This window comes from Lytechinus variegatus, chromosome 16 (assembly GCF_018143015.1).
Source record: "Lytechinus variegatus isolate NC3 chromosome 16, Lvar_3.0, whole genome shotgun sequence".
In the NCBI taxonomy this organism is placed as follows: domain Eukaryota; kingdom Metazoa; phylum Echinodermata; class Echinoidea; order Temnopleuroida; family Toxopneustidae; genus Lytechinus; species Lytechinus variegatus.
The window spans coordinates 30,127,729-30,259,798 of NC_054755.1; the positions used below are offsets into that span (position 1 = coordinate 30,127,729).

Genomic DNA, 132,070 nt, shown 5'->3' on the forward strand with positions numbered 1-132,070 from the left:
GATGCATGCACGCACGCGATTCATTGTATCACGTACTAGCTAGCCGTGCGCTGACTGCACTCTCGATTCGTCTCGAGGGCCGGGCTAGACGCGAAGGCGGTCGGACAGTCGTATAATCTGGCGAATAATGCTACTTTTTCTCTTTTTTTCTGTCGGGTCCCGATGCTTGAGAAAAATGGGTGCCATGCGTGAGATCGTGAGACGGACCCTGAATGCGTGAGTCTCACGCACAATGCGTGAGACTTGGTAGCTCTGTAGTAGGCATTTATATTGTGCCATCTATCTAGAAATAAACTATTCCGAGGTGCATTATTACCCCTGCTTTAGCTTGGGCTGCCTGTCAGCGCTCAGTGCTTCAAGGAATTAATCCTGCCGGGTACCCATTCACCTCACCAGGGTTGAGTGCAGCACAATGCAGATAAATTTCTTGCTGAAGGAAATTACGCCAAGGCTGGGATTCGAACCCACAACCCTCTGTAAATGAGTACACAGTTCACTTAACGATCTGTTGAAAATTAACTTGGAATTAAAATAAAGAGAGAAAACAGAATATCATGAAATGAGAAAGTTCATGAAAAGATAGTATTTTACAGGTAGTAGTGCTGTTTTGCTGTACATTATTTTTCAAAATTTTTATTATTAATAGTTCACTTTAAATCAATCATTAGCATCCTTTGAACTCTGCTTGATAATTTCATTTTAGAAATAGCATTTTCTTTGAATCATAGTTCAAAACTAATATTCTAACCCCAGCATTAACTTAAATGAGTATAGAGATTTAAGTCCAATTTAATTGCTTTGTAAATTGTAAGTTGGAGTATTTATAAAGTTAATCATGATGTCTGAGAATCCGCATAAAATTGAAATTCATACCTCGTTTCATGTATTTCATTATCAATTTATTGAGCAATTAATTCATCAAACAAGGTGTGAAGTTAGTCTTGATTTACATCAAGTCATCCCCAGGTATGAATGAACCACTGTGTCGGACTCCGTGTGTGTGTCCCCCCTCACAGCTGAGCAAGCTGAATTTCATGCTTTGTGGGAAGTGCCCCCTCTCTGTGCCGACATTCGGTGAATAAACAGTTCGGTGGCAGCAGTGGGTGATATAGATGGTCTCTTGCCAAGGAGGGATCCATTTTCCAATAGACTTGTTGACATTTCCCGGTTCCATCTTCTCCCCCATACACTTCTTGAAGTGAAGGGGTCTTCAAAAAAAAAAAAGAAAGAGAGAAAGGATGGACTTCAATTTTTTTTTAGGAAATTGGACAGACAAGGCAACATGTTAGAGGAAGAATGTAAAAGGTTTTGATTTATCCTTAATATTAGAATAATTATATAATGTTTTAGGGGGTATAAAATCTATTGAATCTATGTCATAGAATATGGTCTCATACAGCCATCATTTATGGACTAATACCATGTAAATTTGTAGTAGGCCCAAAGAATGTAATTAGTCAAGTCAAGTACATGTAGGGTCACAAATATTACGTACAAAATAGAAATACACCTATAATAGTAAAGATAATACATTTATATTATTAAGGTAAAGGACAATAAATATGGGTGTGATTTGGTTCACAAATTTACCCACATTGTGCTGCACTCAACCCAGGTGAGGTGAATGGGTACCTGGCATGAAATGCAGTGCACGTAACAGCTGCTCTGGTAGAGCCAGGGTAATGATGCTGCATTACTACATGTAGTATTGTATAGTGCATAGAGACTTCTGATAAAGTAAGTTTAACCGCTGTATGCAAGTATAATAATAATGATGAATTATTATAATAATCATTATTATAATGAATTATTATTATTATAATTTCATGAATTAGTGCAGCAATTAAAGGCTCTGCAGTACAATAACCTTTTGCCCAACACCACTATGTAAATTACACACATTGGTGTGGACAGATTGGTGTCGACCCTAATTAATATCTTAATGTCTTGTGTATGAGTAATCGGACACTCTTAAGTTGTCTAGGAATTGAAGATTTAATTGTTCTTGGAAACAGATTCAAGCCAACTTGAAGTGTATTCAAGCATGATAAATACCGAGGTCTAGTTGTGTGTCGCTGAGGGCTCTGAATGACGTAATGACTCATATTAAAAAAAAAGAAACTGAAAACATGTAAGCTCTTTGTATTAGTTGGTACTGCACAAACTGTAATACTTAATTAAGTATATCATATTTTGTATCTTATGAATATTTTGTCTACTCCTTATCATTCTTTTAAGAAAATTGATACATGCATATCACGCATATCAACATCTCCACAGAGCATAAATTACATTAGTTCATTTATGACCCCCGATATAGGGCCTACATGTACTACCGCCGTATCTAAGCCTTATGCCATAAAATGCTAATCACTGGATGAAACGGGTGCCTTCTTTCATGATTATCCTAATTTCTGGATCCATTACCGATAATGCGCCAAGCCCGCCTAATAATCTTGCTAAAATGCAGTATTATGGCACAGTGCATGTATGCATATTATATCAAACATGCCTTTGTCAGGGTTAATATATAATGAAGATGTAGTGGTAAAGTGGTGGCTTGGAGAGGGGGACGAGGGTTCAAACTAAAGTTGATGCTATATTATGCCATTACCTTCTTTATCGTGTCCCGTAGAGGCTTGGAATAAAAACTACAGGTCTTTCTTTTACTTGTTACTAGTCCCTTAAAAAGTCAATGGTTATGTCATTTTTTTTTTGGGGGGGGGGTACTTTCCTTTGCACCAATTTGATACCCATCCCAAAATAAATAAATGAATTAATAAGTTAATAAACAAATGAATAAATGAACAAGCAAATTAAACAAATGAACAAATAATCATATGAATAAAGAATTATAAATGAAATTAGAAAATTGATATTTATGCTAAAAAATATAATAATCAGATGGAAGAGATGTATGACTTAATATGTCAATGAGATGCTATTGTAGCATTTGCCTTTAAAGGTATTATTATTTTTTAAGATACGCCACTGTCAACACTCTCCTTGAGATATTATATGAATGAGTTTTCCAAATTGATAGATTTTACTTTCATTTTGTTTAGTTTATTTCACAGGGGTTGGGAGTTGATTAGTTAAACACATTTCATGAAAAGTGTATTGTATATGTATTGAGCATCAACATCTTATGTTTCTGTTCAATGAAAAAGTATATCATGCATTCAGGAGTTGCATTCAGGTATTGATGATTTAAATTAAGCCAATTTATATTTATAAATATTTGACCGAGTATGGGCTCTTCATCGAGTACCATAATTGCTTTTTCGAATTCAGGACTGTTATATTCATTGTTCGAAAGCGATCAATATCTCATTATATGGTCGGGAGAATTTATGGCAGCTGTCACTTAAACCATTTAGAATGACAGCGTCATATTTTATACTGCTGCTGGTAGGAGTGTGATGTTGGTTAGATTAAGCCTTTGCTTCTCAACATGTCCGATTGTCTATCGAGCGCGAGAGAGAGAGATAGAGGATTCAGTTGCAGAGGTGTTAAGATGAAGCAAGCATCATTTGAACTATTTTAAGATGACTTGTCCTCTGGTATCCTCGCATGCATTCAGCGGTATACTCCCTTAGGGAGAATGAGATAAAGGGAAAGCATCAGCACTCTCTCTCCGAGCATTGGAAAATATTGCCCTGTAATATCCGTTTGCTCTCATTCTTTGCTCTCCCATCTCCACCAATGCAACATGAATGTGAGCCAGCAAACAATGAGAGCAGAGATCCAGGTTTGCAATCGGCCGATAAAGAGCAATTTTCGTATCTATGTCCTCCGATGGAAGTGGGGGGTACTGACATGAATGGTACTTACATTTGTAGCTAAGCATCGGTCATGGATGAGCCCTGCATTAGATATGTGTATGTGTGTTGGTGTGTGTGTGAGAGAGGCTCTCATTTGGAGATGGGTATTGGCACCGTTGCACCGGTCACTCGGATGTTGCTCTTAATGATTTCACCATTCTCCATCTTCCTCCTCCATCTCGCCAGCAGCCGGTAGTGGGCGGGATGCGGTGCGTTCCGCAGTCAACAACACAAACTCCGGTATCTCCTGTGCCTCGTCAGCGTGTCATGTTTCGGGCTTGAGCTCTGATGGGCAGCTGCAGCGAGATGCGATTATCATCACTGCAGGAGGCGAATGTGGTGATGAGGATGATGGTGGTGATGATGATGTTGCCCACCGGTAGTAGAGATCGCATCCCTACCAGCTGTGTGTCTTAATGTATCTTCCCTGTCTGAGTTTCACTTCTCATCACACACCTGAAACAATGAAACTTTAATGAAAATGAGGTACGGGGCACACATCACTCTCTGGAAATATTCCTCCTTGGAGTAGGAGAGCAGGCATTTATTTGATTCGTCTGATTCATCACCGACTCTTGCAAATTTTGTGTTACAAGTGGAGCACTTTATTGTGGTATATCTGTGGATGTGATTAACAAGTTGTGCCCTGGTAAAATGATTCTTTTGTGTCTTAGAGGATGTTAAAGGTTATATAGAAAAAAAGATGTGATGTTGCGGTTAACCTCTTTGCAAATGATCGAGTTCAACGCCATTGTCGAGATGGATGTTCGTCTCGGAGAAAAGATGCGATCCAGCATCGCTATGGTGATGCTCTCCATCTCTTTCCTGGTGGATTCTTAACCGATGATGATAATGATCCATGGAGATTACTGATCAGGAGTAGAAATCGTCGCCCGGTAACCCCCTTTCCGTCTTGTCTGTCGTATCCTCGTAAGCAAGTGATCAGTCGCGGTTGACAATCTTCATCCGATATAGTTTTCTTGTGTGTGAAATTCTTTGGATGGATGGTAGAGTTGTCTCTCAAGCACACCATAAATTAAGAAATCTACCCTCATTGTTAACTTCTTGATAAGTTATTTTTTGAAGCAAAGCCTCATTCTGCCTTTGGGTCATGAGTGGCATTAGAGCTTCCTGTACACACCCCAAAAAGATTATTAGTTGTGATGTGAATCTGTGAAATGGTGTGAAATTATAAGCAAACCTTATGATCGTTAGTCTGACTAGCAGATATCACCAAGTTTTCCAAGTTAAACATTTTTTTATTTGAATCTGTTTAAGTCTAACTATAAAATAAGTTCATTACCCATGTATAATAAATTGTCCGAGATTAAAGCTCGTCAAATCAATAGAAGTTTGAGAAATTAACATATTATAAACGTACAACATAACACACTGTATGTAAATGAATGAGTGCTTTCATTGTTGGTATTTTAGTTGACAAATGTGTCATATTTGAATTTTGTGTTCTTTCCATCCACACATGCGTCTTTGTACAGGACCTATGAAATTCAATATGAGAAACAGGGATTTTGAATTCATCAGTCCTTTCATTTGAAATTTGGCATACTTTTTATACTAAAGCATATAAAAAGAAAGCAATAACAACACTTATATATCTTGCTATTTTTCGCATCATATCATGATGCACATTTCACTGTATTTTCAATTTACTAATTACTCGCGAATTCAACTAAATTGTTTGACAAGGCCTTCAAAGATCGTTTTACCAACCTGATTTTTCTTTCAATTATAGTTCAATGGATAAATGCACATTATAATGCAATACATTATTTGCCACGCCTGATTGCCCCTGATATTACTTATGCATGCATGGGGGAAGGGGTCGCATTGCTATAAAAGGATTATTATCCTGCAAGGGGCTCAAAAACCATGAGCCAAGATGATAGGATTAGGATTACCCTTTATTAAGGCTCCAATTTAATCCAAACATATCTAATAAATTTGATTGCGTTTCTTGCTTCAAGCGCTTTAAGGGTCTTCATCCAATGTTCATATCTGCTCTAGATGTCTTTTTTTGCAGCTAGAAAAACAATTTATTCCTTTTTGTCCTCATTTTTATTTATTTAGAAGTACTGTATATTGATGAAGACTGAAAGGAAGGAAATTGAAAAAAGTGAGTGTACAGTAAAGAAAATTAATATTTTTTTTCATTTTGAAAAAAAGATCGATGAAAAGAAATATTGATGGCACTGTGATCTCGGAACTCTAGGTCATGGGTTCAAAACTAAATTGGTAAGGCATTAATTCCCCTTTTTAAAACATACATTTTTTTCTTCATTTTTGGAAATATAATTTTTCTGTCTTTATATTGTAAATTCAATCATTTAATTCATTCATATATTTGATAATTGATTACTTAATTAAACAATTAAATTTAATTAAATAATCTATTCTCATTTATCCAATCACTCATAGATATATTTTTGTTTACTTAATCAAATGAGTAAGTGAATTAAATAAATTTTCACTTCATTAATTTATTCATCTGTTTGTTCTACATGAGCTACCCTGAAAAAACAATAGAAATAAATGGTTAAAAAATAAGTATTTTGATGAAGCTGATACAAAATGTATAATTTTGTCTTGTGAATTCTGCCATTCAATGGCCGGAAGTGTAATCGAGTAAATCACTCTGATCGGAAAAAGTAATGCCTTTGCTATTTCCTTCCTGCTTTTTTTTTTCTAAATACACTGTAACACACTGGCCTTTAATTGACCTTTTGCTATATCTTACTCAGTATTTAGTAAATGACGATAGGAATAGATAGCAAGTGTAGACACTGAGTACTGCAATTAAATAATTGTCTATGGACTAAGGGCTGAGGTTCATGTGGTCAAACCATTTTAGTTTTAGAGTGTTGGAGTGGGTGCGGAGAATTGATGAACTGGCCCTTTAGCCTAGATAACCTTATCTTATACTGCACCTCCGTATCATATCATTCAGGGTTCAGTGTCCGAGCGTGTTAGATTATAGTCCATTCAGTGGCATACAGCTGGTAAAGTCCAGAGTTCATTCATTTAGTCTATTGGTAAACCGCCCCATGTACACGGTTGGATTGAGCTTGCTTATGCTGAAAATTAACTTGTGGTTGGATTAAAGTTTAATGTTGATTTAATGTCAGCCGGTAAGATGCAGAGTTCATTCAGTCTATTGCTAACCCAACCCATGTGTACAAGTGTATTGAGCTTGCCTCTACAGAAGATTGACTCGTGGTTGGATTAAAGTTTAATGTTGATTTAATGTCAGCGGGTAAGATGCAGAGTTCATTCAGTCTATTGCTAAACCACCCCATCTGTACAATTGGATTGAGCTTGCTTTTGCTGAAGATCGACTTGTGGTTAAATAGATTGGAAATTTAATCTTGGTTTAATGTCAGCTAGTAAGATTCAGAGTTCATTTAGTCTACCATTTAGTCTACCATAAACTGTGCCATGTGAATGATTGAATTGTCTTTACCTTTTCCGAGGATCGAATTTCGGATTAATGTCTACTCACTTCAGGCTGAATTCACTCTTATGTCATATTGGTTTGAGTAACAATGTTTTTTATTGGGACTGATTTGACTACTGATTTTAGCTAGTCCAAGGTTCAGGCCTGTATAAAACATTGGGTATATATCGCCCACAGTGTTGGAATTTCAGTATATTGACTCGTGATAGTTATGATTTTTCAATAAAAATATCAAAAGGATCTTGTATGCAATCAAATGCATAAGTCTGGCTTTTTTTAACCAGAACATCTTACATTCATGTGTTAATTGCTCGATTGATCTGAAGTGCTACAAGGTGTGAATGTGTACGGTTGGACCCTGGATTGTATATGTTTGTTCCAATATCATTAAAATTCCACTGGGTTGTGGTTAATCCATTGTTAAATCAGCTTGCATAATTACTGGCATTTTAATTGGTAGGCAACCAGCTTATTATTCTATGTCACTGTAAAAACCCAGCCTGTATTTGCAATGAATATTTAAATGCTGTTTGATTTACGAGGGTGGACCTGTCCCTAATTAAGGGGTGTAAACCTATCATGTTGACATTTTTACGCTTCCATTGTCTTTGCTTTTACAATGGAGCTGTCATTTTTTCTTATGGTATCAATTTTTGATATCTGTATCTTTTGAACAATGCTGGTTGATGTAAACTGAGCTCTTTGCTTTGAAACTGTACATGTTTATCTTTGTTATAATTAGTGATGTCTGCTTGACAAGCATAAGTAATTAAGTTGTTTGCATCATATTCTTGCTGGTTCACTGATAAATTGAGTGTAATTTGAATTTTCTTTCCAGCTATATATATCATCGTGCAATAATAAGATATTTGAATATTTGAAGTTCATCATCTTTGAAGCATCACAAGTATGTTTAAGTAGAAGCGAAGCATTGTGAAAATGTAACTGATTGCAGACTTCACAAAAATCTGATTGATGCAGTACTGTTTTTGGAGCCAGCCATACAACGAAGCAGAGGATGAATAGTGTATGCTTTTGCAATATTCACCATATTTCCCAACACGACTTGCTCAAGGCTTGCATATGTTTCCTGCATTTGCATATTGTTTAAGCACAAGCAGTTACGGACAAATTGGTTACGTTGAACGGTCGCTGCTCAGGGAATAGCAGTAATTTTTTGTTGTTGCTTGAGGATAAATGATGGTTGGAGTCTCTCTGCCTTTATAACCACTGATGTATGAAGTTGGGATGTCGTTAGGAGCTGATTAAGCAGTAACGGGCCATACTTCCTGTGTAAATTGGACCTGTGTTTAGATTATGTATGACCATGTTCATGTAATTTTCATGTAATTTTCATGTGTAATGGGGTTGTTTTCACGTATGGCATCAGATGTTCATTTTGGCAATCCCTTCATCGATAACAAAATCAAGGATTCTGTGGAAGGTTTGCAATGGACCAATCATAACTGACCTAGAAAATTTTGTAGCTCTTACTTGCCTATTGAAAATGTAATTTCTATGTGTTATTTTGTATGATAGGGCCAATTTCTCTTACTGTACTTTACACAAAGCAATGATGTATATTCATATGCCACCAAAAATCTTGTGGATCAGAATCAGTATTTTTCTTGGTTGCATTGCTTTTACAATGAAGATTTTCAATATTAATTATCTGTGAAGATGTTCACACCTACCATTTTTACCCCGCATGCCTGATGCCTCCCTTTACCAACCCTCAAAGGCATATGCTTCCTCATAAATTATCTGCAGTGTTTTCTCATCCAGATATTCCAGTGATATTTTGGGAGGTTGGTATGATGTTTGTAGGTTGAAGTGTTATTCAGATGGGTCTATGGCAGAGGGCACTCAACCCTTTTTTTAATCAGCATCACTGCACTCCTTTTCTGTAGAACGATCGGGCCCAGAGCTTCATAAAAATCATTCATCAATCAAAAGTTAGACTTTAGTGCCATTTGATTGGTTGAGAGAAAACCTGTCATTGAAATTAAGTTTTTCATTTTGATTATAGGTTTTGTGAAATGTGGCACTAAGTTTTTATTTTTTAAAAGTGTAGGGTAGGCCATTCTGAGTTTGAAAAATAGTATTTTTCTGATATTTGTAACTAGACTTGAATATCTTTAAGCTTACAAAGTTTAGAGTATTTACCCATTCCTCTCATTCACTAGATTTGGGTCTATCATGCTATAAATAATTGAATTAAATTACGTCCTTAACTCTCCAAAATACCTACAAAACAAAAGCCCAACTTTAAACACCTTTAAAGGGGAAGTTCACCCTGACAAAAAGTTTACATTAAAAATAGCAGAAAAAATAGCAGAAAAAAATAATAAAAATATTGCCGAAGGTTTGAGAAAAATTCATCAAATGATTAAAAAGTTATTAGAATTTCAATTATTTGATTTGTGACGTCATATGCGAGCAACATTCATACATAGCGAATGGTAAAAAATCAATGAAATGTCATTTTCTCAGAAAATTGAAAATGGTTTTCACTGTAGCTTTTGTATATCAATAGACTAATCATTACACACCCGAATCATGAATCATGAAAAGAAAACAAAATTAAGTCGTCAGGAACCATGCAAAATTTGAAATTCATACATTTTATATTACATAACACATGGGGCAGCTGCTCGTTTATGACGTCACAAATTCAAAATTTTGAACTCTAATAACTTTCTTACTCTTAAACGGATTTTCCTCAAACGTTCACCAATGTTTTTAAACTATCTTTTCTGCTATTTTTACAACAAAGTTTTCTTCAGGGTGAACTTCCCCTTTAATATAATCTCAAATGCGTACTTTGTATGTGGTTATAGTTGGTGAAAACATTAACAAAGTCAGAAATATCTTGGAAGCAGAGGGATTTGAACAGGGCCTGCTACTGCTTGCTAGCAACCACTGTGCCACCTTTTTCATGATGGGCCCCTTTACAAAAAGTGTTTCAATCAAACACATAAAGTATAATCAAACATAACTTGATTTTTTTCAACCAATCAGTTGCATGCATTTGGGGAGTTACAATTAATTTTTCTTGGTTAGGTTCAAACGCAACTCTTTCTGCAGCCCCCCCCCCCATGTTCCACAAGGATCTCTACTGGGTCCACACCAAATATGTCTATATGTCTCACTATTAAATGCTTATTGCCGTATTCAAGAGACTTTCCAGCAAGGATATTCGCATTCAAGCACCTTGCGTTTAAGGCGATGTTATTAGCATTGATTTTACATTGCAGGTGCAGATTCTTTCCCTCGTGATTTCCTCTGCCAGGTAACATGTCATTAACATCTCGCAGGAAACGCGTGGTGGAAGGTGCAATATAATTACCATCATACCGAACACCACACTCTTTTTTATTCTCGATCCATCAAATTGGTATTGATATTGCATTAATATGAAGGAAAGGCATTGGAATTTCCATTGGGATAGAGAACTCCTTTCCAGCTTCAAAGCCATCAAGTTCTTGATCGGGAGATACGTATGGTGTTGTGTGAACTCTGAACAGGAATTTAAGAAACTGAAATTAAAAATGGTAGAATTCAGCTGAAAAAAGATTAAACCTCAGAAGAAAAATTTCCCCAAATGCATGTAAGGCGACTACAGAGTCTGCAAAACTGGGCAGCACGTATTATTCACAAAGTTGACCGTAGACATGATGCTATTCCATTAATAAGGGCATTACACTGGCTACCAGTTAAACAAAGAATATTTTTTAAGATTCTTTTGTATGTATATAAATCATTTCATGATCATGTACCAATGTATATCAATGGGGCACTTCAGGTTCATAATCCTAAACGAGAATGGAACAAGCTTCCCATGACATTAAGATCTGAAACTTCTCTTCAAAGATTTAAGAAACAGTTGAAAACGTACTTGTATCCAGGATAGATGTAGCTTTTTAAGTATTTGTAAATTGATCTACAGTGTAAACGCTATGATATAGTGTACTATGTATAGCGTTCCTAAATGCCTTATTATTATTATTATTAAGAAAATCATGACGATATTGTCAGTCTATGGCTATGGATAATTTTATAGAGGTGCCTAAAACAAAAGAAAATTATTCAGCAGGAAATCATTGCAAGTGTGAACAGTCATATTGCATCTGCACACCTTTACAATAGACGATTCTGCAAGATAAATCAAATTTAACAAAATGATCATTGTACCTATTGTATAGTTCTCTAGAAAGCATCTGCTCTGCCAGCCTAACAGAATCAAAGTCAGATAAGGAAAACAAATATCTGATGAATTTGAGAATGCCCCTTTGGGTATAATCTTCAATTGATTTAGCATTTTGTTGAAAGAAATCTTTTGAATATTCCAAGAACGCAATACTCGAGGCAGGTAGCGTCGCGCTAAAGCACGTTGTGTAACATGTCAGCTTGCTCTCCTGATCTACTGCGGATGTAGACACACTGCAGTGTTCCTGGATGCGATGCGACTTGTTTCTTAAACCGATTAGTGGTGCATCAGTCGAGCAATACACGGCTTCCTATATACACAGATGCTGCTGAGCCAGTGCGCTCAAGGTCGAGGGACAATTAAAACCCGCTCATCGAGTGTGTGGACTATTTCCTGTTGGTCGCCTGGCCCAGGAGAGAAGGAGATTAATGAGCAAATAGACGGGGCTTTTATCCCTATTTAGCACACCATTTTGCAGCTTGGTTAAATGGGGATGAAGTGGGGTGAGATGGGGGGGGGGGGTGTAGATGTGATGGTTTGTCCACCTGCTTCAGCCTTTGCCCATGGTTATATAGCTACCAGAGGATTCTTGCCACTTGGACTTACTAAAAACATGTAATTTACTTTTAATCATGCCCTATATGTATGGTTAACTAGTATTTAGCATATAAAGAGCTCTCTTGTTTTGATGTTGTGATACTTCAGCAACAGAGTTGTATATTTGACTGACAATATGCTAAAGCACAAGTTCTTGATGAGTTCTAGTGTGGTTCAAGAGCTACTTTATTGTATATCTTTACTTTGAGTAAATCATAACCAATATGATTTCGGAAATGAAAGATAGAAATGAAGGCATTCGAAATGCTTTTTTTAGAGGGGTTGTTTGATTTAACCCTGTCCAATCAGACAGTTGAAGATTCAGGGGGTTTGAGGTGTTTGGGTGGATTACCATACAATACCATACCTTTATTGTTTATTTTTGAAAAGTATTAAAATGATCCTCTTTTAAGTTTCTTTAACATCATCTTGGTGTACATAAGTAATATCCAACTTGATCACTTTTCAAAGGAAGTTACCTGCTAGTAAAACCCCTATGTTTACTGTAGAAAGGATTGGGCCAATTGTGTATTAGTATACTTGCCATTGCTTCCTATACTTTGAAACATAAATAAACATTTATTCGTTACAATATGCTATAGAACAACCCTGACATATATAAGGAAATCCTGGGCCCGTATTCTGAAGTCGGGTTTAACTTAAACTCAGGTTTAAAGTTGTGGTTTAAGTATGGGAAGCCAAAAGTATCAAAATTTTTTATTAAGTTGTATGTTTCTTATGTTTACTGTGCTCTTTCCTGATTCATCGATGGTGAAGACAATCATCTATTTATACTTCCTACACAATTATGAATGATTTGAGAGCCGAATGAGCTGAAAGTATGATATCTCTACTGTTAGTGATTATGTTACAATTGGCTGTCCATACTTAAACCACAACTTTAAACCTGAGTTTAAGTTAAACCCGACTTCAGAATACGGGCCCTGTTGTTGGAAAGACTCAAGGAAAGATTCATGTCTAACGCTGCAGTCATATTTCTCCTATGATGACTGTGCAGCAAGTCGAGAACAGCCATTTTATTCATTTTTATTCAAACCAACTATAAGTAACTGGTACAGAAAAAATGTTAAAATGGCTGTTTTCGACTCGCCGTACGGCCGCTGTAAGGGAAACGTGACTGAGGTATATGGAACAATAGGAACAAAAATTAAAAGAGAATGCACATTTCCATTCTTTCAGTTCATTGGTATTACAACTTTAGTATGCTCATCCTGGCCCTGTAAAATAAAGCCGAATGAATGATCCTACAGCTTATATTTATATGATTGATTACATTGATTATTGTGTATGATCAATCATACACTGTAAAAACTGCGGTGTTCAGACTTACACCAATCGGTGTTAATAGAGGACCTCACCCTGAGGTGTTAAAATTACATCCTAGAGATTAAACATAACACCAAAGAGTGTAAATGTAACAATAAAAAGTGGTGTAATAACACCTATAGGTGTAAAACTAACACCACCAATTTAACACTGGTGTAAAATAACTGGTGTGGTCCTTTATGTACACTGGTTAACACCACAGTTTTTGCTGTGTAAAAATCATCCTCATTATCAGTTGCTATTAAAGCTTTATGTCATGGGGCACTGCTCTTGCAAAGACAGTATTTCCAAACACCTTTTTGAGCTGAGTACAGTGTAGTAATATACTTTTGTGCATTTGTTATAATACCATTTCAAATTTAGGAATAGCATACAGTAATGAACTTTTTCATATCTCATCGCCTTTATGTGAAAACACTTGGGTGTTATTTTTCATGGCATTGACATTGGAGCCGACCTTCAGGAGTTATTGAACACCGACTTGTCAAAGGGTAGATTGAGATTATTAATCGGCTGGCATCAGGTGGCAGTAATACGCCGATATCAGTCCTAGATCTCCGACATCTGGATTACATCTCGTGGGAATGCCTTCATTTAAAATAGATCGGGAGAGCACGTAACTCATATCGGTGGGTGACCGTTGGTCAATGTACTTGGACTTCTAGCATGTTCGAGTTGAAGTTGCCTCAACAGAAGAGGGAACAGAGTTAAGAGGTGGGAGCACAGATTCTGCCTTCTATTTGGAATAGTTTTGGAAAAGTGAGTTTAAGAATAAAGAGAAAGAAAGATGTCGATGGCAGTGTGAAAAAAAGGATGATCGTAATAAATTCACATGTATCCGAAATGTTTTTGTAAACTAAATACTAGGGGAGGGGACGGCTAGCTTGCTAGCTTGGGAAGTCATTTATATTCTATTTTTTAAGATACTCTAACTTCATGAATATGACGAAGGAAGTAAGATGTGTACATAAATTTGAAATAGGGAATATTTTATTGAACATTGAACAGATAAAATGATACTCCATTGGAACTTAAATGATGTAGAGGTGATTCTGTTTAATGTAAAATATACAACTATTTATGGTTAAAGATCTATTTAGGGTTTGATAAATGATTAATTGTTTTATGTAAAATTAATTGCATGTACAACCATACATTAAAATGATGTGCCAGCATAATTCATTTTACATTTCTTAATTTTTTAAAAAGGCAAAGATAGTGGTACACCAACTGCTTAAAACTTCAATTCACTATACTGTGAATGTTAATCATCATACGTCATATATTTCAGTCTAATAAGTTTCAAAGAAGTCTGATATTTATCGCCACTTACATATTTGCCATCATAATTCATTTTACATTGCTGTGTGTATATAAAACAAGAAAGACAAAGAAAATGATAACTCCAACTACTTATAACTGTCATTCACTATATATCATGCTTTTAATTCAAGCACTTCAGTCCATTGATTTTTAAAGCAGTCTGGTACTTTCGGCCACTTCAGTATTTATTTCCCCTCTTTTTAAAAATATTATATGGATACCAGTATAAAAATAGCATGAATGGTACGTGAAGGTTCATATTTCATCATGACACTCAATACCAAAATGCTCAAATTGCTTTACTTTCTATAACATTGACCAGATAAAAAAAGAACCAGAATCCCCCCCCAAAAAAAACGGGGGGGGGGGGGAGCTACTCTTAACAACCATTTGCCTAAATCTACAATATTGGATAAGCTTTTAGTGGGGAAATTCGGGGGGGGGGGGGGGGGTCGTTTTATTTTCCAGGGCTTTTTTGAGCATTTCGTGACCCCCGCGTAATGTTTTCCCTGGTATTGACTATTGATCACTTTATAACTAGGGCTGCGTTTATGCGACCTCAACCCAGAATCATGATTTGAATCATGATTCAAAACAGCAACATCAATCACGATCCGACAGAATCAGCGTTTATACGACCATCTTTCTAACGCTGTTTCTCCCTGAATTCGGGCCGATCCAGTGCGCATCACAGTGCGCAGTCTGACACAGGAAGTATAGTTGCCTTTGGAACTTGAAGACAAGATTGATGAAAACAATGAAATATACAAATGATGCTACAGTACAACCCCGGGGGTACAATACACAGAATGATAATTCCTAAATGCACGTGACAATTGGCATATACCGGTACTACACTGGCAATACTGCTCCACGAAAATTAACCTGCACGAAACACAGCGCGCGCCTTTGAGTCGAACCCGGAAGAAGCACGACACAATGACGTCATAGAATCATGATTCAAATCACGATATCGTTCATACGACCTTTTTCGTTCGTGATTCTACAGAAACGTCTTTCAAAACGCCCCTTTTTCCGTGTTTCATGTTTGTGATTTGAAAGACGTTTATTTCCACTTTCGACTAAACGCAATCGTGATTCTGCAGAATTGTGATTTGAATCATGATTCTAGGGTAAAAAAGTGTCGAATAAACGCACCCTAGGTGGGAGTAGAAACTTGTGGTCATCGTGAAGGAAGTCTAATCAGGATACCAGGCTGTATTGTGCCACTGTTGACCCATTTTTGCTGCTGACTTAGGATGTTACGAGGGTTTCCTAGCATTGTTTTAGTCAGCGGGCAGTAAAGACATGCTATCTCATTCATGAAAAAATGAGACAAATGATTAGATATGAGAGATCGTGTTATGCACAGTGAAGGTTGACTGTGATTGGTTGATTACTGGAAACGACCCTTTAATAGGTAATAGATGTACAGTATAGTTCGATCTGTCTCCTGAGTGGTCAAACTTCTGAATCATGATTGGACAATTTCATTGTTTACCTTTATTTTCCGTTGTTGCAAGGATGTTGCAAGATTTTCCTTGCATTGTTTCATTGTGGGTAGTAGGACATTATGCAATCTCATTCATGAAAGAGTAGGACAATCGGATTGATATGAGAGATTGCGTTCTGCACTTGAAGGCTAATTGCCTGTGATTGATTGGTTAGTGAAATCAATCTTTTAATATGAAATAAGTAAACTAAGATCTGCTTCCTCAATAGTCATACTTATAAATCATACAGGATAATTCATTTGTTGATGTATATTTTCTGTTGTTTTCTGATGTTATGAGAGTTTCCTTGCATTGTTCCTTCCTGGGTAGTTAAAGACATTATGCAATTTTCATTCATGGAAGAATGGGATGATCAGATTGATACGAGAGATGGTGTTCTGCACAATGAAGGTTGTCTGTGATTGGTTACTGAAAACGACCTTTGAATATGTAATAGGTGTAGTTAGATCTAATACCTGATTGGTCAAACATCTGAATCCTAACTGGACAATTTCTTTGTTGACCTATTTTTGCTGTTGTTTTAGGATGTTGCAAAATTTTCCTTGCATTGTTTCATTCATGAAAAAATGGGACAATCGACTTGATAAATAAAGGTTGTGTTAGCTATACTGCAGGCATTGTCTCTGATTGGCTGGTCATAGAGAATGCATAAATATAGATCTGCCATCTGATTGGTCAGACTTTCGAAGTATAGGAAAATAGGAGGATGGCTTCATAGTGCTGGGTTCAATATCTGAACTACCTTTTAAATCATGGTTTGAATGTGTATCTCTGAGTGTTTCCTTCTGACCCTTTCAACCAGTATATCCAATAATACTGCTAGCCATCGATACTTATGCATCTATCAGTCTCATGTACTCTCTTCCTCTCTCTCACTGCAAGGGAATAGATTCAGGTTTGATTGGCTTAACATGTTGTTTTAATCGACTTAATCAGATGATCACCATTGCAAGATGCAGTAATTGACAAATTACCTTGTTAGATCTTCCAATTACCGAGAAATTGCTGAATATCATTGGCTGTGTATCCAAGGGCTGCTTGACGACGTGATCGGTCGGCGCTGAGTGTGACTTGTTCCAGTTGGGCAAGAGTTCCTAATATTTAACATCTTTGAGTGTCATCTCATACACATATTTCTCGTCAAAAGTGCAATTCCCTTTTTAAGGGTGACTGAAGAACCTTGCCGCTCATCGCTTGTTTCTTTCTCTCAGTTGAATACCCTGCCAAGTACAAGGAAGATAGTGGATGAAAATATTATAAGCTGCGGAGGCTTCGAGAGATGACGGCCACTTGAACGGTTCTATACTTGGATATCAAGCGTGACTTGTGCCATTCTACAAAGCCATGTCCATTGAGAATACTGCATGACATGGAATACTCGATGCTGATTTCATTTGGAAAATATACACAAGCAAATTCAACATTCTTGCAGCTTGGGTGAAACTTGTGAGTGTTCAGTGGATCTCTGAATAAGGAATAACTCGGTGCGCTGTTTGATCAGCAAATGTAACGTAGTGATGATATTTTACCTCCATCTTGTGAAGTGTGGATGCGGTCGCCATGGAAATGGATTATGATACAAACAGCATGGATGGGCAGAGCCCGTCGGATGATAGGTCAGAAATTGAGCTGGCCTTCGAAAGATGGGTGAGTATGCAAACTTAAACGCATTTTGTATGTATCGTAACTTAAATGCAGAATATGAACTGATGTGTGTGAGATGTTAGGATAAGAATTTGTGAAAACGTATGCCTCATTGTTTCATCTCATCAATTAATGTACAAAAATATAGATTTTTCCCATTTTTCTTGTGTGTTTTTGATGCGAGAGTAACTTCATCACAGCATTTTCTATTCTTCCCAAGTTGGGTCCTGACCTGGTTTTATGAAATATGTTTTATAAAATGTTTCCGACAAATTTGCCCTGTGGTAATTAAATGTAACTTTCAGTATTGCTTTTGATAGTTCTTGATTTGTGAAACAGTGCCCATATCCTGTATTACACCAAGGTAGGCTTACACATACACCAGTTTTGGTTGCAAAGCTCCTAGTTTACTTTTTAAGAACTAGTAGATCCATGTATGAAAGTATTGCAATGAACTGGTTTGTCTTTTCTAATAGATGTCCAATCACAAAAATACATATTCTTTATTTAGATACGCATTTGAAGAGATGCTAATTACAGATAATTGATTGTCTATAAAGAGTCTTATATGATCTCTAAGTCTAGACAAAGGTCAATCTATATATCTAATTGACATCTTTATCTGTCTCCAAATGGCAGGGATGAATGTTTAGAAACAGAAGGTTGTTAACTTGTATACTCACGAGAATATAATACCATCGCTTCAGAAACAGAAGGGAGTCAAACTTTGACTTTAAATATGGCACATTCCTTATAGGCGTCACATAGGAATCCGATAATGAAATGTGAGAAAATCTTTGTTACATCACAAGTGATAGGATGATGAAAAAATGTATTTTTTAATGAGCACAATTTTTGCTCTGCATTTACATAGTAAGCTTAAAGTAATGACAGACATGCATGAAAACACAAAAGAAAGAGAGAGAGAGAGAGAGAGAGAGACGATATTTACTGTAAAATCTATGTTTGAGGTGTATTTAAAAGTGCAAAGTTATGAATATGCATTACTTTTATTATGACATCACACGGCTTTTCATGTGGATGGTCGAATGTGTTAAAAGATGCATATTTGGTTCCCAGTCGTTTGCGTACATAAAGCTTGATAAGGCATTTTACAATATCATAAAATTACCGACCACCACTACCATCATGAGAAAAATTCAAAATATTTAGGTGTACATCCATTTTGTTTTCAGTTAAACTGAAGGCCTTTGAGTGCATATTCATTAGGATTAGTTTTGATATTTGAATTTACAAGCACCCCACAGGGAAAACATTTACATTAACTATTGTTCTTTCTAATAGAACTCAAGGACAACCATGCCATTATAAAAGTCTGTTTGAACGTCATGATATTGAACCTGGAATTCATGTTATTGTTTGGAACCCATTAAAACCCATTAGGAAAGAATGTGCTATTCTAGACCTTCGCTTCATGTTTTCCAATGTTTGATTTTGTTGTATGTGTGTTATTGTTTTGTCAGTGGGATTTTTTTGCTTTTTGTCTGTAGGACACTAGGGAGTTTACACACCGGGATGCAGAATGCTTTCAAGGACATAGAAAATGTATTGATAATGACCGTCAAATGACAATGAGCAGATGGGAGGTCTTTGTCGAGAATTGATGAACCGGAAGAGCAGTTTAATTTGTCTTAATTTCAGAGCTGATAAAAAACTGCAAATATGCCATTTGTCCAGAGTCCAGGACGAAACTGCCGTTTTGATTTTGCCAATTTTTCGACAAAGACTTCTTGGTTGCTTATTGTCCTGAAGGGCATTGGACAATACAGTTCCTATGTTCTTGAAAGCATTTGTATGTTAATTTCATGGCTACGAAAACGTTGTCTTTGTCAAGCATTTTGTGAATTTGAGTTCCAAAACTTGATAGAAAGCATCAATAGATCTTTGTAAAGCATTTTAACTTGATAATTGTGAAGGCGAGGTGAGTTGAAATAAGACATAATTATCAAGCCACTCACGCTTGAGTGATCACCGCATCTTTCCCTCTCCTTGACTAGACCTGATGCTCACTTGTTGGCCGACACCAAGCGGGAAGCGCGAGCTGGCTTCTAAATTGAGCGTCTTTTGTCGGCGAGGGAGGAGAGGGGGGATCGATGGGAGTCATTCCCTCTGTAGAGGAGGCTCCACTCATCTGTAAATACTGGGATGGCGATTCGAGAGGCGATGGAAATAAATTAAACCGTGCTTTCTCTCAGTCGACGTGCAGTTTGATCGGTGTAGGGGTGAATGTTGTGGATGTTTTTAGAAAATCAAATGTTTGGTGGCTGTGTCTGTTTGCTCTGTCTTCACTTAAAAACATTAGTCATTGAATCAACCAGTATTCCTGAATATGATTCTGACACTTGCTGTAGTGCTATATAAATAAAGCCTTAAAAAATAAAAGAAAAGCATAGTTTTTGAAATTTATCTGAGAAATGATCAGTTTTGAAAAAAAAGGAATGTAACTGGAATATTTTAATATTTTCTACCCTGTTTTATACAGTATATCTTTCAGCTCCTTGGGAATTGTGTGAATGATGTGTGCGCTACACTTTCATTTTTAATATTATTAAAACAACTTTTATTATTTTTTCGTTTTATTGTAATGCATTATAGAGGTATAATCTCTTTTCTCAATTTGAACAAAAACTTTATGAAAAATTCAACATTCTCCAGCTCAAATTAGAAATCAAATTTGTCAAGATATTTTGAAGGTTAAATCTTTATCATTTCATTTAATTTGGTCGACATTTTAATTGGCTTTTTTTGGTCTGAACATCTCTTTTTAACACCCGTGTCACATTTATATTAAAAACTGTAACTGCTTTTTTGTTTTGTTTTTCATGAACTAGATACCCATCCTATTCCTTGATATTTAGTAAAAGACCAGGAAAAGAAGAGAAAATAATCCTTGAAATCTAACCTATTTGTATTAGCCCACTTCCATGACTTCTATCAGCTGATCGCGCCCATGACACTCCCCCTCCAAGTCCATTGTTCTATTGTTTCATGCGTTTGTAATTTCCTTATCTGAAATGTTGATGTAGTTGAGGTATATTGTCTACACTCACATGGCAGCAAAGCCTTGGGCACGGGTAATTGGACTTTGGAGCCTTAGATTGAGTTGAGGCCGACATTACATTGCATTTTCATCTGAAATCTTCCAACAAATATGCCCCAAGATTTCTCTTTTAATAATTGATTTTTCAAGATGTTCTATTTTCTAATTCAGTTTTGAAGAATGCAGTGAAAGCAAAAAGGATTTAAATGGTTGTCATGTTATTCCAAAGTATTTATGCAGCATTATAGGTTTGCATTTGATTGATTACAGTATTTAAAATTGATTACTTTTTCTGTTATTCTTACAAAAAAATTGTGTGAGATTTCCTTGATGTCTCTTCACAAAGACAAAACAATCTGCAGGTGTATCATATCCCACTAAGCATCACTGGCTTTGTTCCTATTACAGAAGTGCAAATCACTGTAAACTGTAAAAACGCTATTTGAAACTTAAGCACGTTGTTTAAGCCTGATACTCTAGCAACTACTGTTTAATCTTTTTAAACAGCTGTTTAAACTTAACAGCTGCTTAAACTTTACAGCTGCTTAAACTTTTTAAACAGCGGTTTTAACTTTGTAAACAAGCTGTTTTAAAAGATTAAACAATTACAATTTTTAAAATAATCTGTTGCTACAGTGACGGCTTAAACAACATGCTATCTTTTATATGAGTAAAACATAAATTAACATGATTCTCATATTTGATTAATTCTTTGCATGCTGAATTAATTTTGGGGGATGATAAAGACAATTGTTTCCATGTTATTTTCTTTAATTCAGGATTTCCATATTACACCATTGATACGTATTGTTATTATATATGTTATCCCAAAATTATTGCCTTATATTAGCTTAGTTATTTGAAGGTATGGGATAAAACTAATTAATACGATTGTTGAATGTGCAAGATTGCAAAATTAGCATGCAAAGGATTAAGAGTCAAGAAAAGGGATACAGTTATTGGGATAGTATTTCTAGCATATTTACTTATTTATTTTTCTTAACTCCCTCCCTCTGTTCCAGTGAGTTAGGGAATTTCCCTTCAAAAAGCCCCCTTCCCTCTCGGCAGATGAATAATTAAAGCCCGGGTCAAGTCTGTAAACTCAAGTGTTAAGAAATGCCTTGGAAGAGTGTTACACTTTAATGAATGGGGAATAGAGATGACTTCATTCGTATTGTTCAAGTGAGAGGTATAGAATGTCTGTATCTAACAATATCTGTTACATGGTATAGAGGTACAGCTACATTTCATGAAGGTCATTTTGAGAAATGTCATCTGTCATTGATCTTTTGACTGATATTGAGAATAGGGATGACATTTATTACAAGGACATATAAATTGGAGGGGGGGGGGTAGTTTGACTACCCCAGACTTTTTTGGAAAGGAAAACAGTAATTTAAATTTAAGTGATATTCATATTTTCCTTTTCCCTGTATGGATAACCCTTTATTGCTTGTATTTTTTTTTTTGGGGGGGGGATGGAAAGTATGACAATTTTGTCTTTACCCCCCCACCCCCAGATTTTTTTTTACAGGCTTGTATTGAGGTTGACATTCACCTGCTTGTATATGGAAAGATTGGAATTTGGTCCTCACACTCTCCCTTTGAAGAAAGAAAAAAGGAATACACTGGTTGGCCAAACTTCAAACATGTAATAACTTTTTTGGACACTTTTAGGTAAATAGTTTCAGTTTGCTTGGTGTCCATTAGTTAATAAGATATTATTTGTATAACAATATTGCAATGATTCTGGTATTATCTCTTTATTTTCTTATTTAAAAATATTGTAACAAGGTAAAATATTAGGGTTCCAAACTTTCTTATACAGGGATTTTTCCAGCTCTCCCGATCGATATTTCTAGTATTTCCTCTTTGCATAAAACGACCTTGTATGCATTCTTCGGCTGTGGTGTAGCTTACACATGACACCTTTGCCATACAGAAATGAAGTAAACCTTAGGAAATTCTTGAACAAATTTGCGCTGCATGTTCACAGGTTATCCTGGTAGTCATTCATCAGTAACCATGGCAACATAACAATGTAAACATCCATTGTGTTGGGGTTATGTTTTAGTAGCCTTGCCTCCAGCCATCTCGTATTGATTTGCGAGAGCTCATCTGGCGTGGGGGTATTTTCTATGCAAACATTGCGAGATGATACGATAGGGGGTGAGATATGCCTCGCTAACGTGAAGTTGACCATGGCTTGAGAAAGGAGTTGGTAGCTAGCTAGGTCTTGCTAATCAAATAAAATGTGTGGATGTGGGCAGATGCTGAATTGATAAACAACCCCGAAGATTGGCTGGATGAATCAAGCATTGGAGCTTGACAGCTTGGTGAGTGGTCATTCCGGACATGCCAGCGGTCAGAGAGAGTTTAAAGTACTTTTCGACAATGGAATCTTGACTTGCCTAACATTAAACATTCCTATCAGAGGCTGTAAGTTACCAATAATTGTAGTTTGTTCCAATATTGTATGTGAAGTATGAATATTCTAGTTAATTTAATGAAGATAAATAAAATATCAAATTGATTAAAATGATTGAAATTAATGTCAATAAAATGTTTAGAACTCGAAATCAATAAAACAGTTTTAACTTTCGGAGAAATGTAACAGAAAAATGCTGGTCGCTTTTAACACACCATCTATTACAGCTACTTTACAAGACTATAAAACTAGGAGTGATTCACTTGTAACCATCAGCAAATGGGAGATCCAAATGTTTGCCATTTACTAGCAAATTTGAATGAATATCTTTTGGTAATGATTCCAATAGGAATTGATTTGAAATTTTTCAAAGATTGAAGGAAAGATTATTTTCATAAAACAATTTTGTTATTTCATTTCAAGAAAGTGACCTGTATAAACATATAAAAAAAGGGAAAATTCAGTTATCTATCACATTTGTTTAAGCTCAATTACACAAAAATCACTACTTTCTGGTTTGAGATACAACACATAATCCCATTTGTTTATGAGATTGTTGGGAGTCATCTAAAGTAGATATCGATGTGTTAATGTACATGTCCCGATATAATTGTGCATGTCTGTCAAGTGATATTTGACTGTTTTACTCACGTTTGAAGTACATTATCATGTTCTGGGAGACAGCTTGTTCCCACAATAATATAAAGATATGACTGCTTTTAACAACCATGTGTATAGGACAACCTGTCTATAGTATTAAGGCCTATACTATGGTTTGATTTTCTTTGTTCAATTTTACACATTGAAACATTCTTGCATGCATTTGTCCATTATTATTACCTGCTCATAACTTTGACCCTTCACAGATAGGTTTGATGGGTATTAAGAATTAAATAAACGATATACTTACTCAATGCGATGTATAATTATGATCATAGGAATACTCTTTGAAAGGATGCTCCAGGCTAGAGATATTTATATCTCAATAATTAGAGTAAAATTCATAGAGAAAAATTCTGAAAATTTAATGAAAATCGGATAACAACTAAGTTATTGAATTTCAAAGATTTGTACTATTCCGTGGAAAAGTTCTTGGCATATCTTCTGGAATATTCATTAGGTGGGCTGATGATGTCATATCCCCACTTGTTCATTTGTATTTTATTATATGAAATTTGGCTTATTAAAAAAATATCTCATGAACTAATACAATCGGATTGACAACTGATTAGTGCATTAGATCGGCCTATTCATTGCTGCAACTTATTTCATCATAATGGAGACACATCAATTACACAAGTATGAAAAAATGAAGCAATTATGATTTCATGTACTAGCATAAGAAAAGGGAAAGTGGGATTGTGACATTATCAGCCAACGTAATGAATATTCATGACGATGTGCATGTAACTGTTTTCACAAAATATTTATAAACTTTAAGATTTGATAACTTTGTTATTTGTTCATCGATTTTGATGAAATTTTCAGCGTTTTGTTCTGTGAATTTTACTCTATGTATTCAGATGCAAATACTTTCAGCCCAGAGCATCCCTTTAATCTATAATATCTCATAGTCACCAGTCTGGATCATAATAATAATCCACATCAATCCCATAATACTCTGATTTCTCTGGCATGGAAGTGTTAAAGATATAGGCTCAATGTCTGTTTGAGTCGGAGCTTAGCCAACATTAAAGAGAAATGCCAGTAGTTGCAATAAACACTGATTTCATGAGAAAGTCTGTAAAACCAGGTTTAATTGTCAGTATATCATCGAGGATCTAGATCTGGTACAGTTATATAAACTGAACTTTGTGAAATCTTGAAATCTACGCCGAAAAATATTCACACTAAAGATCACCAACACAGATAGGCACACGTGGGACAGTGTATTATTATTGCTGGAATAAAGACCTGACGGAAGTGACCGAATCCGCGCTTATTTTGCTTATTTCTCAGCAATTACACAATTTATTCCAGAAACCTTTGGCACATATTTTTTATTCATACAAACAGACACTTGGTTGGTCATTACATTAGATTCTGTAAAAAGTCATTTTGAGATCGTTACCAAAACTGGAATTTATCTTTAATGTAGATGACCTTTTCTCTGTCTTTGTAACTCAATTCAACTCTGTTAACAAAGATAAATCATGCAATTCATTGGCCGGTATCGTTTCACACCTCTCTCATTTTAACACCCCTTTCTTGTCTTAACACCCTCGTCTTTTTACACCGCGGAAGTGTGCAGATTGAGACGTTTTCCGTGGAATGATTTATTGCAGACATCACCATCGTGTGATGTGGTTGAGCTTTTGATTAAGATGTGGTGATTTAAAAGCACTCTTTTTTTTATTGGAGTTCATACTTGTATGATTTGCTTTGCTGTTGTTGAGTGCTTTGTAATTGCTTGACTGCCCCTCCTCATTTACAATTATGATTTTTGAGGTGGGGCTTTGGGAATGGGGGGGGGCTTCGTTTAGATCTCTATAGTGTATGAGTAGCTTGGCCTTTTACACAAAACTGAATTATGTACAAGTGTAGTATGATTGATTGCACATAGTGAGTAAGGCAATTTATCATAAAAGTTAGCCATTTTATCAATTGATATGCTTCATATATTTTTGTGGGGTGGGGGGCTATTGTTGAATACTATGTTCCCTTTTTAAGGCAGGGGCCCCATTATAAACATTTCTAAAAACAACTCATTATTAAGTCATGTGCAAAATACCAACTTCCATGAAGTGATTTTTAGTTATTTTCACTTGTAATTATGATAATGTTATTGAATCATGCATTTGATTGGCAAAGAACAAATATATTTTAAATATTTGATACAAGTAGCCTCATGAAATACTTGCCTGTTATGCGATAAAAAAAAGGTAGAGAGTAGAATGTAGAGATACTTTGATGTACACTGTGATATATATATTCAATGTATACATTTATCATTTATGATGTGTGTGGGACCCCCTGCAATTGGTTCATGAATATTCATAACTTCTGCCTGCAGTTATGAATCACCTGATACAGTATTAACAATATAGGTGAAGCACTCCATACTCCCTCATGTTTTATTCATGAGAGGCCTCTTCAAGCCAGGCTTCAATGAATATTTACTTTAGGTAAGGAGTATGAGTTGACCCTTATAAACAGAAATGATATATATTTAGTTGCTTTCTCTGTATGTTGTATGTAATACTCTTTTTACATTGTATGATATTGTAATATGTTAACATTTAACAGGGCTCTCTTGTAAAGCAGTTGTATACTGAAGAGACTACCCTGGGTAAATAAAACAAAATAAATAAATAAATAAATAAATATAAAAATAAGTATAAGGTCAGTAACATCTTATTCTTTTCTTCAGATGTATGTGTATATTCCTTATAGAACTTATTACTGTTATTGATTTTATTTTGTGAACAATCATTACCAAGTTTTTTCGGCTACATTGGTTCTTTGAGTAAGAGAAAAGTAGTGAAATAGCACGTTGATATCATTATCATTACTATTTTTCACATACTATTCTAACAAGGTGAACTTAAAAGTTCTGATGTAAGGAGCAAAAGCCCCTTTTCACCCTTTTAAGTAAATCAAGTGACTAATTCAGCAATTTTTTCATTTTCATCTGAATAATCAATTACTGTGGAAAAGGCTTAAAGTCAGCACTCTATTGTTTGCAATACATACATTTTATCAAAATATTCCTCCCATAATTTTGTGGTGTTTAGGATCCTAACATCCACACATCCCCTCCGATCGTTTACATGCACCCTGATAATCCATTTATTCAGGACAGGGATGCTGCCCTAGACCATCTTGAATTCCAGAAGCGTGTGGCTTCCTTCCGCAAATATATATATCTACTCCTGAATTAAACATGCAATGAATACTACAGGTTTGCAGGTATGCTCCTGTGTAAGGTAATTGTGGTTTTTTTAATACACCCGAGGTTGGATTCCCCTATTTAAATTCATGGCAGTTTACACTTGCATAGCAAAGCTTAAGCAGATCTTATGCTTAGTTGCTCAAATGAAATTATTCTTGTCCTATTTAATCCATCCCTTCCTGGGAAGAGATCATGTGAGACGGTTAATTGTATTGATATTCCATTTTGTACTTCTTGACATGAGACAGCTCGGCAGGGTTTTTGTGTAAATATATTCAGGTGTCACTTTTTAACACTACACTAAAAGTTATGGTGTTTAAAAAAAAGTTGGTGTTCTGAGTGGGCCACACTGTCAGGTGTAAAGATACACCTTAAATAGTATTCAAGAATGCAAGTAGAATGCTTATGGGTGGTGAATTAATGCCATGAATTTAACTTTAGAATTATAGCACCATTGGTGTTGAACTCAAACCATGATTTGTATACACTGGTGTTTGGTATGGTCCTCTATAATGATATTAATGGTCTTATTGACCAATTGACCAAGGGTAGCCATTTCAGCTATTATGAACTGTTCTCCCAGTGGTAGCTGTATTCCATTACAATATAATGATATCATATTAATATCGATAACCAGATTTAAAATTATCCCCTCAAACCATCTCATGCACCTCAATCCCCCACAATGACATGAAAAAGATTGATTATGCATGCAATGTTGAATTAAAACTAAAACTTGTAAGTGTAGAGTTTGCTTAACACCAGACAATGGAAAAGAAATCTTGATTGAATTTCATATTGCTTGTGTATAGGCTACTGGAGGAAATACTAGTAGCATGCAGGATTGCTTGTCTAGTTATTTACAACTAAGCATTGATGACATAGCAACAAGGTCAATAGACGAGCAGGCTTGAGCACCATTAATTAAACCAACCAAAATACATTCCAACCATTCTTTAGTATATTACTAGTAAATAACAATATCATTTGAGAAATGTGTTTATCTATTAAGCATAAACATTTATGATTTATGAAATGGAAGAATGAGGCTAGTTACATGTATACCAACACCTGTTTTGGGGGGATGCTTGTCTTAAACCTGGAGATGGCTTGAGATTATTTTGAAAATGTTTGTAATTAAATGGACATTTTTTAATATTCTATAATATCACCTTTTTGCATTTTCTTAAAAGACATTTTGCATGCCTTTGTGTGCAATCAATAGGGTTATAAAATGCATCATGCATATTCGGTAAGTTTTATAATCTAATAAATGATCATTTTTATTTGATATAGTTACAAGCTTGTGAGGTATAAGTAGATGTGTATGTGCACAATTGAGATTATTGCTGCTTGGGAAATGTAAACTAGAAAGCTTTTCCATGGTAATTTTGTGCTACCATTGAACATTTTTATGGTAACAAATGTCTTTTTTCAAGATTCTCAATTGATTTTGAGTAGTTAAGTCAAAATCATGGAAATCTGTTTCCAGAATTTAAAGTATATATAAAAACGAATTAAAATCACGAACAAAGTGTATTACTTTCCAGCCATTACAGGTATTCTAAGAATTATACACTTTCCTGGCCCATTGGGCAGGTAAAACTGTTTTCTATTTAATTGTCAGTTTTTTTTCTACAAGTTATTGCGTCAATCTGCAACTTTAAAGGTCAAATCCACCTCAGAAAAATTATGATTTGAATCAATAAAGAAAAATTCGACAAGCACAATGCTGAAAATATCATCAAAATCGGATGTAAAATAAGAAAGTTATGACATTTCAAAGTTTCGCTTATTTTTAACAAAATAGTTGTATGAACGAGCCAGTTACATCCAAATGAGAGAGTCAATGATGTCACTCACTCACTATTTCTTTTGATTTTTATTGTTTGAATTATACAATATTTCAATTTTTACGAATTTGATGATTAGGACCTCCTTGCCTGAAGCTCAAAATGTTAAAATAATGGAATTCCACGTGTTCAGGGAGGAATGAAGCTTCATTTCACATGACAATGACGAGAAAATCAAAATATTTCATATTTCATATAATAAAATACAAAAGAAATAGTGATGTCATCAGTTCCCTCATTTGCATACTGACCGAGATGTGCATATAACTGTTTTGTGAAATGAAGCAAAACTTTCAAATGTCATAACTTTCTTTTTTTTACATCCGATTTTGATGAAATTTTCAGTGTTATGCTTGTTGAATTTTTCTCTTTTTATTCAAATCAAGTTTTTGTTGGGGTGGACTTGTCCTTTAATAAGCTTTAACATTGCATGCAGTGAATGAGGATTTTCTGAGGAACATTTTTTATTTTTATTGTTGAGGGCCCTTTTGACCACTTCGGGGGTGAAATGGCACCTAACCTCCGTTTTTTTTTATCCTGCTGTGGAGCATCTTCTTTACCATAATCTCAAAATGATGTTCATAATGTTAGTTCTTGTCATTACCGTGATGGTTATTCCCCATCGAGCCATCCTTTATGTACACAATTAGACATGATTACCTGTTCGTTTGAATGTCAAGGTATGAGTCATGGCTGTCTGTTTGTTGATCTGTCTCTATGTATGTCCATTTATCTGTCTGTGTTTGTGTTAAACATTTTCTACTTCCTATTCATCATCCACTCTTCTTTCTTTTTGATCTTAGTTTTCATCATGTTCCTTTATTAGTATCCCAATTTGATCTTCGCTCCCATTCTCTCTCTCCTTTCCCTCCATATCTGTCTCCCTCTCTCCTTCCACTTTTCCTTCTTCTTCTCTTTTTTCCTTACACGGTTTCTGTTCTGATTATTCTTTTCCACCAGCTTCCCCTCTTCTTCTCTATCACTGTTGGTCTCTTTCTCTCTCTCTCTATCTCTTATTACCTCCCTCTCTCCTTCCACTCCCCCTCCTTCTGTTCTTTCTCCTTCTATAGTTCCTGTTTGTGCCTTGCTCCCTTCTCTCTCTCTCTTCTTCTTTCTATGTTCATTTTTCCTCTTTCATTTCTTTTGCAAAATCTACATACTTAAGGTGTGTTTTTTAGCTGAACTATGGCTAAAATTTTCCCATGAGTTTATCTAAGGTAGATTGTAACATAGTACAGCTAACCTTAAGACAATCTTGACTGTTGCTATGTTTTTTAAGAGAGAGAGGGAGAAAAACTTTTGGTCTATTTTGATTTGTGAAGTAGTTTCATTAATGTGAATTCCCATATTCATTCCCATATTTTTTTAATTTTCAATTTTACATTTTTCTGTATGCGGGCCTGTGCGCCTCATAAAAAAATACATTCATAAACTAACAAAGTTAACAATCCCCCCAATCTATTAGAACAATTAAAAAGGAAAAAAAATAGATCAAGATTATAGTATAATGAAATAGATAATACCTTAGAGATGGATATTCACCAACAAATGAACAAAGCCTTGTTTTTCTGCAATGTGAACAATTTCATATGTACATGATGCTTCCTGGTGGTCATTAGCTTTGACCGCTGGGAAGCAATTTATTGACATACTCAATTGGCTTTGAGCGCTTGACTGGGCTCAATTCATTTTCACTTGGTAATTGATCTCAGGGCCTTTTCACATGAGAATCTTAGATCATCATTGTAGTGATGATTGCAGTTTGTCTTTAGAATCATTGTAACCATTCACATGTTCACACGAAAACTGTGATTTGAATTTGAATTCCTGAGCGAAGGCGGTATTGTGTCCTTGGTGACTTGTCTATAAAACCCAATCAAAGCACTGCATCGCAAAAAAAGAAACTACGATGAGTGCATGGCAAATGTATTATCTATGGAAGTGCTTGAAAGGCCACGTAAGCTCCGCCCCTCAAAAGATGTTTTGGAGGTCAACCCTTTTAGACATAAAATATGTACCATAATTTGAGTGAAACTAGAATTCACCTCCGGAGTAGAATTTGAATTTGTGATTGTGATAAGCGTTCGTGATTCTAGTTTGGTTTCACACGTGCTATTATTCATCATAAGAATTATTTTTCACTTGAATCGTCATTAAAATTATGATTTTTCAGTCTGATATAAGATGGAAGGGGCTGTAGAGAACTGCTTTCTTATATAATAATGTTTTGAGCTTGGTTTTTAAAGTTAAATGCTAATTGTGGTAACGATTTGAAAATGAGTGTACAAACAATTGAACAATAGGCCTATGTCACCACCCAAGTGTCTGTTTGCATGAATAGCAAAATGTATCATATGATTCTGGAAAAAAATTGCTGAGAAATTACCCCCCCCCCAAAAAAAAAGAGCATAGGATTTGAGTCAGATGTCAGGTATTTTTCCAAGCAATACACTGTCCCACATGTGCCTATCTGTGTTGGTGATCTGCTGCGTGATAAAATATCTCTAATTTCCTTTAGATTTCAGGATTTTATTTATTTCATGCGACAGTGACAGATCTAGGTCATTAGGAAGCAAAAATGCAAACAAGTACAAATTGAATTTTGTACTCAATTTTGAATATTATTATTCACTGCTGTTTGTCAGTTCATAGACCAATTAACGATAAGTGATAATGTGGTTTCATTCTTTCCCAGAAAATGCATTGTAGATGAAATATCTCTTTTAAGCATATTTATATTATGTTAGTAACATGGTTGACATATATTATCATGAAAACAAATCAAAATTTATTGTCCGACCATCTCTAAGATATATTTGATATCCCTGCATCTGTAAAAAAAAATAAAAATAAAAAAAATTGGAAAACACAGTTTTTTTTCAATTCCCAGAAAATGCATTGTAGATGAAATATCTCTTTTAAGCATATTTATGATAATATTATGTTAGTAACATGGTTGACATATATTATCATGAAAACAAATCAAAATTTATTGTCTGACCATCTCAAAGATATATTTGATATCCCTGCATCTGTAAAAAAAAATAAAATTAAAAAAATTGGAAAATACAGGTTTTTTTCAATTCTCACATTAAACCATTTCCTGTATGAATATATATTTTTTTTGTATTCTATCTAATCTAAGTGTAGATCTTTGTTAATTCTCACACTGAACCGTTTCCTGTAAGAATATATTATGTTTTTTGTATACTATCGCTTTCTTTTCCTCTCAAGTTTAAAAAAAAACATATTCATCTAATATCCAACTACACTTACACCCTGGAGTTTGCCATTGGGGATTTCATATTTATACGCTCCTTTGCGTATGCATTGAAAATGTCATGTTCGGCTCTATCCAAACGCCTCGGGGTGCAAGCAACATATTTATTATACATTTGCGTCTGCCAATATAAGTCTTCGTCTATTGGGTTGCATCATTTCATGAATGCTTATATGCTTGCCAGAATAACAAACATGTTATTAGTTTTTCTGCCAATAAATGCAATGCAACATACATGCCATGTTAACATGCAGCGAGCAAAGATGCCAAGAATTAACTGGAATATTTGGTTGTATTGGAAAAGTTGGAAGCTTTTTTGTTGCATTGCATGTATGAATGATACAAAATAAGTTCATGCTGCATTATTGAAAATTTAGTTCTCAGCAAGTGGGAAATCATTGTTTAGCAATAGATTGCGCAGTAAAGAATGAAACAAATATCAGAGCAAAAAATAGTAGGAATTCAGTCTTTTGGATAACTTTGATGTGTTCATCCATATCTCGATCATAAACCTGAATTAGATTGTCAAACAGTGTATTTTAATGTTGTTCTTGTGGGAAAGTGGGTGCATTCTTTGTCAGTGGTAACTCAGGCTAAATTCTAGTTTTATATCTGGTTAACCTCACAAATATTTTGGCATTATGAATTAGAAAAACTTGACAAGTGTATTTCTTTTGAGGCTTATAGAGACTTCGTAACCTGGCAGAATGCATTATTAGCTTTGTTTTGATCTATGGAATACATGTAGACTGTACTTGAGCCAACAGCTGAAAGCCAGATAATGATGCAATATTATACGGGTTAGGCCACAGTACTTCTCCATCATTACAAATTTAAATGGATGAATTGGTACTGGGAATGTATATTACAAAATATGAATGATAATAGGAATCTGTTAATTCTGTATTCAGTTTTTGAGATGTATGGAAGATATTTGGAAAGCATTCTTAGATGTTTTGTTCATTATTCACATCTTTTAGCCAAAGGCAAAATATGGAAAATGGATTATATCGTGGAGCTTATTAAGGAACGGATGCTGCCGAAATGATAAATTTGACTGGTGGATACCTTTTGTTTGTATTTCCTATTTATGTTTCTCTCTTTTCTGCCACTGCATTTTGTTGTCTCCCATTTCTCACTTTGTCTCTCTCTCTCCGTCTATCTGTCTTTTTTCTGTATACTTGCCCCCCTCTGTCTATCTCTCTCCTCTATGCTATTGGGTCCATACACTTGTTTAATCTGTCTCTATTTCTGCCCCTATCACTATCTTGTGTCTCTCTTAGTCTTTCTCCTAGTGTGGTATCTTTGTCTCAATGTTATAGTCTCAGTCTCCACGTTTTAAACATTGTCTCCATCGCTCTCTCTCTTTCTCTCTCTCTCTCTGTTTTTCTGTCTATATCATTGCCTATGTCCATCTGAATTTCTCTGCGTCTACCCGTTTCTCTATTTTTTGGTTTCTTTTTATCTTTAATATTCTTTTCCTCTTCTCAATCTTGCTTCATCCATCTCGTCCTCTATCTTTACTTCTCTCCCCCTCTTCATTTGAAACACTTTCTGATGGTTGACCAACTGCCCCTGGCAGTACAGACACGGCGGATCCATTTTTCCCTGTATTATTTCTCAAGTCACATACTGTATATTAGGCTGATAGAGCTGTCGATGATATTGGCACAACTGCGAATGTGAATTATTGATGCGCGACAAGCAGCGCGGTGAATGCTTCCCCCTCCTTGATCATATTCTTGACAAAGATGTATTTTGGGATGCCGCAGAGTGTAGCAGTTAACCTTTAGATATGTAGGTTGGCTTCCTGAAAATAATCTAGAGGACTTTCACTTCTTGTTCTTCTTTTGTTATAAGAGAGTTTTTCCTGATGATGAAAGCTGTTAAAATGATCTTTTTACTTTACATTGAGCATTGAAGGGAATCATGTTGAACGTACTGGTTGATACTGATAGGTTTCAGTCTGTAGGGGAAGGTGGGGTAAGTTGAGCATAGGGGCAAGTTGAGCCACCAGCCCCAGGCCAATAATGAATGAGTCAGACATTGTGGTGGTGTCATGTATTGATGACCCATAGCATTACCCCTAACCACACCACATTATTTTCAACTTTGAAACAAAAAGTAGTTTTTTAGAGGGAAAATATGAATTTCAGCCAAAAAAGTAAAAAAGAGTGTGAAATAGATAAGTGCTGTATAAACACACACGTCTTTCAATATAATAAAGACACGAATACATTATTATTAGTCCAGGTATGGATCTTCATTCTTGTCATAGTCTTTTAAATAATGGATGCATAATAAATGTGTGGATACAAAATTATCGCACTAAGTTCGGACTGGGGTAAGTTGAGCCAAACAGCATGGGGCAAGTTGAGCCATGGTAATTCCTATGGTAATGTATCTTAAAAAAACAAACAAACCATAAAAATCGATTGAAATGCTGGCTGAAAGGAGCAAATTTAAATGACTGCTCTTTTCCTTTTAAAGGATGTTAGTATTTATAGAGAATTAGCAAGTGAAAAGACTTTAAACAAAAAATTGACATGCTGGTTCTCCCCTCGTACATTTTGTACATAGTTTTTGTGGCTCAACTTACCCCAGGAGGTGGCTCAAACTTACCCCGTAAATGGGGCAAGTTGAGCCATTTGACATTGTTTTTTTCAAAGGTCACGATGACTTTCAGTGTGGGGATAGAAAGTTATATATAGGTGGAAAATATTTCAGAAGAATTGAATTTCAAGGCAAGGTACTTATTTCAACAAGATTATTAATCATATAAATTCTAACATGCAAAAAGCACAAACTGTCACAACTTACCCCGCCTTCCCCTATTGTTTAAAAGTGTGTTGTCTACCACTATTATACCACTTCTTCTTTTACCTTTCTCTTCTCCTTCACCTCCTCTTCCTCCTGCTCATTCTCCTCTTCCTCCTGGTCCTCCTCTTCCTCCCTCTCTCCCCCTCCATCACCTCTTCCATCCTCCTCCTCCCTCCTCCTCTTCCTCCCTCCTCTTCCTCCTACTTCTACACCTACTACTACTACTACCCTTCCTCCCTCTTCTCCTTCCCCTCTTTTTCCTTCTTCCCTTCCTCCTCCTCTTTTTCCTCTTCCACTTCCCCTTTCCCTCCACCTCTTCTTCTTCCTCTTCCCCCTTCCTCCTGCTCCTCATCCCTATCCCCCACTTTAGTCTCTATAATTTTCAATTTTCAGGGCTCTCTCTATGATTACAGTTTCATTCTTCCTCCCAGCTCTGTCAATGTAACCGATCGATGCGTTAATTGGCTTAAAAGATCAATATCATAATAGTACATGCTTCGTATTATAGTAACAGCATTTGTGGAGTTCCATTTACACTGGCCTATATGTCTGTATAACTGGATGCAGACCTGTGAAGGTGTTTAAAAGATATCAGTGTGAATGATCAACCAAAATTTGCCCCTTTGGCTGTTTAGTTCCTCATTATAATTTCTCTGAAGATTCAGAGGTTGCTATCCGCTAAAAGCCCCCTTTTTTCTTTTTAGAATAGTGTCAGGCTGAGGATTAGAGATAGGTTTGGAATAAGTTTTAAGTTTGGATTGATGTGCAGCTTATCCACAGGAATAATTTGTCAACAGAACAGATTTCATGTCTACGATTACTGTAGCTTGGTGCTGCCAACAGTAATTGAACTCTAAACCTCCTGTGTGGGCAATTGTCACCAGAGCAGATATCATGGAACCAGTACTATAGCTCAATGCTACTAAATTGCAATTTAACCTTCTGTGTGAATGGGGTCAAACGCTATCAGCTTAGCCGCATGTTATAGTATGAACCCACATCCTTGAGCCATTTGTTATGTTCCTGGAGTTATGTTATGAATATCAACATTGATACTACAAGATCATGTAGGAAGCTTTCTTGATGTGTTGCTTTGTGAAAGGTCATTATATTCACTAACACTGCCAAATTCATGGTTAGCTAATGACAATACCATGGTTAAATGATTATTTTGTAATCAAGATCCATAGATTTATTTATCTTTTCATGTGTTACTGACCATTTTCATTGAAATTAATAATGATAAACCTACTTTGGGTCATAATCCTTTACATTATATATTCAAATATGATGAAATATTGCGATTGGATATTCTGTTACTCATATACAGTAATTATAGATTAATAGATTTTTATAAAGAAATTAAAAGGTGTAAAATCTATCATTTCTACATGAGATAGCTTGAAGAAAATGTAACAAAAAATATCATACTTGTAAGATTTATGCTTTAAGGAAATAATGATAATTTTATTTGACTAAAAAAATAATTAGGTTTCAAAGTGGACTTGTATGTTTCACAAATTCAGTTTATTGATTTCATGAAACAACAAAGTTGTTTATCTCACTTTCAATGAATTGTCTAGAGAATTATTGAATGCAGATGACACCAAACTTCCACTTACAAAACGGTGAAATCAAGATTGTGTACATGTATATATACTTCATGATTTTATGACAATCTTAGGGATAAGGTCTTTTAATGGCTCTTATCCTGACCGTGAGGACCATGGGGAGAGTTGGATTGAGACATCTTCTTGGAGATCTGAGCAATAAATGCAGCGTCAGGTCGACAGTAATTGACGTAATTCACTGCCCGTGAGGACTATGGCAAGCTAAATAATACCATGAGCCCTGCACCGATCCTTGAACTAATTCCTATTCTGTAGAGAGACACTTGAACTGAACTGCGTGACTTAAAAGTGCATATAGGATTAGAGTGATGTGGTTATATGACAACTTTGATATCATTTTTTAAATTCATTCTTTAAATTTTCTTCATGAATTTGTACTTTGTTTTTTTTTTTTAGATCTAGAGCAAAGGTTTTATTTCTTTCCTTCAGATTTTTCATTATATTCATTTTTGTTTTATTATGAACTCAAAATTACATTCAAATAAATGGTCAGAAAGGCCTCTCATATACTTTATTTATTCAGAAAAAAAATCATTGATTAATTTTTGTATTCATGTATTAATTAATTTTATTTCTTAACATTAAATTCTTTCAATTTGGTAATTCGAGATCAGCAACACACAGGGATACAAAATCCGAAGTCGCATTATCCGATTTCAGAAGGAATAAGGAAATTTCAATCAAAAGAATTGTCTTGGATTTTGAGATAAAGAAATGGCTGGTAATTGATATTGTGGAGAATTTGTTTTAAATTAGGTCTGTATCCTGTTGAGAGTGATATAAAACCTCCCTCTCTAGTCTCCTAAATGCAGGGTTAGTGGTAATCCATATATGCTCTGGTCTCTGATTAGCTTTCTCTTTCTCTCTCTTTAGAAATTAGAATTGTTCCTCTCCTACTCTGACTTTTGCTCTGTCTGTAGGTGGTTTCAGACCGCCTCGAAGTTTGCCAGTTCCAGGTATTCTCTGATCGGAAGATTTACCCCGATCAGAAAATACCAGGTATTTTGGTAATGTGAAAGCAAACTACACGTTATTTCCCCGAAAGAAAATACCCGCTAAATAGTAGGTACTTGGCGAAATTACGAGAACTTTCGTGGGGATTTTTCCAAGGTCGCAGGTATTTTGGCAATGTGAAAGCAAATTACGGGAACTTTTATCCCAGCGTGTCGTTGGGCGCGGCGGCGTGGGTGGCTGCTGGGCTAGTGATTTTGAATCTCCCGCCTTGCCTGCTTATCAGACCACACTGCGCATGCTTGTAACTTCGGGAACTTATCCCGAAGGATGTGTTTCGGGGCGGTGTGAATGCAGGAATAATTAACGGGTATTTTTTAGCCTTAAAAAGTTCTCGTAATTTAACGGGGATTCTTGTGATCGAGGCGGTTTGAAACCACCTTGTGAGTCTGTCTATCTATTTTCTTTATCGCTCTTCCTGCCTCCTATGTATATTCCTACCCTCCCCCCTTTCCTCCTCTCTGCACCCTTGTTCTCTTTTCTCCATTTTTTGGTATTGCCTTTCTCTTCATCTTTTTTTACCCCCCCCCCCGATTGCCTCTGTTTCTGTCTGTCTCTTTTCCCTCTCTGCCTCTCTCTCTTTCAGTATCTCTCTCCCCCTTCAATCTATCTCTTCCCAAACTCCCTCTTGTGTCTCACATTGTTTGTGTCTGTCTCTTATCCACTCTCCCTATCTCTCTCTTTTCCCCTCGCTTTCCCCTCCCCCTCTTCCTCTCTCAAATTTAACCCTCTATCCCCAAACTTTCTTTGGTTCCCCCTCCCCCATCCCCTTTAAAGTTTATGTATCTCACTCTTCCCTTCTCTCCACCCCCTCCCTCCTCTCCCTCCTCTCTCACCCTCCCCCCCTCTCTCTCTGTCTCTCTCCCTTCCTCTTGAGTATGAGTATCTTTGGTCAGCCGTATTAATCACTTCCCCCTTCTCACGTTAAATGCGTTAGCCCACTCGTCCTCCCCTCCCAATCAGACACAGCTTTACGTGTAAACCCCCGCGTGTCGATGTCTTAAGTGCGTGACACTCTCTGCTCCGAGTGGGACGTTAATGTGAGATATATCAAACATTCGGGCTGCCCTGAATTTATCTACCCGGGTAAGTTTGAAAAATCCTGTCTATGATTGCATTTTGGGGTGCTTTGTCGAGGAAAAGGTGTGGGAACTGTCGTGAAAATGCTATGGAACTACTGAGTATGTGTGGATGGAATGCTATTAGTTAATGAGGAGCAATCAATATGGGTGTAACGTAATAGGTGCATGAATATGACTATGCATACAGTGTAACTTTATGATGCTATCTGTGGTGGTTATACAGTATGAATATGTGGATGTATATTCAGAGCCCATGTATATAAGTCAGTGATGCATTTCCAGTATTGGATGTGCGAAGAAAAAAAAAGACTGTTACACAATCTGTATATTCCTTTTAACATACTACCTTTTAGCATACAGTTGTATAATAACAAGTGAATATTTAAATTCATTCAGTATTAAAAACTATATTACCCAGTCGTATTATCAGGAAATGTGTTCCTGGTAAAATGTATAAAAATAACGATCTGTTTTGTACAGAGCTTCACCGTTGACCAAACATTTCCCACCCAACACAAAACCTGACTTTTAACTACAACTTTATGTTGATTTGATTGTTTTTTTTGTTTTGATATTGAACCATTTTGAAATACCAACAGAAATAAAATATGTAATTCCATGATGCTTGTAATTTTGGTGATTGTTCGCTCAGATCAAATATCAGACAGAGTCTTAAATACAACACTCACTGAAAGTTCATAAACCTATGTTATCAGAGACATTTATCAACGTACCTGCTATTAAAATGTTCCTATGAACTATGAATATTCCTATTTGGGGTGAAAACCCATGAGTTCTTTCAATGAAAATATTTATGTTTAATCGAATAGGAAATTTAAATACAATTCTGTTTCTGGACATTTCTCAGTAATTTGTTTGGTTAGCAAGTATGCATGACTGCAATAACTGCCACAAGAACCAATATCAGGTCACAAAGTACTTGGTACTTGATCGCTACTGAACAATATGAAGTGAAACACTATTCTTCATGATCCTTTAATTGATGATTTCCTCTTATGTTTCTCCTTCTTTCATCTGCAGTTGTATGACAAGATCAATACCAAGTCAAGTGAACAGCTTCCCAACAAGAGAAACCTACCTACTGATAGTGTCTTAAGAACCAGAGAGGTAGGTTTATATCATTACATTTCTTGCAGCTTGTAGATAAGGATAATTAATGACATAAGCCTGTATTCTGAATGTGGGTTTAATTTGAACTCTGGGGCATTTCATAAAGCTGTTCATAAGTTAAGAGTGACTTTAAGAACGACTGGTGAACCTGTGTTATGTGCCAAACCATTTAACACGAAAGGATTACTAGTCCTGAAAGTCGCTCTTAACTTACGAACAGCAACCAGATATAAAGTTGGGGTTTAACTATGCCAATTGCGACATAAAGTTCAATTTATCAGTTTATTCGACTTTCAAATCATTCATAACTGTCAGGAAATAAAAGCTAAAATTGTTTTCTGACTGTTGAAGAATGTGGAAAGAGCTCAAAAAGCATAAGAAAGAAACAATGTTAACAAAATATCTAACGTATTTGGCTTCCCTTAGTTTTAGCACAGAGTTTGAATAGATCATGGTCTGGATTAAACCCGACTTCAGAATACGGTCCAGTGGTTTATACTAATCATTGGATTGTATCAATATGGTCCTCCAGCAGATGGTCTTATTCTCAGACCGTTGTGACACCATCTTGGTCTACCCTTATGTTAGTCCAAGCGCTGTTCTGGTCTTATCATTGCTTGGTCTAACTTCCATTTAGTCTAATGACCAGATGGTCTAATTCTCACTTTGTCACATGAAAGCTTGGTTTATAATCAGTTCATTGATTGGTATAGACCAAGTGAATATTAGATCAAATGAGTATATCCAAACTGGCAATTGAACAAAATGGTAATGAGACCACCCATCAATTAGACCAAATGGTCATTTGATGAACTTGTTGTAGACAAAATGGAATTAGACGATGTGAGATAAGACCAAATTGGCAGTAGACCAAGTGTCTGTCTGTAGACCAAGTGGCAATTCGTCCTATCATTTAAGTCCACGTACCCACAGGACACATTGCAGGAGACGCCTACCAGTTACCTCCTATCCGTAAAAAGATGCATTGCATTGGTTGGATATTAGAGATTAAAATTGTTTTACCGGCATTCAACCTCTAGATGTGTAGTAACCCTTCAAATTTTGAGAGTCAATTGGTACGGGTAGAAGGTACAGGTATAAGTAGGTCCATGGTATGTTCCAGTTCGAGACCATCAATTGATAAGATTTTCAAGTTGGAATGTCCACATCAAATGCTATTATGCATTTCTCCACAATTGGATCGCAAATCATAAAGTGTGTAGTGGGCTTGTAAGGACACCTTACTTAATATCACAGCAGCGTCTTTCACACCGAAAGTCTTTAAGCCCCTTTTCATTGCTAATCTTCACATTTATCACAGACAAAAGAGTTTGATATGCAGGAAGACACAGAGTCCCTTTGAATCTTGCAATGAAGGCCCTCTGCATCTTTCTTGCATTTGTGATTGTTTTGTGTATGAGTATGAGAATTAGTGATGAGAAGGCGCTTGCAGGATTCTTGCATGAAAGATGCAAATCTGATTTTTGGTATGGTACCTTACTTCTGATACAAAAATATGTCATATTCAGTAGAAAAGTTACACTAAGGTTCTTCATGCATTCAGTTCATATCATGGTAAGGACTGGCCACATCATTCACATGTTTGCCATGTAGGCACTCACCGTAAGGATGTGTGTTTTTAACAGCATTGCTTCGTAGTGTCTGCCAGCAGCAAATTAACACTAATTCTGCTATTTCCACATTGAATCAGGCGAGCATGCAGGGATCGATAACCTTACTAACCCACAGGAAGTCAGGGGTGTGTTTGGAAAAAGATAGGCTTTAATCCAATTTAAGTCTTGGAATTCGTTCATTTTCCAGTAAGTTTACACAATTGTTTAGCATGGTCAAGAGTGTTAAAAAGAAAGATGAGATGGCTCCAAATAGGAAGGCTGTCCACTGTGTCAATTGAGTTCTGGTGGGTGTTTAATAGAGCTGTTCGTAAATTAAGAGCGACTTTAAGAACGACGCGTGAACCTTGTGGTAAACGGTATACACCAAAATGTTAATCGGCGATGGTTAAGTGCTTTAAGGTTCACCAGTCATTCTTAAATTTGCTCTTAACTGACAAACAGCTTTATGAAACAGCCCCTGGTCAAATATCTAACATTTATACTCGTAGGTGAGGGAAGTGAAAGGAGAATGTACGGTTAATGACCTTGTGTTGTGCATTTTTGTGGTAATTATCTTAATCAGCCAGTTCAGCACAGGAGCCAAATGCATTTCTCAGATATTTTAATTGTCTTGTCAGAGGTGTATGATACTGTTCTTACAATGAACTTGGACCAACTATTTCAGAGATGACGTGCTGCGCTGCTCCTGCTGGCATTCTTCAAAACATTCTTATTATGCTCTCACACTTGGGCAACAGACAATCTGAGTCAGTCATCGGCCGTTGAGAGGCCATCTTGACCGTTCTTGACCGAAATACTGAGAACGGTGTTCTCTTTTTGTCAAGTTGTCAAGATGATGTGAATCTATGATCGTCATGGCCCGACTGGAGGTACCGGTGTCAGGATACCGATGTCTGGAAATTCCCATGTCTCCTAGGGTCAGTTACAGTACATGAGAGTTTTTAAATATTTTGGGAATGTATGTATGTATGGCTGTATTTCGGTATACTACATAATTGTGGCAGCATCTTGGTCCATAACGGTCAAGATATAGCCACTTATCGATCGGGGGCCAACATGAACTGACTGTGATCAGTGCGGCAGTGTGAGAGCACCATTAGTGAGGTCCTATTATTTTTATTCGCCACTACTGATATATTGGATGTCGGTTGCGCAAGCAGTAAGCAGCTTGTCTCGTCATCTTTGAACTATAAGGGTTCTCCTTGATGAGTGTCTCTGTGAGTACTACTTACTTGATGATAATATGTTTTCATTTGTTAATCATACATGTTTGTCCATCAGTGTAAATGCTTTAGTACTGCTGTCATTGTGTATGATATACATGTAGGCTGCAGGGTCATTCACACAAACCTGCAAAAACACAATCCTATGGTAGAAGAAATAACTCTGGAACGCTTCCAAACGCTTTGACTACAAAAATTGAAGCTCTGGAGCCTGTAACACAAAACTTAGCAATGATCGTAGAACATTTTTCTACGATCAATTCCATTGACTACAGTGTACAATCAATCATGAAAATCAAGCGTATGATTAGTCGCTAACCTCTGTGTTACAGGACCCTGTGGGATTTTCAAGCTTATGCTTCAAAATTCATTGAGTTGGCAAACTTGTATAAATCCAGACTGCAGGAAAATAATATTTTAGTTTTGGATGAACTATAAAAAAGACTTAAAATGATGAGTTTTTCATTGGATTCAGTGAATTCAGTTTGTTAAATTTGTTGCTCCGGGGTGTTGTGAAAGAATTCAGAGTAAGTGTGAATGGGGGCCTTTTATACTGATGAACAACAGTCATACATAATTCTTTTTGTTTGTGACAAATGTGTAATGTCATGGTCTGATAGATCGTTCCCATTACACTGGTACAGCCATGCAGGCTATTACAGGGACCTCGGGTACAAGGTACTGTGCGAAACACTTAGATATGTCACTCGGGTACACAGATAGGTTTAGCACAAGGATTGGGAATTTCGAAAATTCTTTGGAAGCTTATTTTCCATGAGGAATGGTTCAAAATCATTCTAATGCTTGTAAATTTTACGTTAAATGTCTCTTCAGCGTTGTTCTTTCTAGTAGTATGAATTCAAGCAATCAAGATTGAAGAGAAAATGTATTATATACTCTGAGAAACAAATTTGTAGTGTTGATCATTTGACTTTCAAAACATTGCATAATCATTCACACGTTTCATTTGAGGCACTTTTAAATACCCACAAAAACTTCAATAATTGTTTATGATGTATCAATTGTCATAAATAAAGGTCTGCTTTTAATAGGCCTTGCAAATTTTTGTATCAATAAACGAGATTACCCATTACACACCATGATTAGCATATTACTAATTGAGGAATTTTTTTTATGAATGATATGGTTAATATGACTTTGATAAATGTACAATTTTTTGTCTCATGATACATGCTAATTAAAATGAGGAGTTTATATTTCTACTGTACTATCTTTGTATTTAAAGGTTTATGGGAAATAGATAATGTTTCCTATTCTTTTAATAGTTATAGTATAGTATGCACTACATAGAGAGAGCTAGCAGTGTTTATCGAGCATGATCTAATTACATCATGAGTTTTTAGACTAGAAATGCACACATAATCCTAATGTCACATTCATGTCCTGTGAACTCGGAATGATATACCTTTTGAACTCTCTAATGTTGCATGTATGGTATTTATAAGTACACAAAAAGAAAAACTCATACAAGTGTGGTGCATGTAATTGGTTAATAGTAGATTCTCAATCATGAAAGTTATCCATGTTATTCATTTATAATTGTTTGTGTCGGTGCAAGAACACCCTTAGTGAAACATTTTGCGCACTGTATCAGTGTAGAAACGCCCTTACACATTGCCCGTTTTTGCACACGTGTGGTGTGCAAAGGTGTGGTATAAGGGCGTTCTTGCACTGACATGGCGTAAATAGCTCCCCAAAATCACGAAGTGTACATGTAGGACATCTTCGTTGTGTCAAAGGATGGGAATTCAAGACTGATTAGAAAATAAAAGTCTAAAAAATATATATTCTTCTCAATCTTCTGATAATGTTAGAAAAATCATACCGATATGATATCAGTAACTAATGGCAACCATATAGTCTTCAGTAACTGAACATCGAGATTACATTAAAAATCGATGAGTGTGAATGACATTGATATCCCCCTTGCAGGGGTGTTTCATGAATGTAACATTATGACGTTGAGGTTGTTTAGTCTGGACGAGAAGTTCAAGACAACATAGTCTCAGGTGGAGGAGGGATGAAGATACATGTACATAGTATGTAATGACAGTGAGCGTTTGGTTCAACCTGGGCCCTACATTTCTTTCGTGGCTCTGATGGAGTGTATCTACACAGTAAAAATGCATTTTAAAAGTTAAACAACTCTGTTTACAATATTAATCTTACAGTACATAGTTAACAATCATGTTTAATTTATTAAGAATTAGACCTTGTTGCCTTAGATTTTAAACACTTATTTAAACTACTCCTGTAAGGTTCATCCACAGTAAATTATGGGAAGCCAAATTTGTTTTTAGAGAAAACTATTGGCCTACAGTGCATTGTATGTCTTATGTTTACTGTGCAATTGCATCATGCTTTTATGGTGGTCAGAGAAAACTATTTTTGTCCCAGACAGTTACGGATGATTTGTATGTCAAATGAGGTGACAAATTGAATCCTATACTGATGTGTCTATGTAGAGTCTGAATTCAACCTAACTTCAGTCAGAATGTGGGCATAAGTGTTGGAAAGAGATAGAGAATGAATGGAGTACACTCTAAAACAAACTTCTGGGCCGTCTTACAAAGAGTTGTGATTAATCCAGTCAACCACACACAACTATAGAAAGCCAGCAATATCATCTTCTAAAATACATGTTTGTTCAAAGTGTTTTCTAGCTACGATGTACATTCATAGATTTATTGTTTTCTTGACAATTTGGTGTGTTTGCCTTTGTTTACGAAGGACGATTGGTAAATTTCCTGCAGAAAAAGTTGTGACACCGATGGATTTCCATAGATTTACGATTGATTGGATCAATCATAACTCTTTGTAAGATGGGGCTCTGATGTCAAAATGACTAGTGAAAGGGTCACTGGGTTCAACCGCTATTTCATATTTGAATATTTATCTCGTCATATTTGAGTAGGACAGACTGGACAGTCATATCTGAATAGATGATATAGAGAATCAGTGGAGTTCCACTCTACAATAAATTAGTAAAAATGACTAGATTTTTTTTTGTAAGTCATCACTTGAGGTTGATTGTGAATTTATTTAACATTATAGTTGAGAGTTTGTTACCAAAATGATCTTTTAGGGATATTTCCAGCAAATATTGTATCAAAAAATTATAAATACAATTTAATGATTTTTTTGTACCGGTGTCAATATACAATTGGTGTCTTAATAAAGATTATTCTGTCTGGACACACCCCATCTAGCTGTATGTTATTAGATAAGTCTTTTTGATAAAGAATATTGATTTCATTCTCTATGGTATTGATATTTGATATGTAGATCTTTATTGATATTATTAACTTCATTCTGTCTGAACACACTCTGTCTAGCGGTATGGTATTTGATAAGTGTTCCTAATAAGAAAATGAATTTATTCTGTATGAACACACCTTATCTAGCAGTATGGTATTACATTGATATCTTTATTAAGATTAACTTTATTCCGTCTGAACGCACCCTGTCTGGCAGTGTGGTATTTGATTGAATCTTCCTGTAAAACCACGGGGTATGTCCTCACTGGGAAATGAGTCATGTTAATTGAATACAGATTAAAGGACTAATGGGCTTTAGGAAATGCCATTCATTTTACTACTAATTTAAAGAGCTGAATGCGAATTCGCCGATTATGCTTTGCTGAAGCTAATTGATTGCTTGCATGTTTGCTTCAAAATTGATAAATTTCAAAACCAAATATTATCATCAATATATTATGTACGCACCGATGTTCATTGCATATTAACTTAGATATTAGTTGGGACTGTTTCACAAAGACTTTCTATGATGGTAACTTTGCCATTATTGTAGCTACCATGGCAACCTTGATTGTGATTGGCTGCTGAGTCCTGTTACCATGGTATCTGTCATAATGGCAGTGCATAGGTTTTAACTATAGGGGAGACCGGGGTTAGTTGGAACATGGGGTAAGTTGAAACATTGTAATTTTCTTTAAAGCCTGTAAAATAAATTTATACAATACTGCCCTCAATTTATTGCTACACGTAATGATAATTCAACACTGTTGTATTATTATTGCAATAAATTGAGGGCAGTATACCCCATGTTCCAACTCACCCCGGTCTCCCCTATTTATAGAACAGGTCCAAATTGATTCACTGTACTGCAAAAGTGTGTTGTTTTCCATTAGAGAGATGAGATTTTTCAAATGAAAACATGCACCTTATTTTGCAATCATTTTTTCCCACTCATATGACATCATATCAATCACAATTTTGATTGTTTTTCAGCATTTTATGGAAAAAATGTTTTAGGCTGAGGACCATATTGGCACTAATGCAGATCAACAATGTTCCATTGAGAAGCAAAAGTGTGCCATTACCATTAATTTTCCACAGCAATAAAGCCCTTCTGGGTTTCAGTGGAACATTTTAAACATATTTAAAGAATACAAAGCCATAAAAAACAAACATGCAAATCTATGAAGAACATGTATTGGAAATGTATATATTGGAATTACGCATGAATCGCAAAATACATGTATTTCATCCTTACATTACAGTACTCGAACTGCAATAACCATTTTTGATCGATTTTTCCTCCCTTTTCATTCAACATTGTATATGCCTCATTTCATAATTATGAACCATGGTATTTGTATTTTTTAATGTATTTTGACTTTTGTATGTTCCATTTTACCTTGCATTTTGTTCATATGCATATATCACTCAGAAATACATGTATAATTGTAGATAATTATAGAGCAGTAACTGTACAACCAATTCTATTGTAGTGTGTGGAACTTTCCTGAAGCAGAAATGACTACCTTTTCATTCATATTCAAGACATGTTATGGAATAACTATATTTCATATCATGATACAGCACCAGAATTTTCAAATCTAACAAAAGAAACACAAGTGTTATTTGTAAACAAGCACTTCTTGTTTTTTTTCTGAATGAATAAAATCATTCATGAATGAATAAAACTTTCCTCGTTGAGGCGTTTGAGACAGATTTGTCCTTCTCATTAGATCCAAACTGTACTTGCAGCAATGCAAGTTCAGCTATTTGCGTAAAGTAGGCCTATATGTACATTATATGGCTATTTGATGAATTACACCACCAAAATCGGTCTGTCCCCTTGATAACTCTCACTATTCTGGACGTGAACATTCATGAAAGTTTCATGCACTACTCTAGGATTGTACAGTTACTCAACACAGCATAGTGGCATGACATGGCGTAAATACCCCTCTCTCATATTACCCTCGTCATCATTTTAATCTAATCTCACTCTCACAACCACCATTAATAAACCATTCCATTTTTTAACCAATGCATGCTTTAAAATCACAATGGAATGCTCCTTGCCTTTTTAACCAAAAATATCAAGTAGTTACCCCAAGAAGGAGTAGATTGTAATATCCTACTCGTAAATATTAGTTTCATTGAAATTAATTTGGCATTGCTTTTAATTGCTCAGCAAAATGGAAAGTGGGAAAAGGCTAGAGTTTATAAAGAAAATGTCATATTTTGGATAATCCTATAACTTGACATAACATTCTTTTGCCCTTGGAAATAATTTTTGGCTTCGGAAAGGGTAGAGGCTCAGCCTCTGAAACGCTCCTTTTCCTTTAGAAAATGATTCTTTATTAAAATCCCAAGAAACATTACCCTTGAGGAACGTTCCTCAAACCTTGACAAAACGTTCTTTTGACCTTGAGGAGCGTTCCTTTTGAACGTTTTGATGGAGGGATATGTGAACGCAACATGTCTTGCCCTATGCTACCATTGCAGAACGTACCTCTACAGTCTGTGCATGTCACTACCGAACAGGTCTTGGAGCTGTTCAGGCAACACAATCAAGACAGCCAAGACGCCTACGAACTACAGGCCATCCTCAGTGATCCCTACTTCAGGGTAAGTCTCTGCATGACACTCGTAGGTGGTGTTTTCATGAAGCTATTCGTAAAGTTACGAGCAACATTAAGAATGACTGGCTATCCTTTCTTACGCACTAAACAATCTCCATTGATTATACCATTTACCATATTAAAGGATCACCAGTCGTTCTTAAAGTCACTCTTAACTTGCGAAAAGCTTTATGAAACACCCACCTGGGTGGTGTTTTCACGAAGCTGTTCGTAAAGTTACGAGCGACCCTATGAACGACTGGTGATCCTTTCTAATGCACTAAATGAACATTAATGAAAATTTGGTGTATATCATCTAACAAAATAAATAATTACCAGTCTTTCGTAAAGTTGTTCATAATTTATGAACAGCTTTATGATACACCAACCAGGAATCCTAGCAAGCCTGCCTTTATAGTTATATCCTTGTATAATAATAAGCTGGAATGTAATCTGAATGGATACGTAAGTGGGGAAATAGCTTTTAAAGTTCCTTGGTAAGAAACTACAGCCATATCAGCCATATCAGTCCTTTGGTTGCCTATCTAACCCAATGTACATGTACACTTGATTAATAAACAGCCAGAAGACCCATTTGGGTGCTACATAAGCACTTGCCTGATTGACCGACGCAAGTAATAGAGTCGGGCAAGTGTTTTGAAGTAAAGACCAAAACTACTTGCTCGAATTGGGCAAGCAAAATTCTCACATTAGAATGACCAAAATTAGGGTCGATATGATATCATATTGACCCTAATTTTGGTCATGGCAGGCAAGATAAAATCACTTTGGAAAAAGAAATGCAATAACAAGGTAGATCAGTTCATGTCAAAAGTGAGAAAAAAAGGTCAATGGCTTACAAAACTGCAATACTTTCCTTTCAAGAGGTAAAAAAAATTCAAGGATTTTTTGGGCGAAGTGAAAGAGATTTTTTGGCAAGTATATTTGAACTAATTGAAAATTTCCTTGCCCGACTGGGCAAGTGCTTCTGAACTGTTATATAGCTTCCTGCCTTTGGCATCCGCTTACACAAAACAGATTTTTTTTAATATATAAAAACTGAGGTATGTTACATTTAGGTTGAGGACCCTTCCCCCACTGTACACCCCTCCCCATGTATCTTTTTAACTTTGAGGAGACAAGTGTGTGAATTCTACAGAAAAGGGTACATATAGCACATTTTGAGAAGAATGAAGAGTATAATGATGCATATTTTGTCAAAAGATTTCATTAGACAACAATCCTTTAGGGATGCTTTTGAAAAAACCGATTGAATTTAGATACATTTGCAGTAGCAATATGTCAAGAAGATCAAGAGTGAAGATACTTTCGTAATTTCCCCTTTTCATACCCCCTTAGTTGCTTTTTAGAACAGGACGACACTTGATAGATAATCCGATAATTGATTTTAAAAATGGAAGACAGTACTTAGTTTATTGTCCCGGCTAACATTTTGGTGACAGAATCTGGCCATCTTGAACTTTAAGAAGATCCCTAGAAAAATGAAAAGGGAAATCAATGAGCAGATTGTAGGTCAACAAAAGTTGTCTGAATATGAATATGAAAAAAAAATATATCTCCCTGGTACCCCAATGAACTTTTCTTTTGTTTGCCCACAGATAATGAAACATATTGCCATTGTTCAAGATTATGTTAATGGATTTTATGTAAATATGATAAGTATTTGGTAAACAGTGTGGCGATATACAATCATTGTGGGCCATAATTTGAGTGCCATGGTATGCACAGTATAGCTGCTCGGAAATGAACGTGAATTTGGAAGGTATGATTTTAATATGCAATTTATTAAATCCTCTGTTAGTCTTGTAGTCATATTTGAATATTCCAAATCAACAATAAGAAATAGTTTCAAATGTCCTATTTAAATGCTGTATGACCTCCTTTAAGGCCAGGGTAATTATGCTGCATTACTTCAGAGCGCTTATAGACTTCTGATAAAGTAAGTGTTAAGCACTATATAAGCAAGTATAATTATATTTTTGCGAGAAAAAAAAAGCCATGACACTGGAGATTACATCCCTTTAAGAACCAGCTCGCGGTCATGCTTTAGACGCACATGGACTGTCAGTCATCGTGGTTTTAAACACTATCTCTCTTAATGAGAAAAGTCAAGTCAAAATGTCATGGAAAGCTTTAGGGAGGCTCATCGAGGTGTGTAGCCGAGAATGAAATACCCTTTATCTAGGTCACCATGGGAAGTATTGCACATGTCTGCTGCGTTATCTTGACATAGGGACTGTGCTACATTCTCATATGAGGGTTTTATATGCAATAAATGCAATCAAGGACTCTTTTTGTACTGAGGCAAAGGATAACAATCTGCTATAAAACCATATTAATCTTTCTTTACCATTTTGAGGCAAGTATTTACAGTATTGTGAAATGATATTTTTTTTGAAATACTTGAAAGACTCAACATGCTGTATTTGATAAAGAAATAGAATCTGCTAGCATCCATGCAGAATGTTTTGATACTGCATACTGGATTAGCCTGAGTAGATCTCATTAATTTCAGTATAATCATTAGGGTTATGCTGATTATCAAGACTTTGTGCCAGTACTTAGACTTATACCCATTGATACCCTACCTAATAATGACACTCATTACCCTACATGTAGTTGCACCTTTTCCCTTCATCAATTTTTTTTTTTTTGTATTGAAATATGATGATTGTTGACCAGGTTTTAAAATATCAAGAATTAATTGGACTTTCTTTCATTCTAATTATTTGACTCCCTTCTTTTGTTGACCCATGTTACCTGACTACTTGACCTTTTAACCTTTTAAGCCCCACAATTATGGAACAGACTTCCCCTTGACATTGGGAATTCAACAACTTTTATACATAATTTCAAGCTAAGATTAAAAACCTATTTATTCCAGTAGTATGTACAGCATATGGGGAGCTCTTGCAATGCAATAGAATGTATACAAATAGTTTTTGCGCAATAGAAATGCATGTTATTATTATTATGTGCATTTATATAGTGCCATTGGTATTCTCGTGTGCACATAATCTCAATCCCTATTATTTTCCAATTACAGTGAAATCACAATTGTTATGCCTTTATCCCCGTTATTTTCAAATGGAACGTTTAATATCATTAGCAAAATTTATGACTTCAGCTGACCTCAATCGACTCAAATGTGTATGTGACTTTTTCGTACCATTAGGCACTGCTACAGGCCCATGACGTGGTAGCCCACGAAGTTTACAGCGACCACGCGATCAGGGTGACTCCACCCCCTGTTATGCCCTACCTCAACGGAGACACTGAACTGATGCAACCGCCCAACGGCAACATGGACCAGACAGACGCAGTCACCAGGGTGCGACTTGTGCAGTTCCAGAAGAACTCGGAAGAACCCTTGGTAAGTGCCTTCTCCATTGGATTTTTTTCAAAAGAAACGTCCAGACCCTGAAGGTGGGGATTTTCTGATTGAGCCTTGTAGTATATGAAAGGATAAACATTTCTAGGCATTAGTTCATCAAACCAATTGTTAATAGTCTCAGTAAGACAGCTTCTGTGAAAAGTAGCAGCAATGATGATTGGTCTAGAATTTTGCAACAAGAAGTGCCTCTGCTAATAAGTTTCAGATCATTTATAAGATCTGACTTAGACACACACAAAAAATGTTCCTTCCACGTGACATCCAATTCAAAAGAAGTGTTAAGTGATAGTTGATACCTGTCATCTAGTTTGTAGCTTTCTTTGTTAATTTTAACCCTTCAATATTGTCTTGAAGTTTCTGTGGTAGTGATATGTTGAGCGCTTGCTCTGACTTTTCTTATGACATGACCTCACAGGGCATCACACTGAAGATGAACGAAGACCGACGATGCATTGTGGCTCGCATCATGCACGGCGGCATGATCCACCGCCAAGCCACTCTCCACGTCGGTGACGAGATCCGCGAGATCAACAATGTCTCTGTGGCCAACCAGACCGTCGATCAACTCCAGAAGATGCTGCGGGAACTCAAAGGCAGTATCACCTTCAAGATTGTGCCAAGCTACAGGAGTGCACCCCAGCCTTGTGAGGTAGGTCCAGTCAGAAATGATTCATGATCATCTCCCATTCAGTCAACAAACTGTGTGCGTCTGTACCTCCCTTAAATCATCTCTTCTCATATAGACTAGCATGGAAGGTTGTTTTGAATTCAAACTCTCTGAAAGTTATGCGAGCAGTGTCCTTTTGTAGCTTTGTTAAACATGAATCATATTGAAGCTCACCTTCAGTTTTGCTAGAATACAAAATATTCATCTGAAAATGATTAATTATATGGACTGGATGTGAAGATAGATGGCATGAGATTATCTGGCATTTTTCTCCCGATTTTTCTAGAATTGAATGTATTTCTGAAGTTAACTCTGTATCTTACTGTAAACTTTGGCATACACAATGGTTATGGACTTTCACTGATTCACTTAGTGTTAAACAAAAGAAAGAATATTATGTGTTGAAGAAATTGTAATGATGCAGTATGGAAATGTGATTTTGTAGTTGAAGTCGAAACATCTTTTAGATATAATTTCAACATCCGCATTTCCATCTCAAATCTATGTTGTCTTTCTGTTATTATGCCCACAATCATTATATTGATTATTATGGCATATGAACGTCAAGATTGACTTGACCAGAATTTTTGCCGGGACTGGCAGGTGCAATACACCGGGTGAACACCCTGCTCTTTAACAAATAGTGTATTGGCTTTAACATGCATAGGTTGTTTTCCGATGGACGGAGCGTTTTCCAACTACATTCACACCTCCACTGAAAACAGTGGTGAGGCATGCTTACACACAATGCTATAGCATCAGAGTTTTTGTTAGATGCGTTTTCTTTGATGTATTGATGTCATCATCTACATGATTTTGTTTTCACTATCCCTGTTATTTCAATATCTTGGGTTTCCCCGAGCTCTCAGATAGCTTATCCCTGAACGTTGGGAAAGCACCATTATTAAAGTCAAAAAGTCAAAAACATTTGTTTGATTTATAAGAAGCATTTTAGGAGTCTTATTTTGCTTGGTAGCATATATACTGCAGTGAATAGTTTCTGCACTTTATAAATCTATAAATTATTATTTTTACCTTGCCCCTCTCCTGCCCTCTACAGATCTATGTCCGAGCCCAGTTTGACTACGACCCAGGTCAGGACGACTTGATACCATGCCAACAAGCAGGTCTTAGTTTCCGTTGCGGGGATATCCTCCAGATCATCAGTAAAGACGATCATAATTGGTGGCAAGCCAGGAAAGAGGGTGAACCTCTTAACGGTACGGCTGGTCTCATTCCATCACCAGAGCTGCAAGAATGGTGGGTATTGAGCCAAATTGCATCTAGTTACGTGTTCTTCTTAACCAAAACACAAGATAGGGTAGTTGATATTTTTACAGAAGAAGTCCTGGTGGGTGTTTCATAAAGCTGTTTGTAAGATACGAATGACTTTACAAACGACTGGTGATCCTTTCTTGTGCTATGTGATATCCCTGTATAATTGATTTATGGCCTAAGAACATGTTCCAGTCGTGCATAAAGTTGTGCGTAACTTTACGAACAGCTCCATGAAACCCACCAGTGCAGATAAAGAAAACAAAATTAATTTCTGTTTCTGTGAAAGTAACTCCCGCAGGAAATCTGCAAAGCACCTTTCTGCCCCCCCCCCCCCCAGCACCTTAATCAGTCACACTGGCTGCCCTTGTAGACAACAGAAACTACTCTGGCCTTTTTGGTTAAAGTGGAGATAATGGCTGAGCTGGGGTTCGAACTCACAACCTCACTATCATAGTCCAATGCCCTAACCACAAGACCACAGTTTGCTCTCCTCTGCTCTGGGAGGACTGCTACCAAATATTGCACTTGTATACACGGGATTCTATGAAATTTTATGTAATGATATTGATTTTGTATTAGTAAATTAAATTTATGAAGTGTTGAATAAATTGCGAATAATTGAAAAACGTGAAATGTAATAAACAAACTTCAATCATATATTTTCATTATCTAACTACAGGAGAGTAGCATGTCTGGCAATAGAGAGAGCGAAGAAAGAGCAACAAGCGTCGTGTACGTGGTTTGGGAGAAGAAAGAAGCAGTACAGGGATAAATACCTAGCCAAACATAATGCAGGTTGGTGCCCTTCAAACTGTTATAAAACTTAGAAGAAGTTTGTAGGTTTTTGGTCTGACTTTATGAAAGAAAGTAAACAGATGATGATGATGATGAACAGCATTTGTATGGCACCATGTATCTGTAATAAACATTCAAAGGCGTCGGATTAGTTAATATGCTTGTGGTATGATTTAGGCAAATACCAATTTCAAATATATGAGTTATGTAACTATTTATATGACTAAACAATATTAATTGCTATTATAATCAACAAATTAATGCCAGTTTCTGTAGATTGGATTCCTTTTCTTTGCATTGGCAATGGATGATAATAAACATTACGTCAGAACAAAAAGAAAATGAAAAATATTGCTGAGTTCATTTTGCTGAATTGAGGTGCATTTTGAATAAGTAAGTTTTAGAGCAATTCTAACTATCTATAATGCATTAGTTATTTAAAGTAAAATCAGAAGGTTAATTCATAACAGGGCTGCTTCCTAGAGCAGTATAATGTCAAACTCTTTACATTAAATCTTCTTTCTTCCAGTATTCGACCAATTAGATCTTGTCACATACGAAGAGGTGGTTAGGTTGCCTGCGTTCATGAGGAAAACGTTAGTTCTATTAGGAGCCCACGGCGTCGGCAGGAGACACATAAAGAACACACTCATCACAAGTCATCCCAATAAATATGCATATCCAATCCCACGTAAGTATACTCAATTTTTTTTTCATTTAATCAAACTGGGTTGTTAAAAAGATGTCTTCAGTGACCACAGGGCTGGATTGCAGTTCTGTTATTTGTAGAGCAAATTCATCAAATAATAATAATAATGATAATAGTCAGTTCTTGTATAGTGCATAACACATTATAAATAATGTCTCTAAATGCTTCCAAAAGACTTGGATATTATTACCCTGGCTGTAGCTCAAGCAGCTGTTACGCGCTTGGCATTTCAAGGAATAAATTCCTGCCAGGTACCCATTCACCTCACCTGGGTTGAGTGCAGCACAGTGTGGATTGATTTCTTACTGAAGGAAACTACGCCATGGCTGGTATTTGAACACACGACCCTCTGTTTCAAAGTCTGGAGACTAATCCACTGGGCCACAACGCTCCACAAATCAAATATATCTTCATAATAAAAGTAATTTTAGCTATACAGTGCGTCCCAGAAAAAACGAAACCGAGATTTAGCGATGATTTATCATGACTTAATCATAAATAAAATAGACAAATGACCTATCAATGTAAAGCTTAGACTCTCCTCTTTCATCTGGTATTACTTAGATTATTCCTCATTCACGCATGAGTGAGTAAAAACAATTCGAAGAGAGGATGCCAAAAACTCACTTGGCGGGGGGTATCTGAATTTCAAAAAGAAAATCACATGACTAAAAAGTTAAATATCTGCATTTTTCTTTGATACCTCAATCACAGAAAATGGACAAGAATTAAAAAAGTTATGATCTCTCGAAATAATGGTTGTATTTCCCTAATTTCATTAAATAAACTTGTTTTCACTGGTTTCCCACAGAAGCTATCGCACGGTAACAAAAGACTTCATGCATGGCTGATCGTCAACAAAACGGAGTGTCGAGTTAGTTTGAACGCTAGCCTGTAAAACCTCTTCATTTTCTGAAATTATTGAAATTCGAGCCTTATTTCAAATAACCAGAACTTTGTCATTTCTTGACCATTTTCTGTAATTGAGGTATCAAATTAAAGAGCAGATATTGAACTTTTTCAAAATGAGGTTTTCTTTTTAAAACACAGATACGGCCCGCCAAGTGACTTTTTGGTACCCCCTTTTCGAATTGTTTTTGCTCACTCATGCGTGAATGAGAAATAATCTAAGTAATACCAGATGAAAGAGGAGAGTCTAAGCTTTACATTGATAGGTCATTTGTCTATTTTATTTATGATTAAGTCATGATAAATCATCGCTAAATCTCGGTTTCGTTTTTTCTGGGACGCACTGTATATCTACAATACATATGATGAATTGTTCTTTCCATGGTTAAAGGGAAATTTGGTCTGGGTAAATAAATTCATTCTGAAGAAACCATTAAAATACTTTTAAAAAAATGATTTATGCGAAAGCATAAAAAAAAATGGAAAATAGAATCTTGATAGCTTGAAAGAAACCAGAATAGGAAATTAAGAAAACTCAAGCAGCCAAGATAAGATTTTCCATGTTTGATGGGAAAGTTTGATCAGGGCGAATGATTTCACTCATATGAAAGCATGAACATGCAAAAGTGATTTGTGCGAAAGTATGATAACATGGAAAATACAATGTTGAAAGTTAGAAAGAAATTAGATTAGAAATTCAACAAAGTTTAAGCGGCCAAGATAAGAAGAATGTCCCCCCCAAAAAAAAGTAATCACCTTTTTCAAACATTTCATATGCTTTGCTGCATTAGTTATTATCTTCAATTCTTGTAAATGCTTTCCAAAAGCTGTATTGCTTTATTGGCTTTCCTGTTAGTGTTTTTAAAAAAAAGTCTACTGCAAAAAAAAAAAAATCAATTTTGCATTATTATTCTCTTTCTTCTCCTTTTTCACTTAGACACAACGAGAAGGTGTAAATCCGACGAGGAAAACGGCAAAAACTACTTCTTCGTCTCGCATGAAGAGATGATGAATGACATTGCCAATAACAAGTATCTTGAGTACGGCACGCACGAAGATGCTATGTATGGGACCAAGCTAGACACAATCAGGGAGATCCACAACAGAAGTCTGATTGCTATACTCGACGTAGAACCTCAGGTATGGGACTGCTAAGCCAGCTTAGCAAAAATTCATGTTATATCGCAAAAAAATGCTAAGCTATTGGAAATCTCTCTTTAGGATTACAATATACAATTTGCTGTTGTATATTTGATTAAATTTCAAGGATAATTTTGGACTTGTTTCCACTTGAGCAACAGGTTTAGGAAAATACATGTATGATTGACGTTAATGTTAAAAGGGAAGGGATATCTCAATTAGTACAAGTATTTGTGAATGCATTAAATTTTTACGCCATCCCAGTCGACAAATGCTGTGCACATGTAATTTAAATTAATGTTAATTTGTCACATATATATTTCTTGTTGCAAAAAATACGAATAATACCATGGTCACATTCGTTCTACGGCGGCCGTACGGCGAGTCGAAAACAGCCGTTTTAACATTTTTGTACCAGCTAAATATAGATGGTTTGAACAAAAATGAATAAAACGGCTGTTTTCGACTCGCCGTACGGCCACCATAGAGCAAATGTGACCAAGGTATAAATGATATACATGACCAAATCAACATATATATTCTTTGCACTAAAATACTTTGTGATTGGTTATTATGGGAAAGACCCTCTCGTCCGTTATTTTGTTAGTTTTCAACAGTATTTCACCCCAGTCTTTTACAAATCTTTTTCATAGAAAATAAGACACTTATAGCCTTGACTTTTATACCAACATCAGAAATATAATGTTCAATATACAGCCAAAAATTTTTCATTGAAATATTTTCACTGTGTGAGGAAGAACATGAGTTTCATTATTTGTTTACAAGGTGTGCATAATAATAATATTCAGTTGTTGTATAGTGCATATGATGTACCTTTTCATGTCTCTGTGCACTTCAAAACGGACTTGGATGTAATAATCCTCACTTCAAATAGCCCATCAAGCATTTTACAGTGAACAAGCATTTCTTATTTATTTACATATTTATTTATTCGGTTTAAAACATGGTACAAAGGTCCTAGGACCAGACTGAACTTGTTTACAATAATTACAACATAATCGTAGATGAAAATTTATAGTAACAACAGAAATAGGCTACTCAACATTGAACAAGGAAACTATTATTAACCTATAATAGTTTGCATAATTTCAAGGAATAAATGATTGACTGTATTTTGTCATCTTCTCTCGTATGCAGGCTCTGAAGGTTTTGAGATGTGCCGAGTTTGCTCCATTTGTTGTTTTCATTGCTGCACCAACTCTCACAGGCATGAATGATGTACATGTAAGTAAACTCAGTGAAGAAATACTTGTACCAAGATTTAATTTAATGAATTCGTGCATGATTTGACTTAGAGGAAAGCCCAGGAAAGGTATTGTTTTACTCTTTAAGGTTGATTTATTCAGAAGCATTTTGCTTATCAAAACAGTTGTATTCTCGATCCTTATTTCTTGAATTAAAAGCAATGTAAATGATGTGTGAAACATTGTTGATACATGGTTGAGAATGGAATCTTAAGAACTATAATATAAACAATATTGAGGATTTTCTTTTTGAAAATATATTTTTGCTATTCGTTTGTGGCCTGATGGCAGTTGACCTAAAAAAAGAATAGTATGTGATTACCTATACTGGGATGGCACGATTGGAGTGTCCTGTAGAACGGCAGTCGCCTTGTTTGAGACCACAGCTAGTTTGGGGATCAGTTGTGACTAGTCGGGGGGGGGGGGGGGGGGCAGGGCTGCGTCCCTTGCATGGGTTGTGACTCTTCAAGGGGGGCAGTAGGTATGCTAATGCTGCTGCTGATTTTTCAGTCACAAATATCTTGGAAGTGTGTGCACAGATTTTTTTTTCTTCCCGAGTAATTTTTTTTAATTGGTATGACCAATACTAAATGCAACACACTCCAATATTTAGGATATTTTCACAAGGCCTCCCTAATGCTTACAAATGTCTTTACATTTTCATTCTCATCATCTTATTCTCATTTCGATGTGGAGAATCGTGGCCCAGTAGATTAGTCTACAAACAAATCCCAACCATGATGTAGTTTCCTTCAAGGAATTAATCCACAGTGTGCTGCAGGAAATGATTCCTCAAAAAGCTGTGTGCACCTGAATTGGTAGCCTAGCTTGGCCGCGGTAATAATAATAGCAGGGCCCGCTAGGAGAACAGTTTTCGGAACTGAAGTGGCTACCCTGGGTAAATATACCATTATTATTATTCGATTTTATTCTCTTTGCTATTACAGGATAGTAGCCTGGAAAGACTTGCCAAGGAATCCGAGCTCCTCCGCCAAGCCTATGGTCACTTCTTCGACCTGACCATCGTCAACAACGACATCGACGACACGATACGCACGCTGGAGAACGCCATGGAGGAGATATGCACCACGCCGCAGTGGGTTCCGGTCAGCTGGGTCTACTAAGGTCAAAGTTCATTCTATCCATTTCCTGTTTTTTTCCACGGGGTGGGCGTCGACCCGCTCGGATTGTTCTCAATTTGCACACATTTCTATGGTGTTTCTATCACCGGTATTCTTACTTCGCATTCACCGTTAACAGCCACTGGTCTGAACCCTGACTTCTGAATTCTCTAATTATCGTTGACTCTGACGAGGGATAATCATCCGGTTCCAGTAGGCAATGGATTAACCTTTATGATTACTGATTCGTCTAATTATCATGGACTATGAGCATGGATCACAGTTCCCGAAGGCGATGGGTTAACCTTTATGATTACTGAATCGTCTTATTATCATTGACTATGAGCATGAATTACACAGTTCCAGATGGCAGTGGGTTGATGTATATCCTGAAGTCTGGCTGCCTTTTGCAACGAGTAGAGGCCATGTATGGAAGGGCAGTCAACCGTGCAGGACTTCAAATCAAGGTTGTTCAGCTTTCACAGAATCTAAGAATGAGACTGCAATAGCCACGTTGGATTCATAACTGTTATATATGATTCATTTTTATATAAGCACTGTTCATTCTGTCACTGCTTTCAAGTGAACTGTTTGAAAATGATCGAGTACCTATACTCGGCAATGGAGATCACCAGTCCCAGCATGTTTATTGCTGGAATTATGTTTTCAGAATGCATCGAGCGTTGAAAGTTTGGACTTCGGCCTCTGCTGACATGATGGATCCCCAATTGCATATCCCATGATTATGATAATGACTATAATAATCTGATTTTATGTAAAGCTTATTATATTAGGATGATGTCTTTGAGAGCTTTACAGATATGTGCAGGCATATCATAACCCTGGTCATCGGATCATGGCTTACCCGGATGCAGTGTATGCACTTCCTCCACTCCCTGAGGAAGCATTCCAACATGGATTTCTTAACTCATTTGCAAAGCATTCTACATAGGCTTTCGCATCCTCGGGAGATACCCATTGAACACCTGGGTGGAGTGTGGCTATGTATGGATTGATGCCTTGCCAAAGGATGCTAGGTCAGTGTGGGATTTGAACACGTGACCCTCTCATTACAAGGCCAGAGTCAGAACTGCTATCACAGCGCTTCATTCGATCATCCTGCACTGTGCACTCTTAGAGGAAGCCATCCAATATTTGCCAAGATTTACTTTTTGGAACCTACTGTCTAATCATGTGTACTCGATTAAAAGAAGAAAATACAAGAAGCCTAAAGAATTAATAATATCTTTGGTTTGTATGATCAATTATATGAATCTTTCGAAACTTGAATGATATTTTTATCATATTACCAATATGTCATGTGTTTTATCGCCAATAAAAGAGGCAGGTAATGTCTTTGAGAACACGTTCTGTGAGAAAATCATTGATATATGTATGGAGTTTGGTACCATTGTTAATATGAAGAGGAAATCGATGAAGTTAGTGAAAGCTGTCACTTATCATGGTGAACAGTCAAACTGTTAAAACTTCATGGTATTTTATCTGGATCATTGCACATGCAATGCAATTGCAAACCTGAACTTGTGCATCATGCAGACATTTGAAGCAATGGAAACATGCCTTTGATATTGAAAATCAAACTGCTTTGAAAACTAACATACTGCCAAGTCTATGGGTTTCTTACATTTTTCTTGTTGGGAATAAATCGACGTTGTGTTTGAGGCTACAGGAAAGAAATGGTAGTTAGTGGAATACCTTACATATTGGTAGCTTCATATCAGGATATTTTTTTTTCTCTGAGATTGATTATGAAAATTGACACATTGTATTTGAATTTTAGGAATTAGTGGCACACGCAAAGAGCTTTCTGAGGAAAGTATGTTCCAAAATTTGAAGTATTGCCACTTGTATTTTTCTGAAAATTCCTGAGCATCCCCTAAGTTCTTTTGAGTGAGCATTTGTCGTTTTCAACTGCCTTGGCAACTGGAGAAATTAAAAGCACAGCCTTTCCTAAGGTTCGCATGCATTTCATATGATTGTTCCAGATTGTTAACCCTTTAACAATGAATTGCATGGGTTAAACTGGGTCTTGTAACACAAAGGTTAGCGATTGATCGTACGCTTGATCTTTACAATTGATTGTACATTGTAGTCAGTGCAATCAATCGTAGGTAAAGGTCCAACGATTGATTGCTAAGATCTGTGTTACAGTCCCCTGATCACTCTGTGCTGTTCAGTTATTGTTTTCGTGGCCCAGACATGAAGTAGTGTGCATGCAGTGCGTTGTAACTGAAAGGAAATGGCTCTATCAGAGATGCCAAGTTCAAAGACCAGCTATGCTTGAGATTTTCTGTGAATCTGAGTGAGGTCACAGTCATTATGTACAATGTATATGGGGATAGGCTGTGATAGTTGCGTGAGACAGAGATTTGAGGGGATGAACAAGAGTCCAAAATGCTTGAGTCTCACGCATAATGCTTGAGACTTGGTAGCTCTGCTCTATATCAAATAACTCTGTTTTTATTGGACTTAAATGAAGAAAGGAGTGTACCACAGTACACTTTCTGCACACAATATGTTGCAGTTAAAATGTACTCCAAACAATTTGGCAGTCAAAATGCCAATCTTTGCAACACTGCTGCTGCCCTCCGTGGATTTTCTCTGACTTATACCATGGTCACATTTTTTCTACGGCGGCCGTACGGCGAGTCAACAACAGTCGTTTTATTAATTTTAATTCAAACCACCTGTATGTAGTTGGTACAAAATATGTTGAAACAGCTTTTTTTCGACTCGCTGTAATGGCCGCCGTAGAGCAAATGTGACCATGGTATTACTGACATATATTTCAATTCACAACTCAATGAGAATGAACTGCATCGCAGAGAGAAGACCTTTCTGAGACTTAATTTTTCAACGCTACATTCATCTTTCTCATCTTCATATTTCCTTCTTTTACCAACAGACACTTTGTATATCTATTGAAAGTGTTGCAGATATTTTTGAGTTTTTTTTCAGCATTATACAATATAATTATTTTGTGAATCTTGTATGGAAATGAAAATGAATATATCATCCTCTGTTTTTGTCTTTATGTTTCTTTGTATCTAAGCCAATGAATTTGTATGAGAGGAAATTTGTATATATTGACTTATGAGGAAATATGCTTTATAGCTGTGAAGGCAAAGTGTAACGATGGAGGGCGTAGGATACGGCGCAGACTTCCAAATAATCTGTAACATTAATTTGCAGCTATGTAATTGAATGCGTAACTTATTTAGTTTTTGCATTCCCCCCATAGATTATATCGTATAATTTAATTCATTGAGATTGTTGAAACTCTTCGAGCCTTTCCTCAAATCATGGATTGTGAACCAATGTCGCACTTGCACTGAAGTGATTCCTCTTTGGTACGTATTTATAGATAACTTATATTACCTTAGCTTTATTTTGTTTGGTGATCATTTGATCCAAAGCACAGTATTCTACGAGTATGCGAGGACACCAGACATCGATAGGTTCAATTTCTTGGGATGTACCGCCCAATGTGGTCGTTGATAAGTATATCATGGTATATAAATACAAATCTACTACCGTCACTTCTGCATACTTCTTAATTGTCCTTTTCCCCTTCTTCTTCTGTCATTTTTATCATTCATCTATTCCTTTTTTTTTGTTTGGTATGAATTATAGAACTTTGATTTGAGAGTCTTTCATTTCAAATTGACCCCTTCTCTATCTCTGTCTTTCTCCCTCCGTCAGATTTCCTTTGTCTCCCTCCCTGTCTCCCCCTGTCTCCTCCCTCTTTCTCTCTCTCTCGTTGATCAGTTTATTTTTCATATTTTATATATGCTAAATGAAAAACTTTAGGAGGGGGATTCTAAGCATTTTTAAGGCAAGAATATGTATTACCATAGGACCAAACCCTTGCCATTGATTCTGTTCGCTTGTAGATACGTGACCTTGCGATGCCCTTCACCCATATGTCAGTCATACCTTGGGCAATCCACCCTCATCATCCTTTAAGTAAAAAGCGGGGAAGTCATTCGCTGATTCGACCTGGACCACAATCTTGTGCAAAAAATAAATTGCCATTGCTATCACATTTCCCTCCTGTATTTTCTATTTGTTTTAATTTTTGTTTTTTTGTCACAAATATTTGTTCCACTTACCAAATATTGTTCCTCCTTCAATAATTTGAATTGATATTTTGTTTTATGGGAGATGTTAGGACTTCAATCATAATTTCTTATTATGTTAGTGTTAACCTCACTGTAATCAACACAGCTATTGCACAGATTGTTCTCCTCCCCCTCACTTGTGATACTGTTTTGAATGAAATAGGACTTGAAATCAAAATCCAGTCTTTCAAACCACTCGATAGTGTGATGCACAACGCAATAAGAAAAGGTTTCACATACTTTTCATTTGGAATTCAAAGAAAAATGAACAGAGTAAGAAAGTTTTCATGGAATTCGGGAATGATAGTTTCCAAACTTCATGAAGAATGTATACATGTATAAGGTAGCATTTCAACTGCTTGTAACTACGAAGGGTCATATTTCATGTTTAAACTAATAATGCAATCTGTAAATATCATTTGTGAATAGCATTTGCATGTTGTAATTTAGTATTGTAAATTACCCATGTAAATTACAATTTTAAATTATGATATGCTCCCCCTTTCAGGCATTGAAAATTGCGAAGAATGACATTGGAATTGAATAACGTGATGCTGATCACCTCCGATGATCCATCGTGAGTGATGATAACATCTAAAACAAATACATTGAAAGCCATAGTTGATTTCATGGTATGAAAGTGAAGAAGGGTTTCAGGTTTGCCTTTTTTCACTATTAAATACCGTAGTTGTTTTAAAACCAAGATTGAACGTTGAAAGTTGGTAACCATGGCCCCCTTTCATGAAAAGTTGCCATGAAATGATCGCAACTCTTGCTGGAATATCACCTTTTATTAGAAGAGCCAATCAAAAAGTAGAATTTTCACTGTTGCCATTGTAGTTGACATTCCAGCAAGACTTCATAATTATATCATAGCAACTTTTTATGAAATGGGGCCCAGGTCTTGAAATTATTTCACACCTCTTGCTACTTTATGTACACAATTTACATTAAACAATTTTACAGTGCCCAGTAGCAGAAAAGAAACCATTGATAATTCAAAATATGTATTACAATTTCCATTCAATGATTAATATTTAGCCTGTCTGTTGATCATTCCCCCCCCACCCCAACTCAATTTGAAATCTGGGGAGTATTTCATGAAATAAATAATCACTGATTTTCACATGCTATTTGTTATAAGCTATTGAAATCCTGGCATCTGATTGGCTCAGAAAAAAATAGTCGGCGAAAAATCACTGACATTTTGTGTCATGAAAATGCTCCCTTGGGGACCCACCAGTTTCTCGCCATTTGAGTATTATTTTTGAAATTTGGGGAATATGTTATATCAATTTACAAAGTTTGGTGGATTTCATATTATTCAAGTCTTGCTATTTCTCTTGGACTAAGTACATGAATCTGTTCATTTTAAGCTTGTATTTTCAGCATTTGGTGAAGACTTATGACTATAATAATTTACAATAATTTTATTCAGTTATGAATAAATGTGATGTCTTAATTCAGGAATTAACACAAAGAAGAATATGAAAATTCTTTTAAATGAGCTATTTTGTGCTTTATATTTCTGACGTATTTATCTTGAAATATTGTAAAATTGTTGTGTAATCTGTCTGTGCTTGCTTGGTCGTAAAAAGCACCTGTTCTAATTTCTAAATGGGTGAACTCCATTCAGGATTACGCTTTTGGTCCATGTTTCATTAGGTCTAATTAGTCTTTGGGTCTGATTTCCAGAAGGTCCAATGACCGCTTTGGCTTAGTTATCCATTGGTCTAACTACTGTTTGGTCCAACCACCAAGCTATATTTGCCAAACCGAAAATTAGAATGTTAAGATAAATAATCCTTGCCAAACAAGATATGAGGACTCCTGGTTCTTAGGCCTAAATGAAATTGAGACCAGATCATTGTAGACCATTTGGTGTTTGACTATGTGGAAATTAGACCAAGTGGCAAGAGACCAAGTGAGACAAATCATGCCTCAAATTGCACTTAAATTTGTTTAGATGATTTTCCCTTATGGCTCAGCATATTTTTTTTGTTATTCAATGTCCAAGTATTATGTATGGAATGTTCTTAATTTTAGAGAGAACGACAGCGTGCACTACACTTTATGGGTAGGGGACGATGAGTTGAGGAGTGAAATAAAAAATTGTACATGAAAAAAAAAATGCATTTAACTTTCCTATGACATAATGTTATTGTAAATGTTATTCATATTATATCTGAAAAAAAAATAAATGAAAGATACTACGACATGGCCGTTTTGGCATGTTTGCTTCATAATTATGTATTAAATAACATGTGAGTGACTGAAAGTGATGTATTTTCTTGTCTTTATTGAAGCTGTATTTCTTAGGGTAAATTGCCAACTTGTCCTCTGTCAACTCGTCCACCATATGGTCTACCTTCATTTGGTCTAAAGCCTTTATGTCCATCAACGTTTCATCTAACAACCATTTGGTCCAGTCATCACTTTGTCTAATCACCATTTTGTCTATTACCATCTCATCTAATAAACAGTTGGTCTAATACCCATTTTCTTTTCATTCATTTTGCACACTTAATTAGACCAAATGGTATATGGACTAAATGGCTATTGGACCAACTGGTTATTAGATGGAAAGGCATTAGACTAAATGTGATGAGTAGATGAACCGATGGTAGACCAAATGATGGTAGATTAGTTGGCAATTGGACGAAGTGGCATTAGACGAATTGGAAATAAACCTTTCTTAGTCCGGCAGCCAAGGGGGGTAAGGTTGCATTGGAATGTCATAGTTTTTTTTTTTTAACTGATTTTGACTGGTGAGACCTTCTATTTGAAGAATCTACATGCTGGAGCTCTGTCAGCATTGAGCAATTTGAGATATACGCGAAAATCCAAAATGGCCGCCGGCCAGGGTGACCAGACGTCCCGTATTTTCCGGGATTGTCCCGTAATTTGCTCCTTTGTCCCGGCGTCCCGACAAACCCTTCCCGGGACGCCTATTTGTCCCGTATTTCTGAATATTGAACAAAATGTTTTTAATACATTAAGTGACAAATTTTCATTAAATAACCAACAGATGACAAAGCAGAGACAACAATTAAATCGATAACTAAACTTTTGCAAGTTCTGCGATGATTTTCTTGCTAATTCATTGCAAACTAACTGGTCCTCATGGGTGTCGATCACGGGGGGGATGGGGGGGATATATCCCCCAATATTTCAAGAGAGGGGGATGGCCTGTATTATCATCCCCCCCCCAATAATTTAGGGTAGAAAAATTATAATAATGATGATGAAAAAATGAAAAGTTTGATCATGATGATTATAGTATGCCATCAATCAGTTTGTTTCCCTCGCAATTTGTGTATATTGTTATTAAATAAAAACATTCTTTTTCAGGACTATTAAACAGATGGGTGGAGGTTCAAGATGAAAAAGAATGAAATGTTTATGTATCTGATATTTTTTAACACATGACATAAAAGGACCCCAACGAAAATCAACTTTTGTTGATAGGGTGTTCCATCCCAACAGTGGTGAATAAATTAATTTAAATAAATCATTAATTCAAAAGGGTGGAAAAATAAACGGGAGTAAAAGGGTGGCAAGATAAATCTCTAAGGAATGACGGTAAGCCCGATGGCGCACGAGAAGCCACACAGGTTGTAATTTGTGCTAGTCTTAATTGGTCCGAATCTGCATTTTATCATCATGCATTAAGAAGAATAAAGATATTGCCAGTCAGGTTAGATTTAAGAGAGAAGTTGTATACACAGAGGCGTCGATCCTGGGTGGGGGGGGGGGCAGGGGGCGATCGCCCCACCAATGAAAATATTGGGGGGCAAACATATCGTTTTGCCCCCCCCCCCCATAATTCCGCATGTGCAACTAAAAATAAAATAAGATTGTAATGCTACACTGAAATCAGCAAGCGAGATTGAGATACCAACTCGATTTTGATTTAAAATCGTGCTCAAAATGTCTGCTTTTCAGATTGGAATATAAAAATTTTCAGCTCGCGCTTCGCGCTCGCATCATGTACCAAAAACCCATACTTTTCATGATTATATAGGTGAATAGAATGTCCCGTTTTCAATTCTAAACCTCAAAAGAACTTTGATTTGCAATAATCTTTTGTTGGATATATATCTTCCATTAAAGTGTCTTTTTTTCCAGATCAAAATTTTCAGCTCGCGCTCGCATCTATTGTTCTTCTAGATACCCATCTTAATCATTGGTACCAAAAATGCTTAGAATATCAAGCTTTCAGGTCAGAATATAAAGAAATTTCAGCTCGCTCTCTAGTGAGATACATGTATCGACCCTCCACATGAGTTCCTACAAACAAACCTTAACAGGTACATTTTTCCTGTTTTCATGACATACTAAAAAAATTTAGCTCGCGCTTCGCGCTCGTATTGTTGGTGAAGGTGAGATATGTGTCTCTTTCTCATGAGTTATATATATATACATATATAGGTCTATGTGTGTGGGTGAGTTTGTTCGTTTGTTTGTGATCGAGCGCCTTTGGAACGTTGATTCATAATTTTGCCACCCCCCATCTGAAAAATGGATGGACGCCCCTGTGTATACATCATGCTCAATAAACAGATCACTATGTACATGGTCCAGTCAATTTTTGTCATTTTTTCTCGGTATAAGTTTAGAATAGGCTTACTTGTAACACAAATTGAATTTTCAAAAAAAATATACAAGTATAGTACACTACAACAATGAAGGAATTTCCAAGAACACCATGCATATATATCAACCACTCCCAAATGTCCTAACTTGTGATTTTAGTGGGGGTAATGTTGAAAGATCCCCATCCACAAGAACATTTGTGTCAATCATCCCCCCAACCAAGAATACCGATCGACACCCATGGGTCTCCTGCTTGTGTGTGGCAGGCTACTAGCTAGGCATGTAGGATCGGAGCAAATTCTCAATGGTGCAAACAATCTCGCATTATGAACAGTTAATTTTTCCACCAAAATAATCACAAAATCGGCGGGAAATTCTTATAATTATATTATGGATTCTCAGATTAAACGGATTTGGAGATGTAATCGGAGGAAAAAGTTGATTTTTTTTATAGATCTAGTTGTTTCAGCTTTCGTTTTGGATTTTGGTGTGTACAATGGTTTATCTAATTTTAAGTTTGACAATATGTTTCACTTTGAAATTTTATTCATTTCTAAAACATTTTACTTTTTGAAATTTTTAAAATACATTAAGAAAAACACCAAATAACATTATGAATTTTATTAGATGAATGGAATTTTTTTTTTGCTTGAAGTTTGAACTTTTTTTCTTTTCTACCCTATCCTTCCTGCTTGCCCTATTTTGTTCCACATAGTTTTATTTCCTATCATTCTTTCCTGAACATTTTTTTTCTATATTTGTTCATTTTTCATTCTTTCCTTATTTCTCTTACTTTCCTTTTTTTATCAAATTTCCTTTTTTATCTCCTTCATTCTCATCTTTCCTTAAAATTACCCTGGCTTCCTTCTCACTTCCTCTCCTGTTTCTTTTTGTTCTTTCTCTCCTTCCATTATTCTCTCATTTTTTCGTTCTCTCCTCCCTTCATTCTTCCTTCCTTCCCTCCCTCTCTTTCTTCTTTTATTTTTTCCTTCTAATTCTTTTCCCTTATTCTTTCTTTCTTTCCCTTCCTTTCTTCCTCCTTCCCTCCCTTTTTTCTTTCTTTCAAAAAATTAAAATTTCTTTCTTCCTCCTTTTTCTTACTTTTTCCTTTAATTCTCTCCTTTAATTTGTCTTTCACAAATTTATTCATCTTCTCTTCCTTTCTTTTTATATTCATTTCAAAGAATGACGGAAACCTTTTTTTTTATCTCTTCTTTTCGTTCTTTCATCCTTCTTTTATTCTAACTTTCTGTTATTTTTTCATTTATTTTCTCTCCTTCTCAATTCATCTCTTTTCTTTCTCTCCTTTATTCTATCGTTCACCCTCCCTTCCAATTCTTTATATTTTTTCATAAGTCTAATACTTTGTGTGGGCTTCTTGGTTGATCTTTGTCAATTGTCCCGTATTTCATTTTGTGAAATCAGGGGGGCGTTTCATCAATATTTTCGTCCGACAAGTTGTCAGTTCTGACAACTTTCCTGGATTCTGATTGGTTGAGAAGCACTGTTACTATAGTAAATGTCGGATAACATAGGACTTGTCGGATAAAACGTCTGACAAGTCCTTTCATGAAACGCTCCCCTGGTCACCCTGCCGCCGGCAGCCCGATCTTGGATTTTCTGTTTACTGACTTTAGCATACCTAGAAGTTTAGAAACTTGGGAGTTAAAGGTTTTAGGGGGCGGAGAATTCAAATCTGAAGTTATTTTTGGGAAAAAACAATGCATTGATGTCAAAATATACAGATAGCGGCCATTTTTTAAGATGGCCGCCATATAACATGTATTATATTGTTTATTTCCTGTATAGGGTACTTAGAATTTTCAAAACATGTAATATACTGGTTTTAGGGGATGGAGAGTCCAAATCTGAGGTTTATTTGAGGATATAACCATGCTTTGATGTCGAAATATACAAGAAGCGGCCATTTTCCAAGATGGCTGCCATAGAACATGCATTATATTGTTCACTTACTTTAGCATACGTGCAATTTTCAAAACATGGAATATACTGGTTTTAGGGGATGGAGAGTCCAAATCTGAGGTTTTTTGGGGGATATGACCATGCTTTGGTGTCGAAACATACAAATAGCGGCCATTTTCCAAGATGGCTGCCATAGAACATGCATTATATTGTTCACTTACTTTAGCATACGTGCAATTTTCAAGCCTTGGAATATGAAGATTTCGGGGGATGGAAAATCCAAACCTGATGGTGTTTAAGGAATGTGATCATGTTTTGCTCTCAAAATATAAATAGCGGCCATTTTCCAAGATTTCCGCCTTGGAATATGCACTATTTCGTTTACATACGAACCTATAATTTTCAAAACATGGAATATAATGGTTTTAGGGGCCAGAGAGTAAAAATCTGTGGTTATTTTGAGGATAGGACCATGCGTTGATGTCAAAATGTACAAAATATATGAAGAAGATGGCCACCATAGAACAAGTATTACAGTAGGCCTACCGTAATTATATACAAGCAGATTCCTTATTTATCAGTCATTTTCTTTTTTCTTTTTGGACTAGGTGGAAGGATTAGGATAATGAACATTATTATCCATACAGACAATTTTAGAGCCCAAATACAAGTGTTATTTTGTTGGTGCACTCGACCCACTTAAAAAGTTTGTTGAACTCGCCTAATATTTTTTCCGAGGTGACACAATATTGAAAATATTGGACGACTAGAAGGGGAATTCCCGAAATGTACGCACCACTCATCGCGCGCGCATGCAGTTTTCAAAGGCAAATGCGCACTGTGTGTGGAACTGTGACTGCAGAGTGATGAACAATTCCTATTAATTTTTTTCTACAGAGGCTGCAGTAAATCTCTAAATGCAGAGAAAACCAACAACTGTTAGGAGTTATATTCGCTTTAATTTCATTTTATCCTATAATAATTTGAATATATTTTAGAAATTGAGGCACAGGAAATACTATTTTTTGCATGATAAATCGAGTGCGTAGCTTTAGGACCCCTTCCACATCGGGCGGCGAAATTAAGAGGTTTTCGAAAAACACGACGGGATTTTCGTATTAGTGAGTTTTGTGATATTTTCTACTTGGTTAATGATCTTTAGAATGTTTGCCACAAATTAGTGAAATATAATTTGTTGAAATATTAAAATTGGGACAGTTTTTATTGTTTGAAAACAAAGTGCGTAGCTTTAGGTCCCCCCATCATACAGCAGAGTCAGAGTTCTCAGGGCGGGAGGGTAAGTTAAAAATTATTTGCTAAAATTCTCTGTATGAATAATAATCATAATACTGGATGTCCCATTTTTCGGTCAATACAAGGAAATATAGGACTCGCTTTGCAAAATATTGGACTCGTCTTCGACTCGTCCAATATTTATGCAAAGCTCGTCCAATATTTCCTTGTATTAACCTCAAGGCCATCCAATATTATATAAATATTTAGACTTCAATTGAATGAGGCAGTGATTGAAATATCAAGATTAAGTGCAAAAAGTAGGATATCTTAGTTGTTATCGCTACATGTATGATGAGGCATATTAATCATCTGAATCATTTCCAAATTATATCTCTTGAATGACTATTTTGATGGTTGTATGGTTTTTACATATATCACTGTGATGATGCAATATAATATAATTACTCCTTAAGCATGTTAAGATAACTTAGAGTAACCTAAAGTATATGGGAAGGGGTGGGCTGTTTATCCTCTTCTGTAGTAATGGCTTGACCTTGACAAAACAATCTTTTAATCCTCCTGAAGTGATTACCACATTGCCAAATTTGCTGTAAAATAAATTTAGTTTCAAATGCTTGATTATTTTGCATATCACTGCAACTATACAGTTAAATATTACATATGCATTGCACAGACACTGTTGTCGAAACAGGATTAGACTTGTATGCTGAAAGAAAATGCTTGAAACAACTGACTGTCTTCATTTGAGAATATAAAAAAGGAAAAATCATGTTTCAATATTAATCTCCATTTACGGGACCACTGAAAACATCTCTGATTTGGCCACAAGCAATGAGCCAATTGAAAGCTCTAGTTTACTCAGTTCACGTATGGCATCATCACGTTGATTCCTATCGACTGCAGCCCTGAATTATTTCTTAGGACTTTCAACACCAATAATGAAAAACGCCCAAACTGTTTATCTAGTCAATTACTTGGTACCATCAGGCTGTATTGCACTATGAAGAGCATGAAGCCTTCTCCTGTAGCTCTTTTCCAGACAGTAGCCTAAACACAACGGCTTACCATATCTAGCACTCAACTGATTCCTTTATGTAGGCAAGATATCTTTACCTCTCGAAGTTCTTTGTTAATTGAGGAACTATGTAATGAGCACAGACAGAGCAAGCAATCACCACACAGCCCCTAACATGATGTCTCTCAGCCGGTGGAAAATCTGAAGTCCTGGGATATTGACCCCGCTGCTGAATGGCCAGCAAAGACAGACAACTTAAGGTGACACCTGCATCAAGATGAGACCTACAGAGTGTTATCCAGGACAAGGAAGTATGAGGTTGGCATGCCATGGAAAAGAGTGGTGCAATGTCAAAAGGCTGATGGTCAACAGATCGCAAAGTGGGGCCTCCTGACAGAACCTTAGCGCTTCTTTAGCTGAATTGGATATTAAAGTGGGAAAAGGAGAATGTTGAGCCAAGTTTCCACCAGGGCCTGCAAAGGTCGGGACCCTGCTAGTAATTTTGTGGCTGAATCATAATTACACATCGGGAGCAGTTAAGTAAAAAAATCTCCTTGCCCAGAATGGCGATGAGGAATATTTACAAGTATGTTTCGACATCAAAGCATGGTCATATCCCCAAACAAACCTTAGATTTGGACTCTCCATCCCCTAAAATCAGTATATTCCATGTTTTGAAAATCCTAGGTACCCTATAGCACCCGGGGGGCCACTTCCATTCACGAGTGGATACCATGCGCGACCATGGGGTCTCGAAAAGCACCCTAAACACGTAATTTCCATATTCTGAAAATGCACCCCTTAACAAGTATTGGCTTGTGAAATCCTACCCTTAACAAGTATTGGAAACAAAACGGCAAATATTCCCTGAAATGAACCCCTAAACAAGTACGGGAATGTTTTATGTTACGGGTCCTTCGGTCGTCGGCTTTACCCCGGGGCTTTACGTTATATTTGGTTTAGTGCGACCCCACCTTCTACACCTCGCGCAAATAGGACTCTAAACACGTAGTGTTGGGACAAAAAGGACATCCTTTATAAAAAAAAAAAAATTTTGTTTTATCATCCCCGCAAATTCAACCCTTAACACGTAATTTTACTCGCGAAATAGATACCCTTTTTTCATTATTTTTGTGTTTTTGACACCCTTAACACGTTACGTACGTAACGTGCCCCATCGTGAAAAGGACATCCTTTTTACGTGTTTTTTTTGGTCGCGCATGGTATCCACTCGTCAATGTAAGTGGCCCCCCGGGCCTATACAGGAAATAAACAATATAATGCATGTACGTATATGGCGGCCATCTTCAAAAATGGCCGCTACTTGTATATTTTGATATCGAAGCATGGTTAAATCCCCAAATAAACCTCAGATTTGGACTCTCCATCCCCTAAAACCAGTATATTCCATGTTTTCAAAATTCTATAGGAACCCTATGCAGGAAATAAACAATATAATGCATGTACGTATATGGCGGCCATCTTGGAAAATGGACGTTGTTTGTATATTTCGACATCGAAGCATGATTATATCCCCCAAAATAACCTCAGATTTGGACTCTCCATCCCCTGAAACCAGTATATTCCATGTTTTGAAAATTCTAGGTACCCTATACAAGAAATAAACAATATAATTCATGTAATATGGCGGCCATCTTGGAAAATGGCCACTATTTGTATATTTCGACATCGAAGCATGGTTATATCCCAAAATTAACCTCAGATATGGACTCTCCATCCCCTTTAACCAGTAGGCCTATATTCCATGTTTTGAAAATTCTAGGTATCCTATACAGGAAATAAACAATGTAATGCATGTTATATGGCGGCCATCTTGAAAAATGGCCGCTATCTGTATATTTTGACATCAATGCATGGTTTTTTTCCTCAAAATAACTTCAGATTTGAATTCTCCGCCCCTAAAACCTTTAACTCCCAAGTTTTTAAACATCTTGGTATGCTAAAGTGAGTAAACAGAAAATCCAAGATGGCTGCCGGCGGCCATTTTGGATTTTCGCGTATATCTCAAATTGCTCAATGCTGACAGAACTCCAGCGTGTAGATTCTTCAAATAGAAGGTGTCACCAGTCAAAATCAGTCAAAAAAAAAACTATGACATTCCAATGCAACCTTACCCCCAATATCAGGGTTTGGCTGCCGGACTATTCTTAGCATGAGGAAGGAGCACAGAACACCGCAGAGTGGAGCCTGAACTTCGTAAGGGGTGATTCATGAACTCCATCTATCTCGATGCATGTAAAAAAAGCACCTCAGAATAGTTTACTAGATAGATGGTGCATAATAAATTATCTGTTGTTGGTTATTATTATTAAATAAAGAGAACATGCAGTTGGGCGATTCCATACGTGTCGTATGGGACATTTTGACAATTTGTCTCTTAGCTAATTGCTTTAGCAATAGAAAAATATTTTTAGTCAATAATAAAGTTAAAGCAGGCAGTCATGTGAAAAACTGATCACCAACGGAAAAGGTTTGTTTATGGGAGAATTAAAGGTGAAAATGTTGTGTGTCGTACTGGACTCAGAAATGTCCCGTACGACACGTAACATTTTCTCCTCAAATTTATCCACGGACAACATATTTTTGTTGGTTGTTTTTGTCTCACCTGCATAGCAGAGTGAGACTGTAGGCGCCGCTTTTCCGACGGCGGCGGCGGCGTCAAAATCAAATCTTCACCTGAGGTTAAGTTTTTGAAATGACATAACTTAGAAAGTATATGGACCTAGTTCATGAAACTTGGCCATAAGGTTAATCAAGTATTACTGAACATCCTATTACAGTTTCATGTCACATGACCAGGGTCAAAGGTCATTTAGGGTCAATGAACTTAGACCATGTTGGAGGAATCAACATCAAAATCTTAACCTGAGGTTAAGTTTTTGAAATGTCATCATAACTTAGAAAATATATGGACCTAGTTCATTAAACTAGGACATAAGGTTAATCAAGTATCACCAAACATTCTGCATGAGTTTCACGTCACATGACCAAGGTCAAAGGTCATTTAGGGTCAATGAACTTTGGCCGATTTGGGGGTATCTGTTGGATTACAATCAAAACTTTAAGTTTTTGGATCTGATTCATGAAACTTGGACATAATAGTAATCAAGTATCACTGAACATCCTGTGCAAGTTTCAGGTCACATGATCAAGGTCAAAGGTCATTTAGGGTCAATGAACTTTGGCCGAATTGGGGGTATTTGTTGAATTACCATCTACCAAGTATGTTGGTCTAGTTCATAAAACTTGGACATAAGAGTAATCAAGTATCACTGAACATCTTGTGTGCATTTTAGGTCACATGATCAAGGTCAAAGAACTTTGGACATATGGGGGTATCTGTTGAATTACCATCATAACTTTGCAAGTTTATTGATCTGACTTTTGAAACTTGGACATAAGAGTAATCAAGTATCACTGAATATCCTGTGCAAGTTTCAGGTCACATGATCAAGGTCGAAGGTCATGTGAGGTCAATGAACTTTGGCCACATTGGGGGTATTTGTTGAATTACCATCCTATCTCTGTAAGTGTATTGGTCTAGTTCATAAAAGGTGGAAATAAGAGTAACCAAGTATCACTGAACATCTTGTGCGAGTTATAGTAGTTTTCAAAGTCAGCACTGCTGCTATGTTGAATCGCGTGATGCAGGTGAGACGGCCAGAGGCATTCCACTTGTTCTAGCATGGAATCGCCCAGTTGTGAGAAATCCGTAAAGAATGATTGCCTTCAAAATTAGTATGAATTTGAAGAAAAAGAATGGTATGCATGATACCTTACATTTATTGGCAGATCGGGGGGGGGGCACACCTGGAGAGTGGTGGTGAGGGGGGGGGGGGAGTAGCGGAGAGAGGGAAAGGGAAGACGGTGAGCAGTGAGACAATTATTGAGGAAGATTATATACGGATCAACGCAATTGAGTAGAGGTTTAAGGAGATGGATAAAAAGAGGGATAAAGGTGGAGGATGGCGAGAGAATAAATCAACCTGTTTGATCTTGAGATCGGCACTTTACTGCACATAAGGGCCTATTACATGTACATGCATTCGATTTTACAGCAGCTAGCTTTATTAATGAAAATGAAGATTTCGGACACCCTCTTTGCAGATGAATATAATGTTTGGCGTGATCGTCTTCAGCAGCATCACTCCCTCCATTGCAATCATCGACGTCATCACATACAAGGATACTCAGCAGAAGAACGAGCAACTTGCCAACGTAGTCATCACCACTTCCATCATCATAGCCGTCCTCATTATCATGTAATCATCATCATCACCATCATCATTGTCATCCCCACAGTCTATCTACATTATCATCATCATGATCATCATCATCACCATTATTATCATCATTAAATACATAAATCATCATATCATCTTCATCACAATAATCAGCACCATCATCACCACCAACATTAACTACCACCACCACCTCCACTATCACCACCACCTCCACTATCACCACCACCACTACCCACCACCACTAAAATCACCACCACTACCACCACCATTACCACCATCACCACAACTACCATCACCACTGCTATCACTACTACCACAACCGCCACTACCACCACCATCACCACCACCACTACCATTCACCATCACTACAATCAACACTACTACCACCACTATCACCACCATCACCACCACCACTACCACCACTACCATCACCACCACTACCACCATTATCACCATCACCACCGCCACCACCACCACTACCACCACCATCACTACCATCGATTAATGAGCAAGTGTCTTTGGATAAGTGGATTAGGTAAAACCAGCAAAGCAATATTTATTGATTTATATTTCAAATGGATGTTTTGTTTTGGAAATTATTTGATACAATAATAACAATGATAACAATAATAATGATAATTATGATAATAATAATGATAATGATAATAATAATAATAATCTTTAACATTTTGATCTCCTATTTTCCTATTTAAACACTTTTGATAGTAGTAGGCTGTTTCTTACCGGAATTGACAGGCCTTATTATTGGTATGCAAAGGATGTGGATGGTTTTATGTATGCTTTAAAAAGAAAAAAAAACTAACATGAATAGATCCGTATGAAAATACATTTTCACATTCAAATTTAATGGATAATAAATTATTGTACTGCTGCATATGAAGCATCATGTATATATTTTCTTGATGAATAATAATGATAGCTCAACATCTTACGATCAAAAGATATAGTGCGGTGAAGTTTTACAACGATATTGAATATACGCACATACATGTCGACGTGTCTTTAATATTTACCGGGTCGCAATCCCATTTCGGCCGCATGGCATTTTTTCGGGGTTGAATAATTGTAAATTCTCATTAAAATTAAATAAACAGTTTTATTCATAATCTTGCCAATATACTCGAGAATGGACGGATATTTTATGAGGAAAATCATTTGCAGTTAATGTTGTGAGGCAAAATGTCATATAACTTTCTCTATAATACCGCAACAATATATTAATATTTGTATCCGAATATTATCCATCTAGATACTTATAATTATTTGAATAGGAGGAAATGAAATTATCTTTATTTTAGGTTTCTGTTCAGTGACAATTTATATCCAGGCGGAGATGAAAGGGACAAACGCCCTCTTTTTCTGCATATCGAGAAATACCCACTGAACATACACTGATATATTTATTTATCTAAATGTAAAGAAAATTATTTCAATTTTCGAATCCGCTCACTGCGCCTCCTCTAATTACAAACCGCTGATTCACCAATATCTGATAAATATCTTTTTTAGTGAAGTAATAATACATATGCGCAGTGGTGTACCGTGGGTCACGGCATGGGGGGGGGGAGGCACCACCAAAAGTTTTGAGTCACTTAGTGAGCGCGCAACGCGCCCAGTTGCCAGGTATACTGACCTAATAGAGACATTTTAAGGACAATGCCATTAAACGGATATGATCACTTGTCAAATAATGCGAGCGCGAAGCGCGAGTTTAAGATTTTTGATATTCAGACCTAAAAAGGGACATTATAATCAATCTTTTGTAATCATGATACGTACCTGTCTCGCTAAATAATGCGAGCGCGAAGCACGAGCTGAAATTTTTGTAAATACTGACCCCCCACAGGAAGATTTTGAGGACTATATTTGAGGAATCCAATAAGAGTATACACATCTCACCATAGTCATCCAATGCGATTGCCAATAACCGCTTGCTGATTTTGTTAGAATTACATCTAAAAATGCACATAAAGCACTTGTAATCATGATTAACATACCCATCTTACTAATCAAATCCTGCGAGCGCGAAGCTCGAGCTGAAAATTTAGGAAATTCAGACCTGAAGAGGGGCATTTTAGGTCTTGTTTGTAGGAATTCACGAAGACCATACGTAGTTCACTAACCAAATGATGCATGCGCGAAGCTCGAGCTGAAAATTTAGGAAATTCAGACCTGAAGAGGGGTATTTTAAGGCTTGTTTGTAGGAATTCACGAATACCATACGTAGTTCACTAACCAAATGATGCGAGCACGAAGCGCGAGCTGAAAATGTTTGATATTCGGATCAGAAAAGGGAAATTTTAAGGACCGATTCTAGGAATTCTTGGAGAGCAGACATATTTCACCAATCCACTACTGCGAACGTAATCACGGACAGGAAATGTTTATATTAAGACCATAAAATGGGGCAATCACTTTAAGTAGTCATGAAAAAGAATCATACTATTGTATATAAAACAATAATAACTCGAAGTGCGAGGAAATATATTTGGCAATTTGGTGTATATTGACTTGAAAACGGGAGGTTTTAGTATTATATATTATATATCTCGCTAAACAGGCAATGCAAGCACTGGGAACAATGAAGACATAGGCCCTGAGCAAATTATATTCCATTAAGTTATGAAAAAAAGTTTCTTATGTAATATAACATAATTATGATATAATATAACATTATAATGAACAATAATGTCTTCTTTCCCACTACGTTTCTCTACCTTTCTCCCTCTTTTTTTCCCCTTTCCCCGTTTTTTTTTGTCAGCCGATTGGGGAGGGGAAACTAGGGGGGGGGGGGCACGAGCCCCCATGCCCATATGCCCATGCCCACCGTAGTTACGCCACTGCATATGCGGATCTATCACCGGATGAAATTGATCAAACGATTTTTACTTTTCGCAGTACCATACCCTTTTGGGAATCCTGGTGAATATTGCGAATATCTTCCTTATTCATCGATTGCGTTGGCTTACAAGTTGTGTTTCCCTTTCCCCCTTCTTCTTCGAAGAGTGGTGTAAGGCAGACAGTCAGCCTCCTCCAGTCCCTCCAAAGCAACCACCCAGATGTATACACCAGGCTCATGGCCCCCATCTTCCTAAAGTGCCCTAGAAGATTCACGCCGTTACCCCTCTTGAGGTCGTAGGAATAAATGTCCCCGTTAAAGACGGTTGATGCGAAGTAGAGTCGCTGATCTGTATAGCAGAAAACATGTCGATTAATGATAGAATTTTATATGCCGTATAACATGTAGCGTGACAGTCAGCCGAAGAACTTGAAAATCATGATAATTTTATGTTTTCTTTATGTATTGAAATATATATTCAGATATTCAAAATTTATTGTCATGCTTGAATAAAATTACATTGGCAAGAATAAATCAATAATCTTAAAATAATAACTAAATAAACAGGGGCGGATACAGCATTCACCATTAGGGAGGGGGGGGGGCGAAAATATTTTTCTCAACATTTTTCTTGATTGGCCGCTCTAATCTGATTTTTTTGTTGGTGTTTCAGGGGGTAGTCCTAACTAAAGACTGAAGTTTTAAGTATATGTTAGTTTTTATTGATATAAACAAGATAATGTATCCCATATGGTTGTGCGAGCGCGAAGCGCGAGCTAAAATTCTTTGATATTTTATGTCTTTAGAACTGAAGATTCTGAGCAGTTTTTATAATCATGAACAAAGTATCCAACTAAACAATGCGAGCACGAAGCGCGATCCGAAATTTTCTTATAGTAACGTGAAAAGGGACTCAATTAGGACTGGTTTTAGTGATTAATGAAGAGGATGCAAGTATCACCAATTAACCGTCTGAAAACTGGACACTTTGCGGGAGCCAGTCTCGTATTTTATAAAGAATTCTGATAATGATAATGCTAGATGCAAGTATCGATATATTATTCACGTGGTTATTCCAGTTCAGATTTTCATCGAAGGAAATGCCCAAAAACTTGGCATGTTCTTTCCTTTCTATGACTGTATTATTTATGTTGATATTGGGGCATAAAGTGATCTTCATGTTTTTGAAGTGAAATACAATGAAATCTGTTTTGTTGATGTTAGGAACAAGATTATTTGATTGAAAGCTTTGGGGAATTCGTGGTTAAATGGCTGGCTTTGATAATCTTTATTAAGCACATGTCACTAATAATGGTAATAATAATAATAATTACAATAACAATAATAATAATAATAATAATAAAAAGAAAATAATAATAATAACCCTAGATTTCTGGAAGAAGTCCGGTTGCTGTTTAATATACCAACAGAACATAAAGTTGTGGACAATGGAAATAATAATAATGATAATAATAATGAGCATTTATATAGCGCCATCTATCTAGAAATATTCTATTCCGAGGCGTGTTTTTATTATTATTACTACCCCGGCTTTAGCTCGAGCTGCCTTTCAGCGGTCATGCATTCACGGAATTAATCCTGCCGGGTACCCATTTACCTCACCTGGGTTGAATGCAGCACAATGTGGATAAATTTCTTGCTGAAGGAAATTACGCCATGGCTGGGATTCGAAACCACGACCCTCTGTTTCAAAGTCAGAAGACTAATCCACCACAACGCTCCACACTTATCAATAAATTATAAAGAGATTGGTTCAATCACAGTGAGGCTATAGCCCATCACAATAAATTGTTTCAGAATCCAAACATACGATTATTCACATGTGCCTAGCAAATATTATTGAAGCTAGCCTGTGCAAAAAAAAATGTTCATTTCGAGCTTGACTGAGTGGAATTTATGCGAAGCCCTTGCAACATTTGATCCGTTTCTTTTGGAACCCATTTTACAATAAAACAAATAATGTTCAGGGCCCGGTAACACAAAGGGTAACGATAAATCGCTAAATGAAAGGCATATCAAGGTCATCATTGCACACTGTTAAAAAAACCCTGATTTTACAGAAAAATAAAAGAAGATTTTGCTGAAAGCAATACCAGAATCATTCTTTAAATTCATGAAACAGGAATTTTTCTGCAATTTAACAGAACAGGTCTGTTAGAAAAAGGGGAAAAGAGTGTTTTATTTAAGGAAATTTGTAAGATTACACACACCAAATACCAATTTCCTGTAAGATTACGCAATCTGGTAAGATTACAGGTGTTCCTGAGACTCTGCTGCAGGAACTTCTTTTAGTTTAAGGATAAATTTTCTAACAGTGCATGTGCATTTGGCTCAGTATACTGGCAAGGAACCAATTAGAATTGTTCTTTCAATGAAGGGCACATTACCACATTATCTTCTGAAGAGATTATGGCCACGCTTGTGCTATCTTTCAATATTGTTTTCATACATATTTTCAATTTTATTATAATTATTTTTTATTGTTTCTATTGTCTATGATTATGTTTGTTTGTTAATTACTCTTTTGTGGAGTGAGCATCTTTCCTTTGAGAGGTTTTTTGTCTTCTGTGTATTCTTCCGTTTTATTTTTGACAAAAGGACGGACCCCAAACTGTTAAAAAAACCCTGATTTTACAGAAAAAAAATTGCAAATAGCAATAACAGAATCATTCTGTAAATTCATAAAACAGGAATTTTTCTGCAATTTAACAGAACAGTTCTGTTTAAAAGGGGAAAAGGGTGTTTTATTAAAGGAAATTTGTAAGGTTCCATATACCAATTTCCTGTATAAGATTACGCAATCTGGTAAGAATAAGATTACAGGTGTTCTCGAGACTCTGCTGCAGGAACTTCTTTTAAAGGATAAATTTTCTGACAGTGCATAAGGGGATATATGAACAAACAAATTGATAAATTTTCAAAACCTTGCAATTTTAACAAACTACGCAAATGCCCAGCATCATTCTCTTACAACGTTCAATACCCCCCTTAAAAACAAAAACAAACAAAATAAAACATCCCAAAACGCCTCCGTCGCGACGCGTCAACATCCGTCGTAAGCGAGTGAGCGAATCGAACAGTATTTTTGATCCCCTAAAAAAAACACCCTTTACGTACAACCGTATATTGATATCCCCTATAACATATTTACCTTGGTCTATAGTAAATCCATTAATAGCATGAAGGGGTAACTCCATTTCCGTGATAACTATATATCCACTGCCTTCCATGTTTGTACGATAAATTTCACGTCTGCTTATGAAGTACATGAATCTGGACAAGAGTGAAATTCAATTCGTGACAGGCATATATAACAATAATATACAAAAATATTACTACTACTACATACTACTACTACTATTACTACTACTACTACTACTACTACTACTACTACTACTACTACTACTACTACTACTACTACTACTACTACTACTACTACTACTACTGCTACTGCTACTACTACTACTACCTATACTGCTGCTGCTGCTACTTCTACTACTACTACTACTACCGCTAAAATAATAATAATAATAATGATAATAATGATATGCTGTATATACGCGCCATCTATCTACAGATATTCTTTGTTACGACTATATTACTACTCCTATTATATGCTACTTTTATAACAACAATCATAATAAATGAAATTATGATGGTGATAACTATTAAATAATAATAATGATAATGACAACCTTATTTATGACGAAGATAATGATAGTTACACGAAGGATAATGCAAATAATAATTATAATATGAAAACACAAATTTTAATAATAATCACGCTAACTTCTGGACTGTTCTCTCCCTGCATGCGGTCCCTGTACTTAAAAGAGTTCTACATTACCCTTTTATCGTAAATATGGCTTCATAACTATGCTGTAGTATGTTATTTATTGCACTCAGTTTGTGATATACATGTACTATTTAATTCTGTAAATAATACAACTGTTATGAAGCTGCTCATCTGTATTGTATATCAATGTGCGATTTACTAGTAGTCTGTGTAACTGCGATGCATGATTTAACAATAAAAAAAATTAATACCACCTGCCGTACTTAAAGGGATGGTCCGGGCTGAAAGTATTTATAGCTTAGTAAATAGAGGATTCCCTGAGCCAAACTTATACCCAAAATTTCATCAAAATCGGATAACAAATAACAAAGTTATTGAATTTTAAATATTTTAAATGTTAGCAATATTTTGTGAAAACAGTCATCATGAATATTCATTATAGATGGGCTGATGATGTCACATCTCCATTTGTTCTTTTTTATTTTATTATATGAAATTAGGTTTATTCAATTTTTTCCTCCAAGAACTGGAAAAATTGGATTGACAACTGATTTAGTGCATTAGATATTAATTGCTGCAACTTATTTCATTATAAGGAAGTCATATTATTCACACAAATATGAAATAATGAAAAAATATGATTTAATGTAATAACGTAAGAAAACGGAAAGTGGGGATGTGACATCATCAGCCCACCTAATGAATATTCATGACGACTATTTTCACAAAATATTACTAAACTTTAATAACTTTATTATTTGCTATCCGATTTTGATGAAATTTTCAGCATTTTGCTCAGTGAATTCTACTCTTTGTATTAGGATATAAATACATGTATTTTCAGTCCGGACTAAAGTCTTTAAGGCGCTCAATCAAATGAGCAAGAGCGTTGAAAACTTTGATTGATAATGAATAAATTGCTATAACAGTTGATTATATGCTCGAATCTCTCTTTTACTTAAATGGAATTACCAAGTAAACTTACTCTCTTTCTTCGTCTATCACAAACATCCGGATAGGATAGAATGGTATTTTGAAAGATTTGAGTTCGGCGTAATTTTCAGAATGTGACTGAAGATACTGTAGCTTTATCCACTTAAGCCATGTACCCTCAACGAAGTAGAGGATACGCTCTTTCGAATAAATCACAATTTCATCAAGATCTAATGAAAAGGGATTGAATGAAATATTTTATTCTTCGTGTTATACAGTATAGAGGATCCAAATCCGAGTCCGTTCCGCTGGACTAGACAGAATATGAAAGGGGTCTGTAAATTTTGTTTCTGTATAAAAACATCTTACAGCATCAACATTTCCGATTCAACACGAAGAAAAGTTTAGACTTATGCCCCGGACTTATGCTTAATGAATTTAGGTTTCTATACTCAAGGTTCGCGTAACTGTAGGAACGAAGATGGGGGGGGGGGGGGTTATGCAAAAAATCACAAGCGGATGGCAATTTTTACAATTTTTTATTACACGTTTATTGCCGAAATGTAGGGGGGGGGGGTGCGAACCTACCCCATCCCGGTTCCGCGGGTTAGCAGCCCTGTGAGATTAGTCGTAAAAGTCTGCGACTACAACTATCAATACTACCATACTACTACTATCAACAATGGTGATGATGGGGGCGATAGTATCTACTCTACCGTATAAGATGTGATACTTTCAGAATCGTGTATTTCAGAGGTGCAGGCCTTCTAAATAAAGAAAATGCAGATATCTATCAATATTTACTTATTATCAAATATATCTAGGCGTCAAATATACATACACTGCAATTCCCCAAAGACAATTCTAGATTCGTTGTATCCGACGGCAACCCTTATCTCGAAGAGCTCGTATCCTATTTCGCTCGAGAAATAAAGTGTGTCGCAAATGCTGTCGTAGGCAAGGTATTCAATTGTGACGTTGTCAAAAGAGTAGAGACTCGAGAAGGATAGGTCTGTAACGTTGGCGAAAATAACTCGTTTCTGATCCAAAGTATTGGTAAGGATCTGGACGAAGGAATCTGTAATAAAAAATATTATAAGAAAAGACAACTGAAAATCGATTTCATTTCAACTTTTTAATGTCACTTCAAATGAAATAAGAATACACATTGCATCATTGTGAATATTGTAATCATTGTATACATACGTCGGTGGCCAACAAATGAATTTGAAAAAGTGGGGAGGGGGGGGGGCAGCCCTCGGTTCCGCGGCCCCTGTTAGTGAATTAGGTAAAATGACATATAAGCTAAAAATCTGGAGTTTTGGTTGTACAGCTATCCCTATAAGATAAATTTATATAAACGATCTGGATTGATATACAATTTAGCTTTATACAAAGGATGACCACCCAAATGATTTGAACTACGGTACCATCCAAAAGAGAACAACGATGGAATATCTAACTGATTTTTTTTGCTTGTATTGTATAAAGTAATTAATTCAGAGAAAAATAATTAATTCTGCTTCTGGAATCATATTGGTTAACTACCGTATATAAAATTATGTTAACATAAATTCGATGGAAATATTCCAAATCTGATTGTGTTTGATATGACTTTACATGTACACGTACTATGACATAAATAACACTTTTATCACCGAAAAAATAGAGAGGCAAAAATGCCCCAAACCTGTCTGGTACTTGTCATATTTGTTACCACAAAACTGAAGGGAGTTTCGGTAAAAAACAACAACAACAGGACAAGGACAGGCATAATTACAATGCTTTAAAACAGATGCATACTAGTACACCAACAAATATCATCGAATACCCGTTCATCCCTGTGCATAATCTTACACACGACCAACTAGTGCTTGGTTCAGATCTGTTGCGGTTAAACTCGGCAACAAAAAAAGGAAAGCGTACGTTTTACCCAAAGGCATCAACGATCGGATCCAAATATCAGAGGCGTCGATCCTGGGGGGGGGGCGATCTCCCCACCAATGAAAATATGGGGGGAGCAAACATATCGCTTTGCCCCCCCCCAATAATTCCGGATGTGCAAAAATAAAATGAGATTATAATGTTCAGAAAGCGAGATTGAGATACACAACTCGTTCTTTAATTCAAATTGTGCTCAAAATGTCCGCTTTTCAGATTGGAATATAACAAATTTTCGCTCGCGCTTTGCGCTCGCATAATTTTCATGATTAACTAGGTGAATAGAATGACCCGTTTTCAGTTCTGAACCTCAAAAGAACTCCCGCTTCGTTTTGCAATAATCTTTTGTTTGATATATATCTTGTTCTTTATCAAAAACGTCCATTAAACTATTTTTTTTTGGGGGGGGGATCGAACTATTAAAATTTTCAGCTAGCGCTTCGCGCTCGTATTAATTTGTTGGTGAGATACGTGTCTTTATCTCATAACTCATATATATATATATATGCCTGTGTGTGTGTATGGGTGTTTTGTATGATCGAACGCCTGTGGAACGTTGATTCATGATTTCCCCCCCCCCCAATCTGAAAAATAGATCGACGCCCCTGCCAAATATATGTATATTTTGTGGCGGGAGGGGGGGGGGGTGCGTGTGTTAAAAATATCAGATGATCAGATATCAAATATAAGCTGTTAATTTTATTGATCCACAGCTTTTTGAACCCGTGCGCGATAAAAAAAAAAGATTGCCCGATACTGATAAATTCAATGGTCGACTCCCATCCATTGACATTGGTACGCAATAAAGACGTGCTTGTTGCTGAGTTTTGTTGCTGAACCAGGTTGTAAACCTTAGTCGCAAAATCTATTAACAAGATAACACTCTATAAGTTGATACTCACCACACGTTCTTCCGTCATAGCCAAGCAAGCACCGACAACGATGCGATCCTACGCGATCCTCCATGCAGGTTCCTCCGTTTTTACACGGGTTCTTATAACACGCGTTGCCTATGGGCATGACAGACAAAAGGGAACTTTCGCTCTGCGAATCACGACGGATTCAAGAACACAGTAAATGTATTGAATATGCCCTTCATATGACAATGAACAGCTGGGATGTCTTTGTCGAAAATTGGTGAACCAGACAGCACTTTCGTCCTAAGTTTCAGAGCTGACGGAAATTACAAATATGTCTTTTGTCCAGAGTCCAGGGCAAAACTGTTGTTTTGATTCACCAATTTTCGACAAAGACTTCTTGTTTTTTTTTTTCATAAAGGGCATTGATAATACATTTTCTATGTTCTTGAATTCGTCGTGCGTGGAGAGAGAAACTTCCTATTGACAAATTAAGATGCTGATATTCCATATTATTCGTAGTCATATTACTAAAATATTGTGTAAGATATAATGCAAATCTTGATCTGTTGATAATACGAATCTAAAATAATATATGATAATATATCTAAAATATACCGAAATAAAAGAATACCGATATGTATTTAGTGCCAAAATATCGATTAAAAGAGGTTTATGAAAATATGTCTAGAAAAAATTATACCATTCATGGATTCAATTCATCACTTATGTTTATGAAAAATGTCCTTCTTAAATAAAAGGGGTTAGGTCCACTTTTTACCATTCCGAGAAAAAACCATGTTTTTTATTCTCACTTTTAATACTGCATTACTCTTATGAGAAACTAAATTGTCATGATATACTACCCTATCATGTGAATATAAAATTGGGTATAAACGAAATCTACCTGTCTTAATTTTTGTCTATATATTCTTTTAAAAATTATCATTGTGGACCTAACCCCTTTTGCACCTTAACTGAAATGAATCCAATCTATTTTGATTAAAAAGGTGATTTTTCTTTGCCACTTTCATTCACGTTTTCATGTGAATTTCAAATTTTCGTTGTTTTCATCAGAACGACTAATGATTTAGAGGTTTTGAGACAGAAAACAATAAAAATTTATGAACAATGGACCTAACCCCTTTTGATAAATGAGCCCTTCAGAATAGTTTGTTTGCAAAAGGGGTTAGGTCCACCCCAAGAAAATCATTTCTTTATTCTCCCATATTGCAATATTCTTATATGCGAAACTAAATTTTTGTGATAACCTACCATGAGAACCTAAAATTGGGTATAAAAGAAATCTACCTGTCTTCATATTTTTAAACATTCTTTTCCAAAAAATTCTGTGTGGACCTAACCCCTTTTGCAACTAAACTGAAATGGACCTAACCCATTTTGAAAAAAAATCTTTGCCATTTTAGATCACTTTTTAATGGGAATTTCAACTTTTCTTTGGTAACATCTTATAGAGCTACTAAAAATCTATACATTGAGACAAAAAAAAATCAAATTTAATGAAAAATGGACCTAACCCCTTTTGCAAGCGAGCTCTTCTTTTAAGCGCTGTCTTTTTTCAATTAGTCTCAAATTATGAAATAGTTTGGAAATGTATAGGCCTACAGGTCAGTGGCCACACCCGGACAAAGTTTGAAGATGCCAGGTAGAAGGCAGAAAAATCCCTTTTTTACGAAATACATGTTAGTTTTTAATGAATTCCGTAAGCTGTCTACAGTCATCATATACATATATATATATACAATGAAATTATGGACGTACTTGTATGGCAATTTACAGGATAACTGGTGTTCACCATCGAACCACTTGATATCGTTGGAATACTCCTGACAACCATCCCATCTGGATATAAAGCCAAAGGGCATGTGGTTTCTTCATGGCAGAAGCAGTCGACGAGAAACCCTTAACGTTCGGAAGAGGAAAGATTTTAAAATCTTGAAATACATTATATTTCAACGATAGTTATGATGTATTTCCATATAACTGTCCAAGTATGCAATTGTTCAAGAAAAGTTTACCTTTATCTGATGTCATTTCTATGGATTCTTTTATTTTCATGCATAAATACAAATCTGGTATTTTGCAAAGATATTTGATAATATGTTTACTCTTAACTCAACAGTATAAAAACTTGTCCATGACTGTGAATTATTTTATCGACCCAAGGTTTCCTCTTCCATGGTTCTAAAATCCATTCCGTGTGCAATATATCAAATTGTGGAACAGCCTTGACCACAATACAAGTGTAACACATTCTAAATTCAAACTTTCTTTATTAAGACTGTACTTTTCTATAAATGAATTCATGCTGATTTACAATGTATACAATGTTAGATTCTCATTCTCTTTTCTTAATTTCTCTCCTTCATGTACACTGCCGTTCCCGCTTATTTTTGACTTGCCATTACGCTGTATGGGTGGAGAACGGTTGGTTAAGTAAAGCAAATCCACTGTTCTCTGTTTTTATGGCGCGGTGGTGGTTTAAGGAATCGTGAATGGTACTTATCATGACTCTTTCCTTTTTACCTCTTCCATGCATCTACATTGTCTCCCCTCCCTTACTGCTTCTCTCTCTAATTTATGTGTATACGTATGTAGGTGGGTGTGTGTTTATTGTTATGTATTCTTAATGTATTTTTTTGTATTATAATGCTAATAATAATAATAATAATAATCCGCATTTATATAGCGCTTAAAACATCGGAACGAAGTCTCTAAGCGCTTTACCGATATATCATTACCCGGGTCATCGGATCCTTGCATGCCCGCATACAATGTATGTACCTTCTCCACTCCCTGGGGAGCATTCCAACAAGAGTTCCAAGACTCAATTGCTAGGCATACTACATATAGGCTTTCACATCCTACCGGGTACCCATTTAACACCTGGGTGGAGAGTGGCAAAGTGTGGATTAACGGCTTGCCAAAGGACGCGAGGCCATGGTGGGATTCGAACACACGACCCTCTGGTTACAAGGCGAGAGTCAGAACCGCTACACCACGACGATAATGTATTGTTAACTTCAAATGTTAGTGTATGTTGGGACCCTGCCTACAAGCACATGTTTGCCTATTAAGGATATCCCTCCATTTGAAAAAAATAAGATATACTGTTTATTATTATTTAAAAAATTGATATTGAATTGTTTTCATATCAATGATGTAGATCGTAATGCTAAACTTTAATTTGTGATGGTGTACGTGTACGTGTACATTAGTAGTAAACTACTTTTGGAGACATTTTCTTCAATTTTACCCTTCAACTGGGATCGTCCCCGGTCCAAATAAACATGCAAATCAAATCCTCATTTCATTTCAAACCCTTTCATATCTCGGTCTCAAAGCCACTGCCCCTTCCTCTCCTCTATCATATCTATCTCCCAAACATGAAGACATCCTCCCATTACCGCCTCCGTAATTTGCTTTATCTTGGAAAACACGTTCTATCACAACAAAATATAGGTTTCGAAAAAAAAACAATCACGAAAACATAAACTGTCAACGCAACATCTTTATAAACAATAATCATGCTCATAAAAAATACGACTGTAGTTTACTGTAACAAGCTGAAGAAAAAAATCCACAATTTTTCCAAGACAAAATTTTTAAAAGAGGAAATGAATCTAAGTCACTTTGGGCAATATCTATTTGAATTAAATTAATTACCAAACCTCAATGTCAGATACAATGAAGCTTCAACATAATTATTTCTTGACACTGAAATTATTTCGTAATTGATGTAAATTCATATCTAATTAAATCATTTTTTCTTAATTACATGAAAAATTTAATAACATTTTGGTCTTCAAACAATCTGTTACCAATTTGCTTGCCACTAACAACACCACCACGGAGAATCTAACAGCCCCACCCCCTCATGAAAGTACACTCTAAAACAAATCAGTAAAAAATGACAAGTTAATATGGTCAGCTGGGAGCAACTGTTATTCTAGTCATATTTGACTATTTTCTAGTCATATTTTACTAGAAAAGAGTTATTTCTGACTAGAATATATGTCAGAAATGTGAATATCAGTGATTGTCATATCAGTTGCTCCCAGCTAACTACTGGTCTAGTAAATTTGACTGATTTGTTTTAAGAGTGTACTAAGGCGAATACGGCAGTTGCCTTTCTCCTTTGATTTCAGATAACATAACGCCTTTACAATGCTTTCGAAAAGAAATTTACAATGTTGATAAATTGTTGAGGGTAATGTACACCTACTAAATATGGTAAGCTAAATAGAAATAAATCAGACAGATTAACTTTATGTATTACCTTGTTTGAATATGGGTTCAACGGCAAAAAGCACAACCAGAAACTAGAATTGAAAGATTGAAAAAAAAAACGGTTTTTGTTATTATTAACATATTAACATCAGTCACCAAACGACTGGCTGATCTGCAAGTTGAAATGGAGAAACAGAAGGGTGACATTCTTGAGCTACAAGTTAGCAATGACAAAGAGAGTGAAGAGATTGTTGGACTGAAAGAAAGATTGAAATGCCAGGAACATCGAATACAGAAACTTAACAATTCACTTGATGCACAAGAACAATATACAAGGAGGAATTGTTTGAGGCTGTTTGGATGTCCAGAGCGAGATGGGGAAAGCACCGATGATGTCATCTTTGGTATCGCAGGTGATTTCCTGAAGGTCAATCTTCACAAAGACGACATAGAACGAAGCCACAGAGTTGGAATAAAGCGAAAGAAGAGAGATGGCACAGAGATCCCGCGTGGAATTATTATCTAGTTCAAGTCGTACAGGAAGCGACAAGAGGTCATCGCCAATAGACGTCACATGAAAGGGAAAAAGATCATTCTTGTGGAAGATCTGACTTCTAAAAATCAGGAGTTATTGAAACATGCGCGAGATCATGAGAAGATCACATCAGCTTGGAGTGTAGATGATCGTATCATAGCACTGTTGAGAGGAATTAACAAAGTAACCAAAGTGATACATGATGAAGAAGACCTTAAATCTCTTTGAACCATTGATATACTTCTGACATGATCTTACATGATTCACAATGTAAATGATTGCTTCGATATATTTATGAAATTGTTTATTGATACTTACAATGAATCTTTTCCTTACATGGAAAATCAGGTCAAACGTAAAAAAAGAATGATAAACCATGGTTTGATAATGAATTAAGAAAATTGTGCAATAAGAAAAACTTATTTTATCGTAAATACCTCAAGAATCCATCACCTTACAGAAGAAGTGTATATATAAATTATAGAAACAAGGTTACAAACGAAGTACGCACTAGAAAACGTAATTATTATTTTAACAAATTTAATGATGTAAAAAGAGATGTCAAATCAACATGGAATGTTTTAAATGAATTGTTCAATAGAACCCGAGGTAAAGTGCAATGTGACACGATTGAAAGCAATGGTCTAGTGATTTCCGATAAGCAGAGTATTGTTAATTCTTTCAAATGCAATTTTTCATCAGTAGGTTCTGACATTGCTAACGATTTACCTGATAGTACTACCCACTTCAGTCATCTGTTACAAGGAAATTATGTAAACTCTCTGTTTTTAAAACCTGTACAAATATATGAAATTCTTGATATTGTGTCAAAACTTAAGATTAACAAAAGTGTCGGATACGATAACATAAGTACAAAGGTTCTGAAAAAATGTATATGCTTTATAGTTAAACCATTGTGTTTTATTTTTAACCTGTCATTGGACACTGGTTGTTTTCCTAGTAGTCTTAAAATAGCAAAAATTCTTCCTATTTACAAAAGAGGTAGTAAACAGTCGCTTTAAAATTATAGACCGATCCATTTTAACAACATTCTCAAAGATATTCGAACGTTTGATATACAATCGTTTCATGCCCTTCTTGTGTAAAAATAACATTTTGTATTCGAAACAGTTTGGTTTTAGACAGGGCTACTCCTCTTACATGACATTACTTGAATTCACTTCCGCAATTGCAAAGGCCTTTGAAAACAAACAATTCACAGTTGGTATATTCCTAGATTTATCAAAGGCCTTTGATCGTATCAGTCATTCATATTATTTTAAAAATTACAACATAAAGAGGAGAAGTCCTTGACTGGTTTAAGAGTTACCTTCATGACAGAAAACAATATGTTTCTTTTGACAATGTCTCTTCTGAGATGAAAAATGTCAACATCGGAGTGCCCCAAGGCTCTGTGTTAGGCCCGTTACTTTTTTTTAATATATTTTTATAAATGATTTACAGCATACTAGTAATATCCTACACTCTATAATTTTTGCAGATGATACAAACTTGTTTTTGTCTGGGGATGATATAGATGATTTAACTTCAACAATAAATTTAGAACTGAAAAAATAAATGAGTGGTTTCTTGCTAATAAATTAAAATTGAATGTTGACAAGACATGTTGTATGATATTTCAACCTAAGAATAAGAACAATTCATCTGACAACTTTGACATTTTTATGCAAAATAGTAAAATTCTTGTAGTTAATTCTACGAAATTTTTGGGTGTAGTCATAGACAACAAACTGACTTGGAAAGACCACATAAATTATATATCTTGTAAAGTTTCTAATCCATTGGTGCAATCAACAGATTAAAAAATTCAATTCCATTAAACATACTTCTAATGATATATCAATCAATTGTCTTGCCCTACTTTAATTATTGCAATATACTCTGGGGTAATTGTGCAATGGTCCATTTAAGCCGAATAAGAGTTATTACCAATTCCTCCCTAAGATTCAGTATACAACCTTTGTTCAAAGAACTTAATTTACTTACTATCAGTCATATAAACAGCTATCGAATTGCAAATTTCATGTACTTGTTTCTTCACAATGCTCTTCCCTCTTTTATGATGATTTATTTGTAAAAAACAAATATGTTAGTAATTACATTACTAGACAGTCTGACAACTTTTATTTGCCTAATTTCAAATATAATTTCTCACGAACTACAATTGAATATGTTGGACCCACTCTGTGGAGTAGTTTATACCAATTGATCTTAAATTATGGCAACACTCAACTCTTATAAACGAAAGTATAAAAAAATTCTTGTAAACTCATGAATTGTTCCTTAAGCCGTTTTGTCGTTTGCTTTTGTGTTTGATTAGTTATGTTTTTTATGTTTTGTTTTTATCTACATGTATAAAACTTTTTTTTCTGCCTACAACCGTTTGGGATTTGCCTTTGATAGGCCTTTGTTAAATTCCACACATTTGTATTCTCTGTATTTTGTGTGATCTCATGTATTATATGCCTTTTATCACTGTAATTGTATGTATTGTCTTTTTTATGCAAATGTGAAATAAATTGAATTGAATCGCATTGAATTATTTTCAATATAATTTCACCATCCAATTATTTCTTCATTTTCAGCTATAGCACTGACAAACGATCAAATTAAGTTCGTAAATATGCAACTGCTATACTACTACTGCTGCTTCATATACTACTTGTGGGGATGTCGCGGTCACGTGGATATGACTCTCGTCTTTCAGTCTGAGGGACGTGGGTTCGATTCCTAGCCATGGCGTGTCTTCCTTCAGCAAGAAATTTACCCACAGGTAATGATTTATTAGAAAAAAAAGATGTGAGCACAGGAATCGGTTGTCGAGCTTATCCGAAGTAATGCAAGAGCACTTTGAGCACGTGACGTAGTGGTTGTGTGGATGTGTATTATCATCATTAAAATTAATTTTCATTATAATTATTCCAACGTCGACAAAAATTACTACTTCTGCTGCTGCTACATCTGCTTCTATTTCTACCTCTTCTACTACGTCTACTTCTGCTACTTCTGCTGCTGCTGCTACTACTACTACTACTACTACTACTACTACTACTACTACTACTGCTACTACTACTACTACTACTACTACTACTACTATTACTACTACTACTTCTACTACTTCTGCTGCTGTTGCTTCTGCTACAGTTTTACTACTTCTACTTCTTCTGTTTCTTCTTTAACCACCTTCTGCTGCTCCTTCTACAAATATTTGTTTAAAATGTTTCTTACCAATTTGAACAGCATGGTGATGCATCAAGCTAATTTGCAGATGATTCTGTTTCAGAACGATCCGTGGGATGACGAGATATCGTTAACTACTTTTTAACTTTTAAGAAGATATTTGTAACCGAATTCTATTAGCGCTCAGCACTGCCCAACGAAAAACAGATCAAAGGATCGACAGTTTCCCTTTTTAAAACGCGTTTCCTTCTGTAATTATTGCTGAACTTATTCCCGAGTAATTGTTTTCTCTTGGTGTCACTCTTCTTAAGCGTCAATATCTTATGGCTCAGAGTTGCTGACCTACATTTCTGACGAACAAGCACGCAAATTAGCTATAACGATCACCGTTGAAGATGGAATAATATATCTTACCGGATACGAGTTACCCCATAAAAAGATATAGTGATTTTTAATTAGTCTTTTTTACTTCCTTAACCTAAATTCGAAATGAAAACACAGGTTTTTTAAGAGTGTAACATTGTAAAAATAAAAAAATGTCGAGTAATTAGACTGGCTAACCCAGTATAGTTGTGCTAGAACTGTCAATGTGCCAGTAAAATATTGACCCGGTGGGTGTTTCATAAAGCTGTTCGAAAGTTAAGAGCGACTTTAAGAACGACTGGTGATCCTTTCTTGTGGTAAATGGTATATTCATTGGCGATGATTTAGTGCGTAAGAAAGGATCACCAGTCGCTCTTAAAGTCGAGTCGCTCGTAACACGACGGTTAAGGCCTGGTCACACTGCCCGAGCGTTGTTGCAGCGATCGTTGAGGGGTAGGAAGAGAGGGTCGAATTTCGCTCACAAACTTGGGGAAAAATCGAAAAAAACAAACAAAAAAACAATCGAAATCGAAAATCGTGAACGGTAGCGAGCGATGATGATTTTTTTCTCTCCGCTCCACGACCGCTCGAACAACGCTCGGGCGGTGTGACCATGCATGCCTTAAAGGCCTGGTCACACCGCCCGAGCGTCGTTGGAGCGGTCGTGGAGCGGTAGGGAAAGAGGGTCGAATTTCGCTTTCAAAATTGGGGGAGAAAATCGAAAACATAAAAAAAACAATCGAAATCGAAAATGGTGAAAGGTAGCGAGCGGTGATGATTTTTTTCTCTCCGCTCCATGACCGCTCCAACAACGCTCGGGCGGTGTGACCATGCCTTAAGATGGTCGTCGGATGCGCATTTTGCTCAGTGGAATGACGAGGAACCAATCTTAATTGTTATTTCAAATAAGCGATTCAATCTTTAATCTTCGTGTTACGGGGCCCTGGGCCATGTAACATGAAGCTCCGCGACTGATCATCGGGATGATCTCTCTGATTGATTGCATTGGTTATTGGGCATGATCAATTGTAAATGATCCCCACAGTCAAACTCTATGCGTCATGTAACGAGGCCCTGATTCAAGTTAGGATTCAGGGTTATAGTATACACAACAAAAAAGTAAGCCCCTCCTGAAAAAAAACATCCATAATTTCTGAACCAAGGGGAGTTTTAAAGATCTATTTACATGAGCGTGTAGGTAATTTTACAAGGTATTAAAATAATAATACTAGCCATATTTCTAACGAGCACATATCCACTCCCAAGGCGCCTGACAATATATATTCAACATAATAGACAAGTAAATTAGAAAAATATGAAATCATACATTTATAATAACTACCCTTAATTTCATAAGGAGATGTGGTTTATAAGGGTACATGTATTATCAGACGTTATGAGACATAAGATTTTCAAGTTTATTTGGAATGACTGAAGAGTGGATGAGATTTGAACTGTGTGGGGGAAGTGAGTTCCAGAGACGGGGTGCAGGAGCAAAGAATGCTCTGTCCTGTCACCCCATGTCCTCTTTGTTCTGGGTTCTTTTAGTTTTAATTAGATGAGCAAAGACCGGTACGAGCAGAAGAAGAGGGATGAATGAGAGAGGAACTAATTATAAGAAGGAGCAAGGTTATGAAATGAACGGTAGGTTCGAAGCGATATCTTATATTCAGTGTGTTGTTCTACGGGAGGCCAGTGAAGGTTCTTAAGTAGTTGGGTAGTGGGGGTCGAACGTACAGATTTTGTGACGAGTCGGGCAGCCATGTTTTTAATTTTATGTAATTTGCGAATTTGATACTTCGGAAGGCCGATGTTTTTTTAGTTAAAATTGTCAAGATAAGAGGTTACAAAAGCATGTACTAGCTGTTCAGTCGTTTTGGGGGTCAGGTATTTCTTCTTGCTCGGACGTTCCGGAGATTGTGATTAACAGACTTAACAATGTAGCGATCAAGTGTCATGGTAGAATTAAAAATGACACCAAGATTTCTTGCCTTTTTAGAATGAACAATATGAGCTGAGCCGACCTGTTTGTAACTGATACTAATCTTTGCTGGTTTTGTCTTGAGCCTGACATGAGAAATTCTGTTTTATAATTATTGAGTTTAAGAAAACAATCATTCATCCACTTCCGTATGTCAAAGATGCAGTCCTCGAGATCTTTACCACATCTATCAAGATGCTTTTGTATTGGAGAACATGAAAAGTACAATTGTAAATCATCAGCGTACATATGATAGCTAATGTCATGTCTTCTAATTACATTATGAAGTTGCATAGTATACGCGTTACATAAGTTAGGGCCTAATACTGAGCCTTGCGGAACAGAGAAATCGAGTTTTACAGTTATAGATGTTGCATCTTGAAGATGAACTGCTTGAGATCTACTCGACAAGTAGAATTGAAACAACTGAAGAGACAAATCAACAAAACCAACCTGTTTCAATCTACTTATCATAATGCGAAGGTGAACGGTATCAAAGGCACGACTAAGATCTGACAACACCAGTCCAGTAAGTTTTCCTTTGTCCATTTCTACCAAAATGTCATTCTGAACTTTCAAAAGAGCAGTTTCTACACTTGTAGGCAGATTGATATAGGTATCAAAAGACCATGGACACTTAAAATAGCTTGAAGACGGGGAGCTACTATTCTTTTGACTACCTTGCCTAGAAACTTTGAATTAGCTACCGGGCGATAATTCTTGAGCTCTTGTTTGTCAAGGTTCGGTGCAAACCTTGCATAGTTCATTTGATTTTTTATGAAAATCCCAATGTCTAATGCTTCAGTGAGCACACAATATTCGAAAATTATGCAAATAAGAACAAAGTTCAAGGCCTTGGCCCCAATTTGTGCCTTATCGAATGATTAGTTTGGTGTGCGCGCCTTTTGGATAGTTTCACTCTGACGCCATGTGCGAAGTTTCATGATGAAAATGTAGGCAGAAGTAACAAAAATCGTCCATGAAACAAACCTTGTTTCACTTCTGTTAAAATATTGATTTACTCGACTTATAGACATTGTGTACACTATGATTCCTTAGTGGAACTTTTTTTTCAAAACTGTCTTTAGCTTGATCATTTGGCAGTACTGTTTATCAACCCATGGGCGGAATTCTGTGCAAAACTAATTGATTTGCTCATGTATGGATGAGTGATCACGCATCAAATGGGGAAAATGGCATTTTCAAAGTCACAGACTCATTATGAGGGGTTATGAAATAAATAATGGAGGCAAATCTGTGTCAAATGTATTTTAATTGTTGTTCTTTTTTGCCATCCATCATTTTATCAACACATATTTTTTTTTAAATTTAATTTATGGATTTATTGTTTACTGTAGTCTGCCCACCTGTTCACTTTGAACGTATAAAGCGCCCTATAAATGCTATTGTTATTATTCACACTGTGGAACAATATGTAATCATCACACTGTTAGATTTGAGTCACATTTTCAAGCAGTGCTCTATTTGAGCACACTGTAAACCTTGCAATGTAGAGATGTCGACAGTGTTGACTTCACCCTGTTAGGTGGACACAAGTAATTAAATTTTTTTGAAGAAAATCCATCACAGATTTAAAAGTTAGTATTTCTTTTTTTAAATTGTAACGTTATCATGCGAGCACCATTCCAATATCCGGTTCAGCAAAGAAATGAATGAAATGTAATCTTCTAAAAAAAAAGAATGGTTTTATTGTACCTTCATTATACAAACAGACATATGGTTACATGAGCCTAATTACAACAGGAAGGCATAAGATATTCATTCGACCCAACCCATTCATTTTTTTTTATATACATGTGTAGCTGATTGAAAAACGTGCCTTGGAACTATTTTTTGACTGGCGGAAGAATTAGGGCTATTTTACTGTTTCAGTTGATGAATTTGATCCATTCATAGTTATCTTCATAAATGGCGATTGATTTTTTTTAATGAGCTGGCTACGGTACCCTTTCCTGGTCAGATATGGAATGTCAGATGTATATCCTATCCAATGGAAGTAAACATTTCACCCTCTAATTTCTTATTTATTTTTATGAATTTTTCAAAAGCGCCATTTTAACACACAAGTCTATGGGGAATGTTTTACGCGCGTGACATCATATGATTTCACATCCGCTACTGAAAGAAACAAAAGTTTAGTCATCATGATCCTTTGCAATATTCAAATTTGTACGTTTAATATTAATGACATCATGGGATAGCTTCTGGTATAACATGACGTATCGGAAACCGAAAATTCTATAACCTTGATGAATTTTCCTGAAAAGGTTGTATGATCATATCGCCTATAATGTTGGCTTTCTAGATTTTAACCCTTTATGCCTTAATTCCCGAGAACAGAAATGGTTCAGAAAGAAATAATAGTTTATTGGCAGATTGTACTAGTTCTGTTCATTCGTTTCCCACGTTAAACTTTATAGCTCAACCGAGTTTCTTTGTTTTTCCTTGCCCATCAAAACGCGACGAACGCTTCACCAAAAATCGGATTCAATTTTAGTTCTCCATATAAATATTTTTTTACCATACATAATTGCTCGGGAACACAATATTTATCGCCATATAAAAGTTTCCGTCATGAAGTGGGTCTATTAAAGTTCACTTGTGATAAATACAATTTTAAAATATAGGCCTATACCCGGTTCATAGCCTTATGTATTATTTAACTGACACAAAAATGTAGAGCGAGACGCTATTTGCAAGTCATAATAGGACGTCTTCCTGTCTGGATATAGGAAAGGAGGGGCGGTGGCTTTGGGGTCGAAAAATGAAAGGGTTTGAAATGAAATGAGGAATTAATTTGCATGTCATCTGGACCGGGGACCTCACCGATTGTAGGACGTCCTCGGTTGGTGGGTAACAGGTATGAAAATGTCCCCCGGAAGTATAACTACAATCCCCCCCCCCAAAAAAAAACACACATACGCCCTCGCGCAACACACAGGTGCACACTTTAGTATTAAAGGGTTGGTCCAGGCTGAATTATTGGATTTTAAAGTTTATCAATATTTGGGGAAACATCGTCATGAATATTCATTAGGTGGGCTGATGATGTCATATCCCCACTCTCGTTTTTATGTTATTACACGAAATCATTATCGTTTCATTTTTTTCATACATGTGTAAATGGTGTGTCTCCATTATGATGAAATAAGATGCGGCATTAAATAACTAATGCATTAACCAGTTGTCAAGTCAATTGTTTTAATTTTTGGTAGAATTTTTTTGAATAAACCTAATGTGATATAATAAAATACAAAAGAACAAGTGGGGATACGACATTATCAGCCCACCTAATGAAAACTTATGAAGAGATGACTAGAACTCAGGCGCGCCGGAACACTTTCAGTTTTGGGGGGCAAAATCCCGAAGGGGGCACAATATTTTTGACAGCGTGAGATACCGAAGCGATCGAGCGGGAGAGGCTATGGGACCCCCACCCCCCCCCCACGGTAAGGATTTTGTGTAAAAACGGAGTATAAAAGTTGCGTTTCTAAGTGCATTCAAAAATAAAATTTCTTGAGAATTAAACAGTCTTGGAGTTCTTTTTGCTCCTTCTGTTTCCTCCCTTCTGACCCAGCCTGGTGCTTCTTCATGACCAGGGTCGCAGTTCCAGCAAATTACGAGCCTTATTGCAAACGAAATTGTTTCAAACCAATGTAATATAGGCCTTTTAAAGACTTTGAGATGACAAAGATGACCGTACGCAGCCGGGGGCCGCCGATCGAGAGGGCAAAATTCACAAAATTCACCAAAAGTGTGCACGAAATCCTTTAATTTTATTCTAGAAAATGCAAAAGCTCCCCCATCACAAATCCCCTCGCTCTTACGTTTCTTCGAAAATTTAGGTCTTGCAGCCCCACCCACTCCTGGGTTTTTTTTTAATTTTTGCAAACATCCATGAATAACAAAAGCTGGGATGAACCAGAGAACATAGCTGCCATCTCAATCTGATTAGTATCAGGTAATGGGAAGAAGCTTTGGAATCTAAAATACATATGACCAGAAATAGTATCAGACAAAACGCCTTCCAATCATGCCAATGAAAAGGAATAGAGGAAAATACGGGGCTGTGAAAATATCTTAAGATTTTTTTTATAGTAGAGCAGTACTGTAACGCTTATTTTTTTCTTTTACATTCTTTACATTTTTATTCATATCTCGGATAATATGAGTCCGGTCAGGAAGACACTTTCACAGATGATTTTATTTTTTTCATGTCTAAACATTATCTCTAAGTTGCTTTCGAGTGGGATTCACCATTTTTACAAATTATAAATAATAATCCTCTACACATGATTATTCTGAGTGTAATTTTCTGATAACATGTCTATATTGAGTTGAAATGACCTTGGTATTTTCTTTAGGGCACTGAATTGTTATTATTATTTGTTTGGCGTCACCTGTGCCTGGGAGGCGAAAAGCGAACTGAATCACTATGATCCACAGGTCTCTCCTCCCGATATAACTGATTGGGGGGGGGGGCAGGTGGACCTCGACACCGTGGTTTCCCCTACTCTTATACGAATACTGTAGTGCAAAGGTGGTGACTCTCCTCTACAAGGGGCCTCCATTTAACGTCCTATCCGAGGGACGGAGTGTTTTCCATTGTAACATAGCCTGCATCTATGAAACATGGGAGACTGACGTTTACACACAACGCACTGACTTCAGTCATCCGCCCAGGGTGGACTCGAACCTACGATCTTTGGTTCGACTTCGACGGGCAGACGCGTTACCGACTGAGCCAACACCGCTCTCTTGTTATCACTGTATTAACTCAATTTATATTTAGTTGAAAATGAAATAATTGAAACAAGTTTCTCGAGATGTTATGGTTTCTGGGCTTGACAGCTATGACATAGATTCCATATCTTGCTCGAGTAACAAGTGTTCACGTGCGTTAGTGATATCGGGTCCGGTCTTAGCATTTTTGGGCGACCGCGCGTTTGTTAGACGACACAGCCAGCATCATAGAATTATAAACCTAATCATTGGTGGACCACTATCAATTTGCCATTCGCTTTTAGTCTGAAATGTATTCATTAAAAGGTTAAACGTTATCACACTGTAATAAGATGGAAAAGGGGGTTTATCAAAGCTATGTTTCACAGAGGAACTGTTCGTCAAAAGACGCGAGGCTTACTATGATAATGTATTTGCCCCGTTAGGGGCAAAATTTTTTCATTTTTGACAATGGAAATGACAATTTTCAGGCAGAAAAGTGCCTTCATTTACTTTTGTCCTTAAATAATTTATCATTTTTCATCTTTCAGGGGGCACGTTGGGGGGGCAAAATCTCGTTTTGCCCCCCAAAATTTTATTTGGGGGGGCAAGTGCCCCCCCGCTTCCGGCGCCCTTGCTAGAACTGTTTCACCGGAATAATGCAAATCTTTAAAATTCTACTACTTCGTTTGTTATCCGATTTTGAATTTTTTTTTTAGCATTTTACTCTATTTATTGAGAAATAAATATCTTTGTGCTAGAGTTATTGTTATTTATTGAAAAATAAATATCTTTGTGCTAGAGTGAGTGTACAGATATAAAAGAAAAGTAAAGTAGCTATCTTTAAAAATAAAATTCATAGGTCATATAATATAGGTTGCATGAGCCTAATTGCAATAGGAAGGCATAAGATATTCATTCGACCCAACCCATTCAATTTTTTTTTAAATTTGATATAGCTGATTGACAAAAGTGCATGATTATGATTGGAAATCTAACACCGATTCTTGGGATGGTAACTAATGAACCTCCTTCGCCCAAATTGGGAAGTTAAATAAGTGACTTGGAACTATTTTTGAGTGGCGGAAGAATTATATTTTAATAAATATTTGAAATAAATATCTTCAGCCAGCACCATCCCTTTAATGCACATAAAACCTCGCCCACAACCATACACTCCCATACCCGCACACACAGCATCATCCTCACATAGACACCCACCCGCACATTAGCGCATACACTCGTACACACACCCCCCACACACTCTCTCCCACACACCTACCTCTCACACTGTTATGATAGACTAATCTCTCCTCGATCATGTAGACCTCTTTTCACCCATTATCACATACTCGAATGAAATGAACACCACGAACGCAATTATAGCGCTTTAATTTTTATTCATTACTCCATGGACCTATTACCATGATTACGAAATAGGTCCATGATTTCTCCAACGACATGAAATGAGTATATGTGCAAAGTATATATTTAAGGATTTGAGAGCGTGAGAAAGTTGTGTGGGTTAAATAGCAAAACGAGCATAATTAAGATTTTTTTTAAATGAAACATTAAAAATACATTATGTTATCCTATATAAATAACATCACATCATTGTTTCCATTACTGGCATTATCATTATTGTCATTCTTATTAGTTTTTTTTTAAAAGATAAGTGTATTCATAGTAACTATGATCATTATTTCAAAATGGAGTAATTATTTCCCCAAAGGTGATGATTCCACGGGCCAATACGGGCAACAGTTTGATGTCTGTAACGAAAATAGAAGAGGAAATAGAATGAATAAAGATATTAGTATATACATGTATGCGACGAATATTTATTCATCAACTACCAACGAGGCACTCGTTTACTTTAACTACACCTTCACCTTGTAAAATGTAGAAATATTCAATAATAATAATGATAATGATAACAATAATAGCTGGATTTAAAAAGCGCATTTTGCCTGAGGATAAAGAGCAATGCATATTAAACCGGCTTTAGCTCGAGTGAAGTGCATTCAAGGAATTAATCCTGCTGGGTACTCATTTACCTCACCTGGGTCGAGTGTAGCACAGTGCCGATAATTCTTTTTTTGCTGTAGGAAAACACGCCATGGCTAGGATTCGAACTCACGACCCTCTGATAGGCGAGAGTCAAAGCCACTAGACCGCGACACGCCCGCATTATTTCATGAGAAATGATAAATTCCTGACGGAAATAAGTATCGCAATATCATGTATATTGCCGAAAATAATCTCTTTCAGAAGCATTTAATTCCTGACTAGAGTAGTACATCAGTAAGGTTAAATGCTTCAAAGATTTAAAGAAAATGATGACTTATCATGATAGTTATCATCAGTGTGATCTTCATTATCATGATGACAGCATAAAAATAGCAAAAACACTAACAGAATAATATGTTCATATCCAGTGGCGTACCGTGGGTCATGGCATGGGGGGGGGGGGCACCAGCAAAAAAACTGAGTCACTTAGTGAGTGGGCGAAGCGCGCTAAGTAGCCATTATACTGACCTAAGTAATAGTGAAATTTCAAGGACAGTGCCATTTAATGGATAAGTTGTCATGAAAAAGAAGCATACGTAACTACATGAAACAATAACATTTCGAAGTGCTTGAAAACGGGAGGTTTTTAGTACAACGGGATTATACATCTCGTTAAACAGATAATGCGAGCGCCAGGAACAATGAAGACATAGGCCCTGAACAAATTATGTTTCATAAAGTTATGATTTTTTAAAGTAATATATCATAACATAATTATAATATAACATTATGATGAACAGATGAACAATAATTTCTTCTTTCCCACTACGTTTCTTTCCCTTGCTTCCTCTTTTTCTCCTTTTCCCCGTTGGTTTTTTTTTTCTCCAGCGATTGGGGGGGGGGGGGGGGGGGGGCACGTGCCTTCATGCCCTCCCGTATTTACGCCACTGTTCATATCCAAACATCTTCTACATTGTCTGCACCACCCTAAAAACCTTCAAAGTACGAAAATGTCACAAATATTATGATGATGCTGATGAAGATGATTAAAATGATTATGAAAATAATAATAATGCCAATAATAATAGTAAAGGTGGTGGTAGCAATGCTATTGATAGCAATATCAACAACAGATGATGAACATATTGGTGAAAATGCCAATAATATTGATGATGATTAAAATAAAGTCTTATCATAAGTAATTAAACCTAATGTTAGAATTATCATCAGTTGAAATTATTATGATCATGAACAATATGAATGCGTGGATTTCTGTCAGAGTATCCGTCCGAATAGATTTCTATTCCTCGGAATTTCGTTGAATTCATTTCCACGGCGAGTGGTGACATAATATAAGCACATACACAAACAAATGAAAACAGCTATGAACAAGGGGGCTTTCACTTATTATAAGCTACTGAAATCTGTCCGTCTGCTATAGGTTTAAGAGCAAGCTTGTCAGTGGAAATCCCTATCAGTATGTTTTTCAAAGATGTAAAGGGAGCGTCACATCAGAACGAAAATGCATTACTTGGTATAACGAGAACGATATGCTTCTTATCAAGAAATGGGGTTTAAGGAGAAAACGACTGGCCACACATAAAGTACTATGTAGGCCTATATGCATGGGTGTTTGGTTAAAAGTATTTAATAGATTAGAAGATAATTTCGTGTGTAAGCCTTAGAAATGGGCAGTTGTGCATAGATAGACACTCTTAAAATAACGAGGTTGTATTCTGTATATCATATCCTTTGAGTGCTTGGAATTTGCAAATGTGTACACTCTTAAATATGTTGGGCAACATACTGTCCACACAAAAAATTGGTTAAAAATTCATCCAATTCTGGGTAGCTTTCAACCAATAACGTGTGCTTTGGGTGAAAACTACACAGAATTGGTTGAAAACTACCTAGAGTTCGATAAATATTTTAACCAATTCTTGTGTAGACAGTATGTTGCCCAACATTTAAAGAGTGTACGCATTATGCAGGAATGTCCACATTATGCAAGAATGTCCACATTCACAAGATAAATTGAAATTTTGAATCGCGATTCCATTATTTTTTTCACGCACAGCGAAAAATTGCGATCTAAATCGCAAAAAAAAACGCTGGAACATACATTACAAGAATTGACCCCATTCAAAGAGCTAGATCGTTACTTGTACAAGAATACATGTGCATCGTGGAGTCTAAAAAAAAATGAGTTTTTAGCGGGAGTTCTCGATTTTATATTCTGTCACACACGCCAAAAAAATAAAAAATATATATTTTTCAATCGCGATTCAAATATCGATTGTCAAATTCCACATTGTGCCGTGTGTGTGTAAACATCCCTCCTCTATGCCTTTTCACACGTTCACACTATCCTTATTCCCGACCTTTCGTTTGAGGACGCGCACGCTTATTTACGACGCTATAGTTGATTTTGGAAGAGACTTTTGGGCCCGACGTCATGGTCGTATAGCTCTGTCCTGCAATGCAAATTGTGTGACATGAGATTTTTTTTTCGTTTCGCATCTGGAACGGAAACATTCAATTTGCGCTTAGTGTGCAACATTCTGGTTGCTACTATGGTAACAGCAATATATCCGATTTTAGGACGACTTTCCAAATCCAAATTTGGTTCCTCCCAGAGCTCGAGAGGCCGCCCGGGGGGGGGGCACTTCCATTGAATGGTGGATACCAGGCACAACCACACGTAAAAAGGGAAAGAGTGGGTAAGAAAGTTAAGGGTGTGAAAAACAATGATTAAAATACTGAAAAAAGGGATATATTTCCAATACTTGTAAGGTGTCACAACCCAAATACTTGTTAAGAGATGCATTTTCATAATCTGGAAAAGACTTACTTCCCTTGTTTAGGGTGCTTTTCGAAACCCCACGGTCGCGGCTGGTACCCACTTATTGATTAATGGAAGTGTACCCCCGGGAAATCTCCCATTTCTGCGGAAAGTAAAACATATACTGCCCATTATGTGCTAGAGGCAAATCGTTTGTGTAGAAGGAGCAGGCAAAAGAAAAAAAAATCCCGCAAATTTAGACGGTTTATGGCTTGTTGCACGCTGTGTACATGCCAACGCATGCGAAATGGTTCGGCTTGAGAGGTGATCTGACCCATGAAATCATTTGCCAGTAATCCACCAATAATGCACATTACATGCAATATCGATTCGATGTACTGTAATGATCTATATCTAAGCCTTAATTCGGTAAGTTTTTCCTTACTCAATATGTACTCGATTTGTTTGAAAAACCACTTTCTTATCCATGTCATAATCTACATTTCGCATGTCTCCAGCCAGCTGGAGTCATAGCCATGATACAGGTACAGTCCCGCAGCGAGCTCAGGCAGGCAAATGGCATGGCATGGCATGCTGATATCATATGAAAGAGCTTTGCACACGAAAAGCAAGATCTTTAGGGCCTGTAACACAAAGCTTAGTAATGATTTTAGAACAGTTTTCTTCGTTTGATTGTATTGACTGTAATGTACAATCAATCTAGAAAATCGAGTCTATGATTAATCGTTAACTTTTGAGTTACCTGACTCTAATCTCGCGTTGTAGAGGTATGCGAAAGGTGCCTATTATCATCGGATATTCTTACTCTCGACACGATGCATGATCATCTTCTGAAGTCAATACGTACCAAAGTCGCTGTTCAAAGGTGTCTTTACTCTCTTCCGTGTCTTCACAAACGAAAAGACAAACAGAGTCCCATATGTTGTTTAAGAATTGTAATAATAATAATAATAATAATAATAGCGACATATTTACCCAGGGTAGCCACTTCAGTTCCGAAAACTGTTCTCCCAGCGGGCCCTGCTATTGTTTCCCCGGCTTTAGCACGGCTACCTTGATCGGGCGCTCGAGCATTCGAGTAATTTTTTCCTACCGGGTACGCATTCACCTCACCTGGGTCGAGTGCAGCACAATGTGGATAAATTTCTTGCTGAAGGAAATTGCGCCATGGCTGGGATTCGAACCCACGACCTCTGTTTCAAAGTCCGAAGACTAGTCCACTGGGCCACAACGCTCCACATTGTCCCATTGTCCCATGTCCCATGGGATGATCAAAATTGGATGATTAAACGTTTCATCCGCCAAATAAAATACATGTAAATGAATAATAAAGAAATAAAGAGCATAGGTACCTACCATTAGCGGTGTTATCATTTTCCCTTAGGGTCCAGGCGTATCGTATCAGGAGCGTATATTCAGCGTTGTGTGCGCTGGAGACCATGTTGACCAAGGAGCATCGCCAGCGTGCGATAAAGACCATGTTGACCAAGCGGTCTTGCCCCCGTGCGCTGGAGACCATGTTGACCAAGCATCATCGCCCCCGTGCGCTGGAGACCATGTTGACCAAGCAGCCACGACCCCGTGACCTGAAAAAATTCCAAGATTCGAAATGCTTGAGAATATTCTTCATAATTTTTTTTTCATCGACATGTATAACACCCATCAGGGATAATGGGGGCAAGACTGGTTCCCTTCAGGGCGGGTACTTGTTGCACTCTTCAGGAGTTTGATTTATTTATAACAAACGAGAAAATAAAATTCCTACGCCATGAGCGATATAATTCACAGATTAGAGACTTTATACATTAGAAAGTAATACAGGGTATGGTAGAATATGGCAGGGAATGTGGTTTTTCATGTTAATGGCACCCCCTTCAAAATGTAACAAGTGGGAATGTATTGACCGGGGACAAGACTTATCGGAGTGAAACCTAGAATTTGGAGCTCTTTATTACTAACTTCCAAATAAATGTACCCCTATACAATATCTTTAAATCCCAGAATAGAATGCTGAAAATGCAGAAAGGCTGCAAAAGAACATGATCCGGAAAAGCTGCCCAGTATAATATTGTAGAGAATGGAGCTAGAGTCAAATAACTTTAAGCAGAGGCGTTGATCTTTTGAGACGGAGGGCGATCGCTCTCATTATCATTATTATTTTTTATGGGGGGGGAGCAAACATGTATAAATTTGCCCCTCCCAATAATTTTGACAACTTGAAAAATTTATGATATGTGATTTAAATGTATGTTAGAAAAGGCATCGGAGAGCATTAAAAAACTTTTAACTTGACATTTATCAAACAGCATATAAGGTCAATTTTCGGCTTGCTTCATGCGCAACATTCTTCATTATCATGTGGCAAGTTTTTTTTTAGTATCTTCCCCCCTACCCCACCCGAAATGTGGATCGACACCTCTTGCTCTAAAGTACTCTTCTAACTCTAAACTCTATACTTAAACGTCGGTCAGGGGGGAAATAGCGACCGTACCATTTCATCAACAACACAAAACATACATTCTAAAGAATGACAAAAATTAAAAGCGCTTTTGGAAAAGTAGCATAAATTTAAAACTTACATTTCACGGCATTAGTATTGTTCTATTTATGATGGGTAATATAGGGGGAGTTAATTTGATAAAAAAGGGCATTGTAATGCAGGGGACCAATTATAACTTGCTATGCTTACTATGCTTTTTAGAGAGCATATAATTATAGGACCTACATTTATTTCTCTCTCTTTTTTTTCACTAGAACCGCACCTGTTATGGTCATGACATTGTATATTGAAATCAAAAGATTGACACGAAATTCGCAAGAAATAACGTTTTGCACTACACTTGATTCAGCATAATAAACGACACATCCAAGAAAAGTACTGTCATGACTGTACAGCTTGATTATTAAAAAGAAACAAACAAAAAAAAAGACTCTGTGATCTCGGAAACCATCAATTTCTCCACTCAGAGGTATTCGAGAAATAATCCTTTAATACATACTCGAGTTTTCTTTCACAATTCGCACAGCACGAATAATTAGAAGGATCTCTTATCCGAAAGAAAACGAAAGTAAATTCCTCGTATACGCCTTTTTTGGCGTTCGTCCGGGGCGTTCGTTTGACTCCTAGGGCCTACTATGCAATATTCTTCAATCCCATATGAATATTAAGTTAACATGCTTACAATTCTCATGTGAATCACTGTGCGAATGACTTCCTAATTCCTCGAAATTGTGAGATGTCACTTGATTGAAATGCAGGGCGATCACAACCACAAGGCACAAGATGAAAACTGCGCTGGTGTTCATGATCGGGTATCGGTGTGATCAGGACCAAATGTGTTGATAAGGTGATATAGGCCTAGATCTTATGACGATATGGTATACAAAATGACAAAATGGAAACTGAATTAAATTGGTTATTTCTTCCAGTAAAGCTAGGGTACACCAAAACCGAATTCTCCCAAATAGATGCAGGTCGATTCTGCCCGAATGTGCATGGCCTGATTCGGATGGGTTCGGTGGTTTCGGAATAGAGACGAAGGGTCCGGAATGGGTCTGGATTCAGCGCAGAATCGCCAAGAATTGACCCGAATCATTTTTTGCCATCCCGAATAAAGCTTATGGTGGCGAAATCGGATCAGCATGGCAGATAAAAAAAATGACGAGAGAGAGAGAGAGAGAGAGAGAGAGAGAGAGAGAGAGAGAGGGGGGGGGGGGGGGGGGGGGGGGGGGGAGAGGGAAGGAGGGGGAGAGAGAATACAAAGATAATGACAAGTGTCGAAATACCTTGATCTGTATTCAATAACAAATATTATTCTCTTGAAATCCAAATTTTCGACGTAATGCGTCTACAGAGATACATTGTTTGACTGTTTAAAAGTCTGTGCTTCCTTTCCAATAACTTGTCTTTGTATATAGCTCTCAAAATGAACACGAACCCATGTACATTGCAGTGTATTCTGGTCCAAAAAACCTAAACTACAAGTGAAGGGATGAGGGGAGGTAACAAAAATATGAACCTGAAATAAATATCAAAGACTATTATCTCTCACCCGACTACAAGATGGGACGAAGAAGCTCAGAGGTTGCTGACTTTCTACACAGATAGTAAATAACGCAGCACTATCGCAGACCAAATGCAATGATCAAACTCGAGAAGATGACTGCATCTATATACCGTGTGGGTTACATTCAAAACTACATACTCTTTGAAGTATCTCCATGTTACCTCTCGATGGAAAAAAACAACAACAAAATAGTTTCCTTCTTATGACGATATTAGCCAAATGCTTATAAATTGGTAGCATTTCGGTAGCGTATATAATAGCTTACATCAGAAGCTCACATCAGTAGCTTACAACAGCAAATTTACCATTGTTTTGAAAACATTTACTGTAAAGGTAATTTATCACACAACTCAAGAGTTTTGTTTGTCTTGAATAATCAAAGGATCACAGTACTATTTCCATCGACCCAGGGCAAATGAACTTGCCTGCATTTAGCTTTTCTTTCAGCGGCCTCGACTGAAACAATACTGATCGCAACCCTCGTATCATACATGTACATCAGGACTTGTCGGATGTCCGACAAAGTTTATTTTCCCCCGACAATTACCATGGTGACAGTCGGACACTTTTGCCTCTCTGCCAATGAAAACCAGGGAAAGTTGTCAGATCTGACAACATTTAGCGCACGCATCATTTTTTTTATATTAAAGAGAAATACGTATGTTAATGAATTCTTAAAAACAAGCCTTAGAATTCCCATCTCCAGGTCTGAATATCAAAGGTTTTCAGCTCGCGCTTCGAGCTAGCAATATTTGATTAATGAGATACGTATCATTTTCATGATTACAATAACTACAAAAGTGCTTCATGTGTTTAAATGTAATTCTAAAAAATCAGCACGCCATTGGCGCTAGCGTTAGATGACTATGATAAGATATGTATGCTCTTCATAAATTCCTGAAAAAAGTCCTCAAAATGTCCTTTTGGTGTCAATATTACAAAAAAAAACAAAAACAGCTAGCGCTTTGCAATGTTTGTTTAGTGAGACAAGTTCATATCATGATTTCAAAAACGTCTTATAAAATCCCCCTTCAAGGTCTGAATATAAAAAACAGCACGCGCTTCGCGCTCGCATTATTCAGTCAATGAGATGCATATCCTTTCATTGGCACAGTCCTTAAAATATCTCTATTAGATCAGTATACCTTGCTATTGAGGGCGCTTCGCTCAAAAAGAGACTCACAACTTCTGCTGGTGCCCCCCTCCCCCATGCCGTGACACACGGTACGCAACTGCTTAGTTACCCGACTTCAAGATGGGAAGAAGAAGCGCCGAGATTGAAGACTCGCCACACGCAACACTATCAAAGACCAATGGCAATAATTAACTCGAGAAATATGTATCCATCGATACACTGTGTAACAGCTACAGTGCGCATGCCCTGTTGATGTATATCTTTGTTGGATCACTGATAAATAAAACTCAATGACAGAACCCTCCCCTATGGAAGCTTAAAAGTGCCACCGAGATGTTGAGATAATTATCTTGGGAAGTCGACATCATGATAGCAAAAGATCAGATGACGAGATCCTGGATCTCATCATGTCCACATCTTTCAGAAGAGATGATCAGATGACAAGATCCCGGATCTCATCATGTCTACATCTTTTAGAAGAGATGATCAGATGACATGATCATGGATCGAAGATCTTGTCATCTGATCATCTCTTCTACAAGATGTCGACATGACGAGATCCGGGATCTTGTCATCTGATCATCTCTTCTACAAGATGTCGACATGACGAGATCTGGGATCTTGTCATCTGATCATCTCTTCTACAAGATGTCGACATGACGAGATCCGGGATCTTGTCATCTGATCATCTCTTCTAAAAGATGTCGACATGACGAGATCCGGGATCTTGTCATCTGATCATGTCTTCTGAAAGATGTGGACATGATGACATCCGGAATCCCGTCATCTGATCTTTTGCTATCATGATGTCGACTTCCCAAGATAATTATCTCAACATCTCGGTTGCCCTTTTAAGCTTCCATACTCCCCCCACAAAAAAAAAAACTACGCACAACAAAAATAGGTTCATTCTCATGACGAAATAAGACAATAGCTGCTCAATTGGTACAATTTCGGTAGCTTACAAAGAATAGCTTGCAACAGTCACGTAGCATACTACAATATTTTACAACAGCAAATTTAATTTTGTTTTGAAAACATACGGTAAAAGTAAATAAACATTACACCCAAGATTTTTTTATCATGAATAATCTAAGGTTCAAAGTACTTTTTCTCTCGACCCAGGGCAAATAAACTTGCCTGTACTCAGCTATTCTTTCAGCGATCTCGACTGAAACAGTACTGATCGTAACCATGGGAAAACCGTCAGATAGACAGATTTTCGTCTGTCTATCTGACCATGGACCTTTCTGACGGTAAATCGGATCGGGGTCGGCCTAGCCACTAATCCGTCTTTGTGGTCCAGTGGTTAAGGCACCGACGCGCCGCGGCGTTATAAGATGGGGCCCGGGTTCAATTCCCGGCAGAGACATGTTTTCGGCCTCACCTATGTTTCCAAAGGGTAGATAGCTGTGGTTTGTATAATTTTCTTCTCTTGCTCAGTTCCATGTGTACGTACAGTACAGATGTACAGTTTCGAGAAAAAATGGAATTAAATATTCAAACCCAGTTCTCACTGTCAGGATTTGCGCCACTATTGAAATGGTGATCTTAATCGTAGAGAACTCGTGGAGTGATCTTATCAGATCGTATATTAGATCATATCAAATCCGTTGTCATGGTTGTGACAATCGTATTGATAGTAGAACATTTTTGAATGGTTCAAAATCTTCGCGATCAGTAACGAAAAGCCAATCGTGACGCTCGTGCAGGACCGCACGAGTGTAGGAATGAGGTAAGAGAAAGGCAATACTCATGTACCGTATGCTGTCTTCATTTATCATTTCAGCATGTTCACTCGGGGGTGTTGAAGGGGTACTTCTAACAGTTAACTCATATAAACAGGTATTCTTATAAACAAGATATCGGTATCTCATAAGCTCTAAATAAATAATTCGAGCGCGTAACGCGAGCTAAATTTTGGGAAAATTTCATGTATTTTGTCCTGGAATCTAAACATTTTGTCATGCTCTTGATCATGAGTATTTGAACAAATAATTATTTCGGGTGCGATAATGCTTTGTTGGGGAAAACGAAGTGCTAGTTTTTTCAAATATCCGTCGAATACGTAAAAATCGAGCATGTTTTCCTGCAACTTTTTTTTTCGACCATGTGTCATTCAGATTTTACGTATAAGATCTTATCATGAAAGAGGAAACGATGGATATTCAAGTTATAAAAATTTGTTTTACAAATAGATGGCAGTAAAAAAGCGAGCAAAACTCACTCAAGATCATAATTTTCTCATACGAATGGAAATTTGGTACCACCACTTTTCATTGATCTAAACATGGGACCTACTACTAGTAGATCCATGATCTAACTCAGTCATGCCTGCATTGTGAACGTATAGATGCATAGGCGGATCCAGGTGGGGGCCCGAGGGGCCCGGGCTCCCCCCTATTGGCGAAGGCTGGATCCGCCCCTGGAGATGTGTCGAAAATGAAAGAAGAGAAGTACATCTTCCCATTCATGTACATTTTATGAAGCAAATTTATGATTATATTAGATAAAATATACACTTAATCCCGTTTTCAATTTTTTTCTGGGACGAACTGTATGAGTCAATTTAATTCAATCAATTCTGATAATTAAGATTGTAAACTGTTCTTAAAATTCTAAATACAATATGATTTACAATGCAAATTAGCTGAGGGGTATCTAATCGTTTCATACCTTTTAATGTGTTAATTGAAAATGCACACACTCATTCTCTTACAAACTTCAGAGATCTTTAAAAAAAAAGAAATCAAGGCCCTTACTCTCACCCGGCGTTTTGTGTTTTTTAACAGTACAAGACAAGAGACCTGTATATCCGGGCATCTTAAAAGTAACTAATAAAGCATTTATCTAGTGTCTATCCCCCTATTGTTGAGAAGATCTTCTGCAAATTGGTACAAGTGGCTAAAATGATTCACCGAGTATTGAAAGGACACAGTTCGAGAATGGACAATGAATATATTGACAAAGAACGAAGAATAATAAAGAGGGCTACGGAAAATTCGTTTCACTTAACGCGTGCACGTTAAAGTATACTGTGACCAATTGCGAGATCTTTGTATCAGAAGCACTGGATCAGAAGTAGATAATGAATCGCAAATGATTTCGATAGGAAGTCTGTGTAAGATAATAAATCTGTGTGTTGTGCTAGTTTCTGCCTGTTCTGGTTTTATGTGAAGCCATGAAGATGGGAAAGGCCATCACGGACAAGCAACAGGAGTCATGGACTAAACTAAGCAATTTGGTCGAATATGGACGTTTCTAATTTCGTTTAGACCTTTTTTATGGACTCCGGCATCCGAAATGAAATTGGCTTAGCCGTATATATATATATATACACAAGGTTCATGTTTAAATGTTCTTTTACTGACAGGGGAATATTTGTGGTGATGTTTCAGATGATATTGAAACGATGCAGATTTCAAGCTCACATGAGGAAACTGCTGCGTGACATAATCCGACTATGAACAGTATAAATATACTTTATTTGTGATAGTTTCTGCCATCGCATGACCATCTAATCGGCGGATACTCGTATATATACCATCAAATCTCACATTGTTTGTATCGGGCGGATCGGATTCGGCTGTAAACCCTTTTTTTTACAAACTCTGGATAAGAGAAACATTCTTTCAAAAGAGACAATTTTGATATATTAGTTTGTCTTCAGTTAATGTGGATTGGAAGTATAATTTTACGAGTGCGTGTAACGTGGGCAATAAATCCTCGAAAGTTCATACGTATGGCATCACGTAAGTATATTTCGCTTTGTTCTCGTTCATAATTATTATCATTCGTTCTTTTACTCCCCGACACAAAGTGGTAATTCAATTTACATGATTTATGTGCCGAGTTAAAACTGAATGCATATTCTCATGAGTTGCCCCACAGCCTATATTGTTTTTCTCTTAGGTTTAATCCTATATGCCCATATTCTGAATAAAGTTTAATTTAAATTGTGGTCTAAACTTGTGGTTTATCTATAAACAGATGACCAAAAGTGGCAAAACTCTCTAAAAGTAGAGGTTTAATGTATAAGCTCATTTGACTCTCAAATCATTCTTAATTAATTGAGAAAGATAAATAAGTTGTCTTCATTATCAAAGACTTAGGAAAGAGCTCAGTAAACATAAGAAATATACAATGGAAACCAATTTTTCACATTTTTGGCTTACCATAATTTTAGCACTGAGTTAGACTGAGACCATGATATAACTTAAAATCAACTTAAGAATACGGGCCAAATTCATTTGAATCTTAAACAAATATCCAAGTAAAACAAAAGCAAGACATGTTTTAAGCCTGAATATCCAGAACTTTGACTCTCGGACCTCGAAGGTTAATGTCTAAATTTCTAATTTTTACTTGAATCCCGTTAATCTCTAAGTTTATGACAAGAACTGTTAAACAGAGTTAGCTTAACTCTGAGATCGATCTTAACAGTGTCCGACAATTGTTGGACGGTACTCCTAAAAAGAATGCAACCAGGTGGGTGTTTCATAAAGCTGTTCGTAAGTTAAGAGCGACTTTCAGAACGACTGGTGATCCTTTCTTGTGGTAAATGGTATATTCATTGGCGACGGTTGAGCTCGTAAGAAAGGATCACCAGTCGTTCTTAAAGTTGCTCTTAACTTACGAACAGCTCTATGAAACGGCCCCCTGGCATGTTTTTTTTTTACACCTTCGGTCATTTGTAATCCCTAGTGGTCTAGTGGTTATGACTCTCGACCTTCAATCTGAGGGACGTGGGTTTGATCCCAACCATGATGTGTTTTCCTTCAGCAAGAATTTTACCCCACGTTGTGCTGCGCTCAACCCAGGTGAGGTGAATTGGTACCTTCTATAGGAAGAGATTCCTCGAATGCTTTCCGGAGCGCCTGTATGATCAGCGCAGCTAAAGCTGTGGTAATAATAAAAGCGTTTTGTATACTCAGACATTAATCGCTTTATGAATCCAGATATTATTTTCATTATCATTATCAACATATGACTAATGTTATATTTTGTTATTCCCCGTTAATGCACGTGTTTGAATTTATTTCCAACATGGTTTAATCGCTTTGGTCACTTCCATTTTAGAAGTGACAGAAAGTGAAGTTATTGGTGATCATGGGGTACCTGTCGTATTTAGTCACTTATCAAGATTGCATAAAGGATATAATTCTTGCAAGAAACCGATATATCCACCCTTCATTTACTTGAAGATTGATCCAAACGAACCCTTTAGAATATATATTTTTTCTTTGCAGGACTTCTAAGGTTTCATTTCAATCAAGAAAAATACTTCACCATTTTTTCCGAATTGTGTCTCTGCAGAAGACATCATTATATTCGAGTCCATTGTCTGTCTCTGTCAAACAATGCAATTTATTTATCGTTAGACAACTTGATTTGGCATTAAAACCGCATCCGCCAGAGTCTCCATATATAGCCAGTGGTTTACGTTAAGACGTTTCAGAAGTATATTCAGAGCATTCATCTAATTTACGCCATTGTATCAAGTGGCTTGCAAGCGTAAAGAAATCCTCTCCGGAAGTGTCACCTTTATTGATTTCAGAAGACTTCTCTCTCTGGAGGTGTTAAAAATCGAACAGATTTTCTTGTCGCAAATCTATATGACTTGATGTGTGTAAGCATCTTAAAGGAATGGTCCAGGCTGATGATATTTATATCTCAATAAATGGAGTAAAATTCACAAAGCAAAATGCTGGAAAGTTAACCCAACATCGGATAACGAAGTTATTGAATTTTAAGGATTTGCATTATTCCCGTGAAACAATTCTAGGCATGTCTTTATCATGTTTAAGAACATTTATTAGGTGGGCTCATGATCTCATATCCCCACTTGTTCTTTTCTATTTTATTATATGAAATGAGGTTTATTAAAAAAATTCTACCAAGAACTAAAACAATTGGACTGACAACTGAAAGAGTGCATTAGTTATTATATTTCTGCGAGTTATTTCATCATAATGGAGACTTATTATTTACACATGTATGACAAAATGAAACATTTATTACTTTCATGTAATAACATAAGAAAAAGGAAAGTGGGGATATGACATGACATCATCAGCCCACCTTATGAATATTCATGATGATGTGCACATAACTGTTTTCACAAAATATTGATAAACTTTCAAATTCAATAACTTCGTTATTTGTTATCCGATTTTGATGAAATTTTCAGCATTTTGCTTTTGTGAATTCTACTCCTTTTTATTCAGATATAAATATTTTCAACTTGGACCATCCCTTTAACTGTGAACCATTTTCTGCTTATAATATATGATTAGAATACTTTCCAAATGCGTAAGGGCTCGGCAATAGATAAAGGGGGAAACACTCCGTGTTGACAATTTGATGATGGTGTTGCGTCTTGCCACAACTATGAACGGCCAGCAACGTCAACATCTAAAATGCAAATTGTGATAGTGATAATAATTTTCTAGATAAGATGTATATTCATACACTCGTCATTCTCTTGAAGATTCAGTGTGATTCTCTTTGTTTACTAAGGATATTGAGCTAATTTCCTGTAGAATAACATTTATGGTATGGATGGAATTCGATATAGTAGAGATTGATTTGATCATACAATCGTAACTCTTATAAGACGGGCCACAGAGTCACATATGACTTACACTCTTAAAAGGAGTGGTCAAAGTCACCAATCTGTTGGTGAACAATTATCCGTCGTAACGATAAAAATGATCAATTTCAACCAACATTATTATAGATTGGTGTAGTAGGTTTCACGGTACACCATGTATCTTTCTTGGGCAAGTGTTGGTCCTGAAAAGGACCACCCAATATCGACGTTTCGACAAGACAGACAGTGTGTTCTTGTCGTCCTCCTGAGGACGACAAGAACACACTTGTAGAAACGTCCAAGAAAGATACATGGTGTACCGTGAAACCTACTACACTATTCCTCTTCGCCATGGAAACCTTCAGAAGTTATATTATTATAGATTATTATAGATTTTAACGAATAAATTGGTTGGTTTTGACAAATCCTTGAGCTTACCTTGAGGCATGTAACCTGTCATGTGAGAAATCACTCGGTGTTTACCTGTATAAATGCAAGTTTGATATTTTTTGCTTAAATGCTTTCATCCTTGCAGCTATTTGTGAACGATGTCTCCTTTTAAAATGTCATAATTCAGATTTTTTCCAATTCAGAAATGTCTTTTTACAAAAATAACGAGAAAATGCAAAGGGCGAGGTCAACTCCATAGTTTATGTCTTCACTAATGCCATTACATTAAAATAAAAACAAAAATCGTCTGACTCTTCAATGTTTACTGTCTTTTGCTTTAAACATGTTAAATGGGGCTAGTCCGCCATAATTAGGCCCATTCTTTAAAATTCACACCGGAGCACGCAACATCCTTCATTTGAAGACGACCTGTGCAAAATTCAACCGACCTTCGAGATTTTGATGCTTAGCTTAAACCCATATCTACCGTTATATTCATCACCATAACGGTACAAGCAACATCCCTTGTGTTGAAGCTTACTGCATGCAGATTACTACTTCGAGGGTTTAAAGCGTTGTCTACCCCCCTGCTTGGATCCCGTTATAAACGGTACAGAATATAACGGACACCTTTAATCCGGTGCCTCAAGGAAACCCACCTCTGTACAAAACACACACACACACTAACAATGGGAAGCCACATGGAATGTCCAAAAGAAACGATGAAAATGAAAGACATTCAATCAGAAAAGAGAGAAGGGATTGATAATGAGGGAAACGAGAGGGGGAAGGGGAAGAAAGAAAGTTTTGTAAGAAACCCCTAGAGGGAAGTAAAAGTGAAAAGTGAAAGAACGGAATGAAGGTTTGTATAATTATTTGCGATGTGTCGTGATAGTATCAATGTCATCATCTTTCACGAATTATCATTTAAATAAATAATGATAACGTTTTATTTACCCAGGGTAGCCACTTCAGTTAGGAAACTGCTCTACCAGCGGGCCCTGCATAACATAACATGTTATCATTACCCTTCTCCAATATAAATGCTGAGCGCCTAGCAAGAAGGCAGAAGGTCCCATTTTTATAAGTCTTTGGTATGACTCGGCCGAGGAATCGAACCCACGACCTCCCGTTCATGAGGCGGACGCTCTACCACTGAGCCACCATGCCCGGTTAAGACACTTACAAACATACACTCTAAAACAAGAGAGTAAAAATTTACCATTAAGGGAACATGCATGTTTGTTGGGTAGTTTTTTCCCTGAATATTGAGCAAAATACATGTTTGAAGGGTAAATTTCATCGCAATATTACGTAATATTTACAAAATATTTGATATTATTTTTACGTAACAAATATGCATGTTCCCTTTTACCCGATATTTTTAGGGTGTAAATTTCGCACAATGCCAGTGCCTTTTCAATTGGAACCCTATCTGAATAACTTTAGTTTTTAATTCTTACCACTCTAAGTAGACTTACGGTGCAATGCAACTTACATTATATTTTACATGATATGGTTTGAGTTATGCATGTATTGAATGAATTAGGAAACATTCAATGGAAGGTTACGCGCCTATGAAAAACAAATATGTATGAAGCAAGCTGGATGAATGCGTTCAATTTATCAATAAATATAGAACGAATAAATCTCCAGAACATGAATAACACAATGTCTGAATGTCAATTCACTAAATATGGCCTCATTTACCCTGATTTCGAATACTAAAGAAGATAGATGGGTGTCATGAAGAAGGTTAAAGGAGAGGTTCGACAAAGAATAGATACCACTCTGTAATGTGCAGGGCTCCTTTATGGTTGTATGTGCCGTCTATGGAGTTTCACCACTCAAGCATGGCGCAGCGATTATCAACCTATCAAAATTATGACGGAGCAAAAGAAGAAGTCATTTCAATACGCGATGCACATGTAGGGGTCTTTCGAAAGCCACCCCTCTGAAATGCGTCCCATTTTGGAACCTTAAGCCTTGCTTGGCAGCAACTCGTCCAACTTCTATGTCTTCATGAGATCTTAACTCCCTCGGCAGTTGGAGGCGATTGGGATAAAGTTGTTGTGAGTGTGAGGCATGGAGTCTTGGCGGTCAATGAGCTCCTTTGGACCGGATTTTAGAGGATTATTGCAACCGTTTCTACAACTGGGAGAAATACAAAAAAATACGAAACGGGTGTTATTCTGAGGAGAAGAGAGGAGCGTAGATGAAGGGATTCTTACTGTTCGTGTCAAATGATTAGAGTAATTTAAATCTAATCATTCGTCTTGATTGGAGTGAAAACCGAGGCCTTCTTGAAGGTTTCTTGACAAACATCATCTTGTCTAGCACAGTGCTCTCCAAGAACACAGTGAACGCTGTTGCTTAGAACTGAGAGAGTTCTCTTAAGAATTGGCAACTCTGAATGATTGCATGAGGCTATGTATGCATAAACTTTAATCATTTCGTATTTGCTATCTACATAGGCCTCAACGCCATCAGACCGTTTCTCTTTGACGTCTACCTACATAGTTATAGATGAAGCTTCGATTCATTCTCCTTTGATGCAGAGACATGCCATTTATTTTTCATTGCTTCTCGCGAGCCATCTTGGAATTCACTGATCTTCCTTAGTTGACTAAGCTGCATTTCCTAGTTCTGCATTTAGAAAGCACGGGGTATTCAAGTCTGATTTGAAAATCAAGTTGTGTCAGGAGCAGCCATGCCTGCAGAGAAGGAGTTACTTTATCAAGTGCTTTGCCGATTAAGCCTATAATAAGAGCATCAAGAGGATCATCAATTCGAGTCTTTTTCCGAACAGATTCTACTTTTACTATCAAGGAGAATAGATACCAAAATTATCTGACGAAGATGCTAATCCTGTAATTCTTACTGCGTGAAAATATTACTCCCAATGGGGACGGCGCAATTCTTTGAAGTTGACTGAAAGCAGTGGTATTACGTTCGTCCAAAACAAACTTCTGCTGAAATATTGGAGACAATAACGTTCGGAATCGCAACCAAAACTTGTGGATTCTTTAATCATCCGGTAGCACTCGCCTACCCGGATCTTATGTATATACTCATAATATATGCAGACTTATTTCGCTTTGTAGTTTCTCAGGGATGATATCTCTATCTAACGAAAGACTTTGAGGAGAAGAGGGAAATGGAAATATACTGGAAAAAAATAATTATTGCTTGGGGACATCCTACACCGATATCGCTGAATATATGGCGAGATATATTTATACAGTGTACAATATCGCTTGGAGTTTTCAAAGAACTTGCATAAAACAATAGAGCCTGAAAAAACAATCACTCATTGACGCAGGCTTAACTGGAAGTGTATTGGCCGGGCCTTTACAAGAGATTTATTCATCTTTCTATCATTTGCCTTGTAAGTATGTAATACTTTCTTTATATTCATTTTAGGTATGTTATGCTATGTTTTCTATTCTGCTAGCTTAATATCGCAAATATATCCGCTAGATGGAGGACAGAACGATATGAAACGTAGTGAAAGTAGTGACAAGTTTTAGTTTGTAAATTTTAGAATAGGCTAGGCAATGGTTCCGTTATTTTATCTGTACCAACCTTAAAGGACCATGAGAACGATTTCGTCTGCACTACCGAAAAAAAGAATTGCCCGGTCAAAATTGTGCAAGGCATTGATAATGTTACAACATGAATCAAGGCGACAGTTTCTTGTCGACATTTGACGAATAGTGTATACACTTTAAGTATTCCATACTTATTTTTCTGGAAGTTTAAGAACAGTTTTATATTTTTATAGACTACGCGGACAAGTAGGAATTCAATCTTCATGTTTGGTCTGTAGCCATACACAAGAAGCAAACGAGATTGATATCGTCTCAAAGAGCACTATTGCTAGTTAAATTGCATAAAAATAATTTTCTATATGTCTACATTTAATAAAAAAATCGATAACACATTCATGGCATATTTTCAAGAGAGTATAACAATAACTGAATATATTTTTAGAATTTATCAGTGATCAGTGTCGCCTCTCGTGCTAAATCATTATTTTACATTGTTTTTCAATCTACGTTGGCAATCGATTTCATTCTGAAATATAACTGTTTTTTGTTTCTCATGTCAAACAAAACACATCTAATCAATACATTCCTCTGTCCGAAACACACCCCGCACTGACTGTGATAATGATCGTGAATACACAAGCGCCAAATCATGCAACAAACAAATTCTTCTTGAAAAAAGAGCGGGAATGTAGAAAAGAAAAAATTAATTTTCGACGACGTTGACTGTAACTTGTAAATCGTGCATGAGCCTAACTTGACAAAATCAATATCACAATGGAATCGCATTGATTAGATGATGATAAATTGTCATTAACTGTTAACTGCGGAAGAGTTTTGTGGCGTTGCTGCCTATATCATAACAAAAGTGTTGTTAACTTGCGATGTTAACTTTCCTGGATCGGGCATCCCAGAAAAACAGCATTGTGGCAAAGAATTTGAAGCCTTAATGATTTGGAAAGCCAATCTCTTTTACATTCCAATAAGAAAATCGATTCATGGTTTCGATTGACACTGAATCACAGAAGCCAACAGTATTTCTACATTGTCCTCGTTATTGCCTTGGCTGTAATTAGTTATCGCACTGATGTCGAATTCGAGAAGGGGGTCTATCTATCTATCTATCTATCTATCTATCTATCTGTCTGTCTGTTTTTTGTCTTCTCTCCTCTTTTTCGTAGGCATATTACATAAATATAGGTTACACATTTACTAGGCATGCAAAAAGAAATCTTTCATATCTATATATACTGCTGCCCCTGTAACAAGTTTATTCCAGACAGCATATTCACTGCAATCATGAAGAGAATGAAACATGGAAGAATCCTTTAAAACAAACAGTATGCAGGGTGCAATTTTTATGCATAATGTTTTTCTTCCTTTTGTAATTATTGTATATTAATGATAATAAAAAATGAACAATGCTTCTTGTATGAGACTGCTGGTAAAACAACTTTAGCTTCAACCTTTTAACCCCTCCATCATGGTCTAGACATTATTCTTTGAAGTTAGATGTTCGTTACTAATTCCTTGAGCCACAATTAATCGTTATTGATTTCTTTTGAGTACATCAATCCCTTTCATGCTCTAGAAAAGAATAACAACTCTCTGCCACACGCGTTACAGAGTTAAGATTTAACTCTTTTATTTCATTCTTCATTTTTCTTTTGTGTTGTCAATCTTTTTCAATAGTTCTCGAATCTCCTTTCGTGTGGTACAGAGACATTGCTTTGGGCCATTGGTTGGGGGATTGTTCCGGTCGGCCTAAAAGTCGATATCTAGGTTCTCCTTTAAAAAGTTTGAAAGAAATCGAGTGATTTGATTGATATATATCGTCCCAATCCTGTCATGAAATGACGGCTCGTTATAAGGAAAATTTGGAACGACCTGATATTCAAAATTAGAATGTCTCGTTTGGCGAAGCATCATTGATTAGGTAAAAAAAACTTGGTTGTATAAAAGCATTTGGGGGAAATCTAAATATGTTATACCTAAACTTGGTTTAAATCTGTGGTCTGAATATGGTTAATGGGAATAAGTACTTGCTTCTTCAGTTATGAGGTCATTGTTTTTTCCCGACACTTTTTATTTTCAAGATTGGAATTATTGTATCTGTCATTTCCATATTTCGTTTTTGTTTGAGGAAATTTGCAATTGAATAGTTATTGTCTTTTTCAGGGGCAGAAATCTCTCCCAAAAGGTAGGGGGGGGGGGACAAGGGGCTGGAAAATCTGACAAGCAAAAAATAAAAAAAGTTTTCATCCCAAAAGTGATAATAAAATAATAAAAATAATAACGGCATATTCTAGGGTAGCCACTCCAGTTTTGAAAACTGTTCTCCCAGCGGGCCCTGCTATTATTATTATACACCGGCTTTAGCACGGCTACCTTGATCGGGCGCTCGAGCATTCAAGAAATTGTTTCCTACCGGGAACCCATTCACCTCACCTGGGTCGAGTGCAGCACAAAGTAAGGTCATCTCGTCCTAAAATACATGTTTTATTTCGATTTTGAATGATGTATTTCTTACCATCATAAAAGACCAAAAATAGTATAGGGGGACATTTGATATTGTGTCCCCCTACTATTTTGAGGGGGGGGGGCACGTCCCCCTGTCCCCTGGTATTTCCGCCCATGGTCTTTTTCAAAGTTTTTACTTGTCATGAAGTGTGGATGTCTGTGGGTCCTTCATTCCAGATATTTTAACCGAAGTATGGGTATGTTATGGCATTTCAGAACATAATATGTTAATATATTTCACTTTGAATAATAAATGCTGTATGGTCTTGATCCGTAGGCTTGAACAAAATTCAAAGGAAATCCAATTTACATGATGCTTATATCTTTAACAATAGAAAATAGAATCATGCATTCATTTATGTAGTCTTTTATTGCCATTTCTGTAACCATTATCGTTTTCCTCAGGCGTTTTATCTTAACTAAATTATAACGACTTTGAATTTTGAAGAACATTAAGTCAATACGAACGTAGACGATGACAATTTATCCGAATGAAAGATAAGACGAGATGGCAATATTCTATAAATGTCAAAATATATTGCTTATCTGACGAAATTGTTTTAAATGATATGGGATTACAAAATATTGGATATGACCAATGGGGTATGAGGCAACGTGTGTTTAGACCAAATGGTTTCGGACCAAATTGGAATTCACTGCCCCAGCAAGATCCATCTATATACAGCAAAAACTGTGGTGTTAACCGGTGTACATAGAGGACCACACCAGTTATTTTACACCGGTGTTAAATTGGTGGTGTTAGTTTTACACCTATAGGTGTTATTACAACACCTATGGTTGTTACATTTACACTCTTTGGTGTTATGTTCAATCTCTAGGGTGTTTTTAACACCTCAGGGTGTGGTCCTCTATTAACACCAATTGGTGTCAGTGTTAACACCACAGTTTTTACAGTATATTCCTGGATTCAATAGAATACAGCGCACGCTAATTACATACACCGTTATATTTATGAAGCATGACTATGCCCCTAAAGATAATTCGATACACATTACGTAATATAAAGGTAATAGCGTGTTTTACTCTTCTAATTTACACCTTCTCGATCACAAAGAAACTCCACTTGTTCGTATAAACAAGATCGACGGTCATTCTAAATATAAGTAATTATATTCGCTAATTGTAGAGGAGTCAAGCTTTGATGATATGATTACGATACACGCTTTCTCAATAATCATCTGCCTAAATTTAATTTTGGCTCCAAATGAAGCTTAGAAAACTGGAGTGATTATAAAACATCAAATAAACCAATATCAATTCACCACCACCTCGCCAACTTTCCCTATGACATACACGAGTATTGATGAGTGGTCTGTCAAGATATTGATTCAGATTTTATTATTTATATCCCATATATTTTTGGTTACTTTGTGCATTTTAATGCTTTATCTGTTATCTCCATTGTCAAAGACTTATTACGCAACTTTCGATAGTTGAAATTACAGTCATAATATTTCGCCTGCTATTGTACATGTACGGTTATATACATTCACTATGCTTTCATTGTTCTTTATTTTTTTCTAAAAGAAATTGGCCTATTACTTCGATTTTGTATATATATCTGCTACTTGTTTCTTCGTTTCTGATGTAACTTTATTTTTTGCCAATCAGACAAATTTTGTGATTTGATATTAATTTCCTAATAAAACATATAATTATAAAAAAAAGATATTGATTCAGATTTAACACAATCAGACAACGGCAGAAAGAATCATATAAACCGTCAAATGTATACTCTCAGTAGATGTCTTTCGTTGTTTTTAACGCAACGTACAATTTTTATTTAGTAATATTTAGGTGTCGGCTGTATTTGGAAGAAAATGGATTTTTTTAAACATTGTGTTGGAAGATTAAGAATAGGAAAACACGATAGTTGCTATGTGCATCTACAGTGCTAATATTGTAATTATTAAAATAGAGCAAAACTAAGGGAAAAGGGGTAGATGGTTTTAACTTAGAGACTAAAGAAGAAAATAAGAAAAACAAGAGATACTGAAAAAGAGAAGGAAAAGAAAAGTACAAGAAGTTTAACGATAATTTCGGGCACTACTTGCACTACTTGTAAGTCAGACACAATTCTATACTAAACTCTAAAATATCACTTCGTGTATCTTCCCCCCCTAATGAAAACATCCCTGTTGAAACATATTCCTCAGACATGTCAGAATCTATTCTTTACATAAGGAAGTGCCGTGATGCACCTGTACATGTATGTTGACACTCGAAAACCAGACCAAAATCTTTTATTTACTGAAAGCCCTAGAATGGCAGTTTGGGGTATTGTTCGACCCCCTTGTCACAAACAAATGCTAAAATCTTCCCCCCTCTTTCTCCGTGAAGGGGGGCACTCTTGTACCTCATAAACACCCCTCACAATGCCACTGTTTGCACCCATCAGATACTGCGACACTTTTGAGTGACAGGTAAAGGACGGCAGAATAAACTTTCTACTATCATTATTATACTATCAGTCTGAAGGGGGGGGGGGTCTGAACTGAGAACTTTTTTAATGATTTTCGAAGAAAATTGAATTAAAGCCAAACGTGAAATATACACTTAGAAAAAAAGGCTTCATGGGATGAAATATAACACTGTAAAAAAAAATGGTGAATTCTTTCTATTTGGAGACCAAGTCATCACGAAGGTGCTAATGGAAATATGATTACACTCGACCTGAAAGATAGATCGCCTTATCAAACTCATATTAGAACGTTAAAAAAGAGTGTAACTAAGTAAAATGACAGCTCATTAATGAGCGTTTGTGTTTTAGAAGCAAGGATAAATCAATATGAAATTTACTTGCAAAACGCAGGACCCGATACTCGAAATTTCCGAGCTCTACAAAAACGAAAACGCGCCAACGAATTTGACCAGGGAATTTGAATATTATTCACCGTGTGCCTAGATATGAATAGTGTTTAATTAATGGCGGCACTGTGACTAATCAAGTGTTCATGATGGAGCCACTGAAGCTTACAGAAAGGTGATAAAAAGGTGGGGGATGTTGAATGAAAACACCAATAAAAATCAATCACACTTAATAGAGCATATAACAGATCTTATCTAAATTTTTCTTTCATTATTATATCTAATTTTCCTTTGGGATTAGCCGCGATAGAAGAGACATTGATATCGTTGTGTGTGAGAAGACGTGATCGCTTTTGTCATGTTTGCGTCTATTGCAGTTCAATTTGTCATGATTTTAAAGAGCTCATTCCAATACAACGATTCAGGGTGGAAGTATAGATATATTAGCGATAATTTTTTTTCTTTTCAGAAATTTGATGAGATAGGATTGATTGATTTTCATTTGATTATGAATTGATATTTTGCATGTACATATTAATTAGAATTTATACTGAAATGTTGCCAAAAATATACACTTAAAGTTTTGAAACAAAGTAACTAAGAATAATATTGCAAAAGAGTTTAAAAGCAAAAGTTGAATTATAAAAAAATATTGATTAGATTATGAGTGCATTTCAATATTAACAAATATCTGCATCGGTAGAAATATGAATTTCAATTGAAATATAACAAAGAAAACTTGACAGTTATCATTTTGCCGAGAGGGTTGAAAGAACAGATATATACAATTTTGGCAAAATCATATATAAATCAAAAGTAAACCAGTAACACTATTATAACACTACGTGGGAAATCATCACGTCAAAATCACCCCACCCCATTTTCACCATGTAGTCAAGTTAAATTAACTTGGCAATTAATTAATTAACTGGGAAGGGACTTTCAGAAATATCATAGTTTTCATATCCTATGATATGTTATCCTTTCTTTATTCATTTCCACAAAGTTATTATTTAATCTTTTTCAATGTTAAAAAAGAAAAGTCCCTTTTTAAAATCCATATCGAGTCTATGAACTTAGCGAACGAGTGTTGCGCGAAACTTGCTCTTTCGCTGAAGTTTTTCATGATAAAGGTTTGTCTCCCTCTGTCGATGGTTGTTTGCAGAACGCTTCATCATTCACTGTGATGTTTCAAATGATTATGCGAGGATATAATACACCATAATAAATAAGAGCTTTATCGGGATATTTCGACGTATCGAAGGGGTGAGACGACCTTAGGTGACGTTAATAATCTTTAAAATACTATGTGCGGAACATAATGACATAAGTGTAATATTATGTATTTATTATGATAAAAAAAATCTTTGCTTGGGAAAATAGGGCCTACATGACTGTATATGTGTTTATAATCCTACTAACTCACTGATCGCTGATCAACCGATATTTAATCGTTGAACATTGTGTAGGAAATATCCTTCCATCTGCCAACAAAAGAAGTCTGTTTAAATTACGTTTTGAACCGTTTTTAGTATTCAAAAGTATTAGTTTCAGAATGATGAACACAGGGAATTAAAAGTGGGCTAATCCATTGCGAAGGTCTATCATTTGGATTACTGATCAACTAAAGGATTGTTCAGATGAAAAGTATTTTACCAACACAAATGATGAGAGGATTTTATGAATGGTATTTAGCATGTTTGGGGCAGTGAGGTATGAATTGCTTGCGAGCGTATGCTATAGTATCACGCCAAACAAACTAATATTGTATTATTTCAATTATTCAATAACGTGAATCTCCGGAAATGATGCAAGAACATTCGAATCACTCGTGCCATACTCAATATAACTTTAAACATTTTTGTTTTCTTGATGAATTAAGGATAACGATAATAATGATAAGATCTCTAAAGCGCATTATTTAGGACAATACGAAGAGCAAAATCAAATTCTTAATCATTCTTTTATACTAATATGCAACATAAACTAAAGTAGGAAGCTTTATAGCATATATAACATTATGCATAAGCCAGTTAAAACTATGAAAAGATTCATTCATTAGGAATATTTCGTAAGAACGTTTTGATATCAACAGTCTTGATAGAAGGGGGAAATGGTGCGTGTTATGATTTCTCTTTCTTTCTAGTGATGTTTTAAAATATCCTAAAATGATTCGGTATTTGATTACGAGTAATTAATCTGCATTTGTGTTCTCATTGATTTGTTCAATTTTTGTTTGTTGCTTTTATTCGTTTCCCGAATCATGTCAGTATCATCATGGATAATAATAATCGTATTTATGAACCAATCTTCTGACGCTTTTGATCAGTTTGATGTTTCTTGCCGGGCTAGATGTTAACACTCCTGCATTTGAAATATTACCACCCCTACCCCTAATTTCCTCTGTATATTCTATCTAATATCGAAGAACTTACAATCGAGGCTTTCTTTGATCCATTATTAAAAATAATTGAGAAAAGAAACATGTCCAGTACAACATCTTACAAGTGTTCCATTGTGTGACAAACATCGTTGTACAGGTTTGTGCTTGTAATCAAATTGTTCTATTGATGTCCCAAATTAAGAAACGCCTCTTTTGTTCATCCTTCCCGCCAGAGGAAACAGGTTTTCATTTCTCTTTTTGTGAAATGTCATTTTCGTGATAAATTACTTGTCAGTTTTATTTTCGAATTTTGCGCGACCTTCGTTACCCTGGTGTGCTTTCTGTAATGTTTATCATTACAAACAATATCACAATTCGCCTCAACAAGCTGTTTTAAGTGCTTCACACGTGCTCCATCCCATTACCCCTCGAGGGTGCTAGCTGTACCCTTCAAACTAATGGGCATCGAGTGGAAATGATTGACTCTCGGCTATATCGAACGGATTAAAACGATCAGGGGTAATGAATAAGGTTGGGATGGGGAAAACAGGGGGGTAAGAGCTGCACCACCGCCCATGCACGACTGCTCCCGATCGGTAGGGGGTGTCTTTTTAATAACATCACCGCAATCCTATACCCATTATTATACCCTCTAAGGAAGCGACTCATCTCTGCAAAATATTCAATACAAAGTTATTTTTGTATTTGTATATCAGCTTGACATGTGTGATGTGTGACATCCACATGGAATTGGAGGTGTTATGAGCTGTTTGACTCGCATCTGAAAGGTTGGTCAGATATGATAGTGGATTAGAACTTGGATAATTGGGACTCCTTGTTCTTTAAATGGACACTCATTACTTGACAATGTCTAAGAAAGCTCTTCCGTGCCAGAAAATCTGAAGGCTCTGGAAAGGAAAAAGAGAAACAAATTTATTCCA

The 132,070-nt window shown here is 36.4% G+C and overlaps 3 protein-coding genes across 8 annotated transcripts; 1 reads left to right on the forward strand and 2 right to left on the reverse strand.

Moving 5' to 3' along the window:
• Positions 1–17,018: 17,018 nt before the first annotated feature.
• On the forward strand, positions 17,019–62,119 carry LOC121429494 (peripheral plasma membrane protein CASK-like). 6 transcript variants are annotated; one of them, XM_041626540.1, is made up of 11 exons: positions 17,019–17,934; positions 40,031–40,117; positions 48,797–48,880; positions 52,070–52,267; positions 52,704–52,937; positions 54,016–54,215; positions 54,913–55,028; positions 55,558–55,719; positions 57,584–57,786; positions 58,945–59,031; positions 59,999–62,119. In XM_041626540.1, the coding sequence occupies exons 1-11, from the start codon at positions 17,848–17,850 to the stop codon at positions 60,173–60,175; spliced, it is 1,635 nt and encodes a 544-aa protein (XP_041482474.1). In that variant the 5' UTR covers positions 17,019–17,847; the 3' UTR covers positions 60,176–62,119. The 6 variants fall into 6 exon arrangements, with proteins under 6 accessions (XP_041482474.1, XP_041482473.1, XP_041482475.1 ...); XM_041626539.1 differs by having other exon boundaries at positions 17,022–17,934; positions 48,758–48,880; XM_041626541.1 differs by lacking the exons at positions 17,019–17,934; positions 40,031–40,117 and adding an exon at positions 42,453–42,671 and having other exon boundaries at positions 48,758–48,880.
• Positions 62,120–80,219: 18,100 nt separating this feature from the next.
• LOC121429504 lies at positions 80,220–85,204 on the reverse strand. Its single transcript, XM_041626557.1, has 3 exons — positions 85,033–85,204; positions 83,403–83,524; positions 80,220–80,579 (listed from the first exon to the last, which is right to left on the reverse strand). The coding sequence occupies exons 1-3, from the start codon at positions 85,056–85,058 to the stop codon at positions 80,266–80,268; spliced, it is 462 nt and encodes a 153-aa protein (XP_041482491.1). The 5' UTR covers positions 85,059–85,204; the 3' UTR covers positions 80,220–80,265.
• A 603-nt stretch (positions 85,205–85,807) lies between these two features.
• On the reverse strand, positions 85,808–87,913 carry LOC121429536. The gene is made up of 2 exons (XM_041626595.1): positions 87,824–87,913; positions 85,808–86,058 (listed from the first exon to the last, which is right to left on the reverse strand). Exons 1-2 carry the CDS (start codon positions 87,885–87,887, stop codon positions 85,808–85,810), a joined length of 315 nt encoding a protein of 104 aa, XP_041482529.1. The 5' UTR covers positions 87,888–87,913.
• Between the last annotated feature and the right edge of the window lie 44,157 nt (positions 87,914–132,070).

Coding starts and splice junctions, on each gene's coding strand:
- LOC121429494 (XM_041626539.1), top strand. CDS start 17,848: ATGGAAATGGATTATGATACAAACAGCATGGATGGGCAGAGCCCGTCG. Junction 55,720..57,583: donor ATATGCATATCCAATCCCAC/GTAAGTATACTC, acceptor TTTTTCACTTAG/ACACAACGAGAAGGTGTAAA. Junction 59,032..59,998: donor CAGGCATGAATGATGTACAT/GTAAGTAAACTC, acceptor TTGCTATTACAG/GATAGTAGCCTGGAAAGACT.
- LOC121429504 (XM_041626557.1), bottom strand. CDS start 85,058: ATGTTTGTGATAGACGAAGAAAGAGA. Junction 83,525..85,032: donor GTGATAGACGAAGAAAGAGA/GTAAGTTTACTT, acceptor ACTCTTGTCCAG/ATTCATGTACTTCATAAGCA. Junction 80,580..83,402: donor TGGATTTACTATAGACCAAG/GTAAATATGTTA, acceptor TCTGCTATACAG/ATCAGCGACTCTACTTCGCA.
- LOC121429536 (XM_041626595.1), bottom strand. CDS start 87,887: ATGGAGGATCGCGTAGGATCGCATCGTTGTCGGTGCTTGCTTGGCTAT. Junction 86,059..87,823: donor CTATGACGGAAGAACGTGTG/GTGAGTATCAAC, acceptor TTTTTATTACAG/ATTCCTTCGTCCAGATCCTT.